Below are 137,500 nucleotides of genomic sequence, written 5' to 3' on the forward strand. Positions count from 1 at the left end.
CAATAAAATAAATGTAAACTTTTATTTCAGCAACATTTCTTATTTTCGCTAGTACTAAACTCAAACTCAAACTTAATAAAAATCATAGACATTAGTAAATAGCTATAATAGTATAACAATGATACTACAATAAATAACACTGGGACTGTATTTAAAAATCATGGGTAAAAAAATTCTTCCTAGGAAGAACAAAGATTTAAGTTATTAAAATATTTTTCAAAGATTTATGTTTTGTATTGTATGTCCAATATTCAGTGAGGTTCCCAAACGCCTGTGTACGTTTAAACATTTTAACAAACATTTATAAAAGTGACTCCTGAGATCTCAAAATCCTTAGATAATAATCCTGAATATTACACTTTTGTACACAAGAACACAGAAACTATTTATTCTTAATTTTACAGATTTTTTTTTTTTTTAAAGCAGCTTTTAAATTAAGTATTGTAGATATATCTCAATTGTTCTAATTAGAGGAATTGATTTTTAATTCAAATCTTTTTTATTGTATTTTTTAATAACTTACACATTATAAGCATTAAAACATGTATATTCTTGTTGAAGCCAAAAGCAAGAAATATTACAAATTATTTTTTAAATGAATTTACAGGTGAAACTGGAAAAATTTTAATATGGTGCAAAAGTTCAGTAATTCAACTTAAAAAGTGAAACTAATATATTATATAGACTCATTACATTCATTTTTCAATATTTCAAGCCTTTATTTGTAATAATTGTGATGATATGACTTACAGCTTATGAAAACCATTTCACAATATTCTAATTTTGAATTTGGGGTTTTCATAAGCTGTAAGCCATAATCATCACAATTATAACAAATAAAGGCTTGAAATATCTCACTTTGCATGTAATGAGTCTATATAATATATTAGTTTCACCTTTTAAGTTGAATTACTGAAATAAATGAACTTTTGCACGATCAAGTTTCACCTGTAATGATTGTGATGATATATACAGCTTTAAATCAATATTTTAATATTTATGTCACTTGCAATGCTTCATGGGACTGCAGTTTTTTCCCTCAATAACAAGTCGTTGTAATTTTAAACACTTCCTGCTTCAAAACAAAGTTTGCGATTCACCTCGTAGCTGGTTGGTTCATAGCTTATAACTCTTTAACAAAGACTTTATAAAGATCCCAATGGGGAAACACAATCCGTATAAGCAAGGCCGCTGAAGAAGTGGATGAGCAGTGTTGCACTTGATAGTTCACATTAGAAAATAAAGAGAACTCACAGATGAACAAACATACAGTAAATATAATTTCCCTTAACAACCGTGACGAGAATTCAGAGGGTGCAGAGATGTGGCGGGGGCGAGAGACACCGACAGAGAGAGGAGAGAGAGAGAGATTTGCTTATCCAGGCAGTGCAGAAAGCGCACGCGTGTGTGTGTGTGTGTGTGTGTGTGTGTGTGTGTGTGTGTGTGTGTGTGTGTCGAGCGGGGCGTTAGTAGATGGAGCATGTTTAATATAATTACACATATCCTACTTGTGAAGTACAGCCATGTGAGACAGCACTAATGCCATAAACACAAACCTGCAGGGAGAGAGCGCGAGACAGACAGATGTTTGGACAACAGTAAATGAAGCGAACACACACTCACGACACCGCAGTCATTTAACGGCCAGAGAGACACTGACCTCATGTGAAGGAGAGATCACGAACCGTTCAGTCACATGACTCGCAGACATCCAATCCTGACATCATGAAAGACCAGAAATCACAGGAAAACTGTCCTAAAGTCAATCATATTAGACAGACAACACTTTACAACAAAATTTGTCGAAAAATTGCACAAATTGTCGTTTTCCAGCACAAATATCTAAACATTCAGAAATCAACATTTACTGGAAAAGCAAAATTGCACAAGAATTTATATAATAAATTAAGAAAAATGTATCCTTTTTTTTTTATTTAAAACCAGAAATATTATTAAATATGTATATTGATATACTTTACAAATAATTGAAATAATTTAATGAAATAATTGTTTCTTCTTTAGATTAAGTTTATTTTTCTGAGGCCAAATGCAGATATTTGTTCTTGTTTTAAGCACAAACTCACTTCGATACTTTTTCAGAAAACTAGACTTAATATCTTCAGTAATTTTGCTTCTCCAGTAAATGTATCTTGATTTAAGAATTTTTCCATATTTGAACTGGAAAACAAGACAAAAATACTTGGGAAGAAATCAGTGTAGTTCCATTAGTTTCCATTAGTTTTTTTCCTTCCTTTCATCCCATATTTTTTCCTTCCTTCCTTCCTTCCTTCCTTCCTTCCTTCCTTCCTTCCTTCCTTCCTTCCTTCCTTCCTTCCAGTTATCCGTTCAGAACTTTTTTCCTTCCTTCCTTCTTCCCATCTTTTTTTCCCCTTCCTTCCTTCCTTCCTTCCTTCCTTCCTTCCTTCCTTCCTTCCTTCCTTCCTTCCTTCCTTCCAGTTATCATTCAGAACTTTTTTCCTTACTTCCTTCTTCCTTCCCATCTTTTTTCCTTACTTCCTTCGTCTTCCTTCGTCTTCCTTCGTCTTCCTTCGTCTTCCTTCCTTCCTTCCTTCCTTCCTTCCTTCCTTCCTTCCTTCCTTCCTTCCTTCCTTCCTTCCTTCCTTCCTTCCTTCGTCTTCCTTCGTCTTCCTTCCTTCCTTGCTTTCTTCCTTCCTTCGTCTTCCTTCCTTCCTTCGTCTTCCTTCCTTCCTTCGTCTTCCTTCCTTCCTTCCAGTCTTCCCATCTTTTTTCTTTCTAGTCTCTTTCCTTACTTTGTCTTTCCTTCCTTCCTTCCTTCCTTCCCATCTTTTTTCCTTACTTCCTTCCCATCTTTTTTCCTTACTTCCTTCCTTTCCTTCTTCCTTCCAGTCTTCCTTCCTTCCCATCTTTTTCCCTTCCTTTCTTCCAGTCTTCCTTCCTTCTCATCTTTTTTCCTTCCTTTCTTCCAGTCTTCCTTCCTTCCCATCTTTTTTCCTTCCTTTCTTCCAGTCTTCTTTCCAGTCTTCCTTCCCTCCCTTTATAATCACTAAAACCGTGGTCACAGCAGACATTGAGCACAGGACATTTATACGGACACTGTAACGGCCGTGATATGTCACTCCATTGCGTCTTTTTTCTAAACAAATTCAACATTCAACAAATAGTTATACATTCTATCCAAAATGTAAAAAAAAAAAAAAATGCAGTCTACTCGTCTTTACTGTAAAAATATAATCTTCCTTCAACTGGTCAAACGTCTTCAAGTCAAATGCAAGTCAAGGGAACGAGAAGTGTAGTGTGATGCCTCGTAAAGCTGTTAATCACTGTGCCAAGCAGGGCGGGGCCGAGAGCCACGGGAACGGAGCGAACGCTAATGAGCGTCACCTGACCGTTAATATTAGTTAAATATTTAAACTAACTTTTATATTTTATTTTATAAAATATTTTTATTTTCTAATTTAGTCATTTTTGATTGGCTTCCACTTTATTTTCATTATGTTTTTTAGGTTTATTTGGTGATTAAATAGGTTTACTGTTCGCCGGTTCCCACCTCCTCCTTCCCTTAGCCTTTAACATTGTTACACTCCCGTTATGATAAAAAAACATTTGTTACAGTATTTTTTAATCTTTGTTAACTCTAGTTAATAAAATACAACGGTTCATTGTTAGTTCATGTTAACATAATATTAACAGATGCATTTGATTCTGAATTAACATTAACTAATATTAATAAATGCTTTAGAATTATTTTTCATTGTTAGTTCATGCACTGCAAAACATGTTCACGTTGAATTTAATGTAATCTGTAATTATTTGTGATTTACTAGCAATCTCTGAGTTGTTTCAAAGTAAATCCTACACCAATGTTTCAGAGTGTTAACTAATGTTCATAAAAATGAGACCTTATTGTGAAGTGTAACCCACTTCTGTTATGTGTTGAAGATATTTATGGATTTTATCTTACTTTCCATGAGAATGAGTTGTTGGACAGGAAGGGCTCATTTCCCTTAATTGTCACTGTAATAAAGAAACACAGGAAGTTGATTTTGATTCAGATTGAATTGTAGAACGGAACAAGGACAGAATGCATTGTGGGTCGGCATGTTCTAAATGGAGGACCAATCAGACTTACGTTTCTGGCAGCGCTTGAATAAATCTGGCTCGTGAAGCTTCTCAATGGTCTGATTGGGTCCGGTGCCAAACGTGATGATGTATTCTGTTCAGATAAAGTACGGCTGAATGTTAATCAGATATTTGCTCCAGATTGCCAGAGTGGCCCCTCGCTCTCGGGATCAGAGGAAAATGCTCATCTTTGCGTTTCTTCTGGGAACAAAGAAAACGGGATCTTATTAAATGCATTTCTAAATCACTGCTTCAATATATGTAATGGACGATGTACAGACAGTCAGCTATTATCACACACTAGACTCAGACTGTTATATTTACTTGCACAGCTAGATACTAAATAATTGTAATACGTTTTTTATAAAGAAATACTGATTTTGAGTGGAAAAAAATGTTAAGCTTCCACTTAGAAAAGTCATATATAAGCATGTCCAAGTCCAGGGTTTGTACTGTTAACTAAAGCTATTAAAAAATATTTCTGTTAAAAGAAATTAAATTAAATACAAATACAAATATTAGTTTGAAATATTCAACTAAACAAAAACTAGAAATGTTGCTTTGGCTATAAACTGAAAAAAAGTTGAAGTTGAAGTACTAAAATTATTATCTGGAAATAAATACATAAAAACTAACAAACTGAAAAATAAATTGAACCCTAAATAGCAATATTTATATTAAAAAATTAAATTAAAAAAAATACTTAAATGACAAAATCACATAAAAAATTAAAACCAAACTTAACATGAAATTAAAAATAAAATCCAACTCAAATGTGTGAATAAAACCGTGCAAAATGAGTCATATATTAAGATATTATAAACCATTTTCTGTAAAGCTGCTTTGAAACCATGATTATTGTGAAAAGAGCTACACATATATTTAGCTTAATTTAATACTAGTAAACCATTTAGCTAAGATGTATTTATTTATCCGTTTAAGGTTCTCTCTCATTAGACTCTTGGTGTTTCTTATCGATCACTACTTGTTCTTCTGAGTGATGTTTTCCTTCTCTTACTTTAACTGGAGATTTCTAAACTTCTAGATATCTAGTATCAAAACCTTTATGTTCATTTCATATTTTAAAATGAATTTTCTGTCATCATTTACTCACACATGTCGTTCCAAGCCAGAATGTCTTTTTTTACTCTGCAACACAATAGTGGATATTTAAACAAACTTTGGGGTCTAAACAACATTGATTGGAGTCCATTGACTTTCATTGTATGGACAAATAAATGTCAAACAGGATCATTTACATTTTGGGGGGATCTTTCTCCTATGAAAATATCCACTGCCATTTTCACTAATCCACAACAGACACATATATGGAAGCTTGTTTTTCCATAGAATAAAATAAATAGAAAGATAATTTCTATTTTTTTTTCTCACACAATTCAGACTCTTTAATCTTGCAACTGCAATAAGTTTATATTTGACAATTCTGACTTTCTCAAATTGTGAGATAAACTCTATATTGTCGATATTGAGAAAAAAAGATATAACCTTGAAAATGTGACAAAAAAAGGTGACAAACTTGCAATACAACAAAAGTTAGAATTGCAACTTTAATCAAAATAAACTCAAAAGTCAGAAAGAATTGTGAGATAAAAAGTTGCAATTAACTAACCAAATATCTAGCATCATTATTCAAAAATATTTGCTCAATGTTGCTTAACCAATCAGAATCAAGTATTTCAGAAAAAATTCCATTAAAACTTAATAAAACAAATATAAACGTTAATATAAACGTTTCGCCTTTATCAAGGCACCAAAAGGCTGGTGAAAATAAACTTTAAGTGAAAGTGCAGTTACATTCTTCTTTACAAACTATTTTCCCCGAACTTGTACCTCTAAAGGCAAGCGTTTGATTTAAGGTTTCATTCACTCACGCTGCAGGGCGCTGAACTTTAACACTTCGTGCTTGAGGTTTGCTAGTAACACCTAAATTGCAGGTATAGAGCTTAGCATGTGTTCAGTCAATCAGCTTTATAAGATAAAGAATCAGCGTGATAATAAAATATTAGCCATAATCCGTCTGATAGATATTCAACAAAATCATGGTCACAGACTCCCACACTGTTAAAATAATCATCGTAAGCTCTTTAATGAGCTGTAACGAGTGTAGTGTCCTCTCTGCGTGCGTCTGAGATCCCAGAATCCTTTGTAAAATGCCCCCTGCAGACGTCTACCCATCACGCACAACACACTGATACCCCTGTGTGTGCTGGCGTCTGTGTGTGTTGATGGATGCGTTGCCAATTTCCGGTGTCACGTAAACGCTTTGGTGCTCTTTTTTCCCCCCCCTTGCACGCTTTTAAATATTTGGAAGCCTTTAGGGAAGATGCATTATTCATTCAAAATTACATTTCATTTGCGAAAAAAAAAAAAAAGAAAACCTGTAAAGCAAAAATCTTATAAAATCAATTATATTCCTGCCCTCGGACGACGGGTCGGCCACACAGAGAGCCTGGCACCATATCAGAGCCAGATCTTACCTTTCATTTCACATTTAACAGGAAAATAGCAGTTCTAATCAGGGAACGAGTCAATGAAAGTTAGAAGATTAAAGCTGGTGTTGAATGTGCCATCATGTGTGTCTGAAACTTATTCACTGACACATTCAATCACACACTTTGTACTACGCTTTCATTTGTTAACATTAGCGTTTAACTTAACCAACACATTTAGGCTATGTTTACACGGAAACGATCTGAAGAGAAAACGCAAAAGTGGCGTTGCGTTATCACTTTTTATTCTGCGTTTAGACGAGCGTTATGGGGAGAAATCTGCGTGCATATGGTGACGCAAAAGTGTGTGAGATTGGACGTAGTGTGCACTCCAGGCAGCTAGGTGGCGATGTGAAGCACTGAAAGTGAAAGAGACGCTGACACAGTTCTTCATGTTTAATACGGTAAAGCTGCTGCTTTAACCCTCGGTGCTCTTCGCATGTCGCACAAAAATGACAGATTGTTTTTGGGTTTTTTTGTCAATGAAATTAATGCTATTTTAGTTTGATAATGTTTTGTTATTTTCCTGTACTGGCGCATGCCTGTGACGTAAACACGTACGCGACACTTTCACTGTCTAGCAGACTTTTGTGTTTTTACAGTTTTTACCCTTTACCCACATCGAGAACACGATGGTGGAACGTTTTTAAGATTTCCACTCTGGAGGGTGGTTTCACTTTTTTGCGTTTTAAAGCCCCAATAACGCCGTCGCCGTGTAAACAAAAGGCACATCCGATAAAATATTTTTACGTTTTCACCTGTTGAAGATTTTATTATTTAGGAAATAAGTAATTCAGCTATATATTTGTACACCATTATTTCCTCTGTGTGTGTCTTTGGTTTGACTTTTGGGGGGCTTACAGAATGGTCAGAATGCTGATGCAGCAACAGGGCCTAAAAACTTAAAGTCCCCCTGCAGTCAATCATTTTATCCATTAAAACTCATCTTTGATCACCAAAAGTACATATTTAACCGAAACTGCCTTAAAATAGCTTGAATGTAACTCGACACCCTTGCCTCATTTAGTATGCGCGGTTCTATGAATATATGCAAATGAGCCCCGCCTCCACTCACTCACTCAGAGATCCACTTGTTGACGATCACACGTTGATCTGATTGGTTACAAGGTAGTGTGTGACGTCAGAAACACCAGCGATTTCAAACCGTGTTTTTGAGTTCACTGGTCTTTTAAGTAGAAAATACTCAGCAATGCTGTCGACTTATGAATTTACACATGGTTTGTCTTATAACCATATTAAAAACACACACATAGACACATAAACAACATTAAAAGCTTGAGAAATTTACAACGGCAAGCAGGAAACATCCAAAAACAAACCAACGTGACAATTTGGGCTCATAAAAAAACAAATACACGAATATTCATAATGAAGTTTAGTTTAATGAGAAAGACGTTTTTTTTATCTTATCATTAGCCTACGTTTTTGTCACCATTTCTGAACGAGCTTATGATTAGCAAACATACACAAGCTTATTAGGGGTGGTTAATCTGTCTGATTTCCCGATTCGATTCGATTCGATTACGATTATTGAAGTCCCGATTCGATTACAGTCGATTTTCGATTATTAACGATTCTCGATTCTCGATTATTGATTTTCCATTTCACAACAGTAAATTCACTACAGTAAAAATCACAACAATAACAAATTATAACAAACTTCAACATATTCTGAATCTCTATTAACATAAAATACGGATGTCCACGCATCACATGTTACAGCGATCCTACCCGCTTTCTTCAGTGATTCCATGACTTCGGTTTTGGTCTTGTTGTAGAGTGTAGGGATCGCTGTGTCTGTAAAATATCTCCGAGATGGGACGTTGTATCTCGGCTCCAAAGTGTGCAACATAGCGCGAAAGCCCTGGTTCTCAACGACTGGATGCAAATCCTTGGCAATAAAAGTTGCGATTGATTGTGTAATGCGCTTTGCCCTTTCCGAGCCGGGTGGAAGCTTTGACAATATTGTTTCCACGTTTCAGAGTTCCGTCTTTTGCGTTCCGTCAATATTACGTTATTATCGATTTTCAAAAAAAAAAGATTTTTGGCATTTGTGAATCGATTCAGAATCGTCCACGTCCGCATCGTGATGCATCTAAGAATCGATTTTTTTCCCCACCCCTAAAGCTTATACATTATATCTTGAGATTTTCATTTAGTTAAAAATTAAACGCGTGTGTAAACGAGTGCAGAGAAAACTCGGTCTGGAAATTAGCGATATTTGTGTCAAAGAGTTTTAAAAGTGACATAGCATTGAGAAACTGGTCATAGCGATTGTAAAAGTTGAATTTTTTTTTATTATCGTTAAAACCTCATAATTTTACAACTGTTCAAACACACAAGAAAAGCCATTTTAAAGATCGCAGAGAGAAATCAATCAGAAGTGTGTTAAATTCCCAGCGCCGGCGTTTGATTCTCTGTCGAGTCCGTGCTAAACTGTGTGTTTCCCTGTAACGCGAGCCGCGCTTGGATGTGAAAGTTGGAAGGCTGAATTCCTGCAGGTCCGTGGCACAGTGTTGATGTTACTGTTTATCCTATAAAACTTTGATACGACACATATAAATCATTCACTAAGGAAATGATTGCCTCAAACAGAATGCGCCGCCTCTCGCTGCATGCTGAAACATTAATGCTTTTTAAGTCATAAATTATGACATGGCAATTTCTGTGCCGCAGGGGTAGAAGAACTCCTCTTCCACACACACACACACACACACACACACACTACAGCTGGGACGAACGGTCCTGCAAACACACGACAACTATCTTTTTTTATTGTGACCTAAATGTCTCTCCACATGAGAGAATCTCTCACTGAATAACCTTCTAGTTTTCCAGAACAGAAACACGGCTCTTGGTCAAACACATCAGAGAATATTTATTACACTAAAAAAATGCAGATTCATGAGATTTTTGCACACGAGTCAATTTTATAATGTAAAAATCGTTTATGTTGTTTCCAACCTGTATGACTTTTTTATTTTTTTCAGTGAAGCACAAAAAAAAGCTAAAGGAGGATTGTGCAGCTCTAGACTCATAAACCTGACGTTAAAAACTGTCCGTTTCATGCATAAAACTAACATATTATGTTCAATCGGACAGAATCCAGTCATAAAAATAGAATTTAGTGTAACGCGGAATGTCACGGAATTTGGCAAATTAACTAATTAAATCAAATGCAGGGCTGTCCACTTAATCAAGTTGTGATTTGGAAGAGTGTCAGTGAATATTAAACCACGAAAAGACTGCTAATTAGCTGGGTTATTATCGTTAACTAAAACTAAAACATCTGCTAATTGAAATAAAGCTGGAAAAAATTATAATAAAAATAAATAAAATATTATTATTAAAAAAATATTTTAAATTTTTTTAAATAAAATAACTAAAATAAAAATATTAGTTGAAAAGCTTAAACTAAATGAAAATTAGAAATGTTGTATTGGCAATTAAACAAATAAATGTAGCTTAAAACTAACTAAAAGTAAAACATATGTTAATTGAAATAAAGCTGAAATAAAATAAAATATAAATAATGCTTGAAAATCTTAAACTAAATTAAAATTATAAATGTTGTATTGCCAATAATCAAATAAATTTAGCTTAAAACGAACTAAAAGTAAAACATATGTTAATTGAAATAAAGCTTAAATAAAATAAAATATAAATATTAGTTGAAAAGCTTAAACTAAATGAAAATTAGAAATGTTATCTTGGCAATAAACAAATAAATTTAGCTTAAAACGAACTAAAAGTAAAACATATGTTAATTGAAATAAAGCTTAAATAAAATAAAATATAAATATTAGTTGAAAAGCTTAAACTAAACGAAAATTAGAAATGGTATCTTGGCAATAAACAAATACATTTAGGTAAAAACTATAACTAAAATTGAAATGAAAAAAATATATATGTAAAAATTACAAAAGCACAACAAAAAAAACATTGCAACAAAACAAATGAGTGAGAATTTTAAGGCAAACTATAAACTAATTCTACATAATTTGACAAGTGAGAGTCAATTTAAAAAGTTTTAAAGCATGATTGAGTCAGAGAGACGTCTTTTAAGCCCTTCCTGCACCACAGATTGTCAAGTTCCACACTCTTGTCTGTGTGTTTTTTTAGTTCAGGTGTGATGTGTCTTAAGATGCTGTAACATATGTGAAGAGAGCGCACAGAATCCATATGAAAGACACACAAAAGCTCAGCGTCAAAGCGTCTGCCATATGCCAGCGCTGACAGCCTTAATAACACACGCCGCTGATATCCCAGATCTGTGCGTTTCTCTTCATATCCACGGGTTTAAAATTGACATGTTCGGTCCTCTTCCACTTCACTAGACACAACTAGCATTCTCTACGTGAGACCGGGTTCATTCTAGACGTCACAACAACAGATTTAAAAGCAGAACTGACCACACTGAAGAGCAGATGTACAACACACAGCAATGAATCAATGAATGAATACATGACAAATGCACGGACTGAAAGATAAACAGACACCAACCAACCAACGGTCCCCACAAAGAAAACTGCTCAATAAACTAGGGAAGCACGATATATCCGTAACCATGTGACCAAACCCAGTCTGGAGCCGCACGGGTGTATCTGTGGCAATAGCCAACTATACATTGTATGGGTCAAAATTATCCATTTTTCTTTTATGCCAAAAATCATGAGGATATTAAGATCATGTTCCATGAAGATATTTAGTAAATGTCCTACCGTAAATATATAAAACATGTATTTTTGTGAGTGAATGCAGCACAATCGTGAACATAAATGCACAACTTTAAAGGAGATTTTCTCAATGTTTACATTTTTTTGCTCCTCAGATTCCAGATTTTCAATAGTTGTGTCTCGACCAAATATTGTCCTATCATAACAAACCACACATCAATGGAGAGATTATTTATTCAGCGTTCAGATTATGTATAAATCTCATTTTTTTAAATGTACCCATGTGACTGGTGTTCAGGGTCACATATCGCTATACGCCGATATTTGTTTTTAATGTTATCGTTATCGGCCTGATAAGAAAATTATATTAAAGCCGATAAATAATGTATTATCTCCTTCAGCTGAGACTCTTCAGATGCGCACTGTTCATCATGATGGTTTTAAATTGCTTAAAATGTGATTAGAATCACTTCAAAAAAGGAAAATACTGTAAAGTGAACATGTGCAGCGCAAGTCTGTCATATCGGCTACTTAATATTATTATGAGAAAATTATAATTGTGTGCTTGAGACGTGGATTTTAATGGTGAGACTTTTGTTTTTGTAATCAGGCTCTCAAAAACCATATAAAAATTTGGATTTAGATTTATCGGCCAATATATCGGTTATCGGCAAATATAAAGAATTATCGGTACAATCCTACAATAAACATACATGTAATGTCTCAATGATAGAATAAAACTGGAAAAATATCATTTTATTTAGGCTAAATTAGGCTTTTTATTGTGTTTTTTAGGTAGACGATTTTAAGATCTGTCGACAACGGATGAAAAATAGCCTTTTGGCTAATTCTGGTGAATTTGCAGCAATGTTAATTAATGTACACTGTCCCTGTCAAATAAAATAATAAATAACTAAATAAAATAAAATAAAAATGAAACCCACATACAAACTTGTTGATTTAGTAATTTCAAATAAATGTTCTTCCAAATCACTTTTATGACTATATTTGTGGAGACATTTTCATGGACAACAATGTATGATTCATCATCACTCAATATCATCAACTCATAAAATTACAAATGGTTTGTGCTCATCGAATTCTTAAGCCAATCACAAGCTTTCTTCAGTTTTTCCCAGAATACACTGCACTGCACTGCACTTTTAAACATCCCACGAATCAAGAATGGACGTCGAATGAGCAGATCATCTGGTCAAAACATTTCATGTGATCAAAAAAAAACCTTTTTCTTTTAAATAAATATCCTGTGTGTCTCAATATGAAGAGAAACAGAATTTGCGTTACATCAGCACAAAGAAATTTGAGAAAATGTGCAAACATACATGATTAAAAACATGCTGTCAGGCATCTGGCTTTCTGTGAAACTTCTGCTTCACATGATGAGTATGTGTTTGCGAGGTCAGGCTGAGACGTGAGAATGATCACATGACTCTGAAGCGAGATCGGTGTGTGTGTGGTTGAAATGAGCAGTCACCTGTTGAGATGGTGATGAGCACCTGAGACTCGTTCACGATCCACACACCTGACTGACTGACAGCTGGATCTCAGCGGCCTGTAAAGATGCAGCACAACATTAGATCTGATCGACAGAGTCGTCATGAACTGTTCTGAGGATAGTAGGGATGCTCGATATATCGGTATTTATAGGCCAATATATCAGTTATCGGCTTTCAAATATAAAGAATTATCGGAATCGGCCAAAATATCTCGTATAGGTGCATTCCTAGTGGATATTTGTGTGTCCTAAATGACAAATAATACAGGTGTAAAGTCGAAAAATTAAAATATGGTGCAAAAGTTCATTTATTTCAGTAATTCAACTTAAAAGGTGACACTAATATATTATATAGACTCATTACATGCAAAGTGAGATATTTCAAGCCTTTATTTGTTATAATTGTGATGATTATGGCTTACACCTTTTCACAATATTCTAATTTTGAATTTGGGGTTATCATAAGCTGTAAGCCATAATCATCACAATTATAACAAATAAAGGCTTGAAATATCTCACTTTGCATGTAATGAGTCTATATAATATATTAGTGTCACCTTTTAAGTTGAAATAAATCAACTTTTGCACCATATTCTAGTATTTTTTTTACTTTCACCTGTACACTTATACACTATGTAGTGTATGAACCCGCCCCCTTCACTGCGTATTTAAATCTGTGACAGTCGTGTGCATGACGTGTACAACGTCCACACTTCATCATCTGGGTATTAAGTGTACTTTAAGTACTTACAATTAAACTCTAATTACCTAACTCTATGTGTAAAAATACAGACGTAAAGATTAATATTAATAAAATAAAAAACAAAAATAACTCTGATCCCATCTTATGCAGATTTTAAATGAATGTATTTGTATTTATTGTAATATGTTTGAGTGAAGTCTATGTAGGGTTTTAATTTTACATTTGTTTATTCGATTACAGTTAAATAAATAAATACTATGGCTGAAAATTTTAAAACACTGTTTATTTAATTTGTATATTAGGCCTATATCGTAATTTTTTACTATTATTTGTAATTTGCTTCTTTGCTGCAAAGATAAAACAATGAAATAAAGGTTTTTATCTTCGCACACCCCTACTTTGGTCTTAACGTTCTGTCATTTTTTAGTTCTTTTAGATTTTGCTACCTAATAAGGCGAATTTTTAAAAAATAGGCAAATTAGTGCTCAGTGACTTAGGCTATAATAAATCCAATATGAAAATTAATCGTGATAAAATCGTGACCTTCCTGAATTTTTTTAAAAAAAAAACATGATATATTTTTTGCAACCCTAAAATATTAAAACACTGTTTATTTCATTTGTATTTTATATTGTAATTTTTTCCTATTACTATTTGTAATTTGCTTCTTTGCTCTTATATGACAAAGAAAAAACAATGAAATAAAGGTTTTTATAAAGGCACCCCTACTTTGGTCAAAATGATAAAAATTGCATTCTTCCTGATTAAAAAAAATGTGATATGATATTTTTTGCCATATCGCCCAACCCTAAAAAACGCAGTGCATACTGTGCAGTAGTAGCAGAACACACAGGCCTATAACTGGCAGAATCCGCTCCAGTATTGCAGCGCATGCGGGGGCACGCGGGCGCTGGCGGGCGGTCTGATGTCTGGTGGAATGATGCCAGTTGACTCCAGGGCATCGGGGGGGAGGAGGGCTGTGAAAGGAGAGCGAGTCTGTGCCAGGATCAGCCTGTTCTCTGGGCAACAAAAGGCGGCACACATTCAGCTAGTGCCGTGCCAACCGTAGGCCAGCGTCAGTGCCATCGAGGAGGAACTCAAGGGGAGGTGGTGTTTCTGAACAATGTGCCAGGCAGAGAGACGGCAGCCAACCAGAGATCAGTGCCTGACAGAAACATGGACAGACGACAGGAGAGAGAGAGAGAGAGAGATGGAGGGTCATGTCTGCGATGTATTTTTAAGTGATGAATGAATGAAAGACATGTAGAGACTCTCTCCTGACATGGGAAGATGGCGTGTTAAAAGATGATGTCGGTGACCAGTAAAATTACAGGCTCTTATTCTTTTTATTTTATTTTTTACTTAGGCCGATAAGCAACTACTACTTAACTACGCCCTGGCAACCATGCAGAAAACCTTAGTAACTGCATAGCAACGCGGTAAAACAATTCAGAACGCCAACTGCATAGCAATGCCCTGGCAACCGCCCAAAACACAACAATGGTGACTGTAGCAATGCGCTGAAACCCAAACAGAACACCATAGCAACATCCTCTCAGGAGGACATCATAGCAACGGGCGCTAAAACCACTCAGAACACTATAGTAACGGTTTAGAAACGCGATAAAAATCCACTCAAAACAACATATCAACGGTTTATAAAGGCTAAAAAACAACAACACTCAGAACACCATAGTTGAACACACAGCTTAACACCATAGAAACAGTTTGTTAAAACCACTTAGAAGATCATAACAGCTGTTTAGCAACTCAGAACACCATAGCAACGGTTAAATAATGCACATAAATCCACTCGTGGCATTATAGCAACGGGTTGGAATTTGGAAACACATTAACGTTATAACTACTCAGAACACCATGACGGTTTAGAAACGCGATAAAACCCACTATCAACGCTTTAGAAAGGCGATCAGAACACCATAGTTGAAATACAGCAAAACACCACAGGAAGGGTTTCCTAAAAAAAACACTCAGAAGCCCATAACAACACCTTAGCAACGGCACTGTAAAACCAGATTTGGGTGCAGGTAAGGCTAGGCCTACTACATACTTAGCCTGCATTTTCTTCAGAACAAAAATTCAGTTCTCCATACAATTTCACTTGTGTTTAACATGAAATCCACTTATATTTATGTGTATTATAATGTTGAATAATATCTTCTGTATGTAACTTTAAACGTAGAAAACAATGCTTACCTGTAGGCGCTGTTCTGGAAACCGCCACCATTTTGTTTAAATTCAAATAGAAAATCCCGCCTGTTCCAACGGCACTTCAACAATCGCGAGCGCGCAGAATGATAGACCCTTTTCACATTTCACCATTATTTGGGTGAATCATGAGAGAATACATTAAATATATGTATTGTTTTCCCATTTGCTCAAATAGCAAAAGAAAAACTTCCACAATAGTGTTTTCACAACTTTCAAAAATAGGGGGGAAAATAGAGAGAGATTAATCAAATGTCGAATTTATGTCAAACAGTTAACTAGTTTTTTTTATTTTTGTTTTGTAATTTGATAGGTAATATAATACAAAGAATAGTGTTATAAATCTACATACATTTAAAAAATAAATACAATATAAATAAAATTGCAGGATTTACGATGCTCATTAAAACGCGTCATCAGTCTGTGAAAATAATATTTCTGGTTGGTTTAAAAGTCTATTTTTGCTGCTGTTTTTAGGGCGTGCCGTGTAGTTTTTGAGACAGACTGCTTGATTTCACACGACACCTGCTTCATCTGTCAGCTAGTAGTGATCCGAGTTCCTAAAAACCCTTTTAAATGAAAAACATCGCGTCTGATCTTGACTCCAGTGTAATGCGGTTTTGAAACCCGATCGTTCATTTTGTTGACTCTTTATATTTGAACTGCCGTCCTCCTGATCCAGAAAGCAGAAGCACACTGACCGCTAACGCTGAACTGAACCCTCTTTCATACACTTATTATTACATTACTGAACATGTTTCATTGCCTTCCAACATCCTGTTTAACCGAAGCATCTGACCTCGAGTCTGTGAAAGCACTTCAGATCACCAGGCCTGCGAGTTCACTCTCTTTTACACAACTATTGTAGAGCAAAATGGACACATAACACCTCAAACATTTAATATACAGAGAAATTAACCTCATATGGACCCGCGAAGCTTTATGAATATAGAATCTGCCGTATTTAATATGGTCCACGTGCACATTTATATAACATTACGGATATAAATATGACTGCTTTAATTATAAAACGTGAATTAAATTGAAATTGTAAAAACGTGTAAATTGAAAATACACATTTATCTTTCATTAAAAAAGCATAATTCGTTTTTTTATTAACGTTTAACAAAAACAATGCATGTTGTTCGTTATTAAATTAGCAAAAAGTGTCGTTTAAAAAAAAAGCACTGAACATATTTCATTTAGCCTTCATAATGAGTGTTTTTTTAATATATAAACAGAAATGTATTTGCGTGTGTTATTTATGCTAAATCATAAGCCCACAGAAAACAAGCGCGTTCATGAAAACACCTGACAAATATTCACAAATTAAAAGCTTACAGAATTAAAATAGAAATGAAATAAATATTTTGGTTGTGACCGGCGCATGATATTAGGAACATTATTACATTGATATTTTAATAATAACCAAATGTGAAATAAAGCGTAATTTAAATAGTGAGTTTATGCGCGACTTTTTCCAATTATTCATTTCGATCGATTTAAGAGACTATAATATTCACAAGAATCCGAGATTGAACAGATTTATCAATCATATTTTTATTCTGTTGTTGTTATTAATATCCTTATTATAATAGGCTAATTAAACAATCATGACAAATTAAATAATAATAGTCGCATAGGCCTATACTAGATATTTAGTTTTTATAGCCTATAAATAGGCCTAATAATCAATATTTCCTCGAACAAAATATTTAGCAGAAACACTAAATTTTCACATTAGTTTTTTTCCTCATATTTTCCACAGAACAAAATAATATATAGTTTGCGTTTTAAATATAATGTTTTAAACGTATGTTTTATGCAAGGAATTTTTCATTTATTCCTTCATGAAAACACGCCGTTATTCAAATGATTTAATTATATGTATTATAATTTTAATGTAAATTATTGTAAATTGTGAATTATATGATTCAAACAAATGAAAGGATAATATTCCAACTAAACGCGATGGGTTTTGAATGGCTTTATCAATAAGCCCGTTTTCATTTTTCGTTTCGTTTTTACATAGCGAAGCTCCTCTCACAGGAACGCGCTCCAGACGCGCGCCCGCGGACACGCGCTGATTACATGGCGTCTGCTGCCACCCAGCGGCCAGAACAAGAACAGCAGCACATTATTTTCAAGAAAAATGGCACAAAAAATGCATTTAGAGTCATGTAAAATGATGTAAAGGCAAAAGTTTCAGCTCTGAGTAGATAGACAGATAGACAGTAGCCACATGCCTTTGAAAAAGGATCGACTTTATTTACAGGAACATTTTCAGGAGGTTTTCAGATAAAAATTATTGGTGATTCATGGCCTCATTGAGACAAAGCTGTATCTTCTCTCGCTCTCTCTCCCTCTGATGGCGAGCTGAGGGACGTATCCGGCGCTCAGCTCCGTGTGTGTGTGTGTGTGTGTGTTGATTTTGCCCAGTCATGTTGGCGGAGAGAGACGCCCGTGGAGAGATTGCAGCAATATGTCGTGTCGTCTTTTCCTCTTCAGTGACTTTCTCCCTTCTTACCCACAACCTGCATTTGACACACACAAAACATCAAACGCAACACATGTAACTTCCATCATGCTAAGCAATACATTTTTAACCGGAGAATAATTTCATACAGAGTGTATTCATCAGGATTTGATTGAATGGTGGAAAGTGGGTTATGATATTATTGTTGGTTATTAATATTTCCTCACCCGTTTGAAGTCGTTCATGTTTGTTGCCTGGACAGGAGTGCCGATAAACGTCAAATAGTTCACTTTTGTCGTCTCTTCGTCTCCTTGGTTTGACTTGATAAATAACTGAAAATACAAACAGGTGGAAAATGAGAAACTCAAGGGGCTCAAAATACCATCATATTAAATATATTATAGATTATAAATATTATAGTTCGCCCAAATATACAATTTGTCATCATTTATTCACCCTAATGTTGTTCTAAACCTGTACGAGTTTCTATTTTTTCTATATTTTTAATGTTGGTAACCAAACAGTTGATGGTTTTTCATACTATGGAAGTCAATGGGAACCAGAAACTATTTTTTTTTTCATACTATGGAAGTCAATGGGAACCAGAAACCATTTTTTTTCATACTATGGAAGTCAATGGGAACCAGAAACCATTTTTTTTTCATACTATGGAAGTCAATGGGAACCAGAAACCATTTTTTTTCATACTATGGAAGTCAATGGGAACCAGAAACTATTTGGTTACCGACATTCTTCATAATATATTTTGTATTCAACAGAAGAAAGAAACTCATACAGGTTTAGAACAATTAAATAAGATAAACATTTAAAGATGGACTATTTTTTACAAAAGTTGCAAAAATTATAAGTTTGGATTTGATGTATGGGGAATTTTTACACTAATCGGAATGCTAAAAGTATTTTAATATATATATATTTATATATAATTTTAATATGCTGAAATAAAATCCTGTAGTTATTTATTTTTATTTGATATTATTAGTATTTATATTTTTATTTAATTTATGTAGTTTTATTGAATATGCAATTTTTGTATTTTAAACTAAAAAAACATAAATGGTTTAAATCATCTGTGCTATTGTCCCAGCATCACGAGTGTAATTGCACATACAGTCACACTGTTGACGTTCTGGAACTTGACGTATCGGAGCGGGATGAGTCCGTCATCTTTGTAGTCTTCCTCGGACAGATCCAGCGCCTGCGTCGCCTCACTTCTCTCCGCGTCATCGAAACCCATGGAACGAGGAAGATTGATGAAGATCTTCACACTCTTCGGGGCTTGAGCTGAAAACACACGGCGAGACGATATAGGGTTTATATCAGTGTGAACAGGTCTGAGAGGATTCAAATAACACTTCTTAACCCTCTGATGGTCTTCGGGGGCTTTTGAACCCACAAATTACTTTTGCTGAATTTTTTATTTATTTATCTTTGTCCAAATGGCATGAAACTTTGTACGGCTCTCAACCCTTTTTAGATCTACAAATTTTTTTTTTATTGTAATGATATCTGTTTTTATGTTAGCGTGAAAAAAATAGTGACACTCGTGATCTTCTGGGTCCCTGGAGACCCCAGGCAATGATATGTAATTTTGTAACAGAATAATAGTTTTTTTTTAACAAATGTAATTTTACACTGTTTATTAATGTTTTTACTCCACATTTGTGCAGTTTTTGGAGGATTTATGATACATTTTAAATTTATATAAATTAAAAAAATATTTTTTTTTTCAATAGGTTTTTATACAAAAACAGCTTTTTATGTAAAATTCACTTTATAAAAGACAAAAATTTCTAAATTTCATTTATGGGGATAACATGGATATTTTGACATGCTTTAGTGTCACATTTTTTTGCCCATATTTTGGATCATGTAGTTTTATAATTTTAGCCACTAGATGGCTATATGCTCCACTATATGCTATTATATGCTATTAACTGAAACAATATCTTTTCACAAGTTTTTCCAGTTGGATTCATATCTAAATATTATGAAATCACAATTCTAACAATAAAAAAATACTTTTTTAATCAAATAACATTATTGACAAGAACAAAAAAAAAAGAAAATCACTAACTCTTCTTGATTTATTTATACAACTTACATTTACAGCATACATATTGTGATATACCTGTACATATCAGTAGGTTTTGCTTTTTTTTTTTAAATGTCTATATTAGTTTTAGTAACAAGTTAAACTAATTAAAAAGGAGTATAGTTGCTAAAGTAAAGTAACTAGCTAAAAATATTATACGTTTTTTTTTTGCATTATATATATTTTTTTTTTTTCACTTTGCGGATATTCTGTCTATGTTATTCTGGATAAATCGAGAATCATATCTAAAAATAACATGCAGTCTATTTAAAAAGATTAAATTAACTAGAATGTATTATTATTTAAAAAATCAGTTTGAGTGAATGATTCAATGACTCACTCATATAGACTTCACTTGTTTCATTACTGGATGAATCAGCGTTTTTGAACGAATCTTTCGAATGAATGATTCAATGACAAACACATTTTCTAACAGACTCTTGTCTCCACCTACTGGTGTAATGATGTAATTGATAAAATCTTTATTTAAAGCATCAAGTTACTTTCTAAAGCAGATTTACTCTATTTTGATCGCTACTGTAGACATCAGTGTTTATATCTGAACTATAATCTTTTATCCCAGTGCTTCTGTGATCATATGAATGATTGTAAGACAGAAATAATGAAACTGTGTGGCTGAAAAGACTGAATATCTGTACATGACAACGGCTCTCTCCGATATCAGAACACAGATCTGAATGTTTGTGTGATTTTATCAAAGGTTTAATAGACACAGGAGACACACTCGTGGGTGTTTGCAGGGTTCCCACACCTCGTTAACTTCAAATTCAAGGACTTTCAAGGATTTTCCAGGTTCAATATCCTCAAATTCAAGGACTTGAATGTGGGAACACATTTGTTGTGTCCAGAAACAAACGCATAAGACATGAAGTGTTGGCGAAATGTGTCCCTGGATCACTACACCAGTCTGGAGCCGCACGGGTATATCTGTGGCAATAGCAACTATACATTGTATGGATCAAAATTATACATTTTTCTTTTATGCCAAAAATCATTAAGATATTAAGATCATGTTCCATGAAGATATTTAGTAAATGTCCTACCGTAAATATATAAACATGTATTTTTGTGAGTGAATGCAGCACAATCGTGAACATAAATGCACAACTTTAAAGGAGATTTTCTCAATGTTTACATTTTTTTGCTCCTCAGATTCCAGATTTACAATAGTTGTGTCTCGACCAAATATTGTCTTATCCTAACAAACCACACATCAGTGGAGAGATTATTTATTCAGCTTTATATGATGTATACATTGACCCATGTGACTGGTTTTGTGGTCCAGGGTCACAAATAACACAATAGCGGACCGGAGGAAATTATATAGATTTTTTTTCCAGAAAACTTAAATAAATTCAAGCACTGTATGTTTATTGTCAAAAACTTTCCAGGGCCTTGAATTTTATTTTATTTTTTTCAGATTCACAAACTTTGAAGGACCCGTGGGATCCCTGTGTGTGAATTGAGATCACAATCTTGTAATGTCAAGCAAGGAGAGCGGGTGTCTTACCGAGCTCAGCGGACAGCAGCTTCAGGGAGAAGAGTTTGACCGGCTGATTGAAGGAGATCGTGATGAGAAGCTGCAAACCATCGCAGAAGAATCAGTCATGAGATCAACACTACAGATCATATTCACACACTCGAGACACACACACTCACACACACTGTGATATGATCTTATGAAACATCAACACTTTCACTTTCAGTTAAACGGCCATTAGATACGGCAACTAAACCCTGGAAATAAACACAAGCTGAAGCTCTAAAATTACTGGAAATAAAATACACTTAAACTGAACTAAAGATAAAAAAACTACAATTTTGGGAAAAAAGGCATAAAAAAATTAAACCTAAATAGTAATATTATGAAATAAAATACATTTAGGTTTCATTTGTTGACATTATTTAACTAGATTAGTTAACATGAACTGCACTTATTATTCTTTGTTAATGTTCATTTCAACATTTACTAATACATTATTAAAATCAAAAGTTGAATTTGTTAGCATTAGCACTGTGAACTAACATGAACAGCGGGATTAACTAACATTAACAAAGATTATGAATACTAATGTATTGATCGTAGTTAGTTAATACAATAACTAATGTTAACAAATAAAAAACGTATTGTAAAGTGTTACCTAAAAAATTAAAAGGCACATAACAAAATTTACTAAATTAAACATTGGATGGATAGATATAAACTAAATAATGATAATATTAATAATAATTTAATCAAATTAAACTGAAAATGTAAAAATAAAAGGTAGTTCTAAATACTCATGAGCACTATGAATAGTATATAAATATTAAAATAACACATTATGCAGCGTCTGAAATTTAGTAGTCAATTTATTATAATAAATAATCAAAATAAAACACTTTATTTAACTATTGTATTTGTTGAACATTAGAGAACATGTGACTAAGTTGTTAAATTATTGAAATATTAACTTTAAATCTATGATTTTTAGCTCAAAAGGGGTTCGGCTGACAAAAGTTTGTGAATCCTTGTGACACCGGGAACACACACACACACACACACACAGTTAGTTCCTTCACATGTAAACAGGGCGTTTATGTCAACATTGCATTAAACATCTGCATTAAATTATTACATTCTTTAAAATAATAAATTTTTAGCTAAATGTGACTTAGTATATGTATATTTCTGAAAGTTTCCTCAGATAACACACTCTAGATCAGGGGTCGGCAACTGGCGGCCCGCGGGCCAAAACTGGCCCGCCAGCAATATTTTCTGGCCCGCCGGATTATTTTGGAAGTCTGTTTTTTTTTTATATTTTTTTTTTTTTACTATAACGGTTTACAAATAGGCCCCGTGAATCAGTGATGCGCGAGATGATCAAAAATGAGCGACGAGTGCCTGCGGTCACCCGCGGTTACGAGTCATCCAAAAATATTTTTAATGATATTCGGGTCGCGGTCGGTCGGGTCGTTTGAAATAAAGATGCCAATTAAACCATTGTAATTTATATAGTACTAGACATAATGTTCTATGAAATACATAGGTCTACACTTTATTGGCTTAATAACTGCGCGAGGATGACGCACGAGCTCAGTCTGCAGAGATGACAGTGGGAAATCCTTATTTACCTGAATGTTGAGCGCGTTATTAACTTTTGAATAAGAGCTGAAGCGGGACAAAATGCCCGATTTCCCAAAACGTTGAACTGAGCAATGCCATTGGGCTATTTTAATAGGCTACTTTTAAACGCATATAGCTCAGTAATGTCAGTTTTATGTATTTTCTGAGAGGAGGCGGGGTTTTTGTTGGGAAATTCGGAGGAGAGACGCACACTTCGATTAGACTGGATAAACACATGCAGCATCTTAATTGTTAAGAAAATGAAACTAAATAAATGAATAAATCAAGCCTTTATTACAAAACACAGCATTCAGAAAAATGCGCACCCCTAGTTCCTACGTCTATGGCCCAATATGCGGGTCGGGTACAATATTTTCTTTCTTTTGTTTGCGGTCCGAGTTGCGGGCGGGTTGAAAACGTCGGTCGGGTGCGGGTTGTTTATACATTGATCCGCGCATCACTGCCGTGTATCATTCGTTCAATCGTTTTTTTTCCCCCAAATTAAAACCAAAAATAAAAAAATGAAAAACGACTTGTTTTTGAGATTTGAGATTCTGAAAACGAGATCTAAAATTTTAAAGCAGGTGAACACTTTTAAGCTTTTACTTTTAAGTATTTTAAGCGGAAAAAAACAGTCCCGCGCAGACCTCTTGTGTCCCGAATAAATAATAATTTAAAAAAAGGAATAAAGTTCAAAAGTTGTACAGTCCATTGGTAATACAATACTAAATCCAATATATGTATCCGCTGCATTTTCTCGTGTGCTTAAATGGTCCAGTGGTAGAACTTTCGTCAAGTGTGTAAAAGCTTCTGGGTTCTAATCTGCATTTGTAAAGTTTTTTTTTTTTTTCGTTTTTTTTTCTTCATCAAAACCGATTATGCTCATCAGTGGTTGTATATAAGTAGTAGGGACACGTTTGTGTGCATTATATTTTGTTATTTCACCGTAACGAATAGGCCTATTCCATGTAGCTGGCCCGCCATCTACTGGATAAAAAAAATATTGGCCCGCGGCCAAAGTTACTTGCCGACCCCTGCTCTAGATTGTCATATGGACTCATGCACTTTCTGTAAAGTTGCTATGAAATTATGTGTATTGTGAAAAGCGCGTACAAATAAACGTGACTTGAACATAGCATTACAAGCCGCGAGCGTGTTCACCTGTTCGTCACAGTCGGACTCCAGGTAGGTGGAGTCCTTGATTAAGCAGTTGTCGAAGCCGCAGTCGTCGCTCTCATTCAGACATTCACAGCCGGCTTTACTCACGAACGGCATCAGGTCCATCTGAACACAACAAGCGACACTCTCAAAGGTCAAAGTTCACAGCTCACGAACCCCATCAAACCCCAGCCTGCAAGACTCACGTAGCCTTTGGGAATATCCGAGTCTTCGTTGCTCCCGGGATCGTTCTCCACATGCTGTTTGATCTTCTCCTCCAGGCCGGAAGCGTCTGCGCCCTGATACTGGTCCACGCGCACTTTGTTTCGGAAGAACTGGAACGTCGGCGTCGCCGAGATATTATTGGCTGCGGCTGTTGCCTAGGAGACGGGGGGGAAACACTTATGGTCACAAACTGTAAAAAATTACATGATTGATTCATGCAAACTTATGTTTATACATCACTTTGCCTTACTTTTATAAGTTATACGAGATTGAACTCGGGTTTTTTTAAGTCAGTTTAATATATTTTAAGCTTAAATTACTTTACAGCCAATTTATTATATACTTTATATACTTTATTACAATACTTTACAGATTATACTTAAAGGGGTCATGACATGGTTTTTTTTATTTTATTATTATGTTCCCTTAGGTGCAATTATAGTATTACTATAGTTTTTTTTACAAAAAACTTTTAAAATGTAGTGATTTATGACCTTTCCCTGTTTCTCATCCTCTGATTCACACAGTCTGTTTTGGGGGTGTTTCCCCTTTAAGAGTTCAGTGTTAACGCCCACTGCTGTGATTGGCTAACGTCAGTGCCTATGCATCAATTATTAACGCCCCCAGCCAGAACCTGTGCGGATTCAGCGTAACTGTTTAATAGCGGGTGATGCATGCGAAGCGATGGCTCTTGCAATGATAAAACCTTATTATGTTTGAGCCGGAATCAGAGGAAAATGAACCATCACCACGACAACGAAGACTGGATCAGCCCGTGTCCACATGGAAAGTGAAACTATTTTGAATTAATAAAAAAAAATTAACCCGAGACACTTGAAAACGGATTATTGTTGCATAATTATCCTATAGCTTAATTTGCTAACAGTTTAACATTATTTAACTAATTCCAATGAAATGATAGGGTGTACCACGGACAAAAATGCATGCACAGACAGGCCATCTTTGAAGATGCAGCATTGATAAAGGCAACATTTTTAATTTTCTATCACATGTAGGCCTACTAGAAAGGCGACATATTTTCAAGATTCTCTTATACAAATGTGTTTATATTAGCCATGGTAAAAAGTAAGTTTGCGTCGTCGTTATTGAGCCCAGAACAGTCGGCACGGACTTATCTTTGAGCAACAGTTTTCTGGCAAAGCCAAGCATCATATTGGGATTTTTTCCTCAAAACAGTCATCCTTCAAATGTATAGAACACTGCCGTGACTGGGACGTCCGCAAAAAATAAAGTGCATCCATTTTTCCCTGACGACTGGATCTTTCAGCGTATTTAAAAAGTAGTTTAAAGTTTTAAATACATTACTTACAGTTTGCGTCGTCGATGTTGAGCCCAGAATAGTCGGCACGGACTTATCTTTGAGCAACAGTTTTCTGGCAAAGCTCAAAACAGTCATCCTTAAAATGTATAGAACAAACGCTTAAATTAACACTGCCGTGACTGAGACGTCCGCAAAAAATAAAGTGCATCCATTTTTCCCTGACGACTGGATCTTTCGCAGCGTATTCAGAGATGTAGTTTGTCCACAGCCAGGAACAGCACATCTGCGGCATCGTCATTTCCCTGTACACAGACCCACTCGCTGTCCGGCGACTGAACACTTGTGAGGCGCGCAGCGCGCGGGCGCGACAACGATATGAAATGAGCGTAGTTGCCTTGCGCTTTAAGCGTAGTTGTCTTGCGCTGGAGGCGGTCATATGCAAACGCTGGTACGTCACTTCGTACCGTGACGTCACTTCTTACCATGGATCCAGAACGAGCTGTATTTAGAGCTTGATTAAATAAATGATTCGTTTATAATGGGGAGGACGTCTTAAGCTATGAAACTTGCAGGACGTTTTAATGGTACAAAGACCTCTTATATACCAAAAGATCAAGGCAAATTTGGTTTCTCATGTCATGACCCCTTTAAGTAAATAAAAACTTGTGTTGAAATACATAAAACATGTTTTTACAGTGGTGTTATTTTAGTATCATTAAGATACGATTATAGTTTTTATTCATATTTTAACATTTTAAGTTTTACTTTACCCATTTTAATCAAGTTTTATTCATTTTTATTAGTTTTTTTGGGTAACACTTTACAACAAGGTTTCATTAGTTAACATTAGTTCTACTTTTACAGCGTTTATTATTGTTTATTCATATTAATTTCAACATTTACTAATACTTTATGAAATCAAAGGTTGTATTTGTTTACATTAGTAAATGTACTGAACTAACATGAACAGCTGGATTTTTATTAACTAATTTTAACACAGATTAATAAAAAATTAATTAAATGTATTGCTCTTTGTTAGTTCATGTTATTTAATACAAAAACTAATGTAAAAAATGAGACCTTATTGTAAAGTGTTACTTCTTTTTTAATGTCTAGTTTTTATACTATTAACTTTACAATAATCTCTCACCTGACAGACGTGGACGTCGACTTCTAGAAACACAACCTGAGGGTATTTGTTGCTCAACATGTTGAACGCTGGAGCTATTCTGACACACGGACGACACCTGGACAGAGAGAAACCATCGTCAGTTAAACATTATCCTCTCAGAACAAGAACTAGGACACGTTTCCCTTCAATATGTCCGGCTTCTGGAACGAGAACCAATGTGGGCGGGGCTTGATTGGATGGTTGTGGTTTGCTATTGGCTGATATCATGTGATTGACAGGTTGCCCCGCCCACATCATCAGAGAAGAGATGCTGCACGAGGGAGGATCAACTCTTATAAACACAATAATGATATTTAGACACCGATAAATCATTTAGAATAAACATTGGAATATTACATAAAAACATAAGAACTAAAAGTGACTTTAAATCTGTGTTTAAAAACAACTACATCTCTAAATTACACTAAACGATAAATTTACTAAGAACATTTCTCCTAAATATTAGATTGAGAAATTATAAACTATTCAACCTGGCAGTTATTCATTAATGTATAATAATAATAATAATAATAACAACAATTAAATCATAAAAGTGCACAACTAAAATAAATGAATACACAAAAATGTATTAATAACAATAAGTGTTTAATTATAATTCTTTAATAATTATACAATATTAAACACATATTTAAATAAGTGCTGGGTGTATAATCGCGATTATACACATCAAATATAATATACACATGAAATATACATGCATATGTGTGTATTTATTATATATACATAATAATTATACACAGTACAAACACGTATATTATGTAAACACAAACTTTTATTTTTACACTTTAAGTGTTTACCTGCTTGTCATGTGACCATTAGCCAACATGTGAATGTGTTAAATTTTTGAAATATCAGAGGGTGTGTGTGTGTGTGTGTGTGTGTGTGTGTGTTTTGCTAAGTCATGCCGGTGTGTGTTCTGTTCTTGTCCTTCGTTCAGTCTTGTGTCTTGAGTGGCGGGTCAGTCTGTGCTGTTCTGACCCGGCTCGGACTCTCGATCTCTCTGTGTGTGTGTGTGTGTGTGTGTGTGTGTTCTCGGTTCTGTCAGGTTCGGCTGCAGGGGCCTCACACACACTCACTCACCCACTCATGGTGAACTTCACCACGGCCAGCCTGGATCCTGCGCCGCTCAGCTCCGCCTGGAACTCCGAGTCATTCCCAATCACCTTCACCCCGACCATGACTCAAAAACACGGGGAACGAATCGCTGAAAAGCGTTATTAATCACCTATAATCGGTCAGATTGATCAAAATCACTGAGACGCTCGGCGCGGCACGACAATTGTCCCGTAACACACTTCCTGTGTAGTGATGACGAAAAACGGCGAGCTGACCAATCACATGCGGCGTTGCCCGGTGCGCGTCATCACCGAAACCGTTCATGAGATGTCGCAAATCCTCAGCAACTGTCGTGAGGTACAAATAACTAATATTTATGTTTTTTTATTTACTTGCATTTATTATAAATGAATGTGTCACTCAGATTATATGTATATATGTGAATGTTTTGTAAAAATAAAAGTAAACATTTTTTATCTTTTTTTTTTCCAGTACGTTTGTGTTTCTATGGTGACGGGTGACGGGTCATTTCAACTTGACCTAAACATGAGCAGGATCAAAACTTTGATGGTTTTATTCCTAGTTTCGTTAGTCGCGCTGAACCAGACGACCGCTGAGTACGGTGTGTTTTTAGTCTAAATATATATATATTATAGATATACTAAGAATATTTATGTTAATTATGCTTATTAAGAATAAACTGTTATTTTGGTTGCTAATTCCAACCATTGCGGTCAATAAACCGTTTCTCATCCAACAACAAAACAAATCAGAAAGTTGACTAACGTTAGCCACAAAAACAAGATGTTAGATGTGTTTCTTTACATATATTGATTTAGAGCTATGATCGTTATTAAGAATTTATTCTCTACTTTTCAAAAATGTGAAATATTCTGTGATGCTCTTGTTTATATGAATGTTTGTTTGTTTTATAGAGAAGAAATCACAGGAGAGCAGATTTGGTGTGGCCTCGTTAACTAAGAAAAATAAGGAGTTAAAGTTTTCTCCTTTCTTAGAGTCTTATAAGGGACGAGAAGAGCAGGTATGATGATCATAACCACTGATCTATATACATATGAATGTTTAAGATCAGTTATTAAAACTGAGAAGCTCAGATCATTTCACAGTCAACTAACGTTACTGTGTGTCAATGGTGTCTGTGTAAAAGTTTAGAGTCAAATATTCAGTGTTAAAAAAAGAAGATTAAACCAAATAAATAAAATGATACAAATAATATATCATAAAATAGCTTAAAATTAATAATACAAATGATAGTTACAAAAATAAACTATAAACAATTGCATTTTGCCTACATAATTAAATAATACATCTAGCAGTGCAATGCTTTAGAGAGTAAAAACAATACGAAACATTTTATATTTCAACATATTATATAATATTAAAAAAATGTATTTCCCCAATAAAAAAATTGTCACACAATAGCATTCAAAAGTTTTAGATTGGTAAGACTTTTTTAAGGTTTACAACGCTGCATTTATTTGACATAATACTCTACAAGTTTTTGGTCAGTTAGATTTTAATTTATTTATTTATTTTTGGAAAGAAATGAATAATTAATAAAGACGAAAGATTTATAAAGTTAAAAAAATATCATATTTAAAATAAATGCTGTTCTTTTGAACTTTCTACTCCTCCAAGAATCCTGAAAAATAAAGTGTATGCCTATCACAGTTTCCACAAAAATATGAAGCTGTTTTCAGCATTGATAAATAATAATCTTACATGTTTCTTGTGCTACAAGTCATCATATTAGAATGATTTCTGAAGGATCGCCCATCCCGGCCTTCGCATAATAATATTTCACAATTTGTACTATATTTTTTATCAAATAAATCAAGTTGTGAGCAGAATAATGTTCTTTGTAACACACTATATGTTAGTTTTTGCACAGTCGGAAAATGTAAAGAGTAAAGACTGCCTTTTTTACTGGAACGTTCTGTTGTTGAATGTTGAATGTTGAAATATGATTTATTGAGTGATTTGTTGTGTTGTTTCAGCTCTTGGAGAACCTGCCTGATAATTTCAAAGTGCTTCTTAAAAGCGCTATTTCCGTGGAAACGACCCTTTTCTGTGTTGCGCTCCTGTATGGAATCTTTCACCTGCGTGGATGGGATCCTGTAAGACTTATTTATGTGCAAAAACATTATTAAAGACCAGCTGATAACTTTCAACTATCCTTCTATTAACGTTACAGGACGTTCCGTGAGCTGGGTATAAAAATAGTGCTGTGAATGAAGTCTATTCATTATTCCTGGCTAATGAATACATGTCTCTCTCTCTCTTTATTGTCCGCAGCTCTGCCGGAAATGGGTCCGGAATAAAGAATGGACCGAGGAGTTGGAGATGGTCGAGATCGGATGATGCCGACAGTAATGTGAAAGTTCACTGATGTGATGAAGAGATTAAATGCACAAAACACACATTTGTTTCATAAATAGCTTGATGTTTTATGAACTTTTTTTTTAAATTATGTATTTAAAGTTTTTTTTGTACAGTCACAAATGTTGATGAACCCTTAACCTAAATGTTTAGTAATGTATATATTGTTTGTAGAAATGTTATTAATATAATATATAATCTTAATAAACTACTTGCTCAGTGTCTCTGGTTTGATAAGGACTCGTTCATATTTAAAATGTCACGTATTGAAACCGGTTAGAAATATTGTAAGGAAATAAATAAGATTAAAACAGATAAACATTAGATTAAATACGTAAATAATAAATAAATACATTTTATAATTGTTTGTACCTTTTACTGTCCGTTCTTTTTTTGTTTTTGTGACTGAACCTATTTTTTTACAGTCTATGGACTGAACCAACGCTAAACGCTTTTATTTAAACTCCCGCCCCCCAACCTCAAAACCAACCAATCAGCTTTCCGGAAAAATCTTCATCTTGCGAACGGGCCAATCCCCAGCTGGAGCGACAGAGTTGAATGGTTCGCGCATGCGCACGAGTCTCTCCAGCCCCTCAGCTCGTGTGCTCAGCGTGCGGTGACAGACGGTCGAACCGATTACCGGAGCGTTTACCCGAAAACACTCCCGAACCGAGCCGGACTCAACTCATCTGAGGTCCAGAGAGCAGAACATGGCGGCCGAGGGCGTCGCTCAGATGGCGATCAGTGAGTTTGATGAGGATGATGGTGATGATGAAGATGACGCTGCATATTGTCTGCAGTGTTGCGTCAGATCATGCTCTACTGCACTGTAATACACATAACAGTTACTGTATTATATTTATATATATATATATATATATATATATATATATATATGGTCTTCTCAGAACATGCTTTATAATATTTAATCATAAACTGACAAGATCTGTCAAATCTAATATGTGCACTAGAAATGATCTAACATGTGCAGTTCTTTAAATGTAAATGCTTCATATTTTCATAAATAAACCCTCAAATGTTGATTAATTAAGTGAATAACTAATCAAAGAATAGTTTTAAATAGTGATCGGCCGATATTGATTATTTTATAACCGATTTGCATGTTTATGTGTCCGATAAACGATGTTTATTTATTGTTTTGTTTCTGTTATTGACAATTATATCCACAGCACTGAACAAACTGATTTATTTAACACTTCTTTTTTATTTCAATATGGTAATTTCACTTGCCTACACAACAAAATAGGTAAAGTGCACTGTCAATAAAGTGTCTTTTTAAATAACAGGTAACAAATAAAGCATGTACAAATAATTATCTAACACATTTTTTTAAAAGCATAAACATTCTGAATTAAAAACATTGCTACTTTAATGTAGCTTAGTACTCCATTTACATAGTTTTATCCATAACAACAGTAGTAATAGCCTATTAATTACAAAAGGCAAAATGCATTTTCAAAGTCTAATGTTTTCAAATGGAGAACATGAATAAATACAACTTTCTTTATAAATATAAGCATTCGTTTTGAATTGCGCGCAATTCTCAAGATAGCGCCATTTATCGGTGAATCCGATATTACAAAACTGCTTAAATATCGGGGGAAATATCTGTAAAACCGATTATCGGTCGATCTCTACTTTTAATCCTAGTAGTGCGAGGGATGGGCGATACCAAACATTTTTCTATGCTTTTTTGTTACAATTTTAATTATATATATATTTTTAATAGGTATGTGGTTTTCAAAATAATGTACATTTTTACACACAAAAATATGTGCATGTTTTATGTTGTTGGTATTTTAGGTTATTGCATTCATATCTTATAACAAATCATTTTCGAATTATTTACTAACAACTATTGATACAAACTTTTTTTATTTAATTGTGCACTAAAGTACTTTTGTAATACATTTCTTATTAATAGCTAATATTAATCCTTTTTGTGTGTAAAAATGTACATTATTTTGAAAAACCACATACCAATTAAAAAAAAATATATATAATTAAAAATTGTAACAAAAAAGCATCGGTATAGCATAGAAAAATGTTTGGTATCGACCATCCCTCGCACTACTAGGATTAAAAGTAGAGATCGACCGATAATCGGTTTTACAGATATTTCCCCCGATATTTAAGCAGTTTTGTAATATCGGGTTCAAATGGCGCTATCTTTACGCAAAAGAACGACCCCAGCCTTCCTGAACCCAAAACCGTGAGTACTTTCTGAATTACGTACAGAATATAATATTGATTATATAATAGCACTGAGTTACAATATGAGGATGGGTAGGTGGTTTAGGGGCAGTCATGGATATAAATAATAAACAATTGCCAGTTTACATCTAAAAAAAAAAGAATAATCTCGCAATTCTGAGTTTGCATCTCGCAATTCTGAGTTTGCATCTCGCAATTCTGAGTTTGCATCTCGCAATTCTGAGTTTCGATACCAAATAAATAGCTTGAGAGTGTCGATGTATATGAATGCTGCCGTATCGACGACTGCCCTCGCTGAAGGACCTGAGCCGTTCCCTGCTCTTGCACAATGTTAACTCTGCTGTTGTTTGCTCCTGCAGAAGAACTGTACGTGTCTGATAAACAGGGCAGTGATGTGGATGGAGAGGGATCCGAGCAGAAGCCCTTTAAAACGCCACTCAAGGTGCCTGGAGTCTCTGATACCTGACGATAATTCTAATGAAATATGATTCTGCTCATTTTCTGTTTCGTTTTCATACTTTCTCATTCATATGTTCTCAGGCTCTGTTGTTTGCGGGAAAAGAGCCGTTCCCAGTGATCTATGTGGATTCACAGAAGGAAGGAGAGGTGTGTAAACCTTACTAACCGTAACAAGAATAAACATGTACATCTATTGATTTAAAAGATTAGTTCCTGACATGCACACACACTGCCTAGCGTAAATTATTACAATATTGCTTGAGAAAAAATTTATAATTTTTTCCCAAGACATTTAAAGGTGATACCTTTATTGAACCCATTGAAAATGGGGAATTCATATAGAATTTAATTATCAAAAATATACTTTTTGTATGCAATATATATGATTTCACATTGGCTAAATTTAATAGCCGTTTTTCTTTCAGAAATCTCAGCTTCCACCACTAAACATACATTTTATAAAGGGTTTATTTAGTAATTACTTGCTGATACACAATTTGAGCAGACACGAGTACAGAAATGTATTTTCCCAGTCTGTAGATAGTAGGGATGCACAATATATCGGCCATCATATCGGTATCGGCCCGATATATGTTCATTTTTAATATTGTCGTTATCGGCCTGATAAGAAAATTTGGCCGATAAATAATTTATTATTTCCTTCAGCTGAGACTCTTCAGATGCGCACTAGGGGTGTAACGGTACATGTATTCGTACCGGACCATTTCGGTACAGGACTTTCGGTACGGTGCACATGTGTACCGAATGCAATCTGTCACATAAATTAGGCTAGTTTTGTGTGCGGAACATACATCAATCCGAGTTTCCACACGAACATATTAAGTGTCGGAAGTCTCCGCGTTGAACTGATTAAATCTGATTAATCGTTTTTGTGATTCAAATACATGTAAAATATTACCATAACATCTGTCTTCCTGTGTGCGGAAATTTGTTTATGTTGCTGTGACAACGAAACACGTGCAAGCGCGCCTGTGTTAAGAGCGCTTGCTGCTCCATGCGCGCTGATGTGCTCATAGTGACATTTCCAAATGCCTTTCAGTTGCTTAACAAAAGCGGGCTTTCCACACAAACAAACGTACATGTGTCATTAGTATGAGAAAAAAAAATTGGACTTTAACTCTCGGGTCCGGCTCGGACATAAATATCGCATAAATAAAGATCACCACATACACGGCACGCTCGCTTTAGCCCAGCCTCTCGCTAGCTAGCGTCATGGCCAATATTGGTTTGAGAGTATTTTATTTAGTGGAGAACTTTGCAGCAGTATTTTATTTCTTCTTTTTTATATATATATATATATATATCTTTTTTTTTTATTAGCCTAACGTTATATTTGATTAAAAAGTGTGTTTAAAAAAGTGTAAACAAATTGTTAAAAAAAAGTTTATAGTAAACAACCAGTTTAATGTTTTGCATTTCTTTCCCTTACTGTACCGAAAATGAACCGAACCGTGACTTTAAAACCGAGGTACGGACCGAACCGTGATTTTTGCGTACCGTTACACCCCTAATGCGCACTGTTCATCATGATGGTTTTGAATTGCTTGAAATATGATTGGAATCACTTCAAAAAAGGAAAATACAGTAAAGTGAACATGTGCAGCGCAAGTCTGTCATATCGGCTACATAAAATTATGATGAGAACATTATAATTGTGTGTTTGAGACTGAGACTTGTTTTTGTAATCAGGCTCTCAAAAAATATATAACATTTAGATTTATCGGCCAATATATTGGTTATCGACTTTCAAATATAAAGAATTATCGGTTATCGGTATCGTCCAAATTTTCATATCAATGTATCCCTAATAGTTAATGTTTTGAAATTTAAGAAATAAGGAAAAGTTATATTAGATGTATCTGTTTTGAAAAAAACTTTTAACGTAAAATATAAAAAATTTTCATGGTGCATGTAAAATTAGTGCATATTTAATTAATAGATGCATATTTAGCATAAGAGCATGTTTTAAGGTGATTCATAATAACTTGGCAGGGTTTGATAGGAATAGCATGTTACTGCTCTGGATAGTTGAACATTATGGTGTGTTTGTGTGGTCAGCGCTGGGCCGTCATCTCCAAGACTCAAATGAAGAACACGAAGAAGCTCTTCAATCGAGAGCAGATGAAGAGCGAGAGCAAAGACCAGAAGGAGGTAACTGGAACTCTCCGTGATTCCCCGGTCCTCCACAGTCCTGTAATAACTCCTGTTGTATCGATCATCTGTTGACCTCGTGATTGACAGGCTGAAGATGCTGAACGCAGAGGGAAGAATCTGGAAGACGCTAAAAAGATCACCATCAAGAACGACCCCAGCCTTCCTGAACCCACAACCGTGAGTACTTTCTGAATTACGTACAGAATATAATATTGATTATATAGTAGCACTGAGTTACAATATGAGGATGGGTAGGTGGGTTAGGGGCAGTCATGGATATAAATAATAAACAATTGCAAGTTTACATCTAAAAACAAATTAAATCTCGCAATTCTTACTTTTTTCTGGGAATTCTGAGTTTAAATCTCTCAATATTTACTTTTTTTCTGGGAATTCTGAGTTTACATCTCTCAATATTGACTTTTTTTCGGGGAATTCTGAGTTTACATCTCTCAATATTGACTTTTTTCTGGGAATTCTGAGTTTACATCTCTCAATATTGACTTTTTTCTGGGAATTCTGAGTTTACATCTCTCAATATTGACTTTTTTTCGGGGAATTCTGAGTTTACATCTCTCAATATTGACTTTTTTCTGGGAATTCTGAGTTTACATCTCTCAATATTTAATTTTTTCTGGGAATTCTGAGTTTACATCTCTCAATATTGACTTTTTTCTGGGAATTCTGAGTTTACATCTCTCAATATTGACTTTTCTGGGAATTCTGAGTTTACATCTCTCAATATTTACTTTTTTTCTGGGAATTCTGAGTTTAAATCTCGCAATTCTGACTTTTTTCTGGGAATTCTGAGTTTAAATCTCGCAATTCTGACTTTTTTCTGTCAATTCTGAGTTTAAATCTCCTGCAATTCTGACTTTTTTCTGGGAATTCTGAGTTCAAATCTCGCAATTCTGACTTTTTTCTGTCAATTCTGAGTTTAAATCTCCCGCAATTCTGACGTTTTTCTGGGAATTCTGAGTTCAAATCTCGCAATTCTGACTTTTTTCTTTGTTTCTGCCTTGGAGTGAAAAAGTTAAAGAGATAATTGCAAAAACTGAGTTTTTAAAAAAAGTTTTTTATTTGCGAGTTTATATCTCAATTAGGACTATATCTCGCATTCTCATAATTGTAAGAAAAAAAGTCAGAATTGCTAGACAAAAAGTGAATGTTCCTTTTTTAAAGATATAAGGTTCTTCAAATATTGCCACTTCAAATTAATTTGATCCGATTTCATATTCTCAAAGAGCATCAGTCACTGGTTGAGAAAGTAGCCGGATTCAAAGGTTTAAATCGCTAATATTTTCCTTATAAATTTATTATTTATGGTATTCACCGCCCCTTTTAATCAGATTGAAATCTCTATCGGATCCATTGATGTATTATATGCAGGGCTCCAGACTGCGACCAAATGGTCGCATTTTGCGACCAAAATTTGAGTGTGTGCGACTGAATTTTACATCCAGTCGCACATGTGCGACCAGTTAAATTTGTCCCTTTTTTTTTTTTTTTTTTTTTTTTTTTTACACGTTAAACGTGGAAGGGGCTTATCAATGAATCCGGAATGTGTGGCAGACCAATGAGAATATGGAATGGCCACTGTAAGTGGCTAATATGTGGAGGGAGGAGGGTCCTAGAGATAATCGAGCGCGCGTTTAAACGTCTGTGGGAAGGAGACGGAGACAAATATCACAACCTGCTATGTGCGTCTGAGCAACGAGCAAGCGAACTATTGACTCGTTCTTCCGACCTGCGGCTAGTGTGCCAGTTAAATTCACTTGCTGGCTTCCCAAATAATACATTACAACAGCGATAATAAAAAAACGTGAACAAAACGATTACTCTTCTTTGTAAACACTATTCAATGCGAGTGCCAAATGCTCAAACACGACCTGACATTTACGCCGTCATTACCCGGGAGTTGATAGCCCACGAGCGCGGACGAGACCTGAACTGCAGACGTTACCATCGGTGTTTAAACTAAACTCATCATTTATGTTTTGCCAATGTAAACATTCAAGAGGAAGACGCGAAAGAGAACTCGCGTCTAGATGTGTGCGCGCGTGTGTGTGTGTGCGCGCGCGCGCGCGCGCGCGTGTCTGTGTGTATGCGTAGGCTACTCATCTCAGACAGCGCGCAAATATTGAGTTATCTTTCAAGTCTTGCACTTGAATGGACAAATTCATACAAAAAGTATGTCAACATGTCCGTCTTGATGAGTATCCTAGCAGACATAGTAAACATTCATAACAGTATGAAGTATCATCACAGTATCGGTGTAGGCCTACAGAATCAGCTCTGAATTTTAATAGCTTTTGTAACTTTAATAAGGATTAATCTTTAATTTATACAGTCAAATATTCAATGTTATTTTACATTTTGATTATTTTATTCAATTTCTGTACCTGAAAACCAATGTTAGACCTACCTGAAAAGCATAGTTTATTTTATTAGTAGGCTATCTTTGCTCTATTGCATTTATTTGTGCTTTTGCCTGTGGTTAGATTATTTGTTCTTATTTTTTATTTTTTTTACAGTAGTCTTTTTTTCCCCTGAACATAGCACATACCGAATCATACCGAAACCGTGAACCTAAAACCGTGATACAAACTGAACCGTGTCCGTGAGCTATTTGAAACGTTGCAGCCCTAGTACAGTGTCACAGTCGGATGATGATTCAGAGTGAGAGGTTTTAGTGGCGAAAAAGGCCGAACCCACCATTTTCTGGAAGACTGGCGGTGAGAATTCAGCTGGTTGAGGTAGTACTGTAAGAAGACAAATTCCATGAACTGTGAATGTTGCAGTCGCAACCCCATAACTGCGGGGAACATGAAGTTTGCCGACATTGCAGGCACTTCACAGTTTAAACACAATATTTAAACACAATCTTATCCTCAAGCAGAGTATGCAGTGTTAATAAATCAACTGCCGGTTGCTTTTAGAAGACAAGAGGCTGCAACGTTAAATCAGAGCGCAAAGCCATTGTAATTTCTGCATCTATTATCAAAGTATTTATTAGTAATACACTGGAAATTAGTAGAAATGTGAATATTTGGTTAGTATGTTGATTTACGGTGTGTGCTCCTAAATTTTCTGGTTGTGCCCCTAAAATTTTCAGTTGGGGGCCACTGTGCTCCTAGTAAAAAAAGTTAGTCTGGAGCCCTGATATGAATACATTTCAAGTCCCATTAAGCCATCAGTCCGATTATGAATGAATTTCTAGGTTGTGTTGTAGTCTGCTTTATGAGGTTTTCCAGCTTTATTTTCTGTGCCGCTCAGGTGAAGATTGATAAACTGGAGCCGTTCAGAGAGCAGAGGGTGAAGGTGTTCGGATGGGTCCATCGGATGCGCAGACAAGGTGAGCAGATATTCTGTGTTTGTTCATCTAGAATCAATCAACATTTAATACAATATACATGTAATAATTTAAATATTTTTGCTAATGTTTTCTCAGGAAAGAACCTTCTGTTTATCGTGCTGCGCGACGGAACCGGTTTCCTGCAGTGTGTTCTCACGGATAAACTGGTACTGTGTGTGTTTGTTGATATTTTACACTATTATAATAGTTAAATTAGTCCGATCTATCCTGTTAGTTATCAGGGATCTTAGTTCTGAGGATTAAGGCTAGCCGATGCTCTAATTACAAGAAAATAAAAGCAAATATATATATATAAAATATAATTCTAATATACACTACCACTCGTTTTTAAGTCTCTTCTGCTCACCAATGCTGCATTTATTTGATCAAAAATACAGTGAAAATTGTGAAATATTATTACAATGTAAAATAACAGTTCTCTATGTGAATATATATTAAAGTGTAATTTATTCCTGTGATCAAAGCTGAATTTTCAGCATCATTACTCCAGTCTTCAGTGTCACATGACCCTTCAGAAAATCATTAATTTGCATATTTCCATATCTTGAACTTGTATTAGCTCTGAAATGGGTTGTTTTGAGTCAGTTGTCCGAACCGGCCATGTTTGACGGTATTGGATGTAAGAAGTGAAATGCAGTGGACGGTGTAGTTGAGATGAGATGATGATGCCTGTGTTTTCTGTGTTCAGTGTCAGTGTTATAATGGACTGATGTTATCTACGGAGAGCACCGTCGCTCTGTACGGAACCGTCAAACCTGTTCCTGAGGGCAAACAGGTAATATGATTTTAATATAATAATGATTCATATTCATTACCTATATTTAAAGGGACAGTTCATTCAAAGGAAAATTGACTCGCCCTTAAAATGTCATGAAACCCTCAACTAAATTTGCTTAGATTTTTATGTGTGTTGAATGTAACCATCCGTTAGTTTTAATTGTAGGAGAACTAGTAAATTGTTTTTTTTTTTCCGTTGTTTTCAACCTCCGGGTTTAGTCTTTGTGTCTACAGTTTTCTTGCACTATAGTACATCAATGACTGACTCATCGCTGTCTCATAATTATACATGAGACGGTGTGCCCTTATGCAATGAGAAGACGCCACCCTAATTATTCATGAGACTGTGTCCTTATCCAATGAGAAGACTCCTTGCTTATTCATTCATGAAACTGCGTGTCCTTATCCAATGAGAAGACGCCTAGCTTAATTATTCATGAAACTGCGTGTCCTTATCCAATGAGAAGACTCCTTGCTTATTCATTCATGAAACTGCGTGTCCTTATCCAATGAGAAGACTCATAGCTTAATTATTCATGAGACTGCGTGCCCTTATCCAATGAGAAGACTCCTAGCTTAACTATTCATGAGACTGCATGCCCTTATCCAATGAGAAGACGCCTTACTTAATTATTCATGACAGCATGCTGTTGCAAAACCGTGACCAGATTAAAGTCTTGTCCATGCCTGTTTGATTTCTGAAACACAAAAAGAGTGTGTTGTTGTTGTTGTTGTTTTCTCCTTGCAGTTAATGGTTTTGTGTTTTGTTTTGCGAGGCTCCGGGTGGCCATGAGCTGCACTGTGATTTCTGGGAGCTGATGGGTCTGGCTCCGGCGGGCGGCGCTGATAACCTGCTGAACGAGGAGTCTGACGTGGACGTGCAGTTGAACAATCGGCATATGATGATCCGCGGGGAAAGCGTCTCCAAGATCCTGAAAGTCCGATCCACCGTGACCCAGTGTTTCCGGGATCATTTCTTCAGCCGGGGTTACTGCGAGGTCATTCCTGAAGCACACACACACATTAAGCAGACGCTCCTTAAAGGGATAGTGATTTTCTCACCCTCAAGTCGTCTAGGTCTATATGACTTTATTCTTTCAGACAAATTCAGTCGGAGTTGTCCATGATAAAAGTGCATCTATCCATCATAAAAGTGCATCTGTCCATCATAAAAGTGCGTCTATCCATCATAAAAGTGTCTATCCATCATAAAAGTGCATCTATCCAGCATAAAAGTGCATCTATCCGTCATAAAAGTGCATCTATCCATCATAAAAGTGCATCTGTCCATCATAAAAGTGCATCTGTCCATCATAAAAGTGCATCTGTCCATCATAAAAGTGCATCTATCCATCATAAAAGTGCATCTATCCGTCATAAAAGTGCATCTATCCGTCATAAAAGTGCATCTATCCATCATAAAAGTGCATCTGTCCATCATAAAAGTGCATCTGTCCATCATAAAAGTGCATCTGTCCATCATAAAAGTGCATCTCCATCATAAAAGTGCATCTATCATCATAAAAGTGCATCTGTCCATCATAAAAGTGCATCTCCATCATAAAAGTGCATCTATCATCATAAAAGTGCATCTATCATCATAAAAGTGCATCTGTCCATCATAAAAGTGCATCTGTCCATCATAAAAGTGCATCTCCATCATAAAAGTGCATCTATCATCATAAAAGTGCATCTATCAATCATAAAAGTGCATCTATCCATCATAAAAGTGCATCTCCATCATAAAAGTGCATCTATCCATCATAAAAGTGCATCTATCCATCATAAAAGTGCATCTGTCCATCATAAAAGTGCATCTGTCCATCATAAAAGTGCATCTGTCCATCATAAAAGAGCATCTATCCGTCATAAAAGTGCATCTCTCCATCAAAAAAATGCATCTATCCATCATAAAAGTGCATCTGTCTATCATAAAAGTGCATCTATCCATCATAAAAGTGCATCTATCCGTCATAAAAGTGCATCTGTCCATCATAAAATGCATCTATCCATCATAAAAATGCATCTATCCATCATAAAAGTGCATCTGTCTATCATAAAAGTGCATCTATCCATCATAAAAGTGCATCTATCCATCATAAAAGTGCATCTATCCGTCATAAAAGTGCATCTGTCCATCATAAAATGCATCTATCCATCATAAAAGTGCATCTGTCCATCATAAAAGTGCATCTATCCGTCATAAAAGTGCATCTATCCATCATATAAGTGCATCTCTCCATCAAAAAAATGCATCTATCCATCATAAAAGTGCATCTGTCTATCATAAAAGTGCATCTATCCATCATAAAAGTGCATCTATCCATCATAAAAGTGCATCTATCCGTCATAAAAGTGCATCTGTCCATCATAAAATGCATCTATCCATCATAAAAGTGCATCTGTCCATCATAAAAGTGCATCTATCCATCATAAAATGCATCTATCCATCATAAAAGTGCATCTATCCATCATAAAAGTGCATCTATCCATCATAAAATGCATCTATCCATCATAAAAGTGCATCTATCCATCATAAAATGCATCTATCCATCATAAAAGTGCATCTGTCCATCATAAAAGTGCATCTATCCGTCATAAAAGTGCATCTGTCTATCATAAAAGTGCATCTATCATCATAAAAGTGCATCTATCATCATAAAAGTGCATCTATCCGTCATAAAAGTGCATCTATCCATCATAAAAGTGCATCTATCCATCATAAAAGTGCATCTGTCCATCATAAAAGTGCATCTATCCATCATAAAAGAGCATCTATCCATCATAAAAGTGCATCTGTCCATCATAAAAGTGCATCTGTCCATCATAAAAGAGCATCTATCCGTCATAAAAGTGCATCTATCCATCATATAAGTGCATCTCTCCATCAAAAAAATGCATCTATCCATCATAAAAGTGCATCTGTCTATCATAAAAGTGCATCTATCCATCATAAAAGTGCATCTATCCATCATAAAAGTGCATCTATCCGTCATAAAAGTGCATCTGTCCATCATAAAATGCATCTATCCATCATAAAAGTGCATCTGTCCATCATAAGTGCATCTATCCGTCATAAAAGTGCATCTGTCTATCATAAAAGTGCATCTATCATCATAAAAGTGCATCTATCATCATAAAAGTGCATCTATCAATCATAAAAGTGCATCTATCAATCATAAAAGTGCATCTCTGCATCATAAAAGTGCATCTATCCATCATAAAAGTGCATCTATCGTCATAAAAGTGCATCTATCCATCATAAAAGTGCATCTATCCATCATAAAAGTGCATCTCTGCATCATAAAAGTGCATCTATCCATCATAAAAGTGCATCTATCCATCATAAAAGTGCATCTATCCATCATAAAAGTGCATCTATCATCATAAAAGTGCATCTATCATCATAAAAGTGCATCTATCAATCATAAAAGTGCATCTCTGCATCATAAAAGTGCATCTATCCATCATAAAAGTGCATCTATCGTCATAAAAGTGCATCTATCCATCATAAAAGTGCATCTATCCATCATAAAAGTGCATCTCTGCATCATAAAAGTGCATCTATCCATCATAAAAGTGCATCTATCCATCATAAAAGTGCATCTATCATCATAAAAGTGCATCTATCCATCATAAAAGTGCATCTATCCATCATAAAAGTGCATCTATCCATCATAAAAGTGCATCTCCATCATAAAAGTGCATCTATCGGCATAAAAGTGCATCTATCCGTCATAAAAGTGCATCTATCCGTCATAAAAGTGCATCTATCCGTCATAAAAGTGCATCTATCCATCATAAAAGTGCATCTATCGGCATAAAAGTGCATCTATCCGTCATAAAAGTGCATCTATCCGTCATTAAAGTGCATCTATCCGTCATAAAAAAGTGCTCCACACAGCTCTGGCGGGTTAATAAAGGCTGAAGCGATGCGTTTGTGTATGAAAAATATGAAAATTTAACACGTCACAAAGTAAAATTCTAGTTACCGGCCAAACACTTTTATGATGGATAGAATAGATATGCTTTTATCATGGATAGATGCATTTTTTATGATGGATAGATTAATATAACTCCGATTGTATTTGTCTGAAATAATAAAGCCATATACACCTAGATGACCTGATGGTGATTAAATCATGGGCTAATTTTAATTTTTGTGTGAACTATTCCTTTAAGAGGTCTTGAGGTAAAGGTTTTTTTCGTGTGTTCCTCAGATAACTCCGCCCACTCTGGTGCAGACGCAGGTGGAGGGCGGCTCCACCCTCTTCAGTCTCAACTACTTCGGCGAGAACGCGTACCTGACGCAGTCGTCTCAGCTCTACCTGGAGACCTGCATCCCTGCGCTGGGAGACACTTTCTGCATCGCACAGTCCTACCGCGCCGAGCAGTCGCGCACCCGCAGACACCTGTCCGAGTGAGTGTGTGTGTGAGAGAGAGTGTGTGTGCGTGCACACGTGTGTGTTAGGGCTGTCAAAATGGCTGAAAAGCTCAATTAAAATTTCTTTCTTTAATATTGAAATTATATTCAAATTCAAAGGCAATACTTAATGTTAGAGGGAAAAGTACTGTATTGTCTCCTATGCCCACTAGAGGGCGCAATAAGCAAATATAAACCAAATCAAGCATCTTTTGAAACCATTGTTCTTAAAGGGATAGTTCACCCAAAAATTTAATTTAGCCCATGATTTACTCACCCTGAAGATCATCAGAGGTGTACATGTATAACATCCAATCAGAGTTATATAAAAAAAATGTCCTGGCTCTTCCAAGCTTTATGGATATGTTTTTGGAAGTCCATCAAACCCTATCCATCCGTGATTAAAGTGCTCGAAACGCCTCTGGGCGGGTTAATGAAGGCCTTCTGAAGCAAAGCGATGTGTTCGTGTTAGAAAAATATCCATATTTAAAACTTTATCAACTAAAATAGATAAAAATAGATCATGAAATTCCGGCAGACTGCCGTACACAAGTCGACTTACCAAAAGAGTAAGTTAAAGTGTGTGTGTGTGTGTGTGTGTGTGTGTGATGGGTAGGTTTGGGAGTCGGGTTAGTTTAAGGGGAGAGAATATACAGTTTGTACAGTATAAAAACCGTTACGCCTATGGAATGTCCCCATTAAACATGAAAACCTAACGTGTGTGTGTGTGTGTGTGTGTGTGTTCTCAGGTACACCCACATCGAGGCGGAGTGTCCCTTCATGAGTTATGAAGACCTTCTGAACAGGTTGGAGGATCTGGTGTGTGACGTGGTCGACAGAGTCCTGAAGTCTCCTTCCGCCCAACTGCTCTACGACCTCAACCCTGTACGACCTCTGACCTCTCACAACACCATTAAATGGGTTTCTGAACATCAGTAAACATTATACAGAGGTTCCCGCAGTCAGAAGAAACATCCATTTAAAGGCCTGGATTGTGTTTTCAGGCCTGCAAAATTCATGAAATTGGGAAACATCATGATTTTAATACTAAAAATGTATTAATTAAAAAAATTAATGCAGATACAATGAACACACGAAAGTAATAAATACTTGTTTGTTAACAAATGAGTATGTAAAATGTTGATCTTAAAATATAAAATATGATCTTTTTATTTTCCACCTGCAGGACTTCAAGTCTCCCAAACGTCCGTTCAAGAGGATGAACTACACCGAGGCCATTGATTGGCTAAAGGAGCACAACATCAAGAAGGATGATGGGACGTTTTACGAGTTTGGAGAGGTTTGTTACGTCGAGTCTCGTACGTTATCGCCAAGAGCTACGAAGAAACGCTCGAGTTATGATGATGACGTTTGACCGTTTGTGTGTCATTTCCACAGGATATCCCAGAAGCCCCTGAGCGCCTGATGACCGACGCCATCAACGAGACGATCCTGCTGTGTCGATTCCCGGCTGAGATCAAATCCTTCTACATGCAGCGCTGCCCTGAGGACCGGCGCCTCACTGAATCGGTTAGATCACACACACTTTTCTGGCATTAACCCGTGTCATTATTAGGGCTGGGGATCGAGAGGAACCTTTTCATAATTCCTAGAACTATTGGCAGAAGTTCCCAGATGTCGGATATCTCGGATTTTAGTTCTAGGAACTCCTTTTGGAGGAACTAATTTACTCCTACTTCAGAGTCTGTCTAAACCAGCGCTATAGGAACTATCAGTGACGTTAGTGTTCGCTGATTAGCCGAACGCACGCGAAACACCAGCACTCGCCATTTTTTAAAAAGTCTGTGTAAACCATAGAACTCGCGCAGTGGCGATCTCGGGACCAGACCCGCGCAGTGGCGATCTCGGGACCAGACCCGCGCAGTGGCGATCTCGGGACCAGACCCCCGCAGTGGCGATCTCGGGTCCAGACCCGCGCAGTGGCGATCTCGGGACCAGACCCGCGCAGTGGCGATCTCGGGTCCAGACCCGCGCAGTGGCGATCTCGGGTCCAGACCCGCGCAGTGGTGATCTCGGGACCAGACCCGCGCAGTGGCGATCTCGGGTCCAGACCCGCGCAGTGGTGATCTCGGGTCCAGACCCGCGCAGTGGTGATCTCGGGTCCAGACCCGCGCAGTGGCGATCTCGGGTCCAGACCCGCGCAGTGGCGATCTCGGGACCAGACCCGCGCAGTGGTGATCTCGGGACCAGACCCGCGCAGTGGCGATCTCGGGACCAGACCCGCGCAGTGGCGATCTCGGGTCCAGACCCGCGCAGTGGCGATCTCGGGACCAGACCCGCGCAGTGGCGATCTCGGGTCCAGACCCGCGCAGTGGCGATCTCGGGTCCAGACCCGCGCAGTGGCGATCTCGGGTCCAGACCCGCGCAGTGGCGATCTCGGGTCCAGACCCGCGCAGTGGCGATCTCGGGTCCAGACCCGCGCAGTGGCGATCTCGGGACCAGACCCGCGCAGTGGCGATCTCGGGACCAGACCCGCGCAGTGGCGATCTCGGGACCAGACCCGCGCAGTGGCGATCTCGGGACCAGACCCGCGCAGTGGCGATCTCGGGACCAGACCCGCGCAGTGGCGATCTCGGGACCAGACCCGCGCAGTGGCGATCTCGGGTCCAGACCCGCGCAGTGGCGATCTCGGGTCCAGACCCGCGCAGTGGCGATCTCGGGACCAGACCCGCGCAGTGGCGATCTCGGGTCCAGACCCGCGCAGTGGCGATCTCGGGTCCAGACCCGCGCAGTGGCGATCTCGGGACCAGACCCGCGCAGTGGCGATCTCGGGTCCAGACCCGCGCAGTGGCGATCTCGGGTCCAGACCCGCGCAGTGGCGATCTCGGGACCAGACCCCCGCAGTGGCGATCTCGGGTCCAGACCCGCGCAGTGGCGATCTCGGGACCAGACCCGCGCAGTGGCGATCTCGGGACCAGACCCGCGCAGTGGCGATCTCGGGTCCAGACCCGCGCAGTGGCGATCTCGGGACCAGACCCGCGCAGTGGCGATCTCGGGACCAGACCCCCGCAGTGGCGATCTCGGGTCCAGACCCGCGCAGTGGCGATCTCGGGACCAGACCCGCGCAGTGGCGATCTCGGGACCAGACCCGCGCAGTGGCGATCTCGGGTCCAGACCAGACTGTGTCTGTGTGTGTGTGTGTGTGTGTGTGTGTTCGGCAGGTTTAGGGGTCGGGTTAGTGTAAGAGGAGAGAATATACAGTTTGTACAGTATAAAAATCATTATGCCTATGGAATGTCCCCATTAAACATGAAAATCTAACGTGTTTGTGTGTGTGTGTGTGTGTGTGTGTTGTGTCAGGTGGATGTGCTGATGCCGAACGTCGGGGAGATCGTGGGAGGATCCATGCGTATCTGGGACGCTGAGGAGCTCCTGGACGGGTATAAGAGAGAGGGAATCGACCCCACACCCTACTACTGGTACACTGACCAGGTAACCGCCTTCACCAATGGTTCACATGCACTATCATAGTAAGATTACAGAAAGAAATTAATATGTGCATTAAATTCATCAGAACGGATATTTATAATATTACAAAAGACTCTATTTCAAATAAATGCTGTTTTATATTCATTAAAGGATCCTGAGAAATCAAATCTATCACGGTTTCCACAAAAATATGAGCTGTTTTTAACATTGATAATGATCATAAATGTTTATAAGAAGCAAATCCTCATATTACACTGATTTGTGAAGGATCATGTGACACTGGAGACTGGAGTAATGATGATAAACTCAGCTTTGATCACAGGAATAAATTACACTTTACTGTATATTCACATAGAGAACTGATGATTTACATTGTAATAATATTTCACAATTTGTAAAAAGTATTTTATATATATATACAACAGAAGAATCTTAGAGTTGAACTCTTACTCTAAACTTTATCTCTATTTATAAACATAAAGCAAAAACAGAATTGAAGTTAACAGTGTGTAAAATGTTTAATGGCAGAAGATCTGTGTTTTCAAATAGCTATTGTTGGCAACAGTGTTTAATGTAAAACTAAAAACGAGTTAATACATTTAATTCTATTATAATCAAGCCCTGTTTGCAGGAAGAATATTAAATAAAATTGTAATTTACATTTACAGACAACAAGTGTTCCAATACAAAATAAACAGCAATATTTACTAGCATATAAAATATTTTAATATATGACAAATGCAACGAGCAACTTGTTGCAAATGAATTGATTGATAGCGTGAAAACAATAATGCTACCACAGTTATCTTGAATATTTAATGTGTGTGTGTGTGTGTTGCAGAGGAAGTTCGGCACGTGTCCTCACGGTGGATACGGTCTGGGACTGGAGCGGTTCCTCACCTGGCTCCTGAACCGGCACCACATCCGTGACGTGTGCCTGTATCCACGCTTCATCCAGCGCTGCCGGCCTTAAACACACACACACACACACACACACATCACTGCAAGAGACCACCTACACAATCACAGCACTCGCTCTTATTGCTTCAGACCATACTTATACATTATAGACCATATTCATAATGTACACGTCATGTTTAAAGATCTAATCAGAAGACGGTTTGAAAGATGATTGTGTCTGTAATGTTCATATGTGGCATAATAAATCAATGAGATGATGATGATGCACTTGTGTTTTAATCCATTAGAGGGCGTCAGAGAGCAGATCAACGGCACTGCTATGAGCTTTTAAACCTATTATACACTTGTTCATAATCTTTTTATCTCCACTAGAACAGGTTTTCCAGCTTGAATGTTGATTATTTACCTCATATTCTCCATTGTTGCGGCTCCTCTCTTCCCAGTCTGTCAGTAACGCTCTGTTTACTTCCTGTCTCTATGAAGCCCCGCCTTCTGAAAAGCATACTGTGCTCTGATTGGTCGGCGGGATCAGTGTGTTGTGATTGGTCGAGCGCTTTGAGTGTGTTTGGGAAATGCCCCGCCCTTACCATAACCACCAGTTTAACACACTACTAACTAACTCAACCAGGCCCCGCCCCTTTATTCTGCGTTTGAATTATTATAATGAGGAATATTGTGACGTGTTCGTTCCCGGTAGAAACTCAAGACTACAATGGAGGCAATTAAGTTGAATCTACTATTTGTATAAAACAGTAAAATAAAACATTTCTTAATGAGTGGGAAATTCTGACCCATTGCACAATGACAGAGATTTTGATTGTTAATGACGAACTGAGAAACAAAAAAACCTATAATAACAAATTGTGATGGTTTGTTGGTTTGGTAAAGACAGTGAACGAGGAAAAACTTTATATTTTATGGCGTGTAGCAGAACCAGTTACAACAGGAAATACCTGTTAAAAAACCGCTTTTAAACCTAATGTCGTCGCTTTTCACTTCCTTGTAATTAAAAAGCAATCAAATGATAGATCAGGAAAGACAAGTGATGCTTGAGGGAAAGATGAAATTTAGAAAGATGTGTTGTTTTACAAGCGTTATATATAAAACGTGTAATTGACATGATAGATATTAAATATCTATCATGTCAATATGAAATAACCTGTCAATATTAAATGTCTATCATGTCGATATTAAATAACCTGCGTAAATAAATAAAGACGGGAGAAAAAATGAAGGATTAATAAATAGCTACAGGAAATGATTAATAAAGGGTAAAAGTAATACAATTAATTGTATTTGTTTTATGTCGTGTTGTCCCTTATTTTCGTATTATTTCGTTTTTATGTAAATATCTGTACTATTATATATGCTTGTTGTGTGGATTGTCAAAGTGTGTTTTTTGTGCTGTTTGATTCGCGCAAATGAAGCAGCGAGAAGCTAATTTTACATACAAACCGCGAGTCACTGCTGTCCTGGCGTGATGACGTGCACGGGAGGGTGTGTACGTACGTGGGGGGCGGGGCCAGCGACACACGTCATCACGTCGTGATAACACTGACACCGATCAGCAGCTCTATATCGGAATTTAGAGAGGCAGAAGAGACAAGCAAGCGCTTTAAATCTTCAGGTCAAGCTTCTCGTTGTTGTCTACCGTTGGAATACGAGGAGGTTTTATATCCGAGCGGTAAATAATGGCGGTTTTGGGAGGCGCGTGCCGGCTGATGCAGCGTGAGTGTGTTTATGAATCTAAATACACACACGAGACATTCATTCATTGAGTTGATTATGTAATCATAAATGTAATTAATCGTGCAGAATGAGCAGTATGAGGGCTTAAATGAGCTGTGTTTATGTCAGCTCTGTTCATGAAGGTTAAAGTGTCTCGGTGACTTTCCTCTGGTTTCTTTCTGCAGTTTTTCCCCTCTTCAGTCAATATTCGCACATATGTTTTCATTTGCTGGTTTCAAAATGAGTGCACCACGTTAACATGAGCGAATCGTCAACAAAAAGCGGGAGTTAAAGTTTCCGTGGCGTTAAACATCATGTTACACAACGTCATGCTTTTACAACTTGCGTAACTGCGTCATCAGCGACTCCTAGCGGCCGCGAGGCGCAACTGCAGCGCTCCGACACGAGACGCGTGCGATATTATTATGCTTTTATGTATTTATCATATCATAACATGCCACTGGAATTATGGTCAGTCTGGAAGAATATAGAGCAAATTATATGTACTAATCAAAAATAATATGTGATATGAATAATATTTAAGAATGAAAAATGCAAGAAATAAATTACATAGACAATAAACTTACTAAACCACACAAAGGCAGAATGCAATATTACATGTATAATGCCTTTACAGTTCATTAGCGCATAATTTATGTATCAAATAAGTAATTAAATTAAATGAATTTTTTGCTTTATTGGCATTGAAAATTGTATAAAAATGCAAAATATATATTTTTATTATTTAAGTTGATTTATAAAACAATGTTTCATGTGAATTTATTGTTTAAAAAAAATAATGCAAAAAACAAGTAGGCCTAAATATAATATAATAAAAATTCACTGTATAGTTTTATCGAGTCCTTTATTTATTTTCATGTTATTTATGTATTTTTTTAATGCAGTTGTGACCCTTCGTAATTAAAAACAAAAGTATGACCTTTCACACTAAAAAAGATGATCAATGCTGGGTTTATTTTTAAATGAACTAGGGCTGCATAACGATACACAAACATGCATGTATAATTTTAAGAAAAAAATCTACTTCTATATTAAGTATTTATAATTATATATAATATAAATTATATTAAAATATAAAAATGTATATAAACATGTAAATATTTTTTTAATGTATACAGTACATGCATGTGTGTGTATTTATAAATACATAATTATTTTACACAGTACACACACATATATGATGTAAACAAAAACTTTTATTCTGCAAACGATTAGTTGCGATTAGTAATCGTTATGCATCCCTAAAATGAACTATAAAATTCATCAAATGAAATACAGACTCAAAGTATTTTTGATGTCATACAGGTTTTTAACAAGGCTTGGGTGGATTTGTAATGCTTGTTTTTGTGCACAATGCCAATATTTATTCATTAACCTAATATATATATATATATATTTTTTTTTTTTGTGATAAATTTGATTGCAAAACCATGTGTTCATGTGCATATGCTCTGGTCATGCATGTGTTTCCTTCATATTTTGTGACTGACGGGCAAGTGTGTGTGTGTGTGTGTGTGTGTGTGTGTGTGTGTGTGTGTGTGTGTGTGTGTGTGTGTGTGTGTGTGTGTGTGTGTGTGTGTGTGTGTGTGTCTCAGTGGTCAGATGCAGTCCCTCCGCGGGTCTGTGCACGAGTGTGTTTCTCAGACGACAGTCGACGGCCGCTGCGTTCGCCACTTCACCCACTCCAGAGACTCAAGAGAACAGGTACAATTAAACACTCACGTCTTCCTGTGCGCCTCAAGGCCTGCTGGGAAATCACCTGATCACACATGCTCAAAAATAAAAACAAACACTAGTTCTGTAAAAAAACATCTAATAGTTAGGCTATGCCTTTAAACAGTATGATCGCCTCATTTTTAGTCATTCATGCAAGTGTCTCTTTGAATGAGGAAACTCTCCAAAGCTGTTTACCATTATATTTCATATTTGAAATCACCAATGAAACTTTACCAATTGCCCATTGGCTCTTTTATTTAGAAGGCGGGGTTTATTCTGTGATATTGCACGTTGTTCTTTCTCCCATTCATAGTAAAATCTAAAGTGTGCCACAGGGCTCCGTCTTAGGCCCGGTTTTGTTCTCTCTCCATTAGCCAATATTTTTCGTATTTTGCATCAGATTTCATATCATTGTTATGCAGATGACATAAAGCTTTATCTTCTAATAAAAACAGATGAGAAGAACATATCTCTCCAGTCATTGTTTGATTGTTTGTTAAAAGTCGGATAACTTTCTTTGATTAAATGACTCCCAAGACTGAAGTGCTAACAAATACCGTAGGCACTTGTGCAAAAAAAAAAGGGAGCCATTTTTAACCCGACACTTGTATTTGATAAACAAATAAACTCTAAAAAGTGTTTTTCAGCTTCAGATGGTTGTTATCCTTCAATTTATGGACTTTTCCTCCATTAATCCATGCGTTATTTCATCAAGTCTGGACTACTGCAGATTTTAGGGGTTGTTCAATCTCGTTTATTTCGCCTCCAGTTTGTCCAAATTCTGCCACCAGACTTTTAGAAGGGACTAAAAAAAGTATTTCTCCTGTTTTGATTAGTTTGCACTGGCTTCCCATTGAGTATAACTTAAGTTACATTGATTATTGCTTAAAACTTAAGAGAGAATCATGAATTTTGTGCCTTTGTCCTTAAGATCTGCCTCTTCTGACTGCACATCTTTGCTTAAGACAAATATTTTTAAAGTCCCCTTGTAGTCAATCATTTGTCCCTTAAAACTCATCTTAGACCACCAAAATTACATATTTAAAAGTTGTTTTATACATGGTTCTATGAATATGCAAATGAGCTCCGCCTCCACTCACTCAGCTTGTCGTTATTAAATGCGCTATACACAGTCAAACCAAAATTTATTCAGACACCTTCTACATTTCTCACATTACCACGGTTTATTCACTATAGTTTAGAAAATGGTGATAAAATATGAGCAGAACTCAGTTGATATTTGACTGGTTTTGTCCGTCCTTCTGTTAGACTGTCTCTCTCACACACACACACACACACGCGCACACACACACACACACACACACACAGTTGATATTTGACAGGTTTTGTCCATCCTTCTGTTAGACTGTCTCACACACACACACACACACACACAGGTTTTGTCCATCCTTCTGTTAGACTGTCTCACACACACACACACACACACACACACACACACACACACAGGTTTTGTCCATCCTTCTGTTAGACTGTCTCACACACACACACACAGGTTTTGTCCATCCTTCTGTTAGACTGTCTCACACACACACACACACACACAGGTTTTGTCCATCCTTCTGTTAGACTGTCTCACACACACACACACACAGGTTTTGTCCATCCTTCTGTTAGACTGTCTCACACACACACACACACACACACACAGGTTTTGTCCATCCTTCTGTTAGACTGTCTCACACACACACACACACACACACACACACAGGTTTTGTCCATCCTTCTGTTAGACTGTCTCACACACACACACACACACACACACACACACACACACACACAACACACAGGTTTTGTCCATCCTTCTGTTAGACTGTCTCACACACACACAACACACAGGTTTTGTCCATCCTTCTGTTAGACTGTCTCACACACACACACACACACACACACACACACACACACACACACAGGTTTTGTCCATCCTTCTGTTAGACTGTCTCACACATGAATAAGTTGAATATCTGTCAGCTGGTAAATTTAACTACACAATTAGATAATACCAGTTTAGCTCAACCAGTGACCAAGCAATGCTTCATTGTGTTCAGTGTGTGTGTAAAAAGAGCATTAGTAATTTAAGACAAAACACTGAAGAAAACATGATCAGCTCAAAGTTTCCCAATCATGTTTGGCCCCAAATCTTTATACATTTTACAGGTAGTCACTGTATGAAGAATTTTTTTTGGTATAATATGTCACAGTTTACTTTATTTTGCTCTCCTCACTTACATAAATGAAGTATACTGCACACACTAGTAAAAAAAAATATCAAAAATTATATCTGGTGTCTGAATAATTTTAGGTTTGACTGTAAATAAACTAGTCACAACCACGTTAGTTTGCAATATGCTGTTGGTTGGAAATGCACCGCTGATCGACTTCATTCATTTCATCTGCAGAAAACCCAAAACAGGGATTCTGATGTTGAACATGGGCGGCCCGGAGAAACTGGAGGACGTGCATGACTTCCTCCTACGGCTCTTCATGGACACGGACCTCATGAAACTTCCCGTGCAAAAGTAAGAATCTCTGCTCTGGAGTGAGTGAACACACACACAGATCACTGTCGCGTCTTCTAGAGCTTCTCAAATGTGACCACAAAACCAGTCACATGGGTCAATTTTCTGAAATTGAGATGTATACATCATATAAAGCTGGATAAATAAGCTTTTCATTGATGTGTGGTTTGTTATGATATGACAATATTTGGTCGAGACACAACTATTGAAAATCTGGAATCTGAGGAGCAAAAAAATGTAAACATTGAGAAAATCTGCTTTAAAGTTGTGCATTTATGTTCACGATTGTGCTGCATTCACTCACAAAAATACATGTTTTATATATTTACGGTAGGACATTTACTAAATATCTTCATGAACATGATCTTAATATCCTCATGATTTTTGGCATAACAGAAAAATGTATAATTTTGACCCATACAATGTATAGTTGCTATTGCCACAGATATACCCGTGCGACTCCAGACTGGTGTAGTGATCCAGGGTCTCGTGTGTGTGTGTGTGTGTGTGTGTGTGTCGCAGTAAACTCGGCCCTTTCATTGCCAAGAGACGCACACCGAAGATCCAGGAGCAGTACAGCAAGATCGGGGGAGGCTCTCCTATCAAAGCCTGGACCAGCATGCAGGGCGAAGGGATGGTCAAACTCCTGGACGAGATGTGTCCGGAGACGGGTGAGACACAATACACCTGGACTCTTAACCCTTTAGAACCTGAAGATAAAATGGGTGTTTTTCACATATATATATTTCTTTTTACTGTAAAATTCTAAAACAATGTGCAATATCTTCATGTGCAAGGTGTTATCTTTTTCAGACAAATTACAGTTATTGACCGTTATTGTGTGTGGTGAGTTTGTAAATAGAATTTAAATAGACAAAAATAAAAAAAACGAGAATACATTTTCTGATTTTTATTTAGAAAAAAACAGAAAAATCACGAACACTTTAAAGTTGAAAAATGAAATATAATACATCTATACAAGTCTTTTTTGTGACATTGGGTTGCACAGTTTTCATTTAGGACACTTTTTTTCATACACGCACACATACAAATGCGTGCATTCATATTAGGCACACACACACACACACACACACACACATACACATGCACACCACATGTAGAGACCACACTTCTCTCGCCATGTATTTGTTCGTTTCTTTTATTATTTTTTGCAATCCACAACACTCTAAACCGTATCTCTCTGTTCAAACCCTTCCTTACCGCTTTGCCAGAAAGCGGCTGTCATTTGCTGACGGAAAGCATTAACTTTTAATAAGCTTATGCTTCATCCTACTCCTTTTCGGACATGTTGGTTTCATATTATTAACATAAATTGTTTGGTTTGTTTGTTTTTTTGATTTTTCAGTTTACTTTCTTTTGTTACTTGTTTTATGTTTATGTTCGAAATAAAGCATTAAATAAATAAAATAAATAAAAATAAATAAATAAATACATATACATACAAGCAAACAAACACACACACACACACATACACACATACATGCATACATACAAGCAAACAAACACACATACATACAAGCAAACAAACACGCACACACACACACACACACACACACACACATACATGCATACATACAAGCAAACAAACACACATACATACAAGCAAACAAACACGCACACACACACACACACACACACACACACATACATGCATACATACAAGCAAACAAACACACATACATACAAGCAAACAAACACACACACACACACACACACACACACACACACACACATACATGCATACATACAAGCAAACAAACACGCACACACACACACACACATACACACACACACCTAACAGTACAGTCATATGGTCGGTATAAAAAAATTAATAAACTCTTAAACATAAAGATCCCGAAATGGAATTTTCACAGCGATGCCAATAACCATTTTAATAATCTCATAAAAATAACCTTTTGTGCAGTTGAAGGATTCTAAGGATGGTAAAAGCTCTTCATTAACTAACTAAAGAACCTTTATTTTTAAAGTCTAATAGAAGCATTTAATAGAAATATTTGTATTATATGCAGTATTATTTTTGTAACAGAATCGTCTTTATAACTGAAAACGTATAGCTTGGTCTGTGGCATATAAAATATTGAAAATATACAAAGCAACGTTCAAATTGTAATGCTGACCAGCTTTGAGAGAGTCTGATGTGTCGAGTGTCTTTACTAACGGATCATAAACTAATCAGAGACAAACAGACAAACTGTCGTCTTCCCTGAAAAGATATGCAGTCGGTGTTTAGTGCTGATAAAGATGAGATAAGAGTGTGTGTGTGAGTGATAGATGAACCTCAGAGGAGTGTCTCTCACACACACACACACACACACCTCTGATAAACTCATGAATGACTTCAGTGGGACTTCCTACTTGAAAAGCACCATATTCCTCTTTTCATAAGGTTAGCAGTTTTTCATGAACAGACAAGATTTAGTTATGATCCACAGTAACCTGCGTATGAAATATTTCCAACAATATGCTATAATGTCATCCCATAACATCAAGTGTTCAAGTAAACTAATAAAGTACTCTCAATGTACAGTAAACTAACTGTATAAATCAGGAAAATAAATCAGTCTGGTCATATCAACAATACAAATTATGAATTAATTATAATATTAAAAATAATTAAAAGCAGCTAAATAATCTGCTAATCAGATAATTAGTCTTCAAAATAATAATAATATTAATAAAACTTGAGTAGGATGGGGAAATGTGCCAGTAACTGTGTTATGATTTGGTTCTGAGCATAAAAAAAATATTAAATATTTACAACAAAATGCTTGAATTTCCAAAGCATGTGTTGAATTAACAAACAAATTAATTAACAAATCATATTAACTGATAAATTAACTCTCAATTTATAGTAAAATATTTAAATAATCTAATAATAAAATTAAAATTCAGCTATTATCAACATAAGAGATTAAAACAATTAATTGTGCAAAACATGATTATTATCGTTAACTAAAACTATTAAAACATTTGTGTTAATTTAAATAAAGCTAAATTAAATAATATATAAATATTAGTTAAAAAACTTAAACTAAACGAAATTAGAAATATTGCTTATTGCTTTTTTTAGAGTAATATTAACTGGAAATAAATAACTAAATCTATCTAAAACTTAAATAAGTGAAAACTAAATAACAATATTTAAATAATAATAATAATAAAATGACAGCACATAGTGAAATTACTAAAAATTAAACTAAAATTAGTATGAAAAATAAAAATATTATTTCAAAATATTAATAAAATAAAAGTAAATTATAATAGAATAAAAACTGCAGAATAAACTAAGCAACTAGCAATCAACAAGTTTAACAAAAATCAACAAAGTAAAAAAAAAAAAGAACTTTAAATAAACCAGACGAAGTAAAGATGTAGTATAAGATTAAATGTGATAATTAATGTGTGTGATGAAATGAGCCAGTGATAATCAGTGTTGATCATCTGTCTCTGTGTGTTTGTGTAGCTCCACACAAGTTTTACATCGGGTTCCGGTACGTGAGTCCTCTGACTGAGGAAGCCATCGAGCAGATGGAGAAGGATGGAGTGGAGAGAGCCGTGGCCTTCACACAATACCCACAATACAGCTGTTCTACCACAGGTGCCGCTCGCTCACACCACTGTCACACCTTTACAGAGCTGAGGCTAAACACGGCAGATTAGCAATCCCAGAACTCCTCTGATGGGAGTGGAAAGTTCTGCGGCTGATCTACTGACAATGCGCACATTAAAGGTGCAGTAAGCCATTTCTGAGAAACTCTGCTGAGTGGATCGGACCGAGCAGAACAACACACTTGTAGCCAATCAGCAGTAGGGGGCGTGTCCACTCATAATAGGGAGGAGAGAGAGAGGCAATCAGCAGTAGGGGGCGTGTCCACTCATAATAGGGAGGAGAGAGAGAGGCAATCAGCAGTAGGGGCGTGTCCACTCATAATAGGGAGGAGTGAGAGAGGCAATCAGCAGTAGGGGGCGTGTCCACTCATAATAGGGAGGAGAGAGAGAGGCGATCAGCAGTAGGGGGCGTGTCCACTCATAATGGGGAGGAGAGAGAGAGGCAATCAGCAGTAGGGGGCGTGTCCACTCATGATGGGTGAGGAGAGAGAGAGGCGATCAGCAGTAGGGGGCGTGTCCACTCATAATAGGGAGGAGAGAGAGAGGCAATCAGCAGTAGGGGGCGTGTCCACTCATAATAGGGAGGAGAGAGAGAGGCAATCAGCAGTAGAGGGCGTGTCCACTCATAATAGGGAGGAGAGAGAGAGGCAATCAGCAGTAGGGGGCGTGTCCACTCATAATAGGGAGGAGAGAGAGAGGCAATCAGCAGTAGGGGGCGTGTCCACTCATAATAGGGAGGAGAGAGAGGCAATCAGCAGTAGGGGGCGTGTCCACTCATAATAGGGAGGAGAGAGAGAGGCAATCAGCAGTAGGGGGCGTGTCCACTCATAATAGAGAGGAGAGAGAGAGGCAATCAGCAGTAGGGGGCGTCTCCACTCATAATAGGGAGGAGAGAAAGGCAATCAGCAGTAGGGGGCGTGTCCACTCATAATAGGGAGGAGAGAGAGGCAATCAGCAGTAGGGGGCGTGTCCACTCATAATAGGGAGGAGAGAAAGAGGCAATCAGCAGTAGGGGGCGTGTCCACTCATAATAGGGAGGAGAGAGAGAGGCAATCAGCAGTAGGGGGCGTGTCCACTCATAATAGGGAAGAGAGAGAGAGGCAATCAGCAGTAGGGGGCGTGTCCACTCATAATAGGGAGGAGAGAAAGAGGCAATCAGCAGTAGGGGGCGTGTCCACTCATAATAGGGAAGAGAGAGAGGCAATCAGCAGTAGGGGGCGTGTCCACTCATAATAGGGAAGAGAGAGAGAGGCAATCAGCAGTAGGGGGCGTGTCCACTCATAATAGGGAAGAGAGAGAGAGGCAATCAGCAGTAGGGGGCGTGTCCACTCATAATAGGGAGGAGAGAAAGAGGCAATCAGCAGTAGGGGGCGTGTCCACTCATAATAGGGAAGAGAGAGAGAGGCAATCAGCAGTAGGGGGCGTGTCCACTCATAATAGGGAAGAGAGAGAGAGGCAATCAGCAGTAGGGGGCGTGTCCACTCATAATAGGGAGGAGAGAAAGAGGCAATCAGCAGTAGGGGGCGTGTCCACTCATAATAGGGAAGAGAGAGAGAGGCAATCAGCAGTAGGGGGCGTGTCCACTCATAATAGGGAAGAGAGAGAGAGGCAATCAGCAGTAGGGGGCGTGTCCACTCATAATAGGGAGGAGAGAAAGAGGCGATCAGCAGTAGGGGGCGTGTCCACTCATAATAGGGAGGAGAGAAAGAGGCAATCAGCAGTAGGGGGCGTGTCCACTCATAATAGGGAGGAGAGAAAGAGGCAATCAGCAGTAGGGGGCGTGTCCACTCATAATAGGGAGGAGAGAAAGAGGCAATCAGCAGTAGGGGGCGTGTCCACTCATAATAGGGAGGAGAGAAAGAGGCAATCAGCAGTAGGGGGCGTGTCCACTCATAATAGGGAGGAGAGAGAGAGGCAATCAGCAGTAGGGGGCGTGTCCATTCATAATAGGTAGGAGAGAGAGAGGCAATCAGCAGTAGGGGGCGTGTCCACTCATAATAGGGAGGAGAGAAAGAGGCAATCAGCAGTAGGGGGTGTGTCCACTCATAATAGGGAGGAGAGAAAGAGGCAATCAGCAGTAGGGGGCGTGTCCACTCATAATAGGGAGGAGAGAAAGAGGCAATCAGCAGTAGGGGGTGTGTCCACTCATAATAGGGAGGAGAGAGAGAGGCAATCAGCAGTAGGGGGCGTGTCCATTCATAATAGGGAGGAGAGAGAGAGGCAATCAGCAGTAGGGGGCGTGTCCACTCATAATAGGGAGGAGAGAGAGAGGCAATCAGCAGTAGGGGGCGTGTCCACTCATAATAGGGAGGAGAGAGAGAGGCAATCAGCAGTAGGGGGTGTGTCCACTCATAATAGGGAGGAGAGAGGCAATCAGCAGTAGGGGGCGTGTCCACTCATAATAGGGAGGAGAGAGAGGCAATCAGCAGTAGGGGGCGTGTCCACTCATAATAGGGAGGAGAGAGAGAGGCAATCAGCAGTAGGGGGCGTGTCCACTCATAATAGGGAGGAGAGAGAGAGGCAATCAGCAGTAGGGGGTGTGTCCACTCATAATAGGGAGGAGAGAGGCAATCAGCAGTAGGGGGCGTGTCCACTCATAATAGGGAGGAGAGAAAGAGGCAATCAGCAGTAGGGGGTGTGTCCACTCATAATAGGGAGGAGAGAGAGAGGCAATCAGCAGTAGGGGGCGTGTCCATTCATAATAGGGAGGAGAGAGAGAGGCAATCAGCAGTAGGGGGCGTGTCCACTCATAATAGGGAGGAGAGAGAGAGGCAATCAGCAGTAGGGGGCGTGTCCACTCATAATAGGGAGGAGAGAGAGAGGCAATCAGCAGTAGGGGGCGTGTCCACTCATAATAGGGAGGAGAGAAAGAGGCAATCAGCAGTAGGGGGCGTGTCCACTCATAATAGGGAGGAGAGAAAGAGGCAATCAGCAGTAGGGGGCGTGTCCACTCATAATAGGGAGGAGAGAGGCAATCAGCAGTAGGGGGCGTGTCCACTCATAATAGGGAGGAGAGAGAGAGGCAATCAGCAGTAGGGGGCGTCTCCACTCATAATAGGGAGGAGAGAAAGGCAATCAGCAGTAGGGGGCGTGTCCACTCATAATAGGGAGGAGAGAGGCAATCAGCAGTAGGGGGCGTGTCCACTCATAATAGGGAGGAGAGAGAGGCAATCAGCAGTAGGGGGCGTGTCCACTCATAATAGGGAGGAGAGAGAGAGGCAATCAGCAGTAGGGGGCGTGTCCACTCATAATAGGGAGGAGAGAGAGAGCCAATCTGCTGTAGGGGGCGTGTCCACTCGCGATCGGGGAGATTTGAAGAAAGACTGTAGAAAGAGAGATGATTAAGAGACATTACAAAAGAGAAAACCTCAGAGGAATAAAATAGTGGAAAATACCAGTAAACCTTAGTAAAAAGCTCTGCAAAGTTCCAAAGCACAAAGTCCCTCCAGTGGGAGTTCTTCTCTATATCAGAGTCAGTGTTTCTGAACTCCTGAAACGCCTCCATTGTAGTCTCGAGTTTCTTCCGGGAACACGTCACAATATTCCTCCTCATAATAATTAATACGCAGAATAAAGGGGCGGGGCCTGGTTGAGTTAGTTAGTAGTGTGCTAAACTGGTGCTTATGGTAAGGGGCGGGGCATTTCCCAAACACACTCGAAGCGCTCGACCAATCACAACACACTGCTCCCGCCGACCAATCAGAGCACAGTGTGCTTTTCAGAAGGCGGGGCTTCATAGAGACAGGAAGTAAACAGAGCGTTACTGACAGACTGGGAAGAGAGGAGCCGCAACAATGGAGAATATGAGGAGAATAATCAACATTCAAGCTGGAAAACCTGTTCTAGTGGAGACTAAACACATCAAGACTTTGTAAACGGCAGAATGCCCTCCTCCCATAGATTTTGCATCTGAAAAATAAATTTCCTACATATGCAATAAGTTAGGCCACAAAAATAACTATCCATTGCTAATGTTTCCTTGCGTGTCTTCAGTAAATCCTAGTAGTTTTTAGCGCCTGAAGAGCGTCTGCTCTGGCTCAAGCCGTTAGTAGATCTGACCCGTAGGGTTTGTAATTGCTTCATGTTTTTGTAAAATCATCTTTCTGATGCGTCTGAAGTGTAATCTGTGAACGTGTGTGTGTTCAGGCAGCAGTCTGAACGCTATATACAGATACTACAATGACCGCGCTGACAGACCAAAGATGCGCTGGAGTGTGATTGACAGGTGGCCCACACACCCTCTGCTGATTGAGGTAACGCATGACGATCACACTGAACACTAATGTTTTTGGAGTTTAGTAAAGTCAACTAGATTTACTGTTTATCCAGGTGATTTGTCAAATGCATTTTAATTGACAAAATGTTAATTAAAGAAAAAACTTTTGAAGATGCACATTTGCCTTATTCAATATAAATTTGTATTATTGTATTAATATTTTTTTATTTTATATATATATATATATATATATATATATATATATATATATATATATAATATTGATCATTTGAATTGACAAAATGTAAAAGATTTTGAACTTTTGAAGATGCTTTGGGATGCACATTTTCCTTATTCAATATAAATATGTATTGTATTAATATTTAAAAAAAAATATATATATATATAATATTAATAATGATCATTTGAATTGACAAAATGTAAAAGATTTTGAACTTTTGAAGATGCTTTGGGATGCACATTTTACTTATTTAATATAAATATGTATTATTGTATTAATATTTTGTTATATATATAATATTAATAATAATATTTATCATTTGAATTGACACAATTTTAAACATTTAGAACTTTTGAAGATGCTTTGGGATGCACATTTTCCTTATTCAATATAAATATGTATTGTATTCATATTTAAAAAAAATATATATATATATATAATATTAATAATGATCATTTGAATTGACAAAATGTAAAAGATTTTGAACTTTTGAAGATGCTTTGGGATGCACATTTGCCTTATTCAATATAAATATGTATTATTGTATTAATATTTTTTAATATATATATATATATATATAAAATATTAACATTGATCATTTGAATTGCCAAAATTTTAAAGATTTTAAACTTTTGAAGATGCTTTGGGATGCACATTTGCCTTATTCAATATAAATATGTATTATTGTATTAATCTTTTTTTAATAATTCAATATAAATGTTATTTTATTAATCATTTATAGTTCATCTGAATACTCTTGCTCTCATCTTTAGTTGTCTGCTGCTCTCTCGCTGTCAGCATCATTATTCCGTCACGTCTCTCGCTGCAATGAAAGATGATTTGTGTTTTCTTCCAGTGTTTTTCTGATCATATCCGTAATGAGCTGGAGAAGTTTCCTCCGGAGAAGAGAGACGATGTGGTGATTCTGTTCTCGGCTCACTCCCTGCCGCTCTCTGTGAGTCACACACAACGTCTGACGCGCTGGTGTGTTGTTTCCACTGAGAAGTACTGAACTGTGTGTGTGTGTGTGTGTGTGTGTGTGTGTTTAGGTGGTGAACAGGGGCGACCCGTACCCACAGGAGGTTGGCGCTACAGTTCAGAGGGTGATGGAGCGATTAGGCCACTGTAACCCGTACAGACTCGTCTGGCAGTCAAAGGTCACGATCACTTCATAAAGCCACATGTCAATAGCTGTGTTTCCATCCAAAATTGCGAATTTAACACGTGTTCCTGGATCACAAACCCAGTCTGGAGCCGCACGGGTATATCTGTGGCAATAGCAACTATACATTGTATGGGTCAAAATTATAAATTTTTCTTTTATGCCAAAAATCATGAGTATATTAAGATCATGTTCCATGAAGATATTTAGTAAATGGCCTACCGTAAATATATAAAACATGTATTTCTGTGAGTGAATGCAGCACAATCGTGAACATAAATGCACAACTTTAAAGCATATTTTCTCAATGTTTACATTTTTTTGCTCCTCAGATTCCAGATTTTCAATAGTTGTGTCTCGACCAAATATTGTCCTATCCTAACAAACCACACATCAATGGAGAGATTATTTATTCAGATTTCTGATGATGTATACATCTATATTTCCCAAAAATTACCCATGTGACTGGTTTTGTGGTCCAGGGTCACAAAGATGCTGAGATGTGATTGGTCCGCCGGTTACTCCAGTTATCCAATCACAGCCTCTCATGAGTCACTTGTTGCTCATCGAGGGATTTATTCATCAAACGTGTTTACATTGTAGTTTATGTGCATGTTTTTTTAAGCCGATAAAAATTGCATCCACTTCATTTGAGCGCATACGTTTTTATGAGCAATTTTAGGATTTATGCGCATCTTGGCGTTTCTGTCCAGGTTATTATTTTTATGCGATATCCCAAAATATAAATATGTGGCTGGAAACATAACTGATTGAATTGGCTTTTCTGCATCTCATTTCAGAAACAGAAAAAAAAATCCAAATATAAAATGAGCTAATGAGACACACATCCAGATGTTGTTTAACTCATGTAATGTTTGATTGTAAAGAGTAATTTTTTTTGTATTATTTTGTGCGGTCTGTACGTTACTCTAGTGCAAGTTAAACTGACTACTTTTTAATTTTTACTTGATTGCGTTTCTGTACTCCCTACAATTATATTTTTCGTCTTGAAAAAGTCTCGTTATTATTATCTTGATCATTTTTAGTTTTCCCCCTTTAACCCAAACCTCTGTATGTCTGTCTGACAAAACAATTTATGCAATTTAATTAACTTAGCATGAAGATGATTCAGAATGATAAAAAAAATTTAATAGTTTGCACTTTTTTTATAATTTTTTTATAAGTGTCAGATCCTTTTAATTGAGTAAAGTTTGCACTCAGTGTCTGTACTTTCTGTAAAGTATAATATTTGAGGACTTTTGTTTTGTTTTTTATAATGATTTCGATTGTAGTTTTAGAGCAGCTGATAAACAGAGGCATCTAGTGGTCATTGGCTGTAACTGCACTGCAGTATTGAAGCCCGTTTCTGACACATCTTGCTTTGGTAAATCTTAATTATGACATACTACGATTTTGACCTTTTATATTATAATTATGACATGAGTTGAAATTGAGATAAAGGCGAAGGAGTCTTTTTAAATAATAATTTCTTCGTACTATTGTTGGGTATGTCATAATTATGATTTACAAAAGCATGATTTCTCTCTCTCTCTCATGTGTTGTAAATGGACTCCCATAGCTGTGCGTGTGATGGTGAATTGTGTCCCTGCTGGGCTCCTGTAGGTGGGGCCGATGCCGTGGATGGGGCCGCAGACTGATGATGTCATCAAGGGCCTGTGTGAGCGCGGGAAGAAGAATCTCCTGCTGGTTCCCATCGCCTTCACCAGCGACCACATCGAAACACTGCACGAGCTCGACATCGAGTACTCACAGATCCTCGGAGAAGAGGTGTGTGCGTGTGTGTGCGTGTGTGTGTGTGTGTGTGTGCGTGTGTGTGTGTGTGTGTGTGTGTGTGTGTGTGTGTGTGTGTGTGTGTGTGTGTGTGTGTGCGTGTGTGCGTGTGTGCGTGTGTGCGTGTGTGCGTGTGTGTGTGTGTGTGTGTGTGTGCGCGCGATTATTAAAAACTGATATTTATATTATGTTTATCATCACTGTCATATGAATTATAGTAATACTATTTATATGGCTATTAATAGTAATAGTTATATAAAGTTGAAGTAACATTTAAAGTAATATGATTTTATACTTCCATGATAGTATTTATATAATAATATATTATGTAAATCATTATTGTTATATTCTATAAATTTAGATTAATATTATTTATATTATTAGTAATAGTAATTCTACTCTATTATTAATAATACATTTTGTATAATAATATGTATAATATATTATGTATATCATTATTGTATATATTATAAAGCAAACCCGAACCCTATAGTACATGTTATACTACCGGTCAAAAGTTTTATTTTTAAGTAACTTTTATTCATCAAGGATGCATTGATCAAAAGTGACAGTAAAGACATTTATAATGTTACAAAGATACTATTTAAAATAAATGCTGTTCTTTTGAATGCTGTTCTCTCTTTCTATTCATCAGAGAATCCTGAAAAATAAAATGTTTCACAGTTTCCACAGAAATATGAACTGTTTTTAACACTGATAATAATCATAAATGTTTATGAGCATCAAATCATCATATTACACTGATTAGTGAAGGATCATGTGACACTGAAGACTGGAGTAATGATGATAAATTCAGCTTTGATCACAGGAATAAATTACACTTTACTGTATATTCACATAGAAAACTGATGATTTACACTGGAATAATATGTCACTGTTTTTACTGTATATTTGATCAAATAAACAAAAGTTTGGTGAGCAGAAGAGACTTTTTAAAAGTTGTGTATAGTTACATTGTAACAAGAACACCTTAAAATAATATGTAACTTTTTAGACTGTGATGTTATTGGTTAATATGGCATGTGAAAGGGGGATTTGTGTGCACATTTTGAGTAATAACGTCACCAGGCTTTCAGCTAGTTGCCAAGGCAAAATTTGGTGAATTACTTTAAACTAAAAATAAAAAATATATAGACATATTAAAAAAATAAATAATAATAATTACTAAATAATAATAAAATTACTTAAACTTTAAAATTAAATTGAAAACAAAAACATATAAAAATAAAATTAATTCAAAGCATTAACAACCTATTATATTATTTTCAGTGTGGAGTGGAGAACATCAGACGAGCAGAATCTCTCAATGGAAATCCTCTGTTCTTCAGGGTAAGAGTCTCTACAGCAGCAATAACATCATCACTTCACATAATATCAATATTTACCCACATACACGGTTTTGATATATATATACACACACACTCTCTCTCTCGTGTGTGTGTATCAGTAAGATTGTTTTTTAAGAAATCAATACTTGTATTCATCAAGGATTCATAAAACCGATCAAAAGTGATCATAAAACCAGGAAGACATTTATGATGTTCCAAAATGTTCTCTTTCAAATTTAAATGCTGTTCTTTACAACTTTCTATTCATCAAAGAATCCTGTAAAATAAAATGTATCAAGGTTTTCACAAAAATATGAACTGTTTTCAACATTGCTTATAATCATGAAATTGAGCATCAAATCATCATATTAGATATGCAGTGCCCCGCCCCCTATGCCCTGCAGTGCCCCGCCCCCTATGAGTGCCCCGCCCCACTATGCACTGTATGCAGTGCCCCGCCCTCTATGCCCTGCAGTGCCCCGCCCCCTATGAGTGCCGCGGGCCCCCTATTCAGTGCCCTGCCCCCTATGCAGTGTACTGGGCGGGGCATTTATTATGCAGTGCCCCGCCCCCTATGCAGTGCCCCGCCCCCTATGAGTGCCGCGGGCCCCCTATTCAGTGCCCTGCCCCCTATGCAGTGTACTGGGCGGAGCATTTATTATGCAGTGCCCCGCCCCCTATGCAGTGCCCCGCCCCCTATGAGTGCCGCGGGCCCCCTATGCAGTGTACTGGGCGGGGCATTTATTATGCAGTGCCCCGCCCCGCCCCCAATGCAGTGTACTGGGCGGGGCATTTATTATGCAGTGCCCCGCCCCCTATGCAGTGCCCCGCCCCGCCCCCTATGCAGTGTACTGGGCGGGGCATTTATTATGCAGTGCCCCGCCCCCTATGCAGTGCCCCGCCCCCTATGCAGTGTACTGGGCCGGGCATTTATTATGCAGTGCCCCGCCCCCTATGCAGTGCCCCGCCCCCTATGCAGTGTACTGGGCGGGGCATTTATTATGCAGTGCCCCGCCCCCTATGCAGTGCCCCCTCACTAGGTTTTGTCACGGAACAAGCATGTAACCTCTCGTGGTCTCTCTCTGGTTCTCTCAGGCGTTGGCTGATCTGGTTCAGTCTCATCTGAAGTCCGACGAGTCGTGTTCCCGTCAGCTGACCCTCCGCTGTCCGCTGTGTGTGAACCCCACCTGTGGGCAGGCCAAGGCCTTCTTCGCCAGCCAGAAACCCTGACCTCTGACCTCTGACCTCTCATCAGGACCAGATTCATTCATGCGGTTTAAACCTGTGTGATTGTGTTTCTTCTGTGGAGATATTGAGCTGAAAACACCATTAAAGCATCATGTGACTGAATGTAGTTGAACATAATGCTCGAGTCATATGTCATGACATAATAATCAGAGAAATCAATGAAACATTTAAACAGAATATAAAGAATCTGAAAAAACAAAGAAATTTGCGTGTGTTCTTTGTTGAGTATCATATTTGATACATCCGGCTTTTATAGCTATTATATACAGCATAAGATGATATTGAAATGCTTTGTTTTGTGATCAAATCTCTGTAGTTTTAAAATATATAATGCAATGTGATACACGGATGTTTGAGAGATGAACATATTTGATACTTTTCTATTAAATTATGTCTGGATAATCAAATAAACCTGCTTTCAGTTGAAATATTACTAACAATATCAATCTTATGCTCATGTGTACTTGATAAAAAAATCCATAAAGGTGGACGTTTGTACAATTACACTAAAATGACGTTTACTTGCTAAAAGAAATCCTCATGATTGCGTGCAACAGGTTTTGATCATGTCGAGGCCGTTGGTTATTAATTATGATACAGTAGTTTAAGTTTTATAGGGTTAGGAGTGAAGTCATATGGGTTTGATGGCAGAACTCTTTCTTTGACCCCAGTCTCTGACCTTTGACCCCTGCGGCCCCCCTCTCACTCTGACCGTTGCCTAGGCTTCACGTCTCGTGCCTTCACGCGTCCGTCAGCCTCGCTTTAACGCAGTGTCGTGTTGTAGACAAACGTTGTGTATGATCAGATTAGAAACCGCTTCAGTTTGTGTGTTTAAGCGTCTTTTGAGTCACATGATCTAGAAATGTTTGCATGTAAAAGTTTCCTACACATGTCTTCCATTTCCTGTAACAGGTCCCTTGTCGTTTATGTCATTTCCTGTTGTTTCTCTCTATATATCATGGCCTGTTAATCTCAAGAAAACATCCACACCATTTTCACCTCAAAATGAAAAGAAATAATGAATATTATTAATAAATTATATTGTGCATAAATAAAATTACTCTTGTTGGAACAGTTTTTTTTTTTTCATTGTGTGCGTGCGAGCGTGTGTGTGTGTGTGTGTGTGTGCGAGTGCTTGTGTGTGTGTGCGAGCGCGTGTGTGTGTGTGTGTGTGAGCGTGTGTGTGTGTGTGTGTGTTGCTCTGGGGCCGCTGGATCCTCCTGGTAATTGAAAATTGTAACTGCAGCGGCTCTGTGACCTCTAATTGAGAGAGAGCATTGATTTCTGCAGAGAGAGAGAGAGAGAGAGAGAAACAGGGGGATGATGGAGCAGAAAGGAGAAATGAACCAGTGAGTGATTCTGTTGGGGAGAGACTGATCAGATGGCCGATTGGAAAGGACAGATGTGGAGAGAGAGAGTGTGTGTGAGTGAGTGAGAGAGAGAGTGTGTGTGAGTGAGTGAGAGAGAGAGAGAGAGAGGGTGTGTGTGAGTGAGTGAGAGAGAGAGAGTGTGTGTGAGTGAGAGAGAGAGAGAACACCTTACAATCTTTGTGTTTTGCTCATTCTACTCCTCATGCTCTGCTGGCTCCAAAAACCTGAGAGAAGACTTTTCATTTTTATTTTATTTTTTTCATGACAAATTATATTATCATCATCCAAATTCGAGTAAAATGTACTTAAAATTATGTATTATAATTATTATTTGAGATGATCCAAAGAGACAGTAAAATAACCTTCAGTTCAGAGTCAGAGTCACACAATCATGAGTTAGTTTCCATGGCGTTTCTTTGTGTGAATGTATAATAATGCTATAATAATCCTATAATAATCCTATAATAATCCTGCTCTCGAAACTGTGTTTCTGCTTCTCCTGTATATGTCGTCATACGGATCTATGAGAACTACATCTATGGACTTGGTCTTTGTTTGTAAAATGATGACCATCATCTGTTCAAGAACTGGTAAACTTGTTACCATTTTTTTTTTTCAGAATACATTTTTTATTGCATTAGATTTCTTCTAAGAAGCTGATGACTTTCTGAAGGCATGATTGTTTATTAGTTAAGATTTAGATATTAATGTAGTTAGCGTTGTCAAATCGATCATTGATCACGATTAATCTCATCTAACATGAACGTTTGTTTATATAATAAATGTGTGTGTGTGTGGTGTGTGTGTGTGTGTGTGTGTGTGTGTGTGTATATATATATATATGTCACATAACATACATACAGTATATAGACATACATATATTATATAAACAAACTTTTAAGTTAGATGAGATTAATCGTGATCAATGATCAATTTGACAACGCTAATATTTATTTATATATATTTATATATTTTCATATATATATATATATATATATATATATATATATATATATATATATATATATATATATACATATATATTCTCAATTACTCGTACCTTCCACCAGATTTTATTTTGGATTCAGAAACGCACAAAAATGTCTCGCTGCTGTTTGATGCTTTATTTCACCCCCAAAAAAATCAAAAGTAAAAAAAATAAAAGTACATTTTACATCGAGTGAAATTTATTAGGTTGAGGTTTATTAAAATATTTTGTTCTTTTAACTCTTATGGGGGGGGGGGGGGCATGATTTATTATTCAGTCAGGATGTTTCATATTAGTGTTTGTTGTATATTTGTATAAGTGTTGTTTGATTATCATGCAAAGCAATGTCACAATGCAACACATGCTTCATTTCTTCATGTTTCCTCAGTGAAATGTAGACAATTGCTTGTTTTCAAGGTAAGAATTGTATCATATTCGAGCGTCGGAGGTCCTTGACCAGACTTGATTTATGTGATCTGTATTTTGTGTGTATGTTTGAAATTATTAAACATTTAGTAACGTATACTGAAGGCAGAGATGAATGAATCATGTGCATATGGTCAGAGATTTACATCCGTGTTTATTGGAAAATAAATGTATTTGTTGCTAATTTATCAGTTTTAAAATGTATTTTGTTATGGAAACCATGTTGTTAACCTTAAACAAAAAAAAACATTTTTTAAAAAATAATTTTCCTTAAAATAAAAAACGTTAGCTGAAAATAAATTAATATTTACATTCTGCTCAACTATAAAATAACTCAAACTAAATCCGAAATAAAAAATGACAAAAAAGCATTACCATAATTACAAGAGTTGGGGGTTATTATAATGCCAAAAACATTCATGTGCAAAATCATTATTGTTGACAGCAGAATATCTAATATTGCTTAATAATTCAGTGCATCATGTAATAATATTTGCGGTTCTTAATGGTCAAGTGGGAAAAATTGTGTAATTATGAGTTTACATGGTCATAAACTCATGGTAATTCTGATTGATGAATGCAACAGAAAAAATAGTTTTGCTGTGTTTATTCCTCCTGGCATTTCACTGAACGCCATGCTTTTCTTTATTTTCAAGAATCCGTATAAGAACTTTTAAGGACATTGATGGTCCTGAAGCAAAGAGTTTTCGAACATTTTTGTTCATTTCTTTAGGCAGAAAACTTTGCTACTTTCAAAGAAACTCAGTGGCGCTGCGTAAACTTCAGTTTGAAGGGGAATCTGCTGGTGTTTGGATGGATTATTGGGGCGACTGTGGCCTTTTCCAGCTCTGTTTACGGCATCAAACTCGTCGATGGCAGCTGTCAGCGTTTACTTTGACTGGCGTCTGTCTCTCACAACATGCGAGTATGAACGATCTCTTAATGTCACACCTTATCTCTCGGCTCTTATCCTCCTCACAAGTAATGAAAAGCCAAATGTCACCCGATAAGACGGGAACACGAGCGCCTGTTACCCCGCAGCCAGGGCCTAAAGAAGAGACAGATTGAGAGAGAGATGTTTGACAGAAATCATAAGCCACTTACCAGAGGAAAGCTGAGAGTTTCATGCATTTGATGAAGAAGTGCTTTCGTGATACAATGCAAATAAAAAAGTATTAAACATTGTTTATATTGACATGACAAACATTCAATATGTGTTTTTGAAAGAGTCTTTTCTGCTCATCAAGGCTGCATTTATTTGATTAAGAAATACAATAAAAACTGTGAAATATTATTACAATATAAAACGGCTGTTTTCTATGTGAATATATAGTAAAGTGTAATTCTTGAGATCAAAGCAGAATTTTCAGCATCATTACTCCAGTCTCCAGTGTCACATGATCCTTCAGAAATCAGATACGATGATTGGCTGCCACAGTTTTAGATTAAATCAACTAAAGATAAAAGAAGACATTAAGAAGAGAAGACACAAAAGAAGAACTCAGCAGAGGATTAAACAGCTTGGTTTTAGTTTTGGTCTTGGACTTAATTGGTCTTGACTACACCTCTGGTCTTGATTGGTCTTGACTACACCTCTAGTCTTGGTTGGTCTTGATTGGTCTTGACTACACCTCTGGTCTTGGTTGGTCTTGATTGGACTTAATTGGTCTTGACTACACCTCTGGTCTTGATTGGTCTTGACTACACCTCTGGTCTTGGTTGGTCTTGGGGGTTCTGGTCTTGATTGGTCTTGACTACACCTCTGGTCTTGGTTGGTCTTGATTGGTCTTGACTACACCTCTGGTCTTGGTTGGTCTTGATTGGTCTTGACTACACCTCTGGTCTTGGTTGGTCTTGGGGGTTCTGGTCTTGATTGGTCTGGACTACACCTCTGGTCTTGGTTGGTCTTGACTACACCTCTGGTCTTGGTTGGTCTTGATTGGTCTTGACTACACCTCTGGTCTTGGTTGGTCTTGACTACACCTCTGGTCTTGGTTGGTCTTGACTACACCTCTAGTCTTGATTGGTCTTGACTACACCTCTAGTCTTGATTGGTCTTGACTACACCTCTGGTCTTGGTTGGTCTCGATTGGTCTTGACTACACCTCTGGTCTTGGTTGGTCTTGACTACACCTCTAGTCTTGGTTGGTCTTAATTGGTCTTGACTACACCTCTGGTCTTGATTGGTCTTGACTACACCTCTAGTCTTGGTTGGTCTTGATTGGTCTTGACTACACCTCTAGTCTTGACTAATCTTGGTTGGTTTTGACTACACCTCTGGTCTTGATTGGTCTTGACTACACCTCTTGTCTTTACTAATCTTGGTTGGTTTTGATTACACCTCTGGTCTTGGTTGGTCTTGACTACACCTCTGGTCTTGGTTGGTCTTGACTACACCTCTGGTCTTGGTTGGTCTTGACTACACCTCTAGTCTTGGTTGGTCTTGATTGGTCTTGACTACACCTCTGGTCTTGGTTGGTCTTGACTACACCTCTGGTCTTGGTTGGTCTTGACTACACTTCTGGTCTTGGTTGGTCTTGATTGGTCTTGACTACACCTCTGGTCTTGGTTGGTCTTTGTTTGACTTGACTACACCTCTGGTCTTGACTACACCTCTGGTCTTGGTTGGTCTTGACTACACCTCTAGTCTTGGTTGGTCTTGATTGGTCTTGACTACACCTCTGGTCTTGGTTGGTCTTGACTACACCTCTGGTCTTGGTTGGTCTTGACTACACTTCTGGTCTTGGTTGGTCTTGATTGGTCTTGACTACACCTCTGGTCTTGGTTGGTCTTGGTTGGTCTTGACTACACCTCTGGTCTTGGTTGGTCTTGATTGGTCTTGACTACACCTCTAGTCTTGGTAGGTCTTGATTGGTCTTGACTACACTTCTGGTCTTGGTTGGTCTTGATTGGTCTTGACTACACCTCTGGTCTTGGTTGGCCTTGACTACACCTCTAGTCTTGGTTGGTCTTGACTACACCTCTGGTCTTGGTTGGTCTTGACTACACCTCTAGTCTTGGTTGGTCCTGATTGGTCTTGACTACACCTCTGGTCTTGGTTTGTCTTGACTACACTTCTGGTCTTGGTTGGTCTTGATTGGTCTTGACTACACCTCTGGTCTTGGTTGGTCTTGATTGGTCTTGACTACAGCTCTGGTTTTGGTTGGTCTTGATTGGTCTTGACTACACCTCTGGTCTTGGTTGGCCTTGACTACACCTCTGGTCTTGATTGGTCTTGACTACACCTCTGGTCTTGATTGAGGTGTACACCTCTAGTCTTGGTTGGTCTTGATTGGTCTTGACTACACCTCTGGTCTTGGTTGGTCTTGACTACACCTCTGGTCTTGATTGGTCTTGACTACACCTCTGGTCTTGATTGGTCTTGACTACACCTCTGGTCTTGGTTGGTCTTGATTGGTCTTGACTACACCTCTGGTCTTGGTTGGTCTTGATTGGTCTTGACTACACCTCTGGTCTTGGTTGGTCTTGATTGGTCTTGACTACACCTCTGGTCTTAGTTGGTCTTGACTACACCTCTGGTCTTGACTACATCTCTAGTCTTGGTTGGTCTTGATTGGTCTTGACTACACCTCTAGTCTTGGTTGGTCTTGATTGGTCTTGACTACACCTCTGGTCTTGGTTGGACTTAGTCTTAGTTTTGGTCTTGGGGGTTCTGGTCTTGATTGATCTTGGAGGTCTGGTCTTGATTAATCTTGGTCTTGGTTTTGGAGGTCTGGTCTTGACTACAAATCTGGTCTTGAGAGTTCTGGTCTTGACTTCACCTCTGGTCTTGATTAATCTTGGTTTTGGAGGTCTGGTCTTGACTACACATCTGGTCTTGATTGATCTTGGTTTTGGAGGTCTGGTCTTGACTACACATCTGGTCTTGATTGATCTTGGTTTTGGAGGTCTGGTCTTGACTACACATCTGGTCTTGATTGATCTTGGTTTTGGAAGTCACATCTGAGATGAACTCTTCAAGAATTAGATCAGGCCAACATGCAAAAAAAATGAGGCTCAGTTAAAGAAATGAAAATGAGACGGATCCAGAACTTAAAAGCTATTTAACGACAATGCATTACACGCTAGCTAGAACCGTAAGGATACTCATGCATAAATCAAGTCTACGGCATTGAATGATGTCTGTAATGCTACATTTCCACACAGAACGAGAAAAGAATGGGAAGAAAATGGATGTTGACTACACCTCTAGTCTTGGTTGGTCTTGATTGGTCTTGACTACACCTCTGGTCTTGGTTGGTCTTGACTACACCTCTGGTCTTGATTGGTCTTGACTACACCTCTGGTCTTGATTGGTCTTGACTACACCTCTGGTCTTGGTTGGTCTTGATTGGTCTTGACTACACCTCTGGTCTTGGTTGGTCTTGATTGGTCTTGACTACACCTCTGGTCTTGGTTGGTCTTGATTGGTCTTGACTACACCTCTGGTCTTAGTTGGTCTTGACTACACCTCTGGTCTTGACTACATCTCTAGTCTTGGTTGGTCTTGATTGGTCTTGACTACACCTCTAGTCTTGGTTGGTCTTGATTGGTCTTGACTACACCTCTGGTCTTGGTTGGACTTAGTCTTAGTTTTGGTCTTGGGGGTTCTGGTCTTGATTGATCTTGGAGGTCTGGTCTTGATTAATCTTGGTCTTGGTTTTGGAGGTCTGGTCTTGACTACAAATCTGGTCTTGAGAGTTCTGGTCTTGACTTCACCTCTGGTCTTGATTAATCTTGGTTTTGGAGGTCTGGTCTTGACTACACATCTGGTCTTGATTGATCTTGGTTTTGGAGGTCTGGTCTTGACTACACATCTGGTCTTGATTGATCTTGGTTTTGGAGGTCTGGTCTTGACTACACATCTGGTCTTGATTGATCTTGGTTTTGGAAGTCTGGTCTTGACTACACATCTGGTCTTGATTGATCTTGGAGGTCTGGTCTAGACCATACCTCTGGTTTTGCTGTGTAGATCTTGAATTGTCTTGGTCTGGGCCTTGAGGTGCGTTTACTCCTTATCGTAATTACGAGATTCCGGCTTGTAAAAAGTGTTAACGTTCTCGTAGAACTCGTAATTACAACTTGTAAACTGCTCTCTGCACTCTGACTTGTACTACTTGACTGTTTGAGTTTGATTTTATTTCAAGTTCATTGTTCTTAATAGAAGAAAGTTAAATGAATTCTATAAGCTGAACTTACACAGGATGAGTTCCCAGCGTGCCTTCCATAAGGAGAATAAATGCTAAAATGAAGAGTTATTTAATGAGTTTTTACACAAAAATAGTGTAGGGAGAGATGCGTTTTAATCTTCTGTTATGTTGGGATTTATGTACCGGTAAAACAGTTTAGTGTAAAATTACAGTAAATTCCCGGTTTATTGGTGTTACCAAATTTTTGTTACTACAAAGAGACACTTACTGTAGCAAGGGGGAAATCAGGATTACTTTAGTAAAGACAAATGGCACAGTTTTTAACATGAATGAATCAATGTCATTTATTGAAGAGCAAAGAGCACAACACTACCATCTGATGATAGTGACCAAAAAAAAACAAGAAACTCAAACCAAAATAAACCTGTGAGAATGACGCGGACAGATACACCAACGCCTTGAGCAATGGTCAAATGTAATGCGGTAAAAGACAGGAAAATCTGTGTACAAACACACAAACATAATGTGCGGGAAGAAAAAAACGATGTTTCACTTTGCTGAGCAACAACTTTCAACACTGCCAGAAAAAATCATGTGATGCAGAAACAGTCGACAATGACAACACTGAGTTTGTAGTTTAAGTAGCATTGTTTTTTTTTTTCAATCTTTTTTTTTATTCAAACACAGATATTAATAGGCTATTGCACAGATGAGAGGCTCAATACTATTTGGTAAATCCCACCTGATTGTAGGAAAGTTTATACACGGAGTTGATGGAAGCGTTCGAACAATCCATCGCCTGCTCAGATCCAGACGTGAGAACGACTCAAACACATGCAAAACAGCCGAAGAAGCTTCTTCTCAGGTGTTTAATGAACGGTTCTTGATTTCCCAACATATGTTCCTGTGAGATGTGTGCTGGTGTTTGCAGTGTGAAAGTATAGCTTTAAATTCAGATGTTAAGCTTAGGCTAAAATTTGCACACGTTAATGTTTTGAAAATATAATTTCTACTATTTTAAAAATTGATTCTTCCATTTGTTGAATGAAAATGTGTTTTTTTTAAACCCAATTACGTTCTCGTTCTATGTACCTGTGTTTGTTGTGTGTGTAAGGAAATTAACTGAAAACTCAAATACACTATAAAACGGTTGCGTAAATAGAGCGCCATACACTCGAGCTCCGAATGTAAAAACTTAATTCATTTTCTCCATAGGGACACTGATTTTTAATAATAACTTATAAACCTTTAAAGACACCTCTACTTTGAGCTACGAGGTTATTAACTGATGGTATTTGCTTCTGTGGAAGCCGTTAAAACACATTATTTCAACTTATTCTCAAAATAATTTAGTTTAACAGCGGAATTCGTGGTGAATAACTACACAATAATGCTGTAAAGAAAATTCCACCAATCAGAGTCGAAAGATCTTGTTAGCTCCGCCCACTCACATCAAGCACTGTGAATGATGTAGTGCCTACTTTCAAAATACTTGAATATATATGCATATATTTTATTTATTCGATTATGCTGTTCGCAATGCTTCATGGGATTGTAGTTCTTTCCCTCACTAAAGCTGTTAAGTTCACAGTCTTGTATTTTTGTTTGATTTTCAAATGCTTTTTTGCTTAAAACCAAAGTAATGTGACTCTCCTCGTTGCTGGTTGGTTTGGTTCACGGTTTATAACGCTTTAACAAAGACTTTTTTAAAAAATCCCTATGGGAGAAATGAATGGAGAAAATACTTCCGGAACCAACGGCATTGAAAAATCAACTCTATAAACTTCTGTTGATTCGTCAATGATTATTTAAATGGAAATCTTTGGACATTTCATTGTTTCGAGTTGTGAAACAATGCAAACATTTGTATCTACATCATGAGACAGGTTTTATTGTTGTGACTGACCAAACAAATGGTTTCGGGAATAAAATCACTTGTTCTCTTTATTTATGGTCAAACATTTTGTGGAAGAACATGTACTTTGAATGCTTCAAAGACGTTGATCATGAATGCAAAACTAAAATTTGATCAATTTTCTCTTGTGATTCCAACAACAAATCCATTTTTTTACATGAATATAATGATTTAATAAACCAACAATGAACAAAATGTCAAAAGATGAAACTGAAAAAGAAAAGAATCCATTTTCAAAGCAGATCTTTGGAATACAGTCCATAATATCCTGCAGTCGGTTCAAGCGTTTCATCCAGTTAAACGCAATCTTTGGACTTTCCTTCAGTTGAAAACACAAGACGTCAAATCTCACTTTAACTCCTGCAAGGTCTGTGTGGACTTTCGTTCTCAAAAGAATGAAGGGTTTTTACTTTAGTAGTAGATTGTCTGGTACATTTCATCCTGTTTTTAAGGATGTTTAGCTGTTGTATTTTTGGACAGGATTGGTATAGTAGACACATCTAGAGCAGAATGATTAAGTACAGACCGTTAAACCGTCTAAACAAGTTCTTATCTGTCAAAATTAAAGTCCAAAAACACACATACAGCTGATCGGTTTCTTTTTCTGAGATAATGGAAGATTAACAGTCGAAACACTTGATCAGAAAGATTCGTTCAAATGGAAAGTGATCTTGGGTGAATCTGATTCACGGTGCGACCGAAAACCGAACTGATCAAGTGCACAACGTTTCTATACACATCTGAGATGAACTCTTCAAGAATTAGATCAGGCCAACATGCAAAAAAAATGAGGCTCAGTTAAAGAAATGAAAATGAGACGGATCCAGAACTTAAAAGCTATTTAACGACAATGCATTACACGCTAGCTAGAACCGTAAGGATACTCATGCATAAATCAAGTCTACGGCATTGAATGATGTCTGTAATGCTACATTTCCACACAGAACGAGAAAAGAATGGGAAGAAAAATGAAAGAATGTTGAAAATGAAATGTAAGCGAACTGTACAACAGAAGCGATGCGGACGTATGAAAACTGTAAACTTGAGGCTCATTCTAGCAACCAACCTTTCCCAATCCAAAAATAATATCCTTGTTGAGAATATGAGCCACCCTTCACAAAAATAAGAATAAAAATCAGAATTTCGTAAAACTTGCACCACGAACAAAATTGCGAAAGTTGTCACATTAACAAGAGAGAAAAAGACAAGCATTGTGTTTTTGGTTAAGCGAACCTCAGCTATTACAAAAATCACAACTTAAGATGTATAAAGCTTTTTTTCTTGGTTTGTCTTAAGTCACAGTTACTAAAAAATAAGAGTAAGTGAATAATTTAATACATACGCTATAATAACAATACCCTAACACTATCTTCTATGAGGTATATCCGAGAAAAATTTGGTAAGAAAAGCACGGTCTGCGCCCTCGACATGCTCAAAGGTTTTTCTTTTCTTTTTTTTTTTTAAAGCTTTGCAACCATTCAAAGGAGAGGAAAGAGAAGAGAGAAGAGAAGTCTAGAAAGCCTTTGGTATAGAGTTATTCTTTGTTCTTTGCAGGATTGCATTGCAAAGCACCATAACACCCGCGTTCGCCGGGTTTTTCCTGTCGCTAAGGTACTAACAGAAGAAGAAACAGAGAGGTCGAAACTTCGCTTTGGTTCAAGCAAGGCACTCATCCAACAATATCTCATACTTTACAACAAAAGCGCTCTCTACGTCTATTTCACGGGTTTCTTTTTGAAAACAATATGACTTTGGAGATAATCTGCTTTGGTTTAATCAATGCACACTGCAAAAAAATAATTTCTAACACTTTATTTTACAAAGTTACTTGTAATTAGTTCCATCGAAATAAAGTGTAATCTAATTATGTTCTTCCTCAATTGTCTTGTTTTCCAGTACAAATACCTAAACACTCTTAAATCAAGATTTACTGGAGAAGTAAAATGACTGAATATATTAAGTGTTGTTTTCTGAATTAAGTGAGTTTGTGCTTAAAACAAGAACAAATATCTGCCAATTTAACATTCAAACGAAAACTATTTAAAAACTATTTTTATGCGAAAACTTTAGGAGCCCCTAAACTTTGCGTTCGCTCGCAAAACCTTTATTGTTTGTAAAGCGAATGCAAAGTTTCTCAGGGGAACGCAAAATCATTGAAATATAATCCTTCCTACCATCTCTTTTTTTTTATCACCATGCTCCGTATTACCTCGTCATTTTGCTTGCAAGTAAATGCATCTTGATTTTATGCTGCCTTCACATGCTATCGGAGTTATGGTAAAATACGAGTTTCCTAGTTAAAAATTGGACATAAACGCCCTCTCAAGTCGTATTTACCAATGGGAAGCACAGATTATTTTGATACCCAAGTTGGGCATGCCATAAACATGGCGGAGGGGAGGGCGACTGTAGCTGTGACTGATATTCTTTATTAGGTTCTTCTACGTCAGCTACATCGCCTTGTCTAGTCGTTAAAGTAGTGCATATTTCCAATAATTTGAAGTGCATTGTTTTACACACAGTGAAAATAGCCTGTATTTTAAAGAAATTCAAGAATCTTCAGCAAGCTATCTAGATAGCATGGTGAATGTTTTGATATCGATGAATGTGACGCTAAATATCATTTTGGCTTTAATACGATTTTCCTAAAAATAGGCAAGAATAAACCTGGCGTCCTTCATAATCCGCGTTCTTTCCGACAACAAAGCACTTGAACTCGACAAGCTTGTAATCACGACTTCAGAAGTGGGAAGTAGGATATTTTCGATAGCATGTGAAATGCGGCATAAGAATGTGTAATGCGCGTGAGTTATATATAGCCTAGCCTATGCTAGTTACAGTTCTTACCCAGTGCGGTTTTGTGGGTTTTTTGTTCTGTCGATCGGTTTATCACCGCTGTATGGAGGACACACGCCAACAAGGCGCTCTGGTGATCTCAACACTTGTCTAATTTAACACTTGGCGTGGCGGTTATTAAATAGCTAGTGCGTCTCGTCTCCCTGCCGCGCAAACTTGTTCTCGTGATATTATCCACCAAATCTTATTTAAAGGCGTAGAATATTATTTATAATAACCTTAAATTTCACTCCCTACAAAAAAATTTGTTTTAGATATTCGTACTGGAAAGCAAGACAAAACACAGAGGGAAGGATTAGATTTCATCCACATCATAAATACAGAATTACTGCTAAGAATATTGATCTAATGACGATCAATAGGCTACGTGACACGCTCGTGTCCCTGTTAACAGATTCTATTCTATTTTTTCCACAAGTAAACGTGTTACTTATTCCAACAGGACGGAATGATGTACGACCTACAGATGAACGGATCAATACGATCCCATCTGTGTTTTTAGCTGCCGACGACAGCCGTGTTTTCCTAAAAACCGAGTCCCTTCGGTCTGGTATATGCTGATATTTAGTCTTTGGTTTTGGAGTTTTTCGTGCACAGAAACACCAACGTGTTTTTAACAGAATGAATTTAGATCTTTAAGAAAGTTTATTTTAAATGACTTAAACCTAAAATAGTCAGATGTGGGAACATGGGAAGGTTTGCCAAACTGGTTTCATCAACAACTTTGACTAATTGATGTGGGCCTATTTTACTTGCTTGGATGTGAATGTCTATTGGTATTGTCTATACTACAAAAAAAAAAAAAAAATTCCTGTGTTTTTGTCTTGTTTTTTTAGCACAAATATATAAACATTCTTAAATCAAGATACATTTACTGCGTCAGAAAGATAAACTTAATTCAAAGGGAAAACTTGATTATCTTAATGGAGATTATTGGCAGATACTTCTTGTTTTAAGCAAACTCGCTTCGTTTTAATACATTTTTCATAAAGCAAGACTATTTTGCCTATGTTGATTTATGAATTTGATATTTGTATTAGAAAACAAGACAAAAATACTGAAAAAGAAAGTGCAAGTTTCTAAGTCTGAAATTCTGAAAAGCAGGTATACACTGTAAAAATGCTTTTTTCTTCTTCAACGTTGAAAATAAAATATTGTTTGAGTAGGCTATTTTTTGCAAGAAAATATAATTTCACTCTTTCAACTTTTTTAATTCAATGTGTTGTCGTTTATTTGTAAAAGTTTACTATCCATTTCTGAGTGAAATTTTTTACGTCTTATTTTTCAGTGTTTTTGGAAATAAATGCAATGAAGCATTGAAAATACTGCACTGAGAGATGCTTTGACTTAACCCATCAAAACTTTGAATATCTGAACATTTCCATCAGTTTCAATATTATGTCCCATGTGGTTTGCGTTTGATTGTTAATGTTTCTGTGCCAGACAGACAGATCTTTCTCAGTGGTTTGGTTTTTGCATCAAGGTCTTTGACGGGCGATCAGAACCGCACAGCGCTCAAAAACTACAGCTCGACGTCGAGTCCCATCCGCTCCATTGCACTTATTTTTCTGAGGAGAGGAGGAACTCACGTCTGAATAAAGAGGAAGAAGAGAGAAAAGAGTGGAACGAGTTATCAAAATATCCCAAGCATGGCGTCAAGCGCAGACCGTCCTCGAGAAAAAAGAAATCTTTGGTATCTTTGGTTTCATCAACACGATTAAAATTACAAATGGAAAATTCAGTGAGGTAGCCTCTGTGGTTCTCACTATAGAGATAGAAAGACTTTTATACACACACACAAGTCAGTCTTGGAAGCAGCTTTTTCTAGTTTTTAAGGGATTCCTCTATGTCCTTCTACGAGTGAAGCAATGAATAAACGGCCTCTCAGCGTCCGTGGGTTTTATCTTTGGTGATTCCTGCGTTGATCTCCGTTAACGTGTGGCCCCGTATACGATCTCGAAAACATCAGGCTTGAAATTCGGTGCTTGTCCTTCGACAAAACGCGTAATATCGATCGCGAAGACAGATTGTTTTCATTCGAAAGAAAATCAACTAAACGATTTACATAAAATCTTGACATACATACAAACATGTGAGAATTGCAACTAAAACCTGATCGCTAACACGTTTCCAGAATTTCTAAGAAAAATTAAATACACCCTTTGTCTTGCTTTTTAAAGTAAAGCTAACTAATAAATTAACAGAGCATCTTTGATGCACTAATAGTCATCCAAACAATTACGTCTAATTAAATAACATTAAATAATCAAGAAACAAATAATAATAATAACAACCTTCTAGCACATTTAGTCATAAATAAATAAGTCTGATGGTGTCCAACATGCAAAAGAAGTAAATGTAAACTTTGGCAAGCTAATCAGGAAAAAGGGGGAGGGTTTTTTTGGCAACTTAAATTAAGTTCAATCATAGCAAATATAAATTACATAAATAAATCACATATTGCAAAACCTGGGTAAGACATTGTACAGAGGCATTGGCGCAATTTAAGTACTAAGACAAGCAAAGAAAAGCTCATGTATCTAAAGACCTGACTGTCGTGAAGAGCAGATGAATTCCCCGTTGGAGAATCTTTGGACTAGAAGCTTTTAAAGAGAGAAACCTAAAGGATAAAGCTATTCGACCTACAGTCTGCAGTTTCCTCTCTACAGAATTAAGTGAGCGTTTTTTTGGCAGATTATTGGCTTTTTAGTTGGAATATAATGTATTCTGTACCAGCTGCATTGGTGCCTTGCAATAACGCTACCGGCTCTCTCTCTCAAACATGGGAAACGTGGGATTCGGCGCCCGGGAGCGACGTGCATATGTGATCAACGATGGCTGGAAGAGTGCAACTCTTTGGTATACTGATCCATTGGGATATGAAAACAAAACTACGTGGGATTGCATGTGCTTAAAGGTGTTTATCTTTGGTATGCCCATCAGGCTTGAGTTACACCTTTAGTTTTAGCTGTGAGACGGATGCGACTATACGGGGGAGGGGGGGGGGGAGCAGAGCCGAACCCCGAGACGTCCCATGTTTGGAAAGAGGCAACATCGCACCGATGCATTGTGGGAATGGAATTGCGGCGGGAGTAACTCTGAATCTTTGGTATTGTAGCTGATGAGGTTCTTGTTGTTCTTTCCATTTTGGGTTGAAAAAACTGCATAGGCACACATTAAAGACAATCTTCAACTTCGTTTGAGAGACGCATCATTCGGGAGCCGCCGATGCCGTGGGAAAAGCTCCGTCGCTTTAAAACCCTTCCGATCCCATTCTGCTTCCTTATTTTCCAATGTCTCCACCGACCCGAACACAACAAAAGACGCCGGCTCGGCATTCCCCGCTTTGTCGTCTTTGTTTGTTTGTTCGTTGCAGTTTTTTTTTGTTTTTTTTGGTTGTTTTTTTTCCTTCTTTGTTGTCCTTTGTTTGCAGAACAGTTAGGTGCAGAAAAAGTTTCTTTGGTGTCGATTTGTCAATAAATAGAAAAAGTCTTTAATGTCCGTTTTGAGCGATCCGAAGAGGCCCTCAAGCGTAACCCGGGAGAGAACTGCTTACCGGCTCTCGGCTCAATAATAAATGAGCACGAGTGATGGGACTTGAGATGAGTGTATGAAAGAGCGCAGTAAAGTGGTCTTGTATTGGAAAGTAGCTAAAACTACGAGAGAAAGAACCGTTGGGAAAGCTAAACTGGTAGGCGTTGGTGTGGAGATTGTCCTCTTAAACTCTTGTAAAGGCCCTGATCACCAATGCCAGTTTGGTTTCTTAGCATAATACAGTCAAAGTCGTGACAACGTGATGCGTGTGTGTGTGTGTGTGTGTTTGAGAAACAGAAGCTCATTCTTCGGCGGTATCATCCTGAGTTATTTTTAAACCAAAGAAGAACAATCGGTGTGTGTGGTCCAGCCCCTGTTCTATTGCAAATCGAATGTGCTTCAGGATTGTGCTCACAAACCCGGCCGGCCAATAACGGTGTGAGAGATGTTTGTTCGTGTGTGTTGTGCTTTGTGCTTCTGACGGGTGTTTTTCTAGTTCAGTGTGTTGGAAAAAAAACCGGCAACCCAATGCCAACTTAAACCTGTGCTGCTATCATGGGTGAATCTCACATACCTGCCATATTTCTCTCCAAAATGCAGTAATATTTTGTTTAATGAGAATTAATTCCCATAATGCAGAAATAAAAAATCCAATTATCATTACTAGAATAAAAATAACTATTACAGTAATGATAATCTAATACTTTTGAAATGTATGGGAGTTTATAATCATAATTATTATTATAATTTAATTTAATTGATGATGCAAAAAAAAAAACTCAGCATTTTTGTCTTGTTTCCAGTACAAATATCTAAACCTTATTATATGATATTAAGAAAATAAGAAATAATATGTATATATTAATATAATATATTTGTATATTTTATCATTATATATAATATAATAATAATAGTAATATATTTAATTATAATTATATTTGAAATCATTTTCTCTTTTAATTTTTTTTCTGACCCCATTGGCAGAAATTTAGTCTTGATTTAATATTGTTTAAAAATTTGTACTGGAAAAAAAAAATTTGCGTTGAATTTCATAAAATGTGATCTGGACGTGTGTTTATGAGATTTACCCTTGTAGTTTAAAACATCTCGACACACACACACACACACACACACACACACACACACACACACACTAGAGTGAATGATGTGAAATGCAAACCCTTTGTCTTCTCTTCAGTTCTAAGCCAAATGGAAAGTTAAAAATGTTTTTGATTTGCTTTAATTTTTCATTCCTGACGAATGATTCTTGCTTCGAACCGGTGAAGAGAAAGCAATATTTAATTTCCTGACGTTTGGCTCTTTGGATTGGTGTGTGTCCGACCGTAAGCATTGAGCCGGTGAGCAGTTTCTCTCCCCTCGTTGCCCTTCAGAACGATTCTCTCCTCTTAAAAAGTTTGCACCCTCCCCGGTGCACGGGACCCTCATCCCGATCCCACCCCACCCCCCCTCCCCCCGGGATCACGCTTTGGTACAAGTGCTGGAGGTGGACGACGTGTTGCCCGGACTTCCCTCGTCCAGCCATTTGTCCAGGCTGCGTCTGCGGGCGTTCATGAAGAAGTTGCTTACAGTGTTCAGTTCCAGTCCCAGCTGCTGCGAGATGGTCAGCTGCATTTCTTTGGACGGGCGCTTGTTCTCTTTAAAGATGGCCAGAAGTGTTCTTCGCTGCAGGTCTGTGAAAACCAGCCGCGATTTCTTTGGTGTATTGCTCCTGTCTTTGCTCGGGTCCTGCTCTTTTCTTTTGCACGCTTCGGGGGTTTCGTTTGTTAGAAAGGAGACACAAGAGAAAGAGAATAAACACGTTAGAATCAAATCACACGCATATATGATGTTTTATATTTATGCATTTGGGGGGAAAAAACTTGCATTCTGTTACTCTGAAATGAGGATCAGCCCAGAGGTTTATTGCACCACTTACAATTAGATTACAATTACATAAACACAATATAGCTGCATGCAGCAAATAAGGGGCCAGAGGGGAAACGAGGAGCTACAAATCAAGGCAGCGAGCATCAGATCACCTGCAACAATGAGACATTAAGAGACAGGTTTAAGTTGAAAGCCCATAAATACAATCACTTGTAATCCCAGACAATACGGTACACGTGGAATCAACGTTGTTGCTGTCTAGGATGTGACATAATTGTTAGTTACTTTTGACCAATAGGTGGCGCTGACACCAAATTGATGTGGTGTGGTCAGGGTTGGATGACAACTCCATGCATAAAGTTTGGTGTCAACATATCAAATATAGACTCCGATGCATTTTGGCAGTATATCATGAAATTAGTTGATGTGCCGCGGTATACGAAAATTTTCACGAAATTCGTAACTTTTCGCTGGCATGGTCTGAAGATGAGCAGGCTTGAATTTGGTGAGATTCAGTCAAAGACTCTAAGAAGAGTTTGAAAAAGAGTTTTAAAGAAAATAAAAAGGCGGAGAGGAAGTTTGTCTGACTATGGGAAAATTGGCGGGAATCTATAAATAACAGTTTTATTACAATAGGCAAAAATTATCAAAAGCTATTAGCATTTTTTTTCATATTTTTTTTACCACAAGGTGGCACTGCTCGGAAACTTTTTTGAGTGCCTCCAGTGCATGGTGCTAATGACACATACCGGGTTTCGTAACAATACGCCAATGTATTCGTAAAACATAACGTTTTACGATAAAATAAAACATTTCCAATATGGGGAAATTGGGTATCGTTTGACTCGGCATGCTGCACCGAATCTAAAGAGACCATTCTTGTGATTTTTGGACAAACTCTTCAGAAGTAATGAGCAAAAATATATCGTGACCACTAGGTGGCACTGTGCATGTAAATCCTACACTAAAGTAAATCCTACACTAAAAAAAATGGGTTTCAATCAGAAATTGCTTGTAAATTTAATACTAACTACTAAGAAGTAGCAAGTAACAAATTGAATTAAACGTGAAATTTTGAAGTAGAAAAATTTTGTAGTTTTTCATCTAAAATTTCTATTAATAGTCTTAGTTAACAATTACAGCACTGCAATTAGAACAAACCTTCTCTGTGTTTTCATGGATACTTATTTCGAACCAGGACATCTGAACTGCTCTGGGATCAGTGGTGCCTCACAGGAAAGCTTTAGATTATTTGAAGTGAGGTGAGATTCCCTCCAGATAATTACTTCTGTGACCACCACGATTCCCAGAGTAATTCACTCGCGCTCGTGTGGAGTTTCTCAGTTTATTTTTAGGGTCTTTTATCATGATTGAGTCCAGAGACCAAAAACACATGATCACCTGATAATTAGAGCGAGAACTTGATATATGTGCGCTATTATACTGTTTTGATCAGACTGCTAAAAGTCCAGATGCTAAACTGAATTAAAATGCAAAACAAATTATCTTAAATATGAGTGACTTCTGAGATGAAAACTCACAGAATTAAATATGCAATGAGGCCATTTGACAACAATTTGCATATAGGCTACTGCAAAATAGTGCTTAGCATTTTTGTCTTGTTTACCATTAAAAATATCAAAAAATTCTTAGATTACACACATTTACTTGAGAAGAAAAATGACTTAAGTCTTGTTTTCTGAAGAAATTAAGTGAGTTTGTGCTTAAAGTCGCTATATGTATACTTTAGAAACCCTTGTTATTAGCGCCACAGGTGGCCGTTAAGTGAATTGCAGCAGCACTCAAATGTGACGCACACGCACGAGACTGAACGTGATTCAATGCTCTGATATACTCACAGGAAAGTTTTTTTTTTTCGTTCTTTGTTTAGAAGTAAAAAGAAGTTGGAAATGCATTTGCAGTGATATACTATTAACGAACATCCTGATGCTGAGAGCGACCTTTAGATGAACATGTGCTGTGCACTTTCCTCTCAATAACACAATCAACACAACAAACATGACAGCAGTGTGCAACAGCAGTTCAGGATGTGCACGAGCTCTGCAACTCACCGGCATCATGTCGACAGATGAGGTAATTCAAATTACACTGTTATGATATCTAAAGTAGGCTATTTTTGAGACTTATAGATCTTCTGACTACATGTGAGACTATAGTTTGAATCGATCCCCTTTCTTTGCATGCCACATTGACTTTACAGCACAGAATAGCTCTTTCTGCATTTCCCTCCGTCACGTGTCTCACAGAACGGAACAGACAGAGGCGCTTAACCGTCACATCCTTTAGATTTTCCCGGGAAAAACGTCCCGACTCCTTCACATAAAAACAGCCTACAGGCTTTCACAGGCAACCTAGGAAGTCGGGGAAGGTCTCGTTTTTTAAGTTTCGCTACAAGCTGTTCACACATCGGCAACACAAAAGTGATTAATGCATGAAAAATTCCAACATATAGCTCCTTTAAAACAAGAACAAATATTTGTGAATGGCGTCAGAAAAATAAACATAATTCAAAGGGTAAACAAAATAACATTTCTGTCCCCATTGGCAGATATTTGTTCTTGTTTTAAGCAATTTTGATACATTTATCATGAAGAAAGACTTAATATATTCTGTCATTTTGCTTCTCCAGTGAATGTATCTTGATTTAAGAATGTTTAGATATTTGTGCTGGAAAACAAGACAAAAATACTGAGGAAGAAAATCATTTTTTGCTCTGTAAGTAAAATCAATTATCATTGCATACTGCTCCACATGCTATTTATAAAAATAGTAGGCAGTAAATAGTGCTCAGTGAATGTGCATTAAACAGCAGGAGGCTATTTCATTCTAGACAGTCTCAATATATATACACAAACCGTCTAGCAATTAAAACATGACTTATGCGTAGCATAACTTTTTGCAAAGCACTTCATATATATATATAACTAGAGAAGTGTTCTTCAGTCAGTCAATTTAAAGCAGCTTTGCTTATATCTGCAGGACTGAGTTTCCCGTGGCCTCGGGCATAATTTCTAATTAATGTATATGAAAGTGTTTCAGCAGTTTTAATGATTGTGGGTTTTGCTGACTCGTGTTTGAGTTTGTTGTGCTGATCTCAGTAAACGCAGCTAAAGCTAAAGTACAGATTTAATGCAAAGCACACCATTGAAAAAACTGCAAATATCAATTCATAATATCAGACTGTCCAACTCATAACCGGTTTAGTTTAACACACAGCCGTGTCTATAAATCACTCTCCGTAAACTGATACAGAACGAATGCATTGATCTCACAGCCCAACACACGTCTTCATCTGTGCAGGAACACATTCTCTAATGAACATTATAAACAAGGTTCACACAGATGTGGAAATATCAGGAAATTACAAACTCAAACACTCCCGTTTCTACACACCAGCGCTATTTCAGTTTATATTTGAGTTTTATTCAGATTTTGAATTAGCTTTTGCTTTTACTATTTTCACTTTAATTAATGTTAAATAGTTATTTTTTTGTAATTTTGTTATGTGCTTTAGTCATTTTATTACTTTTTAAAAAATATTGCTATTTAGATTTCATATATTTTTATTGAGTGTGCGAGAGTGTGTGTGTGTGTGTGAGAGAGAGAGAGAGAGAGAGAGAGAGAGAGAGAGAGAATGTGTGTGTGTGTAGGAGAGAGAGAATATCTGTCTCTCTGTGTGTGTGTGTGTGTGTAGGAGAGAGAGAGTGTGTGTGTGTGTGTGCGTGTGTGTGTGTGAGAGAGAGAGAGAATATGTGTGTGTGTGTAGGAGAGAGAGAATGTCTGTCTCTCTGTGTGTGTTTGTGTGTGTGTGTGTGTGTAGGAGAGAGAGAGAGTGTGTGTGTGTGTGTGTGTGTGGGGTGGGGGTGGGGGGATGGGGGTGGGGTGAGTGTGTCAAGATTTGATTTGATTACTTCTCCGAATTAAGTATGCACAACCGAGTCTGGGCCAGATCAATAGAAATCAGGTTAAGAGCTCAATTGAGTACAAAACTATTATGTAAGAGGAAACTACGGTGTAAATAAAGGCGACACACACACCAGTGTGGTTTTACACAGTGTGTGTGTGTGTGTGTGTGTTTCCACTTCTGCTGCATTCACACCCTCATTATGAGACTCTTTCTCTTTCACACACACACACACACACACACACACACACACACACACACACACACACACACACACACACACACACACAGCGCAGCAGACCCATTTGTCATAAAATTAAGGCGGCAACAAGCCAAGCGTAGAGAGAGAAAGCGCAGGTCTTGCACTCAGAGTAAGTTGCTGAGCGCTGCAGACAGACGTCCGAGAGACTCGTGTGTGTAAAATCTCCACACACACACACACCCCGTCAGCCCCTATCATAGCGTGCTTAAACTAAATATTTGATAAAGACAAATGCACAGCAATATTTCCACACTTTGCATGTATAATTGATGCAGTAACAATGGCAGCAGAAGCTCAGAAGTGAGTGTTTAGGGATCTGAAGCTCACACACACATTCAGTGCTGTATCCTGGAGAACAATTAACCCGTTCATCTCCAGATTATCTTAATCTCAATCATTTGCACAAGATAATGTGACTAAATTCCAATGCAGTTGCTCTATATTTCATTATAAAACAAGACATGCAAGAATAAACATGCATTATTCTGTAAATCCTGCATGTGCGTTTCATTATACAGTTAGTTTCATGTAAAGATGTTTAAACACAGAAAACATGCAAAGATAAACATGTGTTAAAATTGGCCAGGTGCATTTCTGTATAAACTAGAAATGGCAAAAATCTCGTCCTAAGATTGTCTCAACTCACATTTTCTTTATGCAAGAATACAGTGAGACTGATATATCAACACCACAAATTATCTGTAGATGGTTTGTGATATAAACACACTCCTCTCTGTTCTACAGTGTGTTGTGTTGTGTTGGAGTGTGTGTTCAGCAGTAGGTGGCGCTGTTCACCCATCAGACTCCAGCAGAAACATGATCAGTGAACGCCATTCCACTCCAGTCCTCCATTACTGAAGCTGTGTATGGAAACATGCAAACATGCACAACATCTACATCCGTGACGGTCATTATAATGCATATCGCAGGTTCTCTCCAAATATCCCACAATTTACTTAGAGCTGATGTGTTTTGATCATACTTCGAGATATAGAAGGAAAATAATTATTAAATCTTACTCAAAGAGTGTGAGTGTGAGTATACTGTAAAAAATATAACACACACACACACACATATATGTATTTATATATATATATATATATTAGGAATATAACTATCAAACTATTTTGTTCATCTATATTATTATATAACAATTGATTTAATATATATTGAATTCTAAATATATACATATTAAATATTAATATTTAAAAATAATATAATAAAAATAATATAATAGTAAAATTATATTAGAAATATAACTATCAAAATTTGAATAGTATATATATATATTAGGGCTGTCAGAAGATTAATCGTGATTAATCACATCCAAAATAAAAGTTTGTGTTTGCATAATATATGTGTGTGTGCTGTGTATAATTAGTATGTATAAATACACACACATTCATGTATATCTTAGAAATATTTGCATTTATATACTGTATATTTATATAATTTATATTATATATAAATATTTTATATATAAATATAACCAATTTTTCTTACAAATATACATGACTGTGTGTGTTTTTATATATATAAATAATTATACACAGTACACACACATATATCATGTAAACAAACTTTTATTTTGGATGTGATTAATCACGATTATTTTTTTGACAGCCCTAATATATATATATATATATATATATATATATATATATATATATATATATATATATATATATGCTATATATATATATATATACATAAACATATACATATTATAATATATTAATATTATAATAGATCACACAGACACTGTTCTAAAAAGCAGTCTTAACAGATTAAAACGTTTATTCTCATATCTAAAGAGCAATTTTGTTTTATAATGAAAAATATAGAGCAACTGCATGTAAATTAGTCAGCAAAATCCTTAAGGAATAAGTAGGCTACAGGATTCGAAATGGAATTGAAATTCATAATTTGTAAGAACAAATCCTAAAGGATCCTACTGAGATCAATATCCTATAAGAAGCAAATAAGATCCTGCTGGATAACCCAAAGCCTTTTTCTGCAATAATGAAAAAAAAATCCTATTTTAGGATTAGGATCCTTTTGGATAATGATTCAAGATTATATTAGCAGTTAAATGAGTTTTACTAATTATTATAGGATTTCTATCTCTAATAAGGATTGGTTCCAAAAATTCGCAATCCCACTGCGGTTTAATGTTGAATTCCTCTTTAGACAGGGATTAATATCAGTGTGTGTGTGTGTGTGTGTGTGTGTGTGTAGTGCAGGACTGAGGCAGACTCTGTTCTCTCTAGTAAAATAAAGGATCAATGTTTACTTCCTAAAGCGCGCGCTGTCTTTACGAGCCTCGACGGCTTCTGCTCAGTCTCCGGATAAAAGCTCAGACTGCTCGTGTGGAGCTGTGAATGTGCCCGTCATCATGTGCTATTCTGCTTACTGTGGCCGAAACACACACACACACACACACACACACACACACACACACACACACACACACACACACACACACACACACACACGGTCAGCCGTCAATGGCCGTCCACGCAACAGTGACTCCATCAGGACTGGCTCTCGTGACGCTTTACAGTGCGATCAAAAAAGCAATTATATTATTCAAAGGGATTTACCATTTCCGCGGTGGGAGAGGGGTGTCAACTTTGGGCTTTTCTAAAAGGGGTAGGGTTCAATCAATCCGATCGATCCCTCAGGTTTCCCTGGCCTTTCATCAAACGGGCAAGAGCCGCTCTGGTTTATCTTTCCTCGCTGGCAAATGTAAATCAATGTGAGAGAGGAACCGTCCAGTGGAATTGTCCTAACCGCGCCGCCGTCGCTCGCTCGCCTGTGTTGAGTATCAGTTTACACCCTCAGTAATTAATGAGGAACCCGAAGCCTGTCTTCTCATCACCTCGTGTTTAATCATGCAGTGGAATTTTATTTGTAGTAAAAAAAAATTTTTTTTTTAAATGCACATTTGGAAACTATACTAACACATAAAAAAGAATAAAAAAATCTAATTAAACTGGTAGAATTAAACTGAGTGAACTGAAGAAGAAAAATAATAATACAATGAAAAATGGAATTTGTATTTGTCCTGGAAAAACATCAAGCAAATGCATTGAAATTGTAGTGTTATTGTAGGCTACATAGAATTGCTTATAAAATATGTATCATAATAATAATTTAGAAGTTAAAAAATCAAATACAAATGCCGTTTATCACATATAACATAAGTTTGTTTATATAATATGTATGTACATTATTATATTTATATACTGTATATATATAGGCGTGTGTGTGTATATATATATATATAAACACACACGCACATATATATATACACACTAAAAAATGCTGGGTTGTTTTAACCCAATTTTGGGTCAAATATGGACAAACCCAAACTTAAGATCAAACATGCAATTGAAAAATTTAACCCAATGGCTGGGTTTGTCCATATTTGACCCAAAATTGGGTTAAAACAACCCAGCATTTTTTAGAGTGTATATATATATATATATATATATATATATATATATATATATATATATATATATATATATATATATATATATATAGTATATTATACAGTATATATAAACAAGCTTTTATGTTACATGGAATTAATTGGGATTAATCGATTTGACACCACTATTATATACACACACACACACACACACACACACACACACACACACACACACACACACACACACACACACACACAGGCCTGCTTACATTATACTCTGTATATTGGCTACTGATTTTATTTTTTATTTTTTAGAATAAATACATACATATATTTGTTCCACATTCCTGAAAGATGTTTTAACCTTTAAATGTATTTAAATCAAAGTGCCACATGTGTACATCTTTGTTTCGTGAGACTAATCTTGTACCAGTTTCTCCGCACTTTATTTTCCATCACCTGGAAATACAGCACAACTAAATTAAAGGCACGTTAAAGACATTAGCATTAACCAACAGCGACACGCTGAGAAGAAAAGTCTTTTCAGAGATCAAACTGTTATAAGATTACACTTCTTTACAATGACAAGCATAATTCGCTATAACACGTGTATTAGGAAAGTAAATGGTTGACGAGTCTCCTCATCACACGCTGTAGTTTTACTCTCGGTACATTATGTGCCGTGACTTCACAAAAACAAGCTCTGAATTATACATGCGCTGAAAAAAGCCTGAGATCAGACGCTTTACAGGAACGATCCCCTGCACTGAACCACACACTTATTTACCAGATTCACCAAGCGTCGACTACAGGAATCAAACTAAGATTATTGGAGAAACCTCACGTTTAAAAAGTAAATCCTACACCAATTCAGATTCAACTTACAATTATTGTGACTTTTTATCATTTATATCATGCAATTCTGACTTTATATCTCCCAATTGCATGTTATAAAGTCAGAATTGTGAGATATAAACTCGTAATTGCAAGAAATAAACGTTTTTTTCTCAGAATTGCATGTTTATATCTCGCAATTCTGACTTTATTACACGCAATTGGGAGATAAAAAGTCGCAATTGTCTTTTAAAATGTTTTATTCTCTGGTGGAAAGCTTCCATATATCACTAATAATAAGTCTGCTCTGAAACATTAAAAGCTAAACCACTTGTAATACAATTTACTGATCTTAAAAATAGGTTTCTCACATGTTCATGTTTCTTCAGTGTGTGTGTGTAATGTCACAGTTTAAGTTCCCGATTTATTTTCATTTTCTCAGTGTTTCTGAACTCCTGAAACGCCTCCATTGTAGTCTTGAGTTTCTCCCGGGAACGCAATATTCCTCATTATAATAATTAATACGCAGAATAAAGGGGCGGGGCCTGGTTGAGTTAGTTAATAGTGTGTTAAACTGGTGGTTATGGTAAGGGGCGGGACATTTCCCAAACACACTCGAAGCGCTCGACCAATCACAACACACTGATCCAGCCGACCATTCAGAGCACAGTGTGCTTTTCAGAAGGCGGGGCTTCATAGAGACAGGAAGTAAACAGAGCGTTACTGACAGACTGGGAAGAGAGGAGCCGCAACAATGGAGAATATGAGGAGAATAATCAACATTCAAGCAGGAAAACTGTTCTAGTGGAGACTAAACACATCACGACTTTATATTCCCCATCTCATGCGTCTGATTAGAAAAAGCGAGAGATAGGCCTACAGTTCAGCGAAACAGAGGCGGCGAGTGAGGGAGGTGGTGGGTGACATCAGATCAATATTTCGCCACAAAACACGATCAGTAATGATGTTTTCACTTGTTCGGGTGAAACCTCCCCATAACAGACGAGAGAAAATCACTCTTTTTTAATTCGGCTAGTGTTTCATACTCTCACAGACGTGCATGGGATCTCTCGAGCTCAAACGCTTACCATCTCAATATCAGCCCTTTTCTAAGCATGCGTGTGTGTGTGTGTGTGTGTGTGTGTTAGAGCGAGAGGACTTGCTAAATGCATTATGCTGTAGTCTTGCACTTAGCTGTGTCATTCTGTGCATGTGCGGATATCCTTAATGTGGAGGCCGGACACCTCGCCGAGAGATGGAGGAGGGGAAGAGAGAGAGAGAGAGAGAGAGAGAGAGAGAGAGAGAGAGAGTCACGCGTTCACTGCAGTGGATCATCTCGCTTCGGCCATCAGCTCCACCAAATACAGCAACCCCGAAATGATTTGCTCACATGCATTCATTCAATAAAGATGTGAGTGTGACTCATTAGATCAAGTACGTGAAATACTGCCGGATATTTCTCTAGTCTCGATGTCTTTTAAAGTCCCCCTGTAGATAATCCCTTAAAACTCATCTTTGATCACGAAAATTACATATTTAAAAGTTTTCCCTCAAAAAATGGCTTAAAATATCTTGAATGTAACTCGACACCCTTGCCTCATTTAGTATGCGCGGTTCTATGAATATGCAAATGAGCCCCGCCTCCACTCACTCAGAGATCCACTGGTTGACGATCACACGTTGATCTGATTGGTTACAAGGTAGTGTGTGACGTCAGAAACACCAGCGATTTCAAGCCGTGTTTTTGAGACTGTCTTTGGTTCACTGCAGTTTTAAGCAGAAAATACTCAGCAATGCTGTCGACTTATGAACTTACACATGGTTTAAGCGTATTAAAAACACCACATAGACACATAAACAACATTAAAAGCTGGATTTACACCACAGGGGGACTTTAAGCAACTTTGGTGATTTTCGAACTATTGTTTTAGCATTTCAAACCATTTATTTAGTTTGTGTATCTATGTTTGCTGTGATATGTGATATTAATGCAATGATTTTTAAGGCAAGACACTAGAGGTAAATAAAGTAAAAATCTTAACTAATTAACATCACCAAAAATAAAGGTTATTTAATTGGCATCTATGCATCCATGAAGAACATTTAACATCCAATTCCACAAAAAATTCTATATAATACTTTTTAAAATTTCATTTAAATATTTGTTTACAACTGATTTGCTTTGGGAACCGAAATGGTTCTTCTATTAAGAGTGTAGTTAATATATCACAGTTTATTCACAGGTTTTAGGAATAAAATGTTCTGGCCAAAATGATATGTGACCCTGGACCACAAAACCAGTCACACGGGTCCATTTTTTTTTTTACAAAAATTGAGATTTATACATCATATGAAAGCTGGATAAATAATCTCTCCACTGATGTGTGGTGTGTTAGGATAGGACAATATTTGGTCGAGACACAACTATTGAAAATCTGGAATCTGAGGAGCAAAAACATGTAAACATTGAGAAAATCTGCTTTAAAGTTGTGCATTTATGTTCACGATTGTGCTGCATTCACTCACAAAAATACATGTTTTATATATTTACGGTAGGACATTTACTAAATATCTTCATGGAACATGATCTTAATATCCTCATGATTTTTGGCATAAAAGAAAAATGTATAATTTTGACCCATACAATGTATAGTTGCTATTGCCACAGATATACCCGTGCGGCTCCAGACTGGGTTTGTGATCCAGGGACACATATATGAACAAACCTTCAAAATATAGATGAAAATAAAAGTAATTTTTTGGCATCTGGATCCATAAAGAACGTTTAACATCCATGAAACCTTTTAACTCCACAACAGGTTCTTAAAATAGTGTAAAAACAGATAATTTTTACAGCTGATCACTGAATAAAATGTTCTATAAATCTGGCGAATGACATATGAAACCTCCAGAATATAATAGTAACGTCTGGTGTAAGTGCTTCTGAGACTCTCTGACGCAGATAAAGTGCAATAAAATAAACACTTAAACTCTGAATGTTATACAGAAACAAAACAGCCCAAAATCTCCAAACTCTGTATCGCTCGATCTCCACGAGGGACAAAACAAATGTTCCCTGATCAAGTGAGTCAGAGGTCAGAGTTCATCTGACATGATGACATCAGTGGTTCAAAGGTTTGTTGAAACATCAGCACACTGATACAGCCAATCAGAGCGCTCACAAACAATGCTGATGAGGTAACACTCGTCAACAACATCAGCCAGCCGGCCAATCGGCTTCGCAGACACACACACAGATAAACAAGCAACACTGATTACTGAAGATACACACACTTGGAGCTGAATGTTATTTGTTACTCGTATCTTTGTTTGGCAAGAAATAACCTGTCTGAAAAGTCCACGCTGATTGCATCACATCCTGAAATTAAAGTTTGGTCAAACTTTACGATAAAGTCCCATTAGTCTAATGCATTAATGAGCAATCATGTAAATTTGTTAACATACGTTAGTCTATGTCAGCTCAGGTCCTTTAAATATGCAACTTTTGATTTTAATAATGTATTAGCAAATGTTGAAATTAGCTAAGATTAATAAATGCATTTTTACTAGTTCTTAAAGGATAATTCCGGTATTTAACACCTTGAGTCTATATTGTAGTTTGTTTTGGATGAACAAGAGTGGTGGACAACATTTTTTTGACAATGGTTCCTCTCTCGAGTTTTTGACTATAATAGAATTGGCCATGGACCCATTTAACATTGGAGTCAATGGGCATGTCCGAAAATGTCATTAAAACAGCCAATAATGTTCGTTTACAAAACTGTGCAACTCACCGAGTGATTAGTGGTGTTCGTTGATGATTATAAACAATATATCGTCGCAATATATGATTCCAATCCGTTTATTTTGCTATAGTGGAACTATTTTTTCAGACACTTCACAACCGTGTAACTTCCGCTCAATATTTGAATCTGAAGCGTTAGCACACTCCCGACCACTTGATGGCGATAACCGATGTTTATGTCTCGCGGGACACTCACGGTCACAGTCGAGTTCAACTTCATATTACAAGTAACAATTAATGAAGGTTTTGTTTGTTTATTTCGCTTACTCTCCCGGAGCACAGTTGCTCTGCTCGCTAGCCTTATGAGAAACAGAAGCGAGCAAAAAGACGACATCGACCAAATGTAAACAGCCCCCTTTCCGTTTCCGGTAGCGCATTTATATTAACGAGCACTCAGTCCTTCAACAGAATTCAATGGGATTTTACAAAATGACGAATAAAACACGACAGAAACTGTATTTCGCAACACTTTTTGTTTCTGGAACATCAACTAACACCACTAATCACTCGGTGAGTTTAACAGTTTTGAAAACTAATGTTAAAGGCTGTTTTAATGACATTTTCGGACATGGCCATTGACTCCAATGTTAAATGGGTCCATGGCCAATTCTTTTATAGTCAAAAACTCGAGAGAGGAACCATTGTCAAAAAAATGTTGTCCACCACTCTTGTTCATCCAAAACAAACTACAATATAGACTCAAGGTGTTAAATACCGGAATTATCCTTTAATCGATGGTGTTTGCTTCCGTTGACGACGTTACCTTGCATTATTTCAACTCATTCTTAAGATAATCGTGTTTAACAGCCACATTTGTGGTGAAGAACTACATTACCCATGATGCAACACAGAAAAATTCCACCAGAGTCGAAACGAGCTCGTTAGCTCCGCCCACTCCCACCAAGCACTGTGAATGACGTAATCAAGTTCCTTTGCTCTCAAAATACTTAATTATTTGTATATATATGCATATGTCATCATCTATACACCTTCATGTCGTTCCAAACAAGACTTTATTTCATCCTCGCAACATAAAAGCAGATATTAAGATCCGCTCTTTTCCACACACCAACAGTATTCATTTAGCTATCAAGCTCCATTAATAATCAAAAACACTATTAATCATATCAACAATCCATATATGTCAGACAGACGTACTTTATGGTCCTATTTTTGGAGCTTGACAGACGTGGTTAATATGAACTGTCATTTGGAAGAGATTTGCATGAAGATTGAGGATTTCTCCTTTTGCGTTTATATAAAATAAAATATTGCAGATGCATGAACTGCTCCAATGAGATGCAAGGCATTGTGGATAAAACTGCACTGTAAAAAAATGATCGTGATTTTAACGGTAAAAGACTGTAAAAATGCTACAGTGAAACACTTAATTTGTTAACAGAAAGTGTCTATTTACAGTAAATAACTGTGATAGATCTAATGGTACATTTAATGTAATTTTACTGTAAAATACCATTAAATTTACAGTTTTTGAAAGTGTAAAAGAACAACTCATTGTATAATTTACACAGTGAAAAATTCCCTGCGTAGTTTTTTTCTAATCAGTTATTACATTAGGGTTTTATGTTGCATTTAATGTTGTTAAATTAATGTTTATTGCATTTTTAAAATGTCATGTGTGTTACCATGATGGTGTTTAATGTGTGTGTGAATGACACTGTGCAGCTTCTATTGGAAGAGCTGTGTGAGGTGAGCTTTGATTGATCATGTGACTCTCATCACTGCTGTGATTGGTGGTTGTCAGTGTATGGTACAAAACAGATATTAATACTTCAATAGATCGGTATATTAACATTATATCAGATAATGAAATACGGTTTATTACTGTAAATTTTAAGTTAGGTCTGTAAAACCTAAAATGGCGCTACCGTATTTTATACGGTAAAATTCTGGCAACCACAGCTGCCGGTATATTACCGTAAATTTAACAGATTTTTTTTTACAGTGCCAAATGCATAAATGTATAAACAATATCAAAGGGTTTGTATCTATTCCTCGAACAAAAGCTCTATTTAAAAGAACGTGTGTGTGTAAGATCCAACTGTAAATAATGACTGATTCATTACGCAAGTTCTTATCAGCTCCTCTCCTCTGGAGAGCAAACATGAACCTTTCTCTTTCCTCATAGCTGAAGTTAAACGTCGTTGCCTATTCTTTTAGCAAGAGTGGCGAATAATCAAGGAATAAACCTTGTCATGCAACACACATTTCCATTCATTTGCGGATCACTAACACACAACCAGTGCTGGAACACAAACCTCACGTAAAGTCAGGCTAAAAGAAAAACCGAGTCCCCCGTGATTCCCTCCGGTGATAAGAACATGTTTTTGCTGGATCATTGCTGGAGGTTTTGTGGGGTTGACAGAACAAAAACGTTGGCCTTTGCTCCGTCCGGCGCTGATGATCCCCAATCACGAGACGTTCATAATCACAACCTCCAGACTGACAAACAAACACCTAACACACTGCGCTGGACGATATACGAGGAGGAGAATACACACAACGCCACGCAAGAGCCCCAAAATACAGAAAATATGGGATTTAAACGTTTGAAATGTTAAAAATAGGCATAAAACGAAGCGAAACGAGCTCTTTTCAGCAAAATTACTATCACTTGTCATTAAAAATGTTAAATTAATTTAAGCGTTTTCTGACTTTCAGACCGGATCGATTAAAATGGGGCGAAAGTGAATATGTGGCAAAAGTACTTAATTAACGTTATCCAATGTTCAGAAATCTATAGATAAGTTAAACAAATACATTACCAATATGAAACACCAGACCATAACAGTTTATTTAGTTATGTACTGTACTTACTGTAGTATTAACAGTAGATTATGCACAAGTACAGTATGTATCTCCTAAACCTACAGTAATGTTGTCACTTAATATTACACAGTGCTTAAGGGAAAATATGGGATTTAAAAATGGAAATGAAGTTTGAAATGTTAAAACGAGGCACTTATGGCATAAACGAAGCACTGTCATTAAAGCACAAGCTCTTTTCATCACAATTATATCATTTGTCATGAAAAATGTTTAATTAATTTTCCGACTTTCGGACCCTTCTTATCGATTGAAACGGGGCAAAAGGAAACGTGGTAAAAACAATAAAGATATTAATTTGACATTATTCAATGTTCAGAAAGCTATAGATGAGTGACACAAATACATTACCGATATATAGCACCAAACCATAACACTTTATTTATTTTACACATGTAGTAACAGTAGATTATGTATAATTACATGCAATTTATCCTAAAACCTACAGTAATGTTATTACTTATTATTGCACAGTATAAGGACACCTGAAAATAACGTGTAACCAAGAATATTAATATCTCTATGGAATATATAGCTAAGTGAAACACAGATGAATGTGACTTTGGTCAATTTAAACGTATATTCAAACGTCTTACGAAGAGGATAATACATACAACGTGACGCAAAAGTCTGAATATGGGATTTAAACATGGAAATTAAGTTTTACATTTTTAAATCGAGGCACTTATGGCATAAAACGAAGCGAAACGAGCTCTTTTCAGCAAAATTACTATCATTTGTAATGAAAAATGTTCTGATTTATTGAAACGGGGCAGAAGTAAATATATGGCAAAAAAATTAATATACTCATTTAACATTATTCAGTGTTTAGAAAGCTAGATGAGTGAAACATGTAACACCAAACTATAAAGAATATGGTAAATATTTATTTTACACATGTACTTACTAAAGTAATAACAGTAGATTATGCATAATTACATGCAACTTGCACTAAACCGTAATGTTGTTACTTAATATTACATTTTTATTTTTAATAACACTTAATATTCTTGGTTACACTTTATTTTCAGGCGTAATATTAACATAATATCATCTCTATAGAATATATATCGAAGTGAAACAGATAAATATGAGTTTGGTCCATTTAAACATATTGAAACGCCTTATATTTTCAGCATCTGATTCAGAACGTCTACTAGAATAACAAATAAAGCATAATCTTAGTAATATAATAGGCAATGCTAATTTTCCATAACCGTAATGTAATGTCAGGACATCTTCCACGTGATTAGATTACCCTGTTTTAAGCAGATTGACAAAATGAGTCGTTCAATCATATTTCTGCGGGATTATTTCACTCTTTCGGCCCGGGTTACACACTCATTGGCTTGAGAAGAGAATCTCATCACTAAAAAAGGTCCTTCAAAGCCGCGTAAAGCCATTATGATTATCCGAGGCGCGCGTCCCGGGTTCTGTGAAGGTCACCGGGCGCATTACACACCCTGCTAAAAACTCACTGGAAAACATCCACACTTGGTTATTCCTTCATCCCGGCTCTAATGATCTTTTCCCGTCGGCTCGCGGCTCAGAATAGCCCGTCAGGAGTCTCTTTAGCGTGGAGTCAGTCGCTTTCTGCTGGGAACCTTCCTCCAGCGTCAGCTTTACTGGAACGGGTCCGGATCGGGTTCCAGATCAATGCGAGCTGGGTGCACACGTTTATGTTATTGTTGCCAGCATTAATGCCCTTTTAATCTTTAAGAGATTACACGCATTGATCCGCCGTCGTTCAGCAACACATATTTGTTTGAGAAAGTGACATAACTCACACACGTTACTGAACGACCGGACCAAAATAAACTGGTATTTTGGGGCTGGATCTGCCCTCATCGAGCATGATGGGCCTGGCATTGGCCTATAGTATTTCTTTGCATCTTTGCATCCAAACCAAAAGGTCACAACCTCAGTGGTCATTGGATAATATATCGGCCAGACCTGGTCATTTGGAGTCTATGCACAATTTACTATACTTTCCAGTCTAGTAAGAGAATATCAGGGCATGCTGTGCAATTATATGTGACCCTGGACCACAAAACCAGTCATTTTTTGAAATTGAGATGTATATATCATATAAAAGCTGAATAAATAATCTCTCCATTGATGTGTGGTTTGTTAGGATAGGACAATATTTGGTCGAGACACAACTATTGAAAATCTGGAATCTGAGGAGCAAAAAAATGTAAACATTGAGAAAATCTCCTTTAAAGTTGTGCATTTATGTTCACGATTGTGCTGCATTCACTCACAAAAATACATGTTTTATATATTTACGGTAGGACATTTACTAAATATCTTCATGAACATGATCTTAATATCCTCATGATTTTTGGCATAACAGAAAAATGTATAATTTTGACCCATACGATGTAAAGTTGCTATTGCCACAGATATACCCGTGCGGCTCCAGACTGGGTTTGTGCTCCAGGGTCACATATATATATATAATTAATGTGCATATAAACCAAAAGTTCACAGCCTCAGTGTGACAGATATCTAACAATATATCATGCAAAAGTGCACAATTTGCTACTTTCAAGTATTTGTAAGAGAATTTCATAAGACATGCTGTGCAATACAAATGTTTAATTTCATAGTTTTGTTTTAAATCATTAATCATTAATTTATCATATGCATGCATTTTATTGATTGTCGCCCACTTATTCTAGCAATATAATAGACGGTGTCCAAATGTCTGAGACCGCAGTGAAAATCTGGGACTTTTTTTTCATGCAAACCTGGAAATAAATGTTTTTGGATACCGGTATATATATATAAAAAAGGTAACACTTTACAATAAGGTTTAATTTGTTAACATTAGATAATGTATTAACTAAGAACGAGCAACTAATTTGTTACTGATCATCTTTGTTGCGGTTAGTTAATAAAAATCCAGATGTTCGTTTGTTCATGTTAGTTCACAGTGCATTAACTAATGTTAACAAATGCAACTTTTGATTTTATATAATGCATTAGTAAATGTTGAAATGAACATTAAAAAGATGAATAAATGCTGTAGAAGTGCAGGACATTATTACTTCATGTTAACTAAAATAACTAAAGAATCTAATTGTAAAATATTACCAAAACAAAAATGTGTACAGGAGTTTCTCAAGGATCAAATGTCAGTAAACGAGTGTCAATGATCATGTGACCGACTCTTTCATAATGTTTTGCTGTTGCAAATACCTTCACAAATTCAACTTTTCACTCAAATTGTGATGCTGATAATATAATTTGTAAGTGTTGTGCTCTCAGACTTTCCATATCTGCAGATGATATCTTCTGGATCTGAGTCATTGCAGGAGCTCAGATGGAGAGAGATGGCCTGAGGTCTGAGGTATGTTTATGTGTTTCGTGTTTCTCTCTTTCTCAATCTCGCGGCCCTGACTGGTGTACCAGCGCTTGTCCCCTTTGATCATGCCGTTAATAAAGTGGTGTGTGTGCAGTGACGGCTCGGGCTGAGGTTTGTCTCACGGCTGATTGCTTGTGCGCTGGCACTGGAATGAGCTCCAGTCAGACGCCACCTTTCATTTGACTAAATGAATAGTGCAAAGACAGGCTCGTCTCAGCCGGGACATCACGCGTCTGCACCGCAACACTCGTGAAGAAAACATTCTATTTAGAACCTTTGAGTGTTCCGAAGGCGCTTCACACAGCACAGAAACTGGAAACATTACAATATGGTGCAAAAGTTTCAGTAATTCAACTTAAAAGGTGAAACTAATATATTATATAGACTCATTACATGCAAAGTGAGATATTTCAAGCCTTTATTTGTTATAATTTTGATGATTATGGCTTACAGCTTATGAAAACCTTTTCACAATATTATAATTTTGAATTTGGGGTTTTCATAAGCTGTAAGCCATAATCATCACAATTATAACAAATAAAGGCTTGAAATATTGAAATTTGCATGTAATGAGTCTATATAATATATTAGTTTCACCTTTTAAGTTGAATTTCTGAAATAAATGAACTTTTGCACCATATTCTCATTTTTTGAGTTTCACTTGTGTATAGAACAATTACATTTTATAATTTAAAACATACTTTATCACTTGAAATAACTTGTTAAACATAATAGTATTATGCAATCATTTAAGGCATTTCTCCTTGTATAGAACAATCTTTTTTTGGTTCATCGAACCTTTCCATACGAGTGTGTGCCTTAATAACTTTCATGAATGAGACTCAGTCGAGCGCTGGCGCTTGCAACGCCACAGTCACGGGTTCGATTCCCAGGGAAAGCAAGAACTGATAAGAATGTAAATGTGTATCTTGAAATGCAATGTAAGTCGCTTGCGTCTGCCAAATGCACAAATAGAAATGTAAAGACATTACATAATTAATATCTATGTAGATTCAAATTTGAATATCCATAACATTTCATAGCAAATGACATTGAATTTGAATGAAAATAGTGAATTGACTTAAATGAGCGCGGGACTCAGGGACTCAGAAAGCTGTGCAGATATACCTGAAGATCACTTTAAAAATGACCAGCATCTTCAATGAAAGCATGAAAATCTGACCGTCACATGATTGATGCTCATTTCCTGACATTTGATTAGACACAAATAATGCACAATCAGAAATATGTGGTTTATTTCCAGGTTTAAATATTGATGAATATATTAATATATATTTTTTTAAATGCTAGTGATTTTGGACCCCATGCACTATAGGCCTGTATGAAGATAATAGTTCACCTAGAGTCAGTTATGATCATAGAAAGGCGTTTTTGCCGATTACATGCACGTAAAGGTTTAATTCAAGCACAGTGAGCAATTCTCTGTGGCTCAGACATTTATGATGTCATTTATGATGTCATGATGTGCAACTCCTCATTGTTTGTTTCACATTCTTCCCCCGAAACGCCGAACAAAAGGCAGGTGCTGGGCTGCACATCTCTGCCTGTTTAACCCGAGACAAGGTGACGTTTTGTGCGTTGAGCTGAGGGTCACGCAGAGATTTCTATCAATAATTCATCGAGCCGCTGCAGCCTCTGTTCTTCTTTTCAATTCCCCTGCAGATCACATAATACCTTCCCCCCAACCCAAAGCCATCTGTGAGACCAGAGCCCTGCCGCGAAACAGCATTAGAGCACCTACAGCATCCAGCGAAGCCTTCTGTCTCACAGCACACTCGCTGAAAGAAAGATGCGCTTGTGTGTTTACAAAACGGGAATCTGGAATGTGAGCATTTCATCAATGCATGTTGTAAGACTAAATGACGCTCACGCTGGAATGGTTTCGTAAAGAAGCCTGTGTTTCGGTATGTGTAGTATCGGCTCAATCCTCACGCTCTTTGTGTTGACAGAAATGCACACGGTGTGTTGTTAGAAACATCTGAAGCCTTAATGCACAGGCTACATGCGTCTGTGTTGCACAATGAGGCATCAGAGCTGTCCATTATTTCAGTGAATAATTGTGCATCACCCTACAAATTAAAAATCAATACGCACCAAGCTTTTATTTTAATGCACTGATAGGATGCTATTCAACAGCACGACACCTACAACACATCCACACCACACTGAAGCTGGACACCCAGCTCTTGCTTTTCCTTCTTCAGCCGAACAAAGGAAACGGGGGTCTGCACCGCCCATCGCTAGAGGGGGCCGCGAGCCTGATGTAGCGGGGCAGGAGAGTCCAGTAATTACCAGCACATCCCTATTCAGCACCTCTCTGAAAGCCTTTTCTTTAACACACACACACACACACACACACACACACAGAGAGAGACTAAAGCGCCTCTTCCACCACAACACGCCACATCCACCAGCCTAACTCGTGTTTACTGAATATCTTGAGTAGTTTAAAGTAAATGCGAATGTCAGGTAAACAATAGACATGCTGCGGATCACACTAAAACATCATTTTTTTAAATAAATGGTCTTTATTGGATTCTAGTTCCATTAAGAACATTGGAATCCTTCCATTCCACAAAAGGTTCTTTAGATTTTCAAAATATTCAAAAAAAATTTTTTTTTTAAATAACTGATCATTATTCTATGGGGAACCAAAAATAGTTATTTTATGACAAAACTTTTGGAACCTTTATTTTTAACAGTGTGTGTGTGTATATATATATCAACAACACCTGTTTATAAGTAGTGGTGCAACTCTAGACGTTTATAAACTAAATAAACACCTTTGTGCATGAAATAAACAATGCACATTAAATGTCACGAAATAAGCCTTTAGAAATAAATGTATGATGCACACAAGTCAATTAATGTGCATTGCCCCGTAATAAAATACACATGATGATAAGGGTTGATCCTCCACTATTTTGCCAGTCAAAATCTCCATTTACGCGAAAGATTGTTTAAAAAAGCAGATACCTTGTCTTACCTGCAAGCCGAAGGGCCGACATCCTCTGAAACTCGGGCTCTTGTAACCACTTCCACATGCGGCGAAACGTCTCTCGGCCGGACTTGAGTTTACTCCAGGGTTTGGGGTTCCGCAGGAGGTCGGACAGCGTTCCCTGCGAGCGGCACAACACCCGCTGAGCGAAGATGGCTTGCGGGATACTATAGCGCTTGAGCTCGGCCGTGATGCGCTGCGCCACTTCTTTCGTGTTGATCTCTTCCAGCTGACCCGAGCCGCCAGAACCCGGCGCTCCGGAGGAGGAGGGCGGTCTGTCCCGGTTGGAAGCCAACACGGGCCCGTGGGATTGAGGGTGGCACCCGTGCATCCCGTTGAGATGCGGCATCATGCCCGCGGTGGGGCCACCGAGGCCTCTGGAGAGGTGCTGGTCCCCTCTGGCCAGCATGGCAGTGTGTGCGTCAAAGTTGGAGCTTAACATCTTATCGTGCCCGTGCGCGCCGTAGTTGTGGAGCGTCGGTTGCGCGTTGTGGATGTTGCCCAGAGGGGACAAGCTTTGACCCATCCCGCTCATATCTTTGTGGTAGGGGCTGTAGATGTTATTCATGGCTGGTAGAGTCCTCTCGTCCCGCATGAGAGTGAAGCTGCCGCTCACGTTCCCAGAGAGACGCTGGTGGTGGTGGTGGTGGTGGTGATGCGGATGGTGGAATTTGTCGGATACTGTGGAAATGGGAGGCAGGGGCTGAAGCGGGGTCAGGGTGGTGTATGTGCCGCTCATCCCGGGTGGGGAGGTGTCGCACGGCATGCTCATGGCGTGATGAAGCGGTAAAGAAAGCTCAGGACGATACTCTCCTCCCGCGCAACCTCCACCACCACCACCGTCCAGTATCGATGCCATACTGGACACCATCGCGGAGCGCGACGGCGCAACGCTCAGATCCTGGTGTATCCGTAGCGAATTGCGGTTGTGATGAGGGCTGTGGCTCATCAAGTCCTGCTCATGGCTTATTCCGGCATGAAGGTTGCCAATGTCCATTGTCATCTCTGGGTTCATGGCGTACGCATCCAAATCCTTGGCCAGGCATCGATAGGCGGTATAGGCAGTCTTCATTCAGTCCATTGATTTATGTCCAGCTTTGTGCTAGGGATGGTTTTTCTCTCCTTTTTTCTCTTTTTTTCTTTTTTCTTTTTTCTGGTTGTGCTAAGGCCTCTCGGTTTTTTTTTTTTTCTCTAATAAATAAAAAAAACACCGATCTCTATCAGACGGGCCAGTGCTGATTTCTCCCCATGTCCGAGCCCTCTACTCCTCCTGCGTCTTCTGTTTGGGCAGCTGGAGGTGTTCGGGGTGGGCTTTGCTAAGCGCGCACCCGACCCTGCTGAAAGGGGAGGAGACTTCGCCTTGACTGACGCGTCAACCGTCCAATCGCGTTGCTCGTGAGTGCAGCTCGTTAGCGCGCTGGCCAATCGCTGAGCCCGTACGGAGCGCGGCTGTCTTTGCATCTGGAATCTGGCGTCAGACGGTCCCTTTACTGTCATTCCGAACGGATCATTTAGCCAGTTCATCCTCTACACACACATATCATTCACATAAACACAATCATACAAAATCATGTGCAATTTAACCGTAAAATAACAAATGCAAAAAAAAAAAACCCGTCTAATGTAGGCCTACTATTTATTCTATAGGCCTATTAATTGTGTGCATTAGTGTGTATTTTGCTTATTGGCCAAATTAGTGCATGTTTATGTTTTTTTTTTTCCTTCGATGGATTAGTAGAACTATCTTACTGTATAATAAAATATATGATCAATGAGTTAATGCAACAACAACATATAATGTTTTACATTGTTTTAACTCATTCAAATAAGTTAAGCAATTTTCAACTTTTTTTATAAGTTATACAAGATTAAACTGTTTTTTTAAGTCAGTTTAATGTAATTTAACTTAAATTACTTAAACATCCAAGTTGATTGTACTTAAACTAATCTATCTATCTATCTATCTATCTATCTATCTATCTATATATCTATCTAAACATCAATCAGATTTCAATCAAGTTAAATAAACATGCTTAATTGTCAAGTCATATTTTTTTGTTCGTGTTTTCTGATCATTTATCACGGGCTCATTACACCAAGGCCTACTTTACATTATTATTTAAAAGATGAATTATGCATATTAATTTCACAGTGCTGTATAGTCCACAATGGGCCTGTAAATATAAGGATAGCACACACTGTAAATACGAGCCGAATTTTCTCTTTTGTATTTGTAGTAAATTTGCGCGGGTTGATTTAAGGCTTTATTTTGCATCGAAACACTCTTAAATGCAGGTGTCTAAAAAAATATGCAGTAGGCCTATAATACTTTTTTTTTTAGTAAGTTCTACATGTTTCACAGTAGCACTGATCCTTTTCACGTCCGAGTTAGTCTAAATCGATCAATGCTCTCGCAGAGTAACTTCTTCACGCGCATTATGGTCTGATCCGGCTTGAAGTGATTCAGAAGTAACAGATTTCTCGAATGCCGGTTGCTGTTTTCTTTGGAGGATGCGCAGATGTTGCTTTTGTTTAAAGCGACTGTAATTAAGGATGAGCGACAGAAGTCTGAAAAGCGTGACCTATTTTCCTTTTGATCAGCTGTCAGAGGAGGAGCATGAGGAGCAGGAGGAGCGGGGGCCCGGGGTCTCCACAAGACTCTTCCCGGATTTTCAGCTGCCACAAATTGGAGGAAAAGTGCCCGTACCTGCCGCGCGCGACTGGAGCAAATCCCGTGTCGGACACAGAAGAGTTTGATTCTGCTCGGGTGTTTTTGTGCTGCTTTGCTTTGGCACACTCCGACACAATGCGAAGAATCACTGACTGAAAAAGGCCCTTATTCATGTCAAAGAAAATCGATATTTGAAAGAAGAGAGAGAGAGAGAGAGAGAGAGAGAGAGAGAGAGAGAGAGAGAGAGAGAGAGACATCCAACGTGCACGTTTTTTTTTCTTTTTCTAAATGCATGTAAAACTCTAAACCCCCAAAATCAACTGACTTTATACTCCAGCTTTAAAAGGAGGACAAATTATTAAACGTCCACTTAAAAAAGAAGACTTTTAATGATATTATTCGGAAGTTCAAGTTCTATTTAGAACGTGTTTTTAAACTTTTATAGAACCTAAAAACTACATGCGTTTCTCCCTAACTAAATTGACACACAATTTTACTTTAAACATGATAACAAAAATATACATTGTTAGGCTATCTGATAATACTTTCTAAATAAAATAAAAACACTGTTACATTTTTTTTATGACCAATAGCCTACATTGACAACATATTTAAAATGCTTTAACTCATCAGTGGTTATTAAAAATATGTGTACAGGTTAAACCGATATGAATGCATATTTACTGGATGCATAAAATAGCCTACATATTTAAACATTTTAGATAATCTGAACCCATTAAAATGCTAAACAATTCTCGTATCCTCTAAGATTGATTGCAATATAATACTGTGATCAAAGTTTGTGCTTCACGTGATAAATCACCGAAACTATAGAGCAGAAAGGCTCGCAGTAGTTAGCTTCAGACAGATGTTCAGATGTGATGAGATTAACTCATCTGAATGGATTAGGTGTGTAAATTAAATACACTTGAGTTTGTTATCATCATGCAAAAGCTAAAGAGGCCCGAGTAACTGTTGGATTGGGCTTCTCTCCCCGTGCTGCCTCACTCCGGCCATCTGCTGTGTATCGATCAGAATCCCTGCGCCTCGGACCGCGTGATGACCGTGTGCCGTTACCGTCAGTTTCTGCATCTGTTCAGTGACCCGCCCGGCAGCTCTCGGTAAGTCTCGGACTTTCCTCTGGCACTTTACACACGCTCGTGCTGTCAGTCATAAGATGCAATGCTGTTTATGCTTATATTATGTGCGTCAACGCGCACGCGGACGCGTTTCTCCAGACCTTTACAGGAGCGCGAGTCACAAACCCAATTACCGCGTTTACAAGAGACACATCCGTGCGTGAGAAACAGATCCTTCTGAATTACTGCTTTTCATATTAACATCGTTTCATATTTTACATGCGATTGCTCTCTTCAATAAATGCTGCTCAATGATACTTTGGGTGATTTAGCTAGTTGAAAACTGAGATGTAGTTTGCGGATATTCTCGGTGATTTCTGCGTATTTAAAATGTCATTTTCTTGAATAGACAGCGTTATAGAAACACGTGCAGCACTTCTGGAATGATAAATGAGATTGTTTGAGGGTTTAGAAATGCATTATAATGTCATTATGCCAACATTATCTCTTTCGCTCTGTGCATTTTGTGACATAGCCTATCATATTAATTTAATAATAGGCTATTAATAATAATATCTGTGCCGTTTTGTCCATGCAGCGAAAATGATACTATAGCCTACTGTATTTTAATATTATTTACCCTTTTATTTACCTTTAGTATTATTTACCTTTTTTCCCAGCATCTTCATGGGCCTCGAGATCTGACCAAACAAAACCAAACCACTTTTAATAAGCAGACACAAGAGATTTGAAAGTCCTGTGGGGGTTTTTACACGTCACGAGACTTTCAGAAAACATGAAACATGTTCACACACACACACACACACACACACACACACACACACACACACACACACACACACACACACACACATACACACGAAACGTTTAACAGGTGCGCAGAGATTTAAACAAAACAAAAATCTAATCAAATTCGACTAAAGTTAGGAAGTTTCACGTAAATCTGCACGACTCATGTCTCACTTGAGAATAATGTGCAATAGATGTGTTCAGAAAACGGCATTAATTCAATGTTCGCGTTGTTTTTAGCAGGAGAAATCAGACTGAATAAGTAATGCATTAAAATAGAAATATGAATTTTTTTTTTTACGACTTCAAATTATGTCCCGGATTATTGGTTATTAGCCTATTCTTTTTCTCTGTTATGAACCTACTGGACTAAAATATTGCATTATTTTAAAGACTTAATTCTGAGCTTATAAAAAAAAGTTTTAAAACGCAACACGAGGTTAATATCCGACATAATATTACTTTTTTATCAGTGTTTTTATTCCTTCCTTAAATATGACGTTCACATGTAATTCCAAGTAATTTAAATAACGTTTAATATTGTGTTATACGCCGTTTACATGTGATTATGTTTGTCGCATTTTAAGAATATATCTATAGGCCTATGAGGGAACGATATTATAAGACACATTTGCATGCATGAATGTATAGGCCTGTGTGTGTGTGTGTGTGTGTGTGTGTGTGTGTGTGTGTGTGTATTGGCTGTGATCTAGAGCTGAAGTCAGTGTGAAAGTGTGTGTGATGGTGCAGAGAGGGTTTATGTTTCTCTGATGATCATATTGATTGTTTTGAGTGTTCAGGGTTAATTAATAACTGCTCTTGTTTTCATGTGTGAGCGGTTTAACATGTCCGTGCGTGTATAGAAGAAAACCTCCATATTGTTATGATGATGATAACGTCTCTATTGCATATTTATTTCCACGCGATATGTTCATCATGTCAGACTCAGTGTTGCTGAAAGGCTGTGCTCTGCTTGCTGTGTTTCAGGCCCCGTGACCTTTAACCCTCGACACTTTCACCTCAGCGTGTCCGTGACACACAGGCAGATTCTCCAGTCCTCTTACATGTGTCTAAATACACAGAATATCATAGACAAATGTGTGTAATGTACTAATAAACGCTAAAGTTATAATCTGAGCCTTTGATATTTTCTATGATTTACATAATATTCACTGAAGACAAGAAAATTAATTTTTACTATAATAGACTAGCATATTATAAAACCCTACAACTATATAAAAATAGCACTTTACAACGGTTTAATTAGTTAACATTGACTATATTATTTAACATGAACTAAATCATTTGATATTCATTTCAACATTTACACTACTAATTACATTATTAAAATATAAAAAGTTGCATCTGTTCATATTATTATTTAATGGACCTGAACTAATGTGAACTAACAATAAACAGCTGTATTTTTATTAACTAACAAACATGAATAAATACTGTAACAAATATATTGCTCATTGATGTTATTAATCAGTGTTAATATCACTAATGGGACCTTATTGTAAAGTGTTACTGAACAAAATCTACATTTGACCAAAAAAAAAATCAACTCATTAAAATATTAAATTGTGCATTAAAAATGTAAATTATACACTGGAAAAAAAGGTAACCTGGTAACATCTAAATGAACTGGTCAAAATGCACGTACATGCAGTGTATTAACTCTTTTTATGGGTTAAATCATGTATAATTACAGGTTATCTCTTCTTTATTGTATAAATGCGTTTAACACTCTCAATATTAGCGATGCCACATCAATATGTTACATGTGTAATAATTTAAAATGCTTAAAATACAAGTAAATCTGAAATAATAAATGTGTCATTATGCGCATTTGTGTCGTCAAATACAATACAATACAATTGACTGCGTGTGTGTGTGTGTGTGTGTGTGTGTAAGAGAGTTGTATTGATTATCTGAAGCTGGTTTGCATCTTTTGCTCAGAGCCACAGAAACGGTTGTGTACAGTCATGTTTATGTTTATGTCTCGGCTGATGAATATCAGTGTGAGGTGACACACCCAAATATATTTATTATTGATCTCAGAGCTCAAATTAAAGTGTTTCTAATGAACAAAACATGTTTAATTGTTCATTGCATGCAGCAGACTGTAATTAAGATGTCTTCAGAATAATGTAAAACGCAAACTCTTTCCATTGCTCATGTCTTACAGCAAAATGTATTATTATTATCAATTATTATTATCAACAACATGGTCTCATCTGTTAATATTAGTTAATGCATTAATAACATAATATATATTATAAAAAATATACATACGTGAATAAACAAACACTTGAACTGTAAATTGTTACCAATTATAGTATAAATTTACGTAGACTTTGTTTTTTTTAAAGTCTCAAAATCATCATTAATCATAAAAGCAGAAAATGTGCACAAACCTTCATGAGCAGAGAAAGGAACGGGTTCGTTTGCTGCGTTTCTTTTTCCTCAACATTGATTTTCTATAAATGGAGAAGCAGAAACGTGCGGCGCACAAATGAAATATACCAGACAAACCCTCCACTTTAACACAAAGAAACTGTACAGTCTGTCTGTGTAGAGATTAATAACTGTATATTTCACATCCGACTGCATATCCCGATGTGATCCTGCATTAGAGATAGCCAGTCATATTAAATCATACTTGAACATGAAGAATTTTGATGATTGCCCATAGTACATTTTAAGCCATAACAACATCAGAAATATTGATCAAAACAATAAAACAGGGAATGAGTTGTGCGTGGAAATAAAATATATTTCTCCGTTTCTGCAGACAGTGAGTGCAGGATCTAAAGAGACAAAGCCGAGGGGTTGTTACATCATTCTGTTTGAACTTTGACCTCTCTTTTTAGGCTCAAAGGTCAGAGGTCAAAGAAGACACGAGAGCCAAACGCAGCCTGACACACGCCACGTCTATTCATTTCACGTAAAGCAACTAAATTTAATAAAACAATGTGTGAGATGTCTATAATTTACAGGTGAAACTGGAAAAATCAGAACATCGTGCAAAATTTATTCAATAATTCAACTTAAAAGGTGAAACTAATATATTATATAGACCTTATTACATGCAAAGTGAGATATTTCAAGCCTTTATTTGTTATAATTTAGATTTTCTTACAGCTTATGATTTTTTTTCCACAATATTATAATTTTGAATTTGGGGTTTTCATAAGCTGTAAGCCATAATCATCACAATTATAACAAATAAAGGCTTGAAATATCTCACTTTGCATGTAATGAGTCTATATAATATTTTAGTTTCATCTTATAAGTTGAATTACTGAAATAAATGAACTTTTGCACCATATTCTCATTTTTCGGGTTTCACCTGTTAATATACATGTATATATATATAACTATAGATTTCCACTTTTCTCTTTGTGTGTGTATATGTTGCTGTATTTTAATGGCAAAGCAATTTTATGTATCCATGAAGTGCATTACAAACATTAGAAAAAATAAAAAAATGCTTGTCGGTGATCAATGTTTCCTCTTCCTCTGCGCATGGATTATCAATAACATTTCTCTTGTGTTGTTGTCTTTGATTGACGTTTTGTGTTTTAAATCATGTTCAGAAGGACCTTTAAAGGAAATTTCGTCTTAAACATCCTCTTTAATGGTGAAGTATTGAACTGTCCTCGCCATATAACCCAGATTTATGACTCATAACTGTAAACAAAACAGCCAAAAAATGATTGCTTAAGGAATATTTCTGATGGCCATTAGACCGTCAATCGAAGCATCCGCAGATAAATCTATTTTACACGCTGGACACTGTGCAGAGTATTGGTTGTGTTTAAAAACACTGTTAAATGAAATTAAAATAATCATTAATAGTTCAAAATGTTGTATATGACATCAGGTTTGGTTAGTAGTGATGTAAAATATTAATTTGCACATATATGACACAACTTTGATGTCTGAAACTGAAGTTTATTCTCTCTGAAACAATCAAACATCGACAGGAGCTTAGTTCTGCGTTTACAATCGAAGTGATCCACATTTAAAGAATTAGAAAATAACACACACGCACACACACACACACACACACACACAATTAGTTTCGCTTAAGGTGCCCCTATTATGGTTTTTCGAACATGACCTTTCGTTTTGTGAATGTAAAAGGTCTGCAAAGTTTCAAAAATCAAAGTGTATAGAGTCAAATCAATTCTGCAGTGCCAGAAACAAGTCGTCAGTAATTCACACAAAATGTGTTTTTGCTGAAAAAAAGGTCTAGAAATGCGTTTTTTAAAAGATGAACTATAACTTGAGTGCCGCGTTTTTAGAACGAGACGCCACAAAAGACGCGGGATTCGAGAGCAACGGTCAAATACGTCCGTCTAGCGCGTGTTTACATTGAAAAACTATTGAAAAGTAGTGCAGTGGAATGTAATAAAGTCTCAAAGTTCAGATAAATTAAGTTTTTGTCCCTCAAAAGAAGCGATTCTGAACCTCTAACGAGTCAGTAATTCCAGTCGCTCTTCCTGCTGAACGTACGTAGATTTGTTACTAATTTGCATAATGCCAATCTGTGGTTTTCATTGGCTGAACAGCGTCTCTTAGCTCCGCCCTCAAACACTGTCGTGTATCTGAGACTGGAAGAGTTTGGTTCGTGTTGTTCATGTCGAGAAGACGCTGTTTTCTGCTGACAAAGCAAATCCACTTTGATGAGATTGATACGGTAAAACCCACGCCATCGTTACTGTTCGTATCACCGTGATCAAGAGCTGAGAGTCAGATATGATAATGAGCGTTTAGTTTCTGGCCAATCACAGCAGACTGTGCCGTCTGACCAATCACAGCAGAGCAGCTCTCAGAGAGGCGGGGTTTAGAGAGACTGGTAGATTCAGTCTCTCTAAACCCCGCCTCTCTGAGAGCTGCTCTGCTGTGATTGGATGAAGCGTTTCAGACACTGTGAGAAAACAGCAGATCCTGCAGTGGATATTATGAGGAAATTAAAGTGTGTTTTGATCTTTGATGCGTGTAAACTTAATGTAGGAAATTAGGAACCTGTAAAATAGCATAATAGGAGCACTTTAAATTTCTCTTAAATGATACTTGTGATCTCAAGATATGGTGTCAGAAACACATCAGAAAACTCGTCTTACAATCGAAACACATTCAGAACATGGAAACAAAGACAGATACAATCAAAAGAAGTCGGTATTATCAAAACAACAAACTGCATTCAACATTCAAGAAGAGTCCGGAGTGATTCTGTGCGGTTCCTTCGGGAAAGAGTATTATATACAGATAATGTGTGTTTACAGTCAGAGAACAGAAAGAAAGATTCCCAGTGAAGGTCGAGTGTCTAAAACAGGCTTTCTAAAACTATCCTGGACAACACTGAACATCAACATGAGAAAATAAACCGTGTTCTGATGTCGGTACTCGCTCTCTCATATCGGTTGCATTTATTTGAACAGAAATACAGTAAAACAGCAATGTTTTGAAAAATAACTTTTCTATTTGAATATATTTTTAAAATGCAATTTATTCCTGAATTTTCAGCATCATTACTCCACTCAGTGTCACATGATCCTTCGGAAATCATTATAATATGATGATTTGATGCTCAAGAAACATTTATGATTATTATCAATGTTAAAAACAGTATTTTTGTGGAAACCGTGATATGTTTTATTTTTCAGGATTCTTTGATGAATAGAAAGTTCCAAAGAACAGCATTTATTTGAAAATTATCTTTTGTAACATCATAAATGTAACTTTTTATCAAATTAATGCATCCTTGATATTAAATATTTACATTTGTGAATAGTAGTGTACTGTAAATAACGGTAAATTCTCACCTTTTAGATTCTGGATCAGAAAAACAACACATGATATCGAAATATTGTTGTATCTTAATTAAGTTTGGATGTGAACACTTTTATATTATGGAAGCGGCCAGCCAATATTTAAAATGTTTTCCTTTTGCATATTTTTTAAATTAATTTCACTTATCTCACTTTAACCGTACATTGGGAAAAGAAGCGAGGCCCTCGAGACTTTCAGACGTCAGCTGACAGACTTTTGCGAGGAAAGCTCTTTGGTAAATGTTGTAATGTTGATTTTACACTTCTCTATGTTCAGTGTTCATACAATATATGCATTTATGAAAAAGAAATGACTCAAGAACATTTCTGTCAGTGTTGAACAGACAAATAAGCAAGACAAGATTAATCAAACTGACAACCGAGTCCAACTTTTTAGACGCTCAGCGTTCTGCAAATGGATCCTCAGTAATATGATCAGGGATTGGACCGTATCCACTGTCTCAGCCAATCACGTCGTCTGTTAATCATCTCAGCCAATCAATTTGTTTGTTAATCCGCTTGGTCTTGCAAAAACAAATTTGCATGTCCCGGTTGATGGACTGATCACCGTCAGACTGAATAACCAACATCTTCGGCCAATATAAAGTATAATAACTGCAATGCAATAAAACACCATTAAATGCATCATACAAATAATGATTATGAAGCTTCATTGTTGGCGATTCATATGAAGACTGAAGATGTTTTTGTTCAGGTTACAATCTGTGTCTCTGCTTTCGCTTCAGCTTCATGACGTCGTACAGAAACTGCGGTATAATCTTTAACAGCACACATGTAGTGTTTATATTATCATCTATATAATGACTGTATTTAAATAAAAGAGGAATAAATGTTAAAGACACGACACTTCACACTGACCTGGTTTTCCACATGCACATTATGACTTCAGCGCGGGCACACACACACACACACACACACACACACACACACACACACACACACACACACACACACTGACTCTTACTCACAAACACACAAAAACACACACACACACACACACACACACACACACACACACACACACACTGACTCTTACTCACAAACACACAAAAAAACACACACACACACACACACACTGACTCTTACTCACAAACACACACACACACACACACACGCACACACTCACAAAAACACACACTTACACAGACACACACATTCACAACACGCACACAAACATACATGTACACACACACACACACACACACACAGACTCTTACTCACAAACACACACACACACACTCACAAAAACACACACTCACACAGCCACACACATCCACACCACGCACACAAACATACGTGTACACCCACCCACACGCACGCACACACACAGACACACACACACACACACACACTCACTCACTGACTCTTACTCACAAACACACACACACACACACACATCCACAAACATACATACACGCACACACACACACGCACACACTCACTCACAAACACACACACACTCACAAACACACACACTCACAAACACAAACACACACACACACACACACACACACACACACACACACACACACACACATACACACACACACACACACTCACTCAGTCTTACACACACACACACAGCAATGTGTGTTAATACCGTAATATGTACACATTCATGAACAGAATCAATCACAAATAAAATGACATAATTCATAACCCTTATATTCCTGAATTATGCGTAAAGTAAACATCGATATTTCTGCAGAACTCTGACAGCTCACGAGCCAATCAGAGCCTCTCACTGAGAATGCCCCGCCCACTGGAGCAATCTGATTGATTGACATGGGTCGTGTCCAATTTAAAACGCTTCGATTAGACTTAACTGCGTCTATATAATAATTCAGAAACATAACCTAGTAGACCAGCATAAACCTGGCATGCAGAAAATACGCATAGTGTTTTGATTTTATGGAAACTTGTTTCCACAACGGAATAAAAAAAAAAAAATTTCCTCAGATTTTTTATATTTTTTATTCCATGGCAGAAATAAGCTTCCATACATTTATCCTCTGTCACTATATACAAAACTAGATTCCTCTGAAGAAAATCGGTGTTTGCCTGCTGTGGGTCGTTGCCAGGGTGTTTCTAAGCGGTCGCTAGGGTGTCGTTGTTGGTTGCTAGGTGGTGACATACGTAAGTTCGCCTCATATTTTGGTCTGTATATAAATATATATATATATATACTCAAAGAAATCCTTCACAGGGATATTAAATGAAAGCATTTCTTTTATGTGCATTATATTTTAGTAATATTTGCATTATATCGTGGTTATATTATAACATGATGCTGTTGTTTAATGTTCACAAAAAGTGCACTTTAAAAAATGCTGGGTTGTTTTAACCCAATTTTGGGTCAAATATGGACAAACCCAAACGTTGGATTAAAAGTGCATTTTAAAAATGTAACCCAATAGCTGGGTTATTCCATATTTGACCCAAAATTGGACCCATTTTTTAGAGTGCACCAACTATCCTCATCGTCACTGACACTGATCTGAGCTTGATGTCGATAGTCTGCAGAAATAAAACCTCGAATCACCACAAACGTCCATTAGCCGAACCAAACGACCCTGAGTCCTGACCGCAGACCCTTTGACCCTGACCTCTGACCTCTAGGCGCAGTGGGACAGGCTGAGTTTCAGGACGCCGTCCGCGTGCATCTTGAAGAGCAGTTTGAACTCGGTGGGCAGCTGGTGCGACTCCTGCCACTTGGTGGTGAACTTGGTGCCCTTCTTGTCGTAGTAATGGTACGGCAGCTCCTTGCCGGTGTTGGGGTCCCAGCCGAAGGGCCAGAACCCGTACAGGTGCACCTGGTCACACAGGGACGAGGCCAGCGTGAACATCAGGATCCCCGTGCTCAGGCGCTTCGGGGACAGAGCCTTCGTTTTCCAGTACCTGAGGACAAACAAGAGGAACAAATTAGAAATTAGAAATAGGATTAACAAAATCAATAAGTGTGTATTAGCTGATATGTGGACCACAAAACCAGTCACATGGGTCAATTCTTTAAAATTGAGATGTATATATCATATAAAGCTGAATAAATAATCTCTCCATTGATGTGTGGTTTGTTAGGATAGGACAATATTTGGTCGAGACACAACTATTGAAAATCTGGAATCTGAGGAGCAAAAAAATTTAAACATTGAGAAAATCTCCTTTAAAGTTGTGCATTTATGTTCACGATTGTGCTGCATTCACTCACAAAAATACATGTTTTATATATTTACGGTAGGACATTTACTAAATATCTTCATGGAACATGATCTTAATATCCTCATGATTTTTGGCATAACAGAAAAATTATGCCTAAAAATTAGTCTTAAATTCTATCTGTAGGTCTGAAGAGCATTTGGATGAATCTCACAAAACATGTGATATATACATAATATACATATATTTATATTAGGGATGCACGGATATGAAAACTTTGCCTGATACCGTTAATTAATTATATTTGTAAGTCGATAACCGATATATTGGCTGATAAATCTGAATCCAAATTTTTTAATAATTTTTGAGAGCCTGAAACAATCCATGTCTCAAGCACACAATTATAATGTTCTCATTATAATAGTATATAGCCAATATGACAGACGCTCTGTCTCAAGCCTTCGTTTTCCAGTGCCTGCAGATAAACAAGAGGAACTGCATCTGAAAATATAGTTTGCATTGTTTCTTTTACATTCAGTTCTGATTTAAACAAACTATCTTTGCATATTTTGCAATGTCACAAATTGGAAATAGGATTAACAAAATCAAAAAGTATTCGCTGATATAGTCTATCTGTAGGTCTGAAGAGCATTTGGCTATATATACTTATATATATATATTAGGGATGCATGGATATGAACATTTTGGACGATACGATAACCGATAATTCTTTGTATTTGAAAGCCGATAACCGATATATTGGCCGATAAATCTAAATCAAAAATGTTATATAACTTATGAGAGCCTGATTACAAAAACAAAAGTCTCATCATTGAAATCCACGTCTCAAACACACAATTATAATGTTCTCATAATAATATTAAGTAGCCGATATGACAGACTTGCGCTGCACATGTTCACTTTTCTGTTTTTTTCCTTTTTTGAAGTGATTTCAATCATATTTCAAGCAATTCAAAATCATCATAATGAACAGTGCGCATCTGAAGAGTCTCAGCTGAAGGAGATAATATATTATTTATCAGCTTTAATATATTGGCCAAATTTTCTTATCGGGCCGATAACGAATGCATTATGGTATTTATCAGTGTCAACAATAATGTAAAAAAATCAAGTGTAAAGCCCTTTAAAAATTATATTATTACATTATTAAACAATACAAAACATCTATATTTAAAACAAAAACTTCATAGACAAAACCTTTATTTGTAAATTATCATAATGTCATAAAATGAAAATATTTCATTTCAAAATATGATATAATTTTGCTCCCAACATATATATATAAATAGAATTCCATATTGGTGGAATTTCAATAGAATTGGTATATACAGTATATATATATATATATATACAATTCTAGCAATTAAAGGAGAACTCCGGTGCAAAATGAACCTTTGGTCTAATTACACATTGTTACCTAGTCAACCGTTATCTGAGATTTGTTTTCATGATTATCGAATGTAAATAGTTTTATCTCTAAAAACAGTTTAGCCTATAACGCTAGTATAACGCTAGTATATGGGGCATGGAGTAATGACAAATAAAAATCGCTTGTTAATACCACTAACAAGGCTCAGACTCTATCAATCGATCTACGAACCACCGATCCAAATGCGCTGGACCATATGAGATTCTACACAGTTCAGCGCATTTGGATCGGTGGTTCGTAGATCGATTGATAGAGTCTGTTTTTCCAAGATGGATTCTGCTTATATACGTGAAGTTGACTGTATGTATAAAATATCTTCTTATTAAACTGTCTGGACACTGTCAAAGTTCTCAATGCTTCGGTTTGAGGGTAGGGACCTTCATTATGCTACCGTGTTAGTGTGGGGCTATTTTGAGCCTTGTTAGTGGTATTAACAAGCGATTTTTATTTGTCAGTACTCTAAGCCCCATATACTAGCGTTATACTAGCGTTATAGGCTAAACTGTTTTTAGAGATAAAACTATTTACATTCGATAATCATGAAAACAAATCTCAGATAACGGTTGACTAGGTAACAATGTGTAATTAGACCAAAGGTTCATTTTGCACCGGAGTTCTCCTTTAATATAAAACCTATTTATTTATTATGGTCAGCAATAATGTGAAAATCAATTATATAGCCTTTTATAAAATTACATTATTATATTATTTAAATTATATTAATTGACCAATGAATAAAACAAAACCCTTAATTAATTAATTAATTAAATTATTTTTCAAATTGTAAACCAGAATAAATACCAATACCTCTTTACTCTGCACTTCATTATACACTCTCATTCAAACGTTTGGGGTCAGTAAGATATATAAAAAAAAAAAAATTAACACTTTTATTAATTAAGGATGCATTAAATTGATGAAAAGTGACAGTAAAGAAATTTATAATGTTACAAAAGATTCGATTTCAGATAAATGCTGTTCTTATGAACTTTATATTCATCAAAGAATCCTGAAAAATAAAATGTATTAACCGTTTTCAACATTGATAATAATCATAAATGTTTATGAGCATCAAATCATCATATTAGAGTGATTTCTGAAGGATCATGTGACACTGAAGACTGGAGTAATGATGCTGAAAATTCAGATTTGATCACAGGAATAAATTACACTTTACTGTATATTCACATAGAGAACTGATGATTTACATTGTAATAATATTTCAATTTTTTACTGTATTTTTGATCAAATAAATCCAGAACTGGTGAGCAGAAGAGACTTTTCCCCCTAAAAATCTTACTGACCCCAAACTTTTGAACACGAGTGTACATGTGATTTTGACCCGGGTCACGGGTGTGTTTGTGTGATATTAGGGTAATGTAGGTAAAACCATCGACAGTCATAAACATGTTTTCCAGAGCAGAGCTCCGGCAACACAAGCCCTCTGAGATCTTCCCTGCAGACCCTTCAGCAGAGCTTCAGCTTTACATGATTCAGAGAAATATCCTCATGTACAGTTAACGGCGGTAAACCACTGCATACACACTGCACAGCTTACCCAGAAACCCCCGGGTAACACACTAATGCGTTTCACCAAAAGTGGCACATGTGTCTGCAGGAAAACTGTGACAACACATCCATGAAGGTCAGCTGCTCCTGTGTGTGTGTGTGTGTGTGTGTGTGTGTGTGTGTGTGTGTGTGTGTGTGTGTGTGTGTGTGTGTGTGTTCAGAGGTTCATTCGCTCAGAGCAAGGTTAGTTCAGCCACCATCTCTAATAGAGTCACAGCGCTGGTGAACAGTGAACAACCGTGTGTGTGTGTGTGTGTGTGTGTGTGTTTTATATAGGTCCGTTTATTCCATAACATTAGTGTGTGCATGAAGGTAAATTCCTACAGACACTGTTAAATTTAAATTTAAATTATTTTGAAGGTAAAACTGTTCTGAGCTTGTAATGAGTTTCGGGTCGGTAAGATTTTTCAGTTTTTGAGCGTGTCTCGTCTGCTGCTCACCAAAGCGGCGTTTATTTGATCAAAAATACAGTAAAAATGTGAAATATTATTCTAATGTAAATCGGCTGTTTTCTATGTGAATATATATAAAGTGTAATTTATTCCTGTGATCAAAGCTGAATTTATCATCATTACTCCAGTCTTCAGTGTCACATGATCCTTCACAACTCAGTATAATATGATGATCAAGAAACATTTATGATTATTATCAATGTTGAAAACAACTCATATTTTTGTGGAAACCATGATAAAACATTTTTTTCAGGATTCTATAATGAATAAAGTTCAAAAGAACAGCATTTATTTGAAATTTAATCTTTTGTAACATTATGAATGTCTTTACTGTCACTTTTCATCCATTTAATGCATCCTTGATGAATAAAAGTATGAATTATTTTAAAAAATCTTACTGACTCCAAACTTTTGAACTGTACTGCATGTACTTATTTATTTAAGCATTTTAAAAAGAGTTTAAAAGAATTACATTAATCATTTTCTATTCATTTACTTATTTTAAAGATGTAATTAAAAAAATATTATTAATATTATTAATTTAATATGAATACTATTAATAAAATGTATTAATATTTATTAATAGTATTAAATTTTTTATATCAAAATAAATGACATATTTTCTGATTATATTATTATTTTTAATTATAATTACAACCTGTACATGCAATCACGGAGATCCTTTTTGGTCACTGACTGTTAAGCCGAGTATCTATTAAACCTCTTGAGGAGCATGAGATCGTCTTCCGGGGTTAATCTGTCCAATCGGACACAACGACTCGCTTTAATGGGATTGCAGAAGATTACAGGACAACAGCTCGGCTCTGTGCGTGACGAGTTAAACCCAGCAACTCTCACTCGCTCTGTTTACATGCAGCGAGTGTGATCATCTCATCTTCTGCTTCGTACCATCCCAAAAATACAGTTTACATCTTGCTATTCTGACTCTCTATCTCGCAATTCTGAGTTTACATCTCGCAATTCTGACTCTATCTCGCAATTCTGAGTTTACATCTCGCAATTCTGACTCTATCTCGCAATTCTGAGTTTACATCTCGCAATTCTGACTCTCTATCTCGCAATTCTGAGTTTACATCTCGCAATTCTGAGTTTACATCTCGCAATTCTGACTCTCTATCTCGCAATTCTGACTCTATCTCGCAATTCTGATTTACATCTCGCAATTCTGACTCTCTATCTTGCAATTCTGAGTTTACATCTCGCAATTCTGACTCTCTATCTCGCAATTCTGAGTTTACATCTCGCAATTCTGAGTTTACATCTCGCAATTCTGACTCTCTATCTCGCAATTCTAAATTTTCATCTCGCAATTCTGACTCTCTATCTCGCAATTCTAAATTTTCATCTCGCAATTCTGACTCTCTATCTCGCAATTCTAAATTTTCATCTCGCAATTCTGACTCTCTATCTCGCAATTCTGACGCTCTATCTCGCAATTCTAAATTTTCATCTCGCAATTCTGACTCTCTATCTCGCAATTCTAAATTTTCATCTCGCAATTCTGACTCTCTATCTCGCAATTCTGACGCTCTATCTCGCAATTAAAAATTTTCATCTCACAATTCAAAATTTTCATCTCACAATTCTGACTCTCTATCTCGCAATTCTGACTCTCTATCTCGCAATTCTGACTCTCTCCATCTCGCAATTCTGACTCTCTATCTCGCAATTCTGACGCTCTATCTCGCAATTCTAAATTTTCATCTCGCAATTCTGACTCTCTATCTCGCAATTCTAAATTTTCATCTCGCAATTCTGACTCTCTATCTCGCAATTCTGACGCTCTATCTCGCAATTCAAAATTTTCATCTCACAATTCTGACTCTCTATCTCGCAATTCTGACTCTCTATCTCGCAATTCTGACTCTCTCCATCTCGCAATTCTGACTCTCTATCTCGCTATTCTGACGCTCTATCTCGCAATTCAAAATTTTCATCTCACAATTCTGACTCTCTATCTCGCAATTCTGACTCTCTATCTCGCAATTCTGACTCTCTCCATCTCGCAATTCTGACTCTCTATCTCGCTATTCTGACGCTCTATCTCGCTATTCTAAATTTTCATCTCGCAATTCTGACTCTCTATCTCGCAATTCTGACGCTCTATCTCGCAATTCAAAATTTTCATCTCGCAATTCTGACTCTCTATCTCGCTATTCTAAATTTTCATCTCGCAATTCTGACTCTCTATCTCGCAATTCTGACGCTCTATCTCGCAATTCAAAATTTTCATCTCACAATTCTGACTCTCTATCTCGCAATTCTGACTCTCTATCTCGCAATTCTGACTCTCTCCATCTCGCAATTCTGACTCTCTATCTCGCTATTCTGACGCTCTATCTCGCTATTCTAAATTTTCATCTCACAATTCTGACTCTCTATCTCGCAATTCTGACTCTCTATCTCGCAATTCTGACTCTCTATCTCGCAATTCTGACTCTCTATCTCGCAATTCTGACTCTCTCCATCTCGCAATTCTGACTCTCTATCTCGCTATTCTGACGCTCTATCTCGCTATTCTAAATTTTCATCTCGCAATTCTGACTCTCTATCTCGCAATTCTGACTCTCTATCTCGCAATTCTGACTCTCTATCTCGCAATTCTGACGCTCTATCTCGCAATTCTGACTCTCTATCTCGCAATTCTGACTCTCTCCATCTCGCAATTCTGACTCTCTATCTCGCTATTCTGACTTTTTTGGGGAATTTTGAGTTTATATCTCAGAATTCTCACTTACTCCTCCTGTAATTCTGAGTTTGCATCTAGAAATTTTTACTTTTTATCGGAATTCTGAGTTAGTTTATATCACAATTCTGACTTTCTTCTCGGAATTCTGAGTTTGCATCTCGCAATTCCGACTTTCTTCTCAGAATTCTGACTTCTCGGAATTCTGAGTTTACATCTAGGAATTTTTACTTTTTATTGGAATTCTGAGTTAGTTTATATCTCACAATTCTGACTTTCTTCTCAGAATTCTCAGTTTACATCTCGCAATTCTGACTTTTTTTCTTAAAGAATTTGAGTTTACATCTCGCAATTCTGACTTTTTTCTCTGAATTTTGAGTTTACATCTCAGAATTTGGACTTTCTTCTCGGAATTCTGAGTTTACATCTAGGAATTTTCACTCTTTTATCGGAATTCTGAGTGAGTTTATATCTCAGAATTCTGACTTTTCTGAGAAAAAAGTCAGAATTGGGAGACATAAACTCGTAATTGTGAGGAAAAAAGATGTTTGTGTTGATTTTTTTATTATGTGTCTTAATAATAATAATAATTTGTTACATTTATATAGCGCTTTTTCTCGCCACTCAAAGCGCTTTACACAGAAGGGGGAATCTCCTCAACCACCACTGGTGTGCAGCTCCACCTGATGATGCGACGGCAGCCATATTGCACCAGAACGCCCACCACACACCAGCTTACTGGTGGAGAGGAGACAGTGATGGAGCCAATCAGTGTATGAGGATGATTAGGAGGCCATGATGGACCGGATGGGATTTTTAATGACCACAGAGAGTCAGGACCACGGTTTAACATCTCATCTGAAGGACGGTGCTCTTTGTCAGTATAGTGTCCCCGTCACTACACCGGGGTGCTAGGACCCACACAGACCACAGGGTGAGCGCCCCCTACTGGCCTCACTAACACCTCTTCCAGCAGTTTTCCCAGGAGTCTCCCATCCAGGTACTGGCCAGGCTCAACCCTGTTCAGCTTCAGTGGGTGACCAGTCTTGGGCTACAAGGTGATATGGCTGCTGGCTACAAGCTTAAAGTCTTAAGTTCTTAAGTCTTCAACAAGCTTCCATACAAAACTCAAAATAACACCATAGTATTTTTAGAAGAGTGGTTCTCAAATGAAGCTTAAACAGGTTCAGATATACGTACAAAATCTCTTACCTGTTCACATACTGCATAATGTTTCCCGGCCAGGCTAACTGCACTTTGAGCTGCCCCTTGTGCTCTACGAAGAAATCTACGAGTGTGCGTGTGACAGTGGCCGACGTGTGGAAGAAAAAGGCCGGGATCCACAGGATCGCGCCGTCCAGCTTCTTCAGACTCAAGAAGAAATTGTTCCTGTCCTGGATGGTCAGCAGGTTGTTGTAGTATTTCTCCAGAATACTGGGGTTGAAGGTGGTGAGGTTGGTCCGGCGGCCCACGTCGCGACGGAAGACTTCGGTGGGCGCGAAGTTGCAGCGGAAAACAAAGTCATACTTGTCGATCTCGGGGCCGCAGCGGCTCCCGGTGAGGATCCCGCTGTTTCCCACCACAGCGCAGGTGTTGTAGCGCTTGTTGAGGACCGGAGAAGAGTCCGGGAGCAAAGACCTGAGGTTCTCGCCGATGGAGAACACGTACTTGTGACTGGAGTAGTCGTAGTGCATTAACTGACCCACACGGACGCTGCTCTTGGTCAGGGTGAAGTTGTGCGGGACGTCGATGTACTGGCCGATCTCTTTACTGGAAAACACACGCAACGACATCAGAGTGAAGTGAACAGAGTCACAGAGACGCAACACAAGGGAGAGAATTAGCAGCTGTTTTAACACAGATTTTAGGCCCGTTCAAAACTAGAATATCCATAACCGTAAAGTCTAAATAATATAACTATACTTAAAAAATATTTAGTAATATTTGATATTACATACACATGTGAGAGTTGACGTTGTATAAACAGTTAGAAAAATTATGTTTTCTAAAATGTTGACATTTGATTTAAAAAAGATAAAAACCTTTATAATAATATAAATAAATAAATAAATAACAAGAATGATAACTATAACATAACATTTAACATGTGAGAGTTGATGTGTTTTAATTTTTCTAAATAATTTTACACAAAAAATAATAATAATATTATTAAACCTTGTTGTAGTTACATTAAAAAAAAAATAATATTACTATTAAAAATATTAATATTTTTAATATTAAATATTACATACACCTGTGAGAGTTAATGGGTTTTTATTATTTTATTTTTTAAATAATGTCTTCATAAAATTTAGCACTTTATTTGAGTCATTTATTAATATTAATAATACTCAATTTTAAATGAATCATATTTTAAAATAAAATGCTTTCAAAATAAATAAAAATCAAGAACAATAACCATAAATTTGAATAAAATTTCCGTTTTAAAATAGATGTATTAATATAAAAATATCAATCATTAAAAAAATAGATATATACATAATAATAAGGATAACTATAACCATAACATATATTCATATCAATATTTAATATTACAAAAACGTGAAAGTTGATGTTTTATAAACATAAAAAAAGTGTTTTTGATTTAAATAAATTAGAATGATAACTATAACCATAAAGTTTTAATAATCATTCTAACTAAGGAAATAAACTATAAGGACTAAGTCACTGATTTCTGAAGGATCATGTGACACTGTAGACTGGAGTAATGCTGATAAATTCAGCTTTGATCACAGGAATAAATTACAATTTACTATATATTCACGAAGAAAACAGCTGCTTTACATTAGAATAATATTTCACAATTTTGCTGATTTTACTGTATTTTTAAACAGATAAATGCAGCCATGGTGAGCCGAAGAGGTAGTGTATATATTATTAATTCTAAACCTATTCAGATACTCTCATCATCTGCAGTGTGTGTGTGTGTGTGTGTGTGTGTGTGTGTGTGTGTGTGTGTGTGTGTGTGTGTGTGTGTGTGTGTGTGTGTGTGTGTGTGTGTGTGTGTGCGTGTGTGTGTGTGTGTGTGTGTGTGTGTGTGTGTGTGCGTGCGTGCGTGTGTGCGTGTGTGTGTGTGTGTGTGACGTTCACCTTTGCTCTAAATAAGCGCTCTTGTTAAACCTCCAGCTGCTGGACTCCTGTATGTTCTCGTTGAGGGCATTGTTCAGGGACGTGAACGCAGGGTCCAGGAACTTCATTGCCAGTTGGGACCTGACGAGAAGATGGACAGACAGAGGAAATGAAAACACTGTTCCTGTTCCAGCAGATCCCGATGTCCCGCTGATGGCAGATGCTGAAAGTGGTCCCAATCAATCGGACCCATCCAGAGTCCTGTCAGTCACGGGCCGCCCGGGGCAGTCGATGCCCGCTCTAATTAAACAGCCTCTTTTAGACTCCACGCCTGCTCGTTTGTTCAGGCTTGTTCCGTGTCATTATCAGAGTCTGGGTTACGGCCTCAGAGGTCAGAGCGTGTGTTGCTTTACAGGACGACTCAAGTCACTCACAGTAAAACTCAATCAATTCACACACTCGACTTTTGTTTTGTTTTTACAGTGAGAAGAACTATTTTTGGTGCCACAAAGAACCCTTCAGTGATCAGGTCTTAAAATAAGCATATTTTCTTGAATGTTTTAATATTCTAAAGAACCTTTTAAAACTATAAAGAACCTTTTGTGGCATGGAAAGATTTAATGGATGTTACATCATCAATGCCAATGAAGAATGTCTATTTTTAAGAGTAAAGTTTCTAGACAAACTTTGAAGCCTAGCCAGAAAGTTTGAAGTAGTTTTAACAGCTTTAGGTCTGAAGCTTTTAATTTAGTAGTTTTAAAAGCTAGAATGTTAGATATATGCATGATTTATCATGTTTCTAGCTTTATTTAGCATATTACTAGCATACAATAACATTTGCTAGCATGATTTAGTATGTCGCTAGCATGTTTCTAGCCGGATTTAACATTAACATGTTTTAGCATGTTGCTAGCATTATTTAGTGCATTGTTAGCATGTTTCAAACATGATTTAGCATTGTTAACATGTTGCCAGCATTATATGCATTTAGTGCATTGTTAGCATATTTCTAGCATATTAATAGCATGTATTTACATTTGCTAGCATAATTTAACATGTTGCTAGCATATTTCTAACATGATTTAATATTTTTAATATGTTTTAGCATGATTTGACGTATCGCTAACATGATTTAACGTATTAATACCATGCAATAACATTTGCTAACATGATTGAGCATTTTGCTATCATGTTTCTAGCATGATTTAACATTTTGCTAGCATTATTTGGTGCATTATTAGCATTTTTCTTTATATCAGAGTCAGTGTTTCTGAACTCCTGAAACGCCTCCATTGTAGTCTTGAGTTTCTTCCGGGAACAAACACGTCACAATATTCCTCATTATAATAATTAATACGCAGAATAAAGGGGCGGGGCCTGGTTGAGTTAGTTAGTAGTGTGTTAAACTGGTGGTTATGGTAAGGGGCGGGACATTTCCCAAACACACTCGAAGCGCTCGACCAATCACAACACACTGATCCAGCCGACCAATCAGAGCACAGTGTGCTTTTCAGAAGGCGGGGCTTCATCGAGACAGGAAGTAAACAGAGCGTTACTGACAGACTGGGAAGAGAGGAGCCGCAACAATGGAGAATATGAGGAGAATAATCAACATTCAAGCAGGAAAACTGTTCTAGTGGAGATAAAAACAACAAGGGCATGACAGATCAGACATTTGCTGTAAACCTGTTGGCATGTGCAATTACTTACACACTGAAATTATTCAAATAAAACTTAAGTAATTGAAATCAAGTCTCTCGTACACTACTATCTGATCTGAACTTAAAGCACATTTGAAGGCACTTCTGCTAGTTTTGGCCTTTTCTCTCTTCCCTGGCGGAAGTTCAGATGGCGAACCGCTGATGAATAACATATGGTCATACAAGAGTGCTGGATCAAAATAACTCCTGCTATGTAACCTTGACTGTAGCAAAAGCGTCTGATTACTGACTGGAAATGAAACTGCCAGAGGAGTAAATCAGGACCAAGGACAGCGTCCAGGGCCTCCATCCTTCAGTTTCAATCAAACACAACATTAAAACTGGACTTTGGTTGCACTTTAACCGTGAGTGTTTCCGTACAGCATAGTTCTTCACATAACTCTCATCAAGTAACAAGCACTTCTGTGCACATGTTTGATTTCAGCCAAAAGGAAAAGTAGTGAGACTATTCTACATAATTAGGTTAAGTATTTTTTAAAAACATATTCTTGATGGTCAGCAAGTTAGACTAAGAAATTATGCATTAATCAAATGTAAAGTAGTTTATCACTCGACATTTGCCCAAAAAACTTTCTTAAAAGAGCATTTTTCTTAATGTGGAGAACATTTTAATATTCTACAGAACCTTTTTCAATTATAAAGAACCTAAAAGGTTCTTCATGGAACCATTGGTGCCAATAAAGCATCTTTATGTTTAAATGTGTATCACTCTTCAAAATAAAGGTTCTAAATGGAATCTTAAGGGTTCTGTCAGGCACTTCATTTATAGAACCTTTCAGGAGTTCCATCATGGATCATTTTATGGATTTAGTTTGAATTAGCCTACTTCATTTTTTTATTTAATTAAATGTTATATTAAACAGCTCATAAACATTCCTTATCACTAGAAAAAAAAATAACAACCCATTAAATATAAAAAGTATTATGCAATAATTTAAGGCATTTCTCCTTATTTAGAACCTTTTTGTCAGACACGGTTGTTAAAAATGTAACCTATATAGAACCTTTTTATATATATAAAAGTGTTTATTATGGAACTATAGATGCCAATAAAGAATATGCGTTAGAATAGAATGCATGACATATATAATATGAATGCAGCCAGCTGACTGTTCAGAAACCATTACTCTGCGAAATATGAGAATGTAGGTTAGTCCATCTTCATGAGCCAGGACTGAACTGCGCATGCGCACTGAGCATCATGACAGAAGGACAAGAGGCCTTTCCCAAAAATGTGATCAAAACACACGCTTATTTACCCGCATGCGATTAGAAACGCTGCCCTTTTGATTTATAGAAATAAACAACCCCGTTATGACATTTTTAATGAATGTATGTGATAAATCACGTGTTCACTCACCGAAACCCCGCGTGAAACATGTACATCCGCGGACCGCCGCCGTTGGCGTATTTCGGGCCGGTGAAGATGAAGTCTTTCTTGATGGACACGTAACTGATCAATGACAAAATGAGCAAAGCGACGCTGAACATCACCAGACCCAGAACACTGACGACCCGAACCATCTCAGCCCAGAAAACACTGCGATTCACACACGGAGAAGGAACATGATGGCTGTGAGCTGCACCGTCTCAGATGCTGAGGATGATGAAGATGAAGAACCGGGATCCGCGGAGTCTCTCATCAGCACCGGCCGCTGCCATGTGCAGATAAACGTCGAATATGGGCGTTTAGCTGTAAACACCTGCGCTCACATCCGTCTCATGCATAAAACACCGGCGATATTTAAAGGAGACTCGATCCTGTTCAGAGAAATCCAAGAAATAAACAAGTCACTGCAGCAGATGGAGGCGCTGGAGCCTCCACGGCCACTAAAGGGTTACACGGATTATCCTGATCTCTCTCTCTCTCACACACACACACACACATCTGCAATATCCTCATAACAAAAACACGTTCTGCATTTTAGATCCCTGCACAAGTGCACAATAGCTTTACTGTATGAAATCATATTGTTATTCAATATATTTAGGGCCAAAAGTGATATCCGGACAAAGAAAATGGACATCTTCACCATTTATTTAAATATTATAAACGATGTTGTAAGTTGTGCTTGGAGTCGATTGTTTTATTTGTAATAATAACATAATTAAAGTAAACATGACAAATTGTGTCAACAATCATTCAAAGAAATTACAAACACATGCAAAAACAGGAGAGAACCAAAAAAAATATTAATAACTGATTATGTTGCTTTTTCCTGTCAGCTTTTTGTTTTTCTATAAAATAAAATAAAATTGCACTGTAAAATAAAACCTGTAGCTGTAGTTTGCCTTTTTAAAATAATTTTGTCAGATAAATACCTTAACAAATTTAGAGTAAATCACTATGTTGTGATATAATGATTTCTACACCAACAATAACAATACAAAACCCCACAATGTCTGCAGTAATGTATAATGTTAATATGTGCAGAGATTACTGTAATCCCGATACAAAATACAAAAGGTCAGGGATTTTGACTAATGGAATGGATAGTATCGGACTGTGTATAATCTCATATCATTTCATTTTGTTACGGGTTGCAAGTAACTTGCAATTTAATAAAATTACGGTGACATTTGTGGTTACTGGAGAGCTTCAAGCCTAGTTTGCTTTTATGGAAATTAAAAACAGAAAATTGAACATCAAAATCTACTTCTGCAAGTGAAAATGCTAATAGTTTCCTCTCAAAGCATCCGGACAAAACCAGGATTGTTAGCAGCCGCTAACAAGGACTTAAACCTGCTGAAACCTTTGGATTAGCAGCTCAGACTTGAAACCGTCATCTCAACAGTTCCAGTGATTTGTGTGTAAACACTTAATGAGGAACCATCTAAAGCAGCTCTAATCACAACTGAACCTCATAAGTGACTGATCCGAAACACTTTTCATAGACAGCAATGGCTAACTAACGCTACTATTAACCATCACTAAACTAGTGCTACAGTTAACCACCACTAAACTAGTGCTACTGTTAACCATCACTAAACTAGTGCTACTGTTAACCATCACTAAACTAGTGCTACTGTTAACCATCACTAAACTAGTGCTACAGTTAACCATCACTAAACTAGTGCTACTGTTAACCACCACTAAACTAGTGCTACTGTTAACCATCACTAAACTAGTGCTACTGTTAACCATCACTAAACTAGTGCCACTGTTAACCATCACTAAACTAGTGCTACAGTTAACCATCACTAAACTAGTGCTACTGTTAACCATCACTAAACTAGTGCTAGTGTTAACCATCACTAAACTAGTGCTAGTGTTAATCATCACTAAACTAGTGCTACTGTTAACCATCATTAAACTAGTGCTAGTGTTAACCATCACTAAACTAGTGCTAAACTAGTGCTAGTGTTAACCATCACTAAACTAGTGCCACTGTTAACCATCACTAAACTAGTGCTAGTGTTAACCATCACTAAACTAGTGCCACTGTTAACCATCACTAAACTAGTGCCACTGTTAACCATCACTAAACTAGTGCCACTGTTAACCATCACTAAACTAGTGCTCCTGTTAACCATCACTAAACTAGTGCTACAGTTAACCATCACTAAACTAGTGCTACAGTTAACCATCACTAAACTAGTGCCACTGTTAACCATCATTAAACTAGTGCTACAGTTAACCATCACTAAACTAGTGCCACTGTTAACCATCACTAAACTAGTGCTACTGTTAACCACCACTAAACCACTGCTACTGTAAACCACCACTAAACTAGTGCTACAGTTAACCATCACTAAACTAGTGCCACTGTTAACCATCACTAAACTAGTGCTACAGTTAACCATCACTAAACTAGTGCCACTGTAAACCATCACTAAACTAGTGCTACTGTAAACAACCACTAAATTAGTGCTACAGTTAACCATAACTAAACTAGTGCCACTGTTAACCATCACTAAACTAGTGCTACAGTTAACCATCACTAAACTAGTGCTACTGTTAACCATCACAAAATTAGTGCCACTGTAAACCACCACTAAACTAGTGCTACAGTTAACCATCACTAAACTAGTGCTACAGTTAACCATCACTAAACTAGTGCTACTGTAAACCACCACTAAACTAGTGCTACAGTAAACCATCACTAAACTAGTGCTACAGTTAACCATCACTAAACTAGTGCTACTGTAAACCACCACTAAACTAGTGCTACAGTAAACCATCACTAAACTAGTGCTACAGTTAACCATCACTAAACTAGTGCTACAGTTAACCATCACTAAATTAGTGCCACTGTAAACCACCACTAAACTAGTGCTACAGTTAACCATCACTAAACTAGTGCTACTGTAAACCACCGCTAAACTAGTGCTACAGTTAACCATCACTAAACTAGTGCTACAGTTAACATCACTAAACTAGTGCTACAGTTAACATCACTAAACTAGTGCTACAGTTAACATCACTAAACTAGTGCTACTGTTAACCATCACTAAACTAGTGCCACTGTTAACATCACTAAACTAGTGCTACAGTTAACCATCACTAAACTAGTGCTACAGTTAACCATCACTAAACTAGTGCTACAGTTAACCATCACTAAACTAGTGCCACTGTTAACCATCACTAAACTAGTGCCACTGTTAACCATCACTAAACTAGTGCTACAGTTAACCATCACTAAACTAGTGCCACTGTTAACCATCGCTAAACTAGTGCTACTGTTAACCACCACTAAACCACTGCTACTGTAAACCACCACTAAACTAGTGCTACAGTTAACCATCACTAAACTAGTGCCACTGTTAACCATCACTAAACTAGTGCTACAGTTAACCATCACTAAACTAGTGCCACTGTAAACCATCACTAAACTAGTGCTACTGTAAACAACCACTAAATTAGTGCTACAGTTAACCATAACTAAACTAGTGCCACTGTTAACCATCACTAAACTAGTGCTACAGTTAACCATCACTAAACTAGTGCTACTGTTAACCATCACTAAATTAGTGCCACTGTAAACCACCACTAAACTAGTGCTACAGTTAACCATCACTAAACTAGTGCTACAGTTAACC

The 137,500-nt window shown here is 37.2% G+C and overlaps 6 protein-coding genes and 1 long non-coding RNA gene across 9 annotated transcripts in view; 3 read left to right on the plus strand and 4 right to left on the minus strand.

Annotated features, from left to right (window-relative positions):
• Positions 1 to 4,168: 4,168 nt before the first annotated feature.
• On the minus strand, positions 4,169 to 14,485 carry LOC306984644. Its single transcript, XR_013794587.1, has 3 exons — positions 14,356 to 14,485; positions 12,804 to 12,881; positions 4,169 to 4,302 (listed from the first exon to the last, which is right to left on the minus strand). It is a non-coding gene; the product is annotated as an uncharacterized lncRNA (long non-coding RNA).
• A 3,514-nt stretch (positions 14,486 to 17,999) lies between these two features.
• txnl1 (thioredoxin-like 1) lies at positions 18,000 to 28,552 on the minus strand. Its single transcript, XM_079586509.1, has 8 exons — positions 28,413 to 28,552; positions 27,291 to 27,387; positions 24,840 to 25,013; positions 24,637 to 24,759; positions 21,880 to 21,949; positions 19,365 to 19,537; positions 18,460 to 18,564; positions 18,000 to 18,290 (listed from the first exon to the last, which is right to left on the minus strand). Exons 1-8 carry the CDS (start codon positions 28,508 to 28,510, stop codon positions 18,261 to 18,263), a joined length of 870 nt encoding a protein of 289 aa, XP_079442635.1. The 5' UTR covers positions 28,511 to 28,552; the 3' UTR covers positions 18,000 to 18,260.
• Positions 28,553 to 28,605: 53 nt separating this feature from the next.
• Positions 28,606 to 31,009, plus strand: LOC306984806 (uncharacterized protein). Its single transcript, XM_079586510.1, has 5 exons — positions 28,606 to 28,745; positions 28,881 to 29,010; positions 29,324 to 29,430; positions 30,407 to 30,526; positions 30,705 to 31,009. The coding sequence occupies exons 1-5, from the start codon at positions 28,641 to 28,643 to the stop codon at positions 30,768 to 30,770; spliced, it is 528 nt and encodes a 175-aa protein (XP_079442636.1). The 5' UTR covers positions 28,606 to 28,640; the 3' UTR covers positions 30,771 to 31,009.
• Positions 31,010 to 31,323: 314 nt separating this feature from the next.
• Positions 31,324 to 48,861, plus strand: nars1 (asparaginyl-tRNA synthetase 1). Its single transcript, XM_079586739.1, has 15 exons — positions 31,324 to 31,532; positions 33,383 to 33,465; positions 33,564 to 33,629; positions 35,562 to 35,654; positions 35,745 to 35,834; positions 38,934 to 39,012; positions 39,109 to 39,179; positions 39,722 to 39,808; positions 40,587 to 40,808; positions 44,031 to 44,230; positions 44,983 to 45,118; positions 45,420 to 45,533; positions 45,632 to 45,763; positions 47,555 to 47,686; positions 48,525 to 48,861. Exons 1-15 carry the CDS (start codon positions 31,499 to 31,501, stop codon positions 48,654 to 48,656), a joined length of 1,671 nt encoding a protein of 556 aa, XP_079442865.1. The 5' UTR covers positions 31,324 to 31,498; the 3' UTR covers positions 48,657 to 48,861.
• A 1,209-nt stretch (positions 48,862 to 50,070) lies between these two features.
• Positions 50,071 to 68,675, plus strand: fech (ferrochelatase). The gene is made up of 11 exons (XM_079584982.1): positions 50,071 to 50,332; positions 51,949 to 52,057; positions 54,487 to 54,606; positions 55,129 to 55,277; positions 58,112 to 58,246; positions 62,404 to 62,510; positions 63,571 to 63,669; positions 63,764 to 63,871; positions 65,500 to 65,664; positions 66,958 to 67,017; positions 68,112 to 68,675. The coding sequence occupies exons 1-11, from the start codon at positions 50,296 to 50,298 to the stop codon at positions 68,244 to 68,246; spliced, it is 1,224 nt and encodes a 407-aa protein (XP_079441108.1). The 5' UTR covers positions 50,071 to 50,295; the 3' UTR covers positions 68,247 to 68,675.
• Positions 68,676 to 85,982: 17,307 nt separating this feature from the next.
• onecut2 (one cut homeobox 2) lies at positions 85,983 to 109,035 on the minus strand (the record flags this gene model as incomplete). Its single annotated transcript, XM_079587211.1, has 2 exons — positions 107,880 to 109,035; positions 85,983 to 86,269 (listed from the first exon to the last, which is right to left on the minus strand). The coding sequence occupies exons 1-2, from the start codon at positions 108,961 to 108,963 to the stop codon at positions 85,983 to 85,985; spliced, it is 1,371 nt and encodes a 456-aa protein (XP_079443337.1). The 5' UTR covers positions 108,964 to 109,035.
• A 10,475-nt stretch (positions 109,036 to 119,510) lies between these two features.
• The window catches only part of st8sia3 (ST8 alpha-N-acetyl-neuraminide alpha-2,8-sialyltransferase 3), a 59,576-nt gene continuing 41,586 nt past the window's right edge, over positions 119,511 to 137,500 (minus strand). For 2 of the 3 annotated variants that reach the window (XM_079586512.1, XM_079586513.1), the window contains 3 exons: positions 130,761 to 130,880; positions 128,862 to 129,419; positions 119,685 to 121,213 (listed from right to left, as the gene is read on the minus strand). In XM_079586512.1, the coding sequence (XP_079442638.1) occupies positions 120,931 to 121,213; positions 128,862 to 129,419; positions 130,761 to 130,867 (948 nt within the window). In that variant the 5' untranslated portion in view covers positions 130,868 to 130,880 and the 3' untranslated portion in view covers positions 119,685 to 120,930. Of the gene's footprint in view, positions 121,214 to 128,861; positions 129,420 to 130,760; positions 130,881 to 133,820; positions 134,293 to 137,500 lie in introns of those variants that run through there. The other variant, XM_079586511.1, reaches the window with a different exon arrangement.

Source organism: Phoxinus phoxinus (assembly GCF_949152265.1).
Source record: "Phoxinus phoxinus genome assembly, chromosome: 17".
Taxonomy (NCBI): Eukaryota; Metazoa; Chordata; class Actinopteri; order Cypriniformes; family Leuciscidae; genus Phoxinus; species Phoxinus phoxinus.

What these genes read in the sequence shown, in the direction of transcription:
- txnl1 (XM_079586509.1), bottom strand. Translation starts at nt 28,510, where the DNA reads ATGGTCGGGGTGAAGGTGATTGGGAATGACTCGGAGTTCCAGGCGGAG. An exon ending in CGGATATTCCCAAAGGCTAC is followed by an intron (nt 24,760 to 24,839) that starts GTGAGTCTTGCA and finishes TGTTGTGTTCAG; the next exon opens with ATGGACCTGATGCCGTTCGT. An exon ending in ACATGAACGACTTCAAACGG is followed by an intron (nt 18,291 to 18,459) that starts GTGAGGAAATAT and finishes TGTCAAATGCAG; the next exon opens with GTTGTGGGTAAGAAGGGAGA.
- LOC306984806 (XM_079586510.1), top strand. Translation starts at nt 28,641, where the DNA reads ATGACGAAAAACGGCGAGCTGACCAATCACATGCGGCGTTGCCCGGTG. An exon ending in TCCTCAGCAACTGTCGTGAG is followed by an intron (nt 28,746 to 28,880) that starts GTACAAATAACT and finishes TTTTTTTTCCAG; the next exon opens with TACGTTTGTGTTTCTATGGT. An exon ending in ACCTGCGTGGATGGGATCCT is followed by an intron (nt 30,527 to 30,704) that starts GTAAGACTTATT and finishes TATTGTCCGCAG; the next exon opens with CTCTGCCGGAAATGGGTCCG.
- nars1 (XM_079586739.1), top strand. Translation starts at nt 31,499, where the DNA reads ATGGCGGCCGAGGGCGTCGCTCAGATGGCGATCA. An exon ending in TCAGCCGGGGTTACTGCGAG is followed by an intron (nt 40,809 to 44,030) that starts GTCATTCCTGAA and finishes TGTGTTCCTCAG; the next exon opens with ATAACTCCGCCCACTCTGGT. An exon ending in ACCGGCGCCTCACTGAATCG is followed by an intron (nt 45,764 to 47,554) that starts GTTAGATCACAC and finishes GTGTTGTGTCAG; the next exon opens with GTGGATGTGCTGATGCCGAA.
- fech (XM_079584982.1), top strand. Translation starts at nt 50,296, where the DNA reads ATGGCGGTTTTGGGAGGCGCGTGCCGGCTGATGCAGC. An exon ending in CCAGAGACTCAAGAGAACAG is followed by an intron (nt 52,058 to 54,486) that starts GTACAATTAAAC and finishes TTTCATCTGCAG; the next exon opens with AAAACCCAAAACAGGGATTC. An exon ending in ATGAAACTTCCCGTGCAAAA is followed by an intron (nt 54,607 to 55,128) that starts GTAAGAATCTCT and finishes TGTGTGTCGCAG; the next exon opens with TAAACTCGGCCCTTTCATTG.